The sequence below is a fragment of the Corvus kubaryi genome, unplaced genomic scaffold (assembly GCF_017639235.1).
Source record: "Corvus kubaryi isolate FWS band 111438036 unplaced genomic scaffold, C.kubaryi_AGA036_p1.0 split1-65, whole genome shotgun sequence".
In the NCBI taxonomy this organism is placed as follows: Eukaryota; Metazoa; Chordata; class Aves; order Passeriformes; family Corvidae; genus Corvus; species Corvus kubaryi.
The window spans coordinates 178,444-300,449 of NW_024582080.1; the positions used below are offsets into that span (position 1 = coordinate 178,444).

The window sequence follows — 122,006 nt, forward strand, 5'->3', positions numbered from 1 at the left end:
TCAATATATGGAGCATGACCTTCTATATGCATCTGCATAGATAGGAAACTGGTGCTGGTGTGACTGAACTTCTTGTTTTCTGTAGTGCTTCCAGTTTCTAATCCTTTGTATCTATAGGAATGGAGTTAGATCTGGCACAGTGCTCAGGCAGAGGAGAGAAAGTGAAGGCAATGTACAGCCTCAGTGTTATGCAGGTTTTTGTTTCTTTCCACAACCTTGGTAACATGGGCAGTTTTCATTGTTCCAGAAGTTTCAGCTCAGTATCTGATAAGCACAGGTCATGCCTGCATTGCACCTCAGCTGCTCAGATCAAAAAGCAGTTTAAATCAGACTTGATCCCTGATTATTGGTGTGTGCCCTTGCACTGCTGTAAAGTAAAACCTACATCTTTAACCCCTGCTAGACCCAGTGCCTGCATAGCCTCACCCTTTCTGTAATCCTAGATGTCCTAAGAGGGAAGACAGTGCTTACTTGTCTGCCTTTGCCAGCCACAAGCCCTTCATGTGAGCCCAACAGGGCAGCCAAGGTGGGCACACGGTGACTGCCTGCAAGCAGGGTAACCTGGTGGCTCCTCTGGGCTTTGGATACCTCCTGCAAAGGAGGACAAGTTGTCCTTCAAATAAGGCTGAGAAAGGTATTGCTGCTAATCTCCCTCCAGCAAGATGCTGTGAATCAATTCCCAGGATTAGTGATATGGTGTGAGGTCAATAAAGAGAAAAATAAAACCATCTTTTTTTTTTTTATAATCAAAATCAGCATTAGAAATAATTTTGTCTTACCAGAAATGCGAGAGGAAGGGATATGGTGTTTCACTGGTGAGAAAACTTCCCAATCCTCACCAGAAGACAGGCCTCCTTCCTGCCTGTAAGGACCTGATGCTGGAAGAGAAATGTTTAATCTATGCTGCTTGAATGTTTAGTTCTAGATTTAAAATTTTCAAATAAAATTCCACAATGTTGGGTAATTTAATACACAGGAAATCTTCCATGCAAAGTCATTTACTGAGTTATAAAACCTAGAGTATTTCAGTTTTCTCTAAGTGTATAAGAATACAGTACTTAGTTCATTAAACTTGCATTTAAGAAATTGCATTTAAAAATATAGGGGGAGCCTAGCAGTTAGTTCTTATTAGTCGCAGTTTATTCAACTTGAATTGAATAACGTTTTTATTACTTACTGTTTATCAACACTTTTCTTTAAATTGCTGAGAAGATGTAGCTATTTATCTGTTTCTTTATGCTTTTCAGCAGCAATGCAAAGATCGCATGCAAGCTGGAATTAAGCATTTTAACAAAACCAAAACATACTGTGACTAGTGGAAATTTGTGGGGAATAGAATCTTAATAACCCACCAACAAGCTTTGTCGAAAGTAATGTGATATCTGGGCACAAGTGTTGTGGTAACTGTTGGTTAACTTTGGCTAGGGGCTGTTCCAAGGAATGCTGTCAAGAATTACTCTCTGGTAGATCCAAAATTTTCTTGAACTGGTAGTACACTGAATTAGCCATGCCAAAAACTAATATCTCTGCATCAAACATGAACTGGCAGTAGTAGGTATGAGGGGAATTTGCACTGGAGATTAAACTCAGGGCTTGTATTTTAGGTGTAGTATAAATGTACTTACAGTAAGACCTACCCATCTACCTTACAGCTCTTTCCTTAAAGTAAGGCATCTCTTTAAAAACACTGCTATGCTGCTTGCTGACACTTTTGCAGTGATACAATGCATATAAAACTTAAATGAAACATGCTGATACTGAGATTGCATCTTGATTTTAAAGAACTAGTTTTTAATGGACGCTATGATATTTTTATATGAAAAGATCCACCTCTAAAACCCTTCCTGCCGTTTTTTTAGCACCTTTTCCCCCAGTGCTCTTTCTGGTTGTGACTGCTAAACTCGCTGTGATCTCTCCTGTTCTTCAGAAAATTGGAGTTATTTCCTTGTGGCAGTTAGGTCTTCCTTGTCCCTGTAGCACTCAGCGCTTGAACTTCCTGGAGCTGGGAAGGCTTTGGTGTAGTGTCAACCATTGATCACAACTCAGGGTAACTGAGTGAAATGTAATGGCCTGTAAAGCACAGGTCAGGGGTGATGACGTAAAAGTCCTGTTTTAGCTTTGAACTCTGTAAACCCTGTGGGAACGCTCGGCCTCGCTCCTCTCCATCTCCTGGGCTCAACCTTGCCAAGCTGCAGAGAGGAAGGGGAAAATAAACCAAACCCAGCACTGCCTACCACTCGTAAAGGTTATCCCACCGGAAACTGAACGGATGGTGGCCCCTGTGCTTGGTTTGTCACTACAAATCACACCTTCGAGGGTGTCTCTTGGGCAGGCTGTGCCCAGGAGCCACAGACAGGTGTGAGCCAGTCCCTGCGGGAGAAGCACGGCACAGAAAGCCCTTCTGCAGGGCAGATGCTCCCCAGGGCCTCGCTCGGTGGCAACAGCCGCTGCAGCTTCTGACGTCCCAGTGAAGAAAGCCGAGCCCGCATTCGCCGCTGCCGGCACACCTGCAGGCCCACACCGCCCCGCCGCCACCCAACCAGCCCCTGAGCCCTGCTGGGGCACAGCTTGGCCGGGCGCCGGCAGAAGGGGCCCAAGCAGGCGGCGGGCAGGCCACCCGAGCTGGCTTTACAAGGGAATGCTGTGGCAAGGAAACAATGGAGAGCCGCCCCCTCCCCGCCTTCCCACTGGCGCTTCCAGCGCCGGGAGCAGCGCGCCGCCGCTAGGTGGTGCCGCGGCGGGGAGGGGTGCCGGGAGGGGCGGAGCATGCGCAGTGGGCACGCCTCGCCCGGGCCACGCGCCTCCGCCCCCTGCCCGCGCCGCCGCCGCCGCGAGCGGGAGGAGGAGGAGGAAGGAGGGAGAGAAGACGGGAGGGAGGCAGGTCCGGCGGCCCTCTCGGGTACCCCCAGCGGCGACGGAAAGATGGCGACGCTGGGAGGCGAGTCGCAGCCCTTCCCCTCCGCTGCTCTGGCGGCGGCGGCCGGGGTGGGCGGCGGCGGCGGCAGCGGGGCGCTGGGTCTGCAGGCGCCGCTGAACCGCGGTCTGGAGCGGGCGCTGGAGGAGGCGGCGCACTCCGGGGGGCTCAACCTGAGCGGCAGGAAGCTGAAGGAGTTCCCGCGCAGCGCCGCCGCCCTCAGCCACGACCTCTCGGACACGGTGCGGGCAGGTGAGCCCGGGCGAGCGGCCGGGGAGCGGGGAACGTGGGTTTGTTAAACCGCCCGGGACCCCCTCCCCGCTCCCTCAGGCACATTTGTGCCCCCCAGCCTCCCTGTGAGGCGAACACCCACTCCCCACCCTTTCGTTCGCCTTCCCTCGGGCCCGTCCTCACATGGAAGCCGAGCCCACCCCCATCTCTCCGTGGACCCTGTGCTTTCTTTATTCCCCCCGCCTTGGTGCATGAGGTAGGTGTTTGCTTCCATATGGCTGGATCTGTGCACGCTCCCCTCCATCCCCCCCGCTCGGCGTTTGGTGAGGCAGAGCTGCCTCTCCCGTGGCACACTGGGGGAATGTGTGGGGAGTTCTTGCTCGCACCTGTCCTCTTCTCCCTCTGGGGAATGTGCGTCTCTGTGCCACCCTTCCCTGACTGCTGAGGTTTGCGGTGGCAGTCAGCCTACCTTTGATTCAGCCGCGGGAGGCTTGCGCACACAGTGCCAGGGTGGATACCTGCTGCTTCTGTCCTGCTGCTCGTGGGTGAACCCATCTGGCACGGAGAGGATGCAAGTCCGTATTTAACCACATTGAGACACTCATGTGCCTCTGAACATGTTATCTATCTGCACGCCATAAGTGGAGGCATGTCCATAGGAAGACCTTTGCTGTGCAGCTGCCCCAGGGAGCATGCTACCTTTCACAAATGCCACTTGTTCAGCGCTGGGCTTGACATTCCCCCTAGTGTCCTTACAGTCATGTAGCCACAAGTGCCAGCTCTGTGCAATGGTATCTTCCAGGGCAAATGTGGAGAGAAATCCCTGTCTTCACAGGCGCTGTATGTACTTTACACTGGGGGACACCATCATTACATAAATCTGCAGAGGTGACAGGCCTGACAACCCTGCAGGCAGGAGTGGTGAGGGGAGATGTATTCAGTATGTGTTAACTTGCCCTCACACCTTTCTTCCAACATGAAAAAGGCACACTTATTTCTCACCTAGGGAGGCAGACCCACCTCAAAGGGTCATACCAGTTTTCCTGGTCCTATTATCCCAGGTGATGGAACCTAATCCCTTCTTTACATGCTGTCACTAGGTAGGACAGTGTAAACCCGCCTTAAAAGAGTGTATTAGTGTATTGTCAAGGTCTTCAGTGTACGTCCTCCACATGCCCTTGTGTCCCCATTTGCCTGCTGGACATAGTTGTGTTGTAGCAGCAGAGCAGGAGACATGTAGTCACTTGTTCTTGTCCCACAAAACAGCAGGTGCTATACCTGCATGCAGACATGTGATAACATGAATTTAAATCCTCAGCTTCTGCTGCACATGAGGGCATTTATGCCTTCCTGTATGTGGAGACACATGCTGGCTGCTTATTGTCTCTATCCCCTATCTGAGGGATAGAGACAAATAACTCTATCTGAGTTAATGCCTCAGATGTGTGGTAGGTGTCATGTGTTATTGTTGTTTAGCCTTGTTACTTGATGGTGTTGCTGAGTGGATTTCACATTGGTCTGTGTGAGCACCTATATCATCATATCAATAAAAAAAATTATGAAGGAAGCTTGATGAATGAAACTACCATGAATGGATAGCATGAATTACCATACTAACCATTAGCTGACTCAGTAGCAGATGTGAAAGGGATAGGCATGGTAGGGGAACTGTATGTGGTTAGAAGATTGACTTTCAGCTTGTCATCCCAAGCAAAGCATTTTTTATCTCATTTCTTTTTTAAAGTTGAAGTCTAGCAGACATGCTGCAATACCAGATAAATAGTATGGAAATCCAGAAATTTAGCTTGTTTAGTTTGACCTAATATCGAACCAAACTGTTGGAAAACCAAATTATATACTGAGGAGATTATACACTGGGGAGAAAATGGTTCGATTGGCAGAGATTGCATGTTAGTATTTGTGTATTGTGTAAGTATGTGCTGTACAGGCATGAGCTGTGTGTAGTATGTATAGGTAGCACCTGCTTGTTACATGCTTGCTTGTTCTACTGATTTTTCTAGGAAAAAAGTAGTCTTTATCTTCAAGCATTATGGTGCTTTTCTCAGAGTTTACATGGAAAACATTCAATATGAAATTGAACGTAGAATTGTGTTTTCATTCTCTTTTTGTTTGATATAAACAGCAGTGTAGATCAACGCATGTCTTGATCTTGTGACAACAGCAGCCCTTTTATCATTGCCCCTTTTTAGAAAAACACTGTGTTAATCTATGGTTGCTTTATGGTTTTGTTTGTAACAGCTTGTTGTAACTGTTTAATGGGAACTGCCTTGGGAGTTAAGTCGTTGTGTTGATGTATTTCCAAAAAAATCCATGTTTCTTTTCACTTGTTACATTACATAACTAAAATGCATAAACAGAAGAGATGCTTGGCTTAAGGCCAGATTTCTGAAGCTCTTGGGGCAAACTCTTGATAGGAATTTTCTCTCCTCCTTCCTCTCCATAAATGCACATAGTACAGAACTTTCTTGTACTACTTGGAATATATCCTTGAAATGAGTGACTTATAGTTTTGGATCTGATGTGCTGACATGTCTCTGAAGCCCTGAAACTTTGGATTTTGGGGTAGGGGTAGCCTTTCACTGTTTTTTTGGGTGGTGGAAGGGGGGAGGGGATTGCCAGTTTCACTGAAAATGAAGATACTCTTTGATGTAGAGAAGACTGGTGAGGGGGGTGGAGTTTAGAAGTCTGAGGAGCAGGGAATTTCCAAAAAACTGAAACCATGTCTGCATCTTGACAGTGTTTTAGTACTAGAGACTGAAAATATTTTTTTGATTCAGAAAGTGATGGTCTACAGCTACTCTCAAATAAAACATTATCAAGCTTGTTTTCTAGATAGGTTCTGAGTGCTTTTTGTAGGTCTGAGGAAGAAAAAAAGTGTTCAACTGTAAGTTCTCTGTTCATGCATTTGTTTTTTTCCTGAAGTTAGAAGTCAGATTTTATATAGCAATTGATGCACTTACGAAAGGGACGTGACTTGTTTGCCTTTAACAGCTTGGATGGGATAGTTGGATTTTTCTAATTCTTACTGCAGTTACATTCTGTAAGAACTACAGAGGCTGAAGTGTACTTGTTACTTTCTGTTGCTGGGGCTTCTTATGCTTTTTCTTCTGTGACTTTTCTTTCCATTAAATACATCTTGCTTATAGAAAGGTGATAGAACATTTCTTCCTCAGTCTTTGAGAGTTCTGCTCAAGTGCTGAGTGACCTGGTCAGATGGAACTTTCAGGCAGTATCTCTGCACACAGAATGGAGTTTTCATGGCGTTCAGTACTGTTAGAAGAAAGTAAAACCTCCTTGTAAAGTGTCATGAGTTTAGTCAGACATTTTAAACCACATCAGTGTGGATGCAATGCAAAAACCATTTCAAAAATAATAAATGCTATTCTTATCACTTTTATTACAGGCTGGGTTATGCAGAAGGCAGTGGCACGGTAATCACATAGTTCTTAAGTAATAGCATGCAATTATATTCCTCCAAACCACTGGGAATGCTGGAAGCATGTTACTTTATGAAAGAGAAAGAAAAGGCCCCGAAGATGTAACCATGGCTGCCTACTGTATGACTTCAACCTCTTTGTGTAGGCTTTGATTGCGTTTCTGAAGGCAGATCCTCAGCACCTTTTCTGGTGAATACCTGCTTCATCCATTTCTATTAGGTGACTTAGGCACATGAGGAGGGATTACTTGCTGCTCCTGGTAGTGACCTGGCAGAGAAGAAAATAATTTCTTTAAATTACGTACTAGATTATTAGAAAATAATTACAAATTGAAGTATTTGATTGCCAGTTTGGACAGTATGAAATTTTGGAAGGAATATGATTTTATTTTTTGTGCAACAGAATTCTCTCTTTACAAAAGAGCTCCTACCTGCTGTTTTTACAAATTCTTTGAAGTGGACTGTGCTTGCCGGACAATGCTGTGTTGAAGACACCTTTGCCTGGCAGCGTCTTTGAAATAGTTGTTTCAGCTGTATAACTGGGGATTTGTTTTCAAGATGGTTGAAAAATCACAGTATCACTGTGAGTGTTGATTCTGGTTCAGGTGAAATGTGTTCCTTTCATTCCTCTTTGCTAATAAGAACAGCAACAGTAATATTTCTTGTTTCCCCCCCTTTTTTTTTTAAATTAGTTATGATGTGGATGGGGCTCAGACCAACCTTATCTAGCCAAAGATGTTGGTGCTCCTTGCAGAGGAGTTGAACCAGATGGCATTTAAAGGTTCCATCCAACCTAGACCATTCCATGATTCTATGTACGTTAGATTGCTATAATCTATTCTCACTTATTTTCTCCACCTGCTTTATTAATGTAATTCGTCCTTCACTTCTGAGAGTTCTCCTAACTACAGCAGTAGATGTGCAGTTGGTTCCACCTGTTCTAAGTGCAGGTTGTACTGGGCAGGATGTCACACATACAGACTGGTTTGTTTGTGCTGCAGCACACTTTCATATATCAAATATGACCACCAAATGGACTCTTGTTTAGAATGTGATTGTTATTTGGCCACTAGAGAAAAAGATACTTGATATGCCCCTGTCCTTTTAAGAATTGTCTGATAATTACTTTGAATAATCCATCATTTTGAATTAACATTTTGATTAAATTATGGGGTTTTTTAGATGAGGCTGAGAGCCTTTCATTTTGCTTATTTAATCTAAACTCATATCAGTAAATAATGTCTTTTTAAGGCTAAAAAAAAGACTAGAACTCTGTTTCTTTTTCATGTTCAAAAGTCAGTCCCTTCCTACAGCCTTCTTGTGTTTATTTGAAGATTTCTAACCTTACTTACTGTTTTTTACATAAATAATATCTTAAGTGTATTAGGACGGGGAGAGAGAATAAATATGTTTGCTTATTATCACAAATGAATTAAATATTACCCTGCAGCCAAAACTCGGAAGATGTAATTCGTAAGGCTAAAAAATGTAGCTAAATCAATTTTGTATTCTTTATTATGTATCCAGCAGTATATGTAACATTATTATGCCTTTAACAGTTTCTGACACCACCTGATCATGTGGTCTGTCTGGACATCTCTGTGCCAACATATTCTAGCTTCTGTTTTTTACTCATAAGCAATGCTTTGGGAAAGAGCTTTATCAAATGAAAGGAGTTCTTTTAGAAACATTGATGTGCGTAGCAACTTATAACTGCAGAATACCATTTAAACCCTCTTTGCCCTTTTTTCTTCCTGAAGCCTGGCGATATCCTTGCTTGTGGATCTTATAAACATCCACGCTATTGACTTCTATTGAAAAGAGTCACTTAGTTCTCTTGCTGTAAGAGGTGCTTTTGAAATTTACGTCTTTTGTCTGGAGATTTATGCCCCCATAGAAATGTAGCAAGTGGCTTTGCAGGTGCTGTTAGATTCTCCTCAGCACAATATAAAGTGAATTGGTTCAGAGTGTCTTTGTTGCATGGAACAAATTACGAGTACACAATTGCCTGGTTACTGTTTCGGAATGCGGTTTGAGCAGATTAATGGCTTTCTACCACTGACTGTGTATGTGTCTTTCCCTTGTATTTGTTTTTTCTTTTTGACTTGCTTTGTAGAGAGGCTTCAAAACTAGTGCATGGGCTAAGAGGTAGGAGAGATGACAGCCTACAAACTGTGGGATGGGAGGAAGGATGAAACCTCTCAATTTCAGCAGGAGTAGGCTCTTCTGTGGATTGAACCTTTTCCCCCCAAAGCAAACATCTCGTTTAGGGTGGCAGTTTTTTAAACGATTCTGCCTAGAATTGCCATGTTTGGACATGCTGTGCATGTAAATGAATAAAAGCTCAATGCTTTTGTAGAAATCTTGTCACTTTGTTCATCCTTGACCAATCTACTTGGAAAAGACTGACTCGGAGCTCCAGAAGTGCTGTTACGGTAGTCAAGGTGCTACAGGTTTCCTTTCAAATGCTTCTAGATGAGCAGTTTTGAAGGTCTGCTCACCTGTGATTACCAGAAGGTGGAAGGTAGAAATATCCCTACATTATTTTTGAACCTCCTTTTAGTCGTTCCCTTTTTTGTCTTCAGCAAAAAAGACATCTTGATTTAGACATGTCTTAAACAGGAGAGATTGTATGAATCTTAACACAGTAACTATACATAGAGTTTTGAAAACGCTGAGTACTTTTGTTAGGGGAAGAGGCTGGGGCAGAATCAGCTATGACAAAGTAGAATGGTTATTTGTCCAATAGAGCTGTGGCTTGGAAGAGGAAAGGGGCAAATGCCAATGCAATATACGTTTGAACAAGAAAATAGATAAAAAGAAGATAATATTAAAGGCAGAAGTGTCATAGAGAGGGAAAATTTATGAACTATTGAATGAAAAGATATGAAGTCAAAGAAGGGAGATGAGTGTAATGGTTTGTGATAATTCTCTGAAATCTGTAAAACTGAGGAAAAATGCCACTTAGGTGAATAATGATTAGAATTGTGTGAATAGAGAATTAGATAAACATGGAGAAAATTGTTTGGCTCCAAGATACATGACATTTATAGACTTTACGCTACAAATAATAGTTTCAAATTCATGCTATAAATATTAACTGTTGAATTTAAGTTTGGGAAGCCTAGCATCCATTTGCTTGCAGAAGGAAAACCCAGTGATTTTGCTGCTTGCAGAGTTACAAGATCAGCCAAGATGGAGAGACTGGTGTTTTGTGTATTAGAATAACCATTCTAGGAAGGATGAGTAACTTCTCCAGGCCATAGGCTGACTGCTCATCATTCTGCCTGCTGTGTTCTTGCTGACTGTTAGTAAGCATTTCCTAGGTTTGTGAACATTGCCAAGCTGGTTAGATTGCTAATTCACAGTTAAAATCAATATGATTTAAATAATTGAAATGGTACTTCTTAAACCAGAGATATCCTAAACTTGTTCTGTTGAGACCAGAATTATGGAAAGTGTACCCATTTATTATTCTCTGATGTGTAAAACTGAAAGAGGCAGAAATGTTATCCCTCTGTTCAGCGAGTGGATCACTGTCAAAACTGGAAATGGGTGTTGTGTTTCCTGACTTCTGACTGTTCTCTGCTGACCATGTTGTGCGAGGTATTATACACATATCAGAGTAGTTCTTTGGAATGGTACTGAGGAGTTAAGCTTCTGGAGGAATAATTCCTTTCTTCTAAGTTTGCACATAGATGTGTCTTTGTGGGGGGAGTTCATTTATGAAATTCTGACGCTTTCTCCCCAGCATCTTTCTCGAAGTGTGTCTTGCTGGCCAGCTTTTTATTCTTTTTTCCTTGTATGGTGCAGAACACCCTAATGCCTGTAAACCTCCTAACCATTTAAAAATAGAAATAACAATAACAGTCTTTTGTCCTCCTATCCGAGTCTGTAGGAGGAATATTCTTAAAGGAAAAAACAAAGTCAAAACTTGTGAGACGATCTTGGCAGAGCCAAGTGGGGGTTAGTTTTGCACTTAATTTGGAGCCTGAGGTTCGCACTTGCTTTTGAAGCTACATGAAGTGTTTCATGTTCAGCTGAGCTTGTGTGAATTTAGTTAAAAGCTAACTGATAATTTCATGATGATTATGTGAGGTAGTTCTTCCAGGAATAGTTAGAGAAATTACTGGAAGTAGCTGGAGGTTTTGAATATCAGAATAGAATTCTTGGTCTTTATGAGAAGCAGAACTAGGGCAAAACAGCTGAACACCATGTTAGCAGTGACCTGTGCTGCTGAATGGATAAGGTTTTTATGTTGATTTTCTGTAGCTGGGTGATTTTATTCCTTGGTGTGAAGTGTGGTAATTGTAATATTTTTATTTCCTTTCAGGACCATGGTGCTTTAAAATATTAGATTAGTAACCGATTTAATTTCTAGGTTTTTGTTTTAATTATATAAACTATGTGTTTTCTACTATTACAGCCTGACAAATACTTGTTTCTGGTAGGAGGTGACATTGCTGGAGCAGCTGGCACTAATATCTGTGTGGAGGATTTAAGGCAAATAATTTTTTGAATTAAATAAAATTCAGCAAAGTACATCTTGGAAGTATATTTAAACATAGCATGTGACTTGATTTCTTTATACTGTTAAGAGTATTAGAATGCTACAATAATACTGACTTATATTCTAAAGCAGTATGTCTCCAAAGTAGCAAAGGGACTGCAAATGACAATTTAACTTCAATTTATCGTGTGTATGCAGATGCAAAGTTTTTTTAGCATCTAAAGTCTGCATCTTTGTTTGTGCTATTTTCAGTGACACCTGTTCTTTGTAGCATTACGTTAGACAGGCAAAAAGTAAAAATGAAAAATAAATGGGGGAAAAAGCCCTCCACATTTAACTGTGAAGAGAAAAGCATGAGTAAGAAGTTGGATCTGTCGTTTGGTGAACAGAAAGAAACAGGTTCATAATCACTGAAACTGATGGAGAAGTTTTGTAAAACGGGCAAGAAATGGGGTAGGAAAAGAAAATTGAATCAGAGGTTAAGCCAAGGAAAGAAGTAGAGCAAAATACACCCTTGGATAACCTTTACAGAGATAAGGCAGGATACCAGAAATGCAAGTGCAGTAGTTTATGTATAGTAAGAACAGATTTTAAAGATAGTGAAATTGTTATCATGGTAAGCAAAGCTTTTATTATTAAAATGACTTTTTTTACTGTTTGAACTTTTAACCATTTAAAAATTTAATGACAGGAGAAGTAGGGATTATTGGATTATGGACAGGTTCTACCATTGCTGCTGTTATATTAGTGTATTTTGAGAATTGTGAGGCTTAGCTGAATTCATGCAATTCAGTCTTTTTAAGGCAGGGCAAGTGTACTAACAACAAAGCTGTCTGTCTATTCAGTGGGGGAGGAAGAAGAACATAGTGTCATTCACATGTTATATAATTAAAAAATGCAGACAGTTACGAAGATTTCTGGAATGGGTGTCTGGTCAAAGCTGAAAGAAGCTTTCTCAGCAGTTGGAGCAGGACAAGGATGCCCTGGTTACTAAATACAGCTGTGATTGATCAAGGGGAACAACTTAGCCCAGGGTTTCCCATGCTCATTTTATGTTGTGTTGCTAGGGCTTCTTATTTGCTTGTTTTGTTGTTGTTTTTTGAGTTCATCCTGGTTCAAGAAAACTGTCCTTTTGCACTCCACTTTGTACAGTGTCGTTTCCCTGCTCAGTAAGTTTTGCCTGTGATCCCCTTTCCAAGGTCTGAATTCTAGTCTGGCTGAATGCCTACTCCTTGCTTGTGTTCCACTTAGCAGCCGTTCAGATTGCCTTGTGTTACTGACTTGGTTTTTTCCTCACACATGTCCTGTCACTTACAAGGTTTGCTAGACATGGTATTTTATTTCCCCCTGCTAGTGTGTTTGAAGGAAGATGTACCAAGAATATCCTTGTGCCATCCATTTCAAATGTTTCCATATTTTGTCTTATTTTGAGACCCATCAGTACCAGCTCCTTCTAGTTTCTGTGCAGCATCATGACAATGTAGTTTCTTAGTCACAGTATGCAGAAATTAAGACTGATTTACTGAATTGTAGCTGTGTTATAATGGATGTTTCCATTCACTAGCTGAACTTTTCAAATTGGATGGGAAATGATTATGTTAATTTGGTAATGCGTAGTTTTGTATGTTATTTTTCTGAGATTTTATTTGGGGGGGACAAAAGAGGCTGCAGAGTCTAAAATTGTTTTTCATTAAAATGGCAAGTTTCTTTTCCATCTTTAGAACTGCTCTCTCTTTTTTTTTTTTCCTGTGTGCTGTCTCAAATTCACCATAAAGAATGAAGATAATCTGGCAGACTCTCCACAAAAAATCTTTCATGCAAGTGGTGTGGATCTTATGATTTGAAAAAAAATATGAATTAATTAAAAATAACCAGTAACTTCAATTTGCTAACATTCTTGTAAGGGAATTTAGAGATAAGACAGACACTATCATGGTGTAGACCATGAGACACTTTTGTATCATGGTACTGCAGCTATTACTGCGCTGCTGAAGTGTGCGGTGCGTAACTTTGACATTCAGCCAACCAGTCAGGAACTTCTAAGGGTAGAGAAAGTAATCTTTTGAATTTCTTGTAATTTGAAAGCCTTTTATGTAATTATATTGATTGTTACTGTAATGTGTTTAAGAGCTTAAGTCTTTAAGTCATTAATATAATGACGTTAAGATTTCTACTTTAGTTGTTCCTACCATAGATCTTGTTCTATGTTTCCATTAAAAAACTACTGTGCGAACTTTGCTCAGTGAGTTATTTCATTGTTCTATAATGATGCAGGTTATCCCTGGTTGTATAGATTGGAAAAACTGAGCAGGAGGAATTCTGAATGGCTTAATCCAGATCTCAGAATAGATCAAAGACAAAACTGTGAAAGGAATCCAACTTTGGTTCTTTGGTATTTTTTTTTGGGGGGGGGGGGGAGGGGGGGGGGGGTGTTTTTTTTTTTTTTTTGCCTTTTTTTTTTTTTTGGTGGTTTTTTTTTTGGTTTTTTGGTTTTTTTTAGATGTCAGTGTATGATATCTTGAAGTATGGATGTTGAGGCATTTGAATTAGTTTTGTTCTGGAAGATGTTGGCATAGGAGTAAAGACTTAAAGCATCCATTAAGGTCCTGGGAGTGGTTTTAAATGTATTAACACAATGCAGAAACTCACTTTATAGTAGCATCTGGCACAGACACACAGGTACAACTCAGAAATAGTCTCTAAAAGCATATCACTATAGATTTGCAATCAGTTAAGAATCAGTAATATGAAATAGTAGTAACTCTACACAATAAAAAAAAAAATCAGTATTTTGGCAAGAAGTGCTGTACTTCTGCCAGTTTTCCTATCTTTGTACATTTGGCTTCCTAGAGAACTGAAAAGGTTATTTTTGGCCTAGTGCCCTGGGCTAAAAATGGCTTCTGGAATCTCATAGCTCCGTTTGGTGTTGAGCAGTTCTGTGCAGTAGTAGCATAACTGCAGTAATTGGTAGTCTCACTGAAGCGTTTTAGTTATGCACTTAAATGTTAAACTGTGGGAGATGTGGCTCTGTGATCCCTCTAGCATCCAGTTTATCAGAAAAATTTGAGCCATGTTTGTCTATGAAGCAGTGGTAGCCTGAAGAAAAAGAGGCTTTTCTACAAGTACTTGTTAAAGGGAAGTAAGAGACAGTGTAAGGTTTAGCCTCTACAGGGAAAGGCTCTAAAACGAAGAAATAAATCATGATACTGCTGTGGGAACAGTGAAACACAAGCACTGCAGTTGAAACTGTACATGTAAGCAATAGAATGAGTCTGTGAAGTTTCCTTATGTTTCTATCCAGTGTTGCAGGGTTTACCTTTAAAAGGGAAGAAAGCCACCCCAACCCTAACAGTGCCCTCCCACAAGAAACAAATGTACCAGTTACTAGATGTGAGTGTGTGCTTATTATAAATGTGAGTTTCAGAATTATTTCTAAGTAGTTTGGATGGAGTTTCAAACCAGGAGTTTGAAATAGTCAGGAGAACAATGAACAGGCTAGTTAAATCTGAAAAATCTTACAACCAATAAAAGGTCTGAAAACTTGCAAAAAAGGCTGGAGGTTGTTTCCCTCTATGCACCTCACAAATCTTTTAGCTTTTTCCCCATTTTTTTGTATTGGACTAAAAAGGAATAATGCATGGTGCTGCAAGAAAGTAAAGTGTTCAGGAACAGAATTCATAAAAATTTTTTTTTTTTTTGGTAATGTCAACATGGACAAATTCTGCATGAGAATTAAGAGTTTTTCTAGACATAGCTTGTGAATATCCATAGAACCCTCATTTTAAAATCATCCAAGAAATCAGTATTGGGGTTTTGTGTTCTAACTTTGCAGTGTAAGGCTTTGTTAACACAGTAATCTGGAATTTTGGCCAAAATAAAATGAGTTCTGATCAAATTTGTGATCACACAAATTTGAGATGACCAGTCTAGTGAAGTGGCTAGTCTACACCAGCCAGTCTAGTGGCTCTTTAAAGACAGTTATCACACTTACTTATTGGTGCTACGGCTCTAAAATGAAGAAATAAATTATGGTATTGGTATAGGGGTAGTGAAGCATGAGCATCTCGGAGAGCTATCTACCTCCAAAATTACAGTTTCTAAAATACAAATCCTCATGTTCTAAACAATTTATGGAAAAGAATAAATCCAGATCAGCTATTGTAGAATACCTGCTCTCAGTCTGCAGAAAGCTTGAATTTTGCTTACTGGACTAAGCAGAAACCTTGCCAGTTTTCCTAAATACAAATGTCCCTGTAAAACAGAATCTTTTGTTTTGTGTTTTGATGACTATGTAATACATGCTGGTTACATTTCTTGCTTGTATCTTCTAGCCAAATAGTTGTATAGAATGTTTGCTATTTTTAAAAGTTATTTTTGAGAAGGTACTTATTGAAGATAAATCACATTCTTGGTTAACAGTATTTGTTAGTGTATGTCTAAAATTTTTTCTTCCTTATCTCTAGCAAAACCATCTTGTTTTTCAATGTTCTCATCATAAAAATAAAAATATTTACAGTGCGGAGCTATTCTTCTGCTTGTAATTGATTCAGCTCAGAAAAAAACAGGTATTGCTTGTGCATGGTCTTAGTGCATTTACATTATGCCATTGTGTGTGTTAAATATATTGAGTGTATTATATATAAAAAAAATAATTTCACCTGCTCCACTTTATGCATGGTACAGTTCTACTTTTTCATATGTTTCTAAACCCTTCCTTGGTGCATGAAATAGTGATAGCCTGAAGATAACCCAATCAATATGCATGAACAAACATGACATAGAGAGAAATATGTTACTTTATTAGTAATTATTATGGTTATTAATTAAGGTTATGTGAGCATAACAACTTTATTTTTCCTGTGGAACGGTGTAAATAAATCATTGGGAAGCAGTTTTGCAAAAAAGAAAATGGTAGAGGGTAGTAAACTGCCAGGGTTTTTTCCTTTGTTAACAGAAACTGCTTGCTTTTAGAGGAATTTCTGTAATACTCAAAGAATATTTAGTCAGTCCTGTTGTTCTTTACCAGGTGTCTCACCTTACTTTGTGCTGCTGTTTACATTCTGATGCTTGTGGACTGTACTTGTTGAAGCATGTTGAAGCAATTGATTTGTCTTAATAAAAGAGACTTTTATGTTGATACAGTTTGTCCCTCTGCCTAATGCTGGCCATCAATTTCTTTGGCTGAGTCTGTGTATCGAGATCATAAATTTATGGCTCATATGTACTGTCTCAATTTTAAAGTATGCTAGTGATAATAGTATGATTGATTATGTATTTCCTTTGGAAGCAAATAAAAGAGATGACACAGTTATTTTGTATTTTAGCTTCAACTTCTGGGCATTTATTCTTTTTTCTTCACTAGATCAGCTAACCCACTGTAGTAGACATTTACTCTTCTGCAGTTGTTTATACATTATTTTTTACCTTTGTATTTAATAAACTAAGATATTTGATTAATGAGGGATAATTCCAGTTACAGTGATTTAGGATGCCACTGCAGTTGTCCATCTAGATTCCTGCTGAAAGCTGCTGCCCATATAAATAGGTTGACAAACCTAAATGGTGATGATGGTGGATTTAAACTACTAGGACAGGCTTGGAATTGTGGTGTTGATGAGCTGGCACATGATTTTACCTGCTGTGCCTGTTCTTGGAGAGGAAACCACTATCAGAGGAGAGGGGGACAGAATTGAGGCTGCTGCTGTCTTACATTGCTGTACTGAATGTTGCAAGGGCTTGTGAGACAGTCCTAAACAGATGAACCTTTGGTGTTCTGCTTTGAGATATGATTTCAGATCCCAAATCTTGCAATTTTGTGAAACCTTCCAGGTTTTTGGGTGCTTTAACAGTTTTATTGTCTTTTACTTCATTATTGACAACTGGACATGGCAATTTGTGAGTTGCTTTGTAAATACCTTCCCTGGGGTAATGTGTGTTAATGCACCCAACTTTCATTTTAGTAATTTGCATCTTAGACTTGGTGGGAGCTCATGATTGTCATTGTTCCAAGCTTATGCTATCACAAGACTGTGGTTCTATGATTGCATTCTTCCATGTTGTATTTTCAAGTTTTTGTGTGACAGAGTTAAATATGACCTTGACTGTGTCTATCTATGTGCTCCAGGTCCCCATGTATCTATAACTTGGCCTTGCTGTTACTTACACCATTACCGTCAATCACCTGCAGATTTTATCAGCAATAGCTTTGTATTCTAGAGAGGAAAGTCTTGGAAATCCTGACTGATGCTGGGTTGTCAAGAAATAAAACCAATTTCATCTATGAGACCTTAATGACTTCCTTGAGGGTATTGTTCAGTTTCTCTGAGTAGATGTTGGATTAACACTCTACAGCCACATCAAAATGACTGATGTTCTGCTGTGAGCAAATAAAAAAAGCTCTTCTAGTAGATGGTATATTCATATCAGGTTGTAGAATATGATTTGTTTCAATAGTGTACAAATCCTAGTTTATGACCATGTCCTTTTAAAAATATCAAAGTGAACTTTTGTCCTTGCAATAATTTTTCACTTGCATCTCCTTTTGTGTTTTGCTATATGAATTAGGAACATAAAAACGAAGGTTCTGTTAATCTTGAGGAAGGTTTTAAATCAAATACAGGTAAAATTGCTCTATAATGAAGAATTCCTCCCTGAGTATCTGTACTAGAATGGATTGCTTGACAATTCCATTTATAGAAACAGGATGTTTTGGTTTTATGAATGCAGATTTCTTGGGAACTCATTTTGAGAAAGTGTTTGTCTGCCTCCACCCTTGGTGGAATGCAGATGACATCAGAATTTTTTATGTACTGGTGCTATGGATACAAAAAAACCAGCTTTAGAAGTGGCAGTGACATAAAAGGAATTGCATTCTAAGCAATCTTACTAATTAAGGTGAATTGGTGGTACAGATGTCCAGGTGATCAAATCTAAGGCAGTAAAGATAGAATAGTAGGTGGTTTGGATTTTTACCTATATGATTTAAAATACTATGAATAATTGTAGTATAGGTTCCAGGTAATTTTGTGATCTAAAACAACCCTTCAACTGCCTTTCTTGTATGGCAAAGCTGTGTTGTTCACTTGTTTTGGATCTCTTACATGTGTTTTTCTCTCACTTGTGATAATTTTGGTTCCACTGACATTTGAGTTGTCCCTTTAAAAACTTTTGCTTAGGATCTAATTACAACTTCACAAAAACAGCTTCTTTAAGAGAATATTTGTTTGTAAACAAAACAGTAGGTATCAGTTAAAATATGCAGTTAATAAAAACTTTATTCTAACTTTGTATCTAAATTTTATAGGATCACAGGATAACTATGAAGGGACCTAAGATGCTAATGAAGAGACCCCTGTAGGTTGTCTAGTCCAACCACCACTGCAAAGCTGGGTCAAGTCTAAACCTGTTCAATCTGTTCTTGTCAGCTGAAGCATATTTGATTTAGCTGAGGCATTCCCAAGTATCTTGAAGTCCCAGGTATTCCTTCTGTTATGAATTCCCAGGATTTTTGTGGTGAAAGAATACCCAAGGTGATTAGATTTGATTTATAACCTTGCTTTGCAGCTGTGCAAAATACACTATTCAGACACCTTTTGTTTGCTGACATATGTATCCACGGACCTACTTGTAGAGTTTTGCTCCAGTTGTGTATTGGCATAAATTCTGACAAATTTTGCATCTATATTACCAAGTGCAGAGTCTCATTGTTAGTCTCTAAAGGAAATACTGAAGAGAGGACCTAGGTTAATGCATTTTGGAAATGCTTTTACAATGCTTTAAAGAGAATGTGATTTGTTCTTAGTTTTAAATCCTATTCTGTGTACACTGGGGTTTCTCCATCAGAAAGATGGTCGTGAGGAGCTTGTAGCACTCAAGACGGGAGTTCTCAGTAAAAATACTCAGACACACAGACTTGCTTGTATTGAGATAGTGTGTGGTGGTTTTTTCCTTTAAGTTCTGATGGCAGCTCTGGAATGCCTGTGTTTAAAATTACTAAAGTGTTTGAAGTTGGATGGCAGTAAATTTTACTTATTTGTGCTGGGTTAAGCCCAGTAGGCAGCCAAGCTCCACACAGCTGTTCACTCACTCCCCCACAGTGGAGTTGAGAAATGAATCAGAAGGGTTAAAAGTGTGGGTTGAGATAGCGAATTTAATAGGTAAAGAAAAAGCTGCACATGCAAGCAAAGCAAAATAAGTTGTGGGTGGGTTTGTTTGTTTTGAAAATTTGGTATGCAAATTCAGGTAGCACGAAACGTAGGCATGAGTGAAGTTAGTGGCAAAATCCCTTCTGACTGATGTATGTGGGTCTTTCCCTGTTCTAATGTTCTAAAACAAATGATACTTCGGACTAGGTTATAGCAGTATAAGGAAGCTTACCCGTCTTCTTTTATTGGCATAACCTCAGCACAGGCTTGCTTATTCAACTGACTTTTCTGGGCAAGGTCTCCTGTTGTGCTGCTGTACTTAGCCTGCTCTCAGCATCTGAGTTTAGTTAGTTCAGGAGTTTATCTGTGTCACTGTGACTGTAATAGTCTGTAAATAATGTGACTATAATGCAGTTATAGCTGTTGGAAGAGGGTTACTCTTACTCACTAGATAGTGTGTATGGTCTTGCACGTTATGCCTTGGTTTTCATTCTTTCTGACTGTCTTGGGGAATCTGCATCAGCAGGAATGTAAACAGTAAAATATTAGGAGAATTTGTTCTTATGTTCCAATATCTGAGTGTTAGAAAATTATTTCTGATATTTATGTAGCTGCCAATATATTTTCATTGTATTCAGTGTGTCTACTATATTACTTCAGTAAACATGGTTTTAAGATGTGAAAGGTCTCTCCTGCCACCCAGATGGAAAAATAGAATTTCTTGATCTTGACAAATACCTGTTTTTCTTAGGTCTCTTCTCTTTGGTTTCTTCTCTTTAGTTTCTTTAACAAATCACCAGAAACTGTAGCTGTTAAAAGGAACCTGTTTTCTGTATTTAATCAGATGAAAATCTGCAGGAGAGCTCATCTGTGGCAAGATGATACGAGATTGCTTTCATGATTCAGCCATGTATTAGTGTGTAATGAAATACACTGAAGACTGTGCTATTCAGCGTCACTATCATTATGTTGGGTTTTGTTGTTTGGTTTTTTTGAGTTTTTTTGTGCAATATTTTCTTGAAGAACAGTAACATTTAATCAAATGATGTCTTAAAATGTTACTCTCGCAAAACTCTCTTCCATTAATTAACCTTTCTATTTTGTAATGTGGTTACCAATATGTTTCTTCCTCATAAAACATTAATGCAGCATTTAACAGTATTGATGAGGTTTTTTATTTATTCACATAAGAACCATCAAGGGCTATAAACCTTCAGAATAGTAGATTTCAACTAGTGAGAATTTTCATGTTATAACTGGAGAAGTTGGTGAGGAATGGAGCAGGCAGCAGGTGTATTGGGAAGTGACAAATTTCTAAATAAGGTTTAAATAGTGTTAGCCCTCTGAATGCCTTCTTTTTTGTTTGGTTGGTTATTGTTTGGGTTTTTGTGCTTCTGTTAGTCTTTATAGATGAAGGTAAAGAAACAAGGAGTAACTTAGGCAAAATAGTAGCAAATAGAGTTATGGTTTTACTGTCTTAGGTGCATTGAATGGTTTTGAACTTGAATATGATTAAATCTGTAACTGTCTCTTGTATTGTTCTCATAAATGTAGTAAGCTGTAAGTTTTAAAGAAAAAGGAAGTACAGTGAGTATAATAATTGAGCTTATATCATGCTATGCTGTACTTACACAGTTCAATAGCATGTACATATTTTCTTTGGGTGATTGCTCTGTGTTCCTCAATTTTGATTTAAAATGTTAGTCGGTGTACCTGGGAGTAAATTAACTGAAGAAAGTCAGTTAAATATAATACTGTCTGATTGTTTCATCTAAAAAATTTTTAGGGACTTTCCACTGGATTTCTACTGTGGCCAAAGGTAATTTTTTTAGACTGCAGCTTTTTTTGTTGTAGTTAAAGAGGCTTTGACTTTTGGTCTCATGAAACTAGTAGGTAAACACTGAGCTACCTTTACACTTTTAGCCATTTTCATGCAGTTTGCTAGTTTGGAGCAAAATTTGTAAGTTATGTGGCATGAATCTATTGTTTTGCACAGTGTTTTAGTAACTAACTTGGAATGGCAGGATGAATAGAGCTGTGCTGTATATGAGAGTAAAATGGCAATATTGAGTCTTAGGAGACTTGCTGGAAATATTTTTCTCCCCTCTTTTGCTTTAACCTCATTTTACAGTGATGAAAACAGTTTGTTCAAAGAAGAGTTGAGTCTTGATGCAAATGCTGTCTGGCCTCCCTCTGATGTCAGGGAAAATTGAGAGGAGCAGAAGATTGAGCCCACCTTCTATTTTTGCAGAAAAACAAAATCTGAAGTGCAACAGCTTCAAAAGGACATCCTCTAAGAACATTGCTTTCCTTTTTAGTAGTGCAAGAAAGTGGATCTGTAATTCAGAGTGGTTTTTTAGTAATGTTTCTGAAAATGAATGTGTGATTAATTTCCTTATTTCATCAGTTTCATCATTTTTCATCATTTATTTTCAATGGCCTATGTTACTTGCAAGGGAAACTTGAAAAAAACCAGTTTTAAGTATCAGCTCCTAAGAGAAGGACACTGCATTGCACACTTAAGTTTCTTAATTTTGATTGAATCTATTAATTTATGACTGTATGGGAAAATAATTTGCTGTTTTTATGTACTTCATTTGTGTGGACGATGATCTGTTATTTCCTACCTAGAATCTTGCTTCTAGTGTATAAGACAAATATGAACTAATTCAAGTTAACAAGGTAAATATAAATAGTCTTATGTGGGAAGCCATGGTCCCAGTATCTCTCTGACCAATAATTTACAATATTACATACTACTAGTATATGGCAAGAGTAATTGTGTAACCATATTTACCTAAATGTTATTTTTAATTTCAGAATAAATAAATTGGTTTATGCTTGATGTTTTATTATAGTGAAACCTTACTTTTCAATGGCTAGTTGAGTCAAAATTTATGAAGGTTACCAGATGCCCATTTGGTGAGACCATTGTATGTACTTCATGTCTGCTTGTAAGACTTTGCAGAAAATTTAATTTATAGATCACTGAGACTTTCTATCCTTTGATTTCTGAGTGTGAATATATGCTTAATCAAGTATAGGCCTCTCTAAGCCTTGGTAGGGTAGGTAAGATACCTTGGTTGGTACCTTTTCTGCCAGGTTAAGCCAGGAGAATGTATTTCCTTAAAGACTGTTCCCTAGGGTAACTATTCACATAAAGACACAACTGTTTAGAGTTTCATAAGTATATGCAGGCAAAATATTTCAAATCATACTGGCTATTGAAATGACTGCTAACCAGAGTTTTGTATAATGCAGTTTGTCAAGCAAGGATTTTTGAATGAAGTGCCTCAGTCTTTGTGCATTGTGTTCTCTCATTTGCAGGTGTGTGCAAGCACAGGTCCATACACATGTGGGACATGATGTAAGCATATACACACTTCAGGCATATGGACTGAAAATTTGGGCTTTCCTTTTCTTGTAGCTGGGAGAAAAAACCACATTTTTATGTCGGTAATTTAAAAATTAGAGGTTATTAGTGTAATCATTGGAGCTTTTCAAGATCAGTTTTAAGTTTTTGTGATTTATGCAAAATTTATTCAAAGAAATTGTATATATTTCATTCTGGTTTTGGTTGCTACTCAGAAAATAACACACTATTATTTTTACACTAATTTCTTCATATCTAAACACTTTAATGTGTTTAGGTAATAATGTAGCATTAGCTGTTTCATTATGTAACTATATGATGTAGTATAGTAATCTTATGTAAAGGATGCAGCTGATAACTGGTTTAAAATCCCTATTCTGTTTTAACAGGTAAAGTAAGTAGCAGAAGAGTGTTAGCACCTCATAAATTCTAGCCTACTCTTTTTAATTTTGTTTGTGTCCTTGTGCAGTTGTTTTTCTAAGTATTTCTGGCTACAGTTTAGCAAGAAAAAAAAATATTTTACCCTTCTCTTTACTCATGATTTTATGATATCTGTGGGTATGTGCATGTAAGTTTTAATTGTTATTTCCAAGATTGGTGAGGGTGTGAGAAGGGTAATGCAATGCTGATACAGCCATGTCCCTAACTATGGTGGCAGTAAATGCTTAAAGTCTCTTTAGACAGTCCTGATGCTTTGGAGCTGCAGAAATGGGGACCGCAGTAACAGCTAGGGTATCCCTGTGGCTTTGTCAAATCAAGATGTATGATGTATGTAGACTTGAAAGAATAGATTAAGGTAGGAAAAGCATTTAACAATCCTATCAGCTATGTAACATTCAAGTGTGTGTAAAAATTCACTCAGGTGTTACTTAAAATTTCTTGCTGAAACAAAGGTATGGAAAACCTTTCTCTTTGAACTTGTGTTGCTGAAAATTCCATTTTACAGAGACTTTCTGTAAATGTTTTTGATCTGTTGGAATTGGAGATGGAAGGGTTCTTGTACTGATTTTTCACTTCGGACAGTTTCTCTAGAACAGTGGTTTCCACATTGAAAAACATTGATTACATAAAAGCTTGAAAGTGGTATCCCATTAAAACTGTTTGCAGACCCTTGACATGAAACCTGAGGATTTTCTGAAGAATGTCCTCTTTCCCTTATGACTACTAAAAACACAAGCAATAACCAGAAACAAAATGAAATTCTCTGTGTTAAGCAGTTTTGTAAAGGAGAGCTAAACAACCTAGTCCAGAGATTCTAGAAAGAAAATTTTTTTGATGTAACAACTTCATCTCTCAGGAATTTTTTTTTTCTCTGTATATGAATATTTCTGTTTCTCTCAGAAGAGATCTTTTATTTATATATCTGGTTTATATTCAAATTCAGAACTACTCTTAATTTCAAAGTATAGTATATTTTTACAATATATTTAGAAATATTCCAGATCAATTTTTTATTTGAGAACTAGAAATAAGTTTAAAATCCCCTTTGGGCTTCTACTTTTTTATGGTGCCTTATTAGAGTAGTTCTGTGCCTGTATAGTTGAGGTGCTTAATTTGCAAGCCATTGAACAAAAGAAAGGTAGAAAAGAAGATAGGTTGCTAAGCGTTATGCTGAGGTCCCTGACACTGGCAGTGCTTGTGGGTTCCTTGCAGAATTGTATGAAATGAATGTGAATGAAGATGGGACTACTGGGCAAAGGGGGAAAAGCAAATAAAGGCATACAATAAAAAAAAACCCCTATAAATAACTTAGCAAATTAGTAGCCTGTGGTTGGTCGTAATTAAATAGACTAAGCACAGTATAGACAGTTTCTGGATGATGTTGATAGCAAATGCTAACATAAACCCATTTTTTGACATGCAATTACTGTGTGATATCTAAATTCTCAGTAGAACTGAGCATGGTTGCTATGTGAGAGTACACCAGAAAAGCAGAGAAGAAAGCATGTGGCTATTTAAATGAATGCCTAGCCTTTTATTCTATATAAAGCACTGCAAATCACTTTTTAATGCTGAAAGAAAAAGTGCCTTATTTAAAAATGGTGTGAAAATTCTCTGTTGGAACCAACCTTGAAATCATAGAATTTTATTCTATCCTTTTATAATATCATGGGTAAAAAGACCTCTAAGGCCATATGTCATTAGACATGGCAAAAGTATCTTCTGTACTGGTACTAGCTTATGGTCTGCATGCTTACTGTCATTAATACACCAGCAGCAGCACAAACCAGGAATCTGAACTTTGCCAATGTAGGCTTATTTGCTGAATCTTAACATTTACATTTACTAAATGCTGGGCAATGGAACTCTCTAGTCTTCAGCAAAAACAAAAATAAACTGAAAGTGTCTGGCATTCTTCAGGCAGAAGCTGGCCTCCTCTCCTGGTTTTTAGAACTGTGTGTGGTAAAGATGGAGAGTCCCTCTCTTTTTCACTCCTTCCCTGCTGCTTTACCAGTATTACTGTGCAGTTCTGAATCCTTTTACAGCCTCTGTGCCTGATAGTTTTCCCTTAGGAGAATAAGATGTCATCTTAGAACATACTTCTGGGGTAAGACAGACAAATCTGGCTTTTCTCTATTAGTCTGGCTTTGCTGACTTGTGTTACTTACTAAATATGGGTAATACAACTTCCACTGCACCTGAAGCAAGTGATGTGTGGTGTCTTTGAAAAGCTAGTTTTGAAGAAGTCACTGTGTCTCCAATCCCTTGTAAAATAGACGTAGCAGCAATTTTTATATACTAGAAGTATGAGAGCAAGTGTAATAAAGGGATACACCAGTATCTCAGGACTCATTAAAATGTGTCAGCAAGATACAAGAACAAGTGCTGGAATGAATAGAGAAAGATGGAAAAAAGTTTGGAACTAGGAGTGAGGGAAAGATGGGTTGTACTATAGTAGGAAAGAGTAGTCTTGCCTCTCACCTACAGCTGTTTTAACAATTTGGTATGATTTGCAGCTACATTAAGCTGTCATGAAGTTTTTCTTCTGACTTCTTATTTTTCAATGACTACAGTATACTGAAAATATATGTGTTTAATCATGCTTATTTGTGAAATCGTGTTTAAATGCTTTTAAGTAAAAACAGAGCATTATAATAAAAATGCTAAAATGTTGATGAAATAATAACTAAGTTGTCTCAAAAGTTTGTTGCTTTTTGAAATATATGGAATGATATCTGATTACTGGCTATTCAGATAGCCAGATAATGACCAGGGGAGTAGTGATAAGGTGGAAAACTGAGCCACATAATCTGTTAAGCTGCTCCTAAAACCAGCAAAGGTGACCATTGAAGCCATTATCCCTATTGCAAAACGTGCTGAGGTGATTCACTGGAAGAAACTCTTTGGAATGCCAGGCAAACTGGGGAGAGGTCGCTGTTGAAAAAGGTGCATGAGATGTATTAGAGTGGCATTGGGGACTGAGTAAAAGAATTTCGAGATTGTACAGGTCTGATATGGGATATTTAAGGCAAGGATCAGAAGTGGAAAAGGATCAAAGTGAAGTGGGGAGGAAGGAGTGTGGGAAAATGAGAGAAAGAAGGGATAAAAGGGGACAGTTACATTTTAAAGCAGGCCAGTACATTTGCCTGGTGAAGCCCTGTTGCCCTATTACCACAGCTTAACATATGAAACTCTTCTTAAAATTTTTTCTCTTCCCATCCCCCTGCCTTGTGAGTGTCTTTGTGGGATGTGTGCATGATCTTCCAGGCTTCAGGCTGGAGTAGCCAGCAAGTAGAATGAGTGAGGGACAATAGAGGGACAAAAGCTAATAGAGACAATAGTGAAGTGGTTTTTATCTCTTAGTACTGATCCTTAGAAACAGGGTGGATCTGTCTGTGGTGTCTATGTTTGTGTAGGCATTCAGTGCAGTACTGCTCCCTTCTATTCATTTGTGTGTTTGTGGTGAGATGTGTTACCTACAATGTGTCTGTCCTTTGGAATTACTGATCCACCTTCCTATACCTGGAAGGGTGATAGGGAGCCATAGCTCTTACTCACCAGGCCAGGAGAGGAGGGCGTCTGTGAGTCCCTCAGTACACCTTATTTGCCTACCCCTAACAAATCAGCTTTTTGCTTCAGTTGGTAGTGTTCTGTTAGGGATCTTTGCAGGGTTTGATGCTGCCCTCAAGGCAAGTTTTCTGTATCAGGATTGCACCCAACAGCACAGAACAAAATTTTCAGTGTTGGAGGCCTGGTATGCAAAGAATGGTTAACACCCTGAGCTCTGCTGGAATTTGATATGTCCTTTGGGTGATTATCACCTCTGAAAGTTAGGGTACTTTCACTTTTGGATTTTAATGCCTGCAGAGTCCTAACAACTTTCTTTCCATAACAGTGAATAAACACTGCTACTGATTTTAGCACAGCTGCTAAGCATTCTGGTTTGGTTTTTTAAGTAGTCCTCTGTTATTACTCTAAAATTATTTAATAGAAACAAGTAGTAAGTAATAGTGAGAGGGAGAGAGATTGAGTGACTTTTATGGAAAAGCATATTGAGAAACTATGCAAAACTGTTTTTAACACAAACACTGGTAAAGGTGTAAACATGAGCAGTTAAGTTTGTTTTAGGATTAGTCCCATTACTAACCCTTATTTTCCAATGTTTCCTGAAGTCCTGTTAATATAAAACTTGGTTTCCAGTGTAAATTTCAGGGAATAAATTTTCTGTTGGGTATGTCTGTCTTTCTTGCAATCGCAGTTGAGTTGTCCCTTTTACCACAAGAAAGCCAATTAACTGTGATTAACTCAGCCATCCAAAGGACTGACCTGCTATACAGCTAATTTACGAAGCACATTTATGTCAAGGGAAAGGAAATCGGCAAGATGTATTTGGGGGTGAATTTTCTTAATGTTTTTCATGGTTTTATAGTTGGATTTTTCAGGGGCAACTCTAAATATTGGTTTGAAGAGGAGCAAACAGTAATCATATAATTTCCTTTCTTTGTTTTGTTGCAAACGTAACTGAAAATAGGGGACACTGCTTGTGTGAGAGAAGCTTACCTCCACACTACAGGATGTGATTAGAAGTAGTGTAGTGGGAACTTCAGAAAGCTTTGCTGCTTATAATGTTCTGGTTTTATTTTAACAAAAGCTGCCTGGTAGATTTGTGGTCAGTTGTGTTAATAAACACAGTGGCTAAAGTAGAGAGCTTCTATAACGTGATTTAATCTCAGAAGCGTGAACAGTTTGTTTTATGCCAGCTTTATGCCAACCAGTGTTCTTAGAAAGCTGGTTCTGAATTCTTAGGATACTTAGTCATCTTCTACCTCTCTAGCTTGAAACGTAAAGCTGCTCTGCTCCATTTTACTGTTTACTTTCCCTCAGTTGACTGAGTGTTCTCGTGCAGTAGTGAAGAGAGTTTAACTCATTTGTTATCTCCAGATTCATTTGGCGACTACTGTGACAGGATCGTATGTGTGGCATCAGGTTGCTTCCTCTAGTTTTAGATTCTGTGTAATAAACAAAGTGTTACAACTTTTCCAAGTACTATTGCAAGACACATGAGTTTTACCAGGTCTAGTTAAGACATAAGACATTGTTACAGATTTGACAGAGTCACTGCGATCTAGAAACATTGTAGAAGGATCTGACTGCCAAGATACATACTGTCTTCCTTGCATCCTACTAATTTAAGGCAACTCCGTTTTAGCAGGGTTGGCATATTTTACAGTAATTTGCCACTTGCAGTTTAAGGCAAAGAAATTGAAATTATCAGTGTTCCTACCATTCTGTATGGGGTGCAACTTCATTGTTTGGGTACATTTTACCAACAAGAAACATGATCATTTACCTGGGTTTGTATCGCATACAGTCCTGAGTCCTGGGTGAAAAGGATATGCTCCCCAGTGCTAGTAATGACTTTGAAAGACACTATGTGTGACTGAAGGTAAAAAAAAACAAAACAAAAAAAACCCAAAAAACCCCCCAAAAAAAACTCCAACAAAAAACTGGGGAGACTGTGTCACATATCACTTTTGTAGTTGTTAAAATATTTCTGATGTGTGAAAGCTGTTTGAAGTTGCTAGGCTGAGAAGTTCAACTACTTTCTCTTGCTTTATAAAGAGTGTGAAAATTTACTACTAGTAAATGATACGGAATTCTTAGGAGTTAAAAAGGCCAATGTATAAGCCATAGGCTCAATAATAAAGCAGTAGATGCAGTGATTGTTGTAAGCACCCAAAACATAATCCTTATGTTAGGAAATGGCCGATGAAACAAGCTGTGGTATTGCCCTGGAAGTGACTGCTATCCGTCCAGCTAGCTGAAAAAAAAGAGGGCCCAAAAAGACAATGAGAAAATGAAGATTTAGGTCAAGCTGGCACTGTTGCCATATTTAAAAAAACCCCACCTTTTTAGAAAAGTGAACCTGATTTTTGACCAGGTTTTTGCACAGCTGTGTTAGTTATGGCACTGACAGCCACGGACAATTTGAGCTGTTCCTTTTCTTTTCCTAAAGGATGCACTCAGCAGAGCATACTTTTACCTGAGATTGCAATTAAGCCTTCCTGTAGTTCTTGCAGTCACACTGTGCCTCATGAGCTCTGCTTCAGGAGCATGCAGCTCATGAGTTACAGCCTTGCCTTAGGTTTTTCCCTGTGGAATTTCTCATCTTCTAGCAGGTATGTAAGCCCAAGGTCTGATCTCATTTCTCACTAGTATGGGTCACCCTTTGTTTTCCAAACAGTAGTATTTAACACTGAGGTGTTACAATAAGTTATCCTTTTTCAGATATTAGGTAATCTTGATTTTCAGTTGCCTGTTGGAATTGCAGCCAACAAAATTGAAATAATACAGGCACATCAGAAGCATGATATGTGGTGTTGCTTTAAAGGAGGACACTGTTTTTATTTATTATGTGGTGCCACTTTTCCAGCCAAGAAAGACTGGAAGTTTTTCAAAACTAAGTTTTCTTCAGTAATGCTGTCTCTTATTATGTGTTACCAGTTTCTATTTACTTTTTTTTGGAAGTCCACAGCATTGCAATACTACCATTGCCTTAAAGCTCTGTCAAGATCTTCCGGAGTTTTTAATAAATGTAGAACAGAAAAAGGAGTCCTTAAATTATCAAGAGTGATATTTTATCAGATGGAAGTGAACATGGGGTGCAAAATTTGTGTGTCCTCTGAGTTAAGTATGTTGTTATATTATGAGGTTATTGAATAGCTTAATACAAATAAATCTGGATGTAATGAACATGAACTAGTGCAGAGAGGCAACCCCGTTGGTGTAACCAAGGGAGTGTGATTGATGGTCTTACTTACCAAGTCTATCTTACTGACTTAATAGTATGTTTGCAGAGATAGTTGCAAAATTCCAAGAATTAGGCAATTTGTTTCCTATCAGCATTTCCTCTGGGTATGTTACATATATTGCATTTTATTGTGCACATTATACATTCAATCTCTTCAACATGTTTTCTTTATTGAATACTTAGTGAAGACAATCCATAATAGAACAAACAAGCATATTGACCTTTAGAAATAAATTATGTGGGTGTGTTATAGCTTGTTCAGTTGTACTCTGAAAACACTTAAAATTCTGATGAATGGATGACTCTAGTTTTCCTGTCAGAGTGATCCGTTATATAACATTCCCCCTGTTTTTGGAATAGTCATATTGTTATCATGTTACCTTTTTTACCTAGCAAAAGAGAAGTCTGTTGGCTCAGATAGAATTTCAGAGTCAGAATTTACTGGCACAAAAATCTAAGTTTTATTTTGCCAGAGTATAGTTGGTTTTTATATGCCCTGGAACTTTAAAAGCATAACTGAATTTGAACAAAAGTCACATTTTCATTAGAAGGAAAAAAAAATCATCCGCGGCCTAAAAGGCACTCTATAAGCTATTTTTTTGGTATGTAAATAGTACATTTCAGTGGCATACCACAGATTCTTTGACTTCTCTCTCTAATGGGGCAATGAAACAGGGAATTTTTAAGGAAGTGCAATTTTTTTTTTTTCCAGAATAGCTGCTGATCATTTCTGATTTTTAAGAAATTAATTTTAAAGAACTTTATCCATAACAGTAAAAGAAATCTCTCTTTCGCCATGTGTGATGATTGGTAGGAATTCCCTTACAGTAAATCTTTGTTTTTGTTGCTGCTTTTCAATGTGGGTTTTTTTTTTTTTTTTTCTCATGGAAAACTGTTATCGTCTGTGACTGGCAGGAACATTTTTTGTCTAAGTTTCAGGGCTGAAAATGCAAATCACTAAGGAATTTGATTCTTGTTTAATATTTAGCATCCTTCTGCTTCTAACGTAGTTTTAAAATGCTGGTAAATCTTTATGGTACTATATTTACTTTTTAAAAATCGTTTATTCAGTTCTGTTTATAGTTCTCTTAACTGAAGTTGTTCTGCTGTGGTACAAGAATTCCACAACTTAATTACATTCCTCAGGAAATGAGAGTCTTATACTTGGAATAGTGTCAAATAGAAAAGAACTAAATCATGACTTCCATCAACTTCTTTTACCTCACACAAATACTAGAATTTCAAAGCCTTAAGTATTTTGTATTCTTGTTGTACAACTATATTTGACCATGAAGGAATGGGTTTTGTTTGGCTGGGTTTTTTTAGCTAGCACTGGCATTGAGACTGTTTGCTTAAGGTTCATAAAAGGTTTGCTGGGAGCCAGTTGTACTAGTTGGAAAGAGCTGAAGGAAAAAGATTTGTAGGTGTGCAATTCATACCCCAACTGTCAATCATAAAATACTGAGTCTATGTCTTAATGGATTATAGATCTAGATTTTAGGTGCTTCTTTTGGATTTGCAAAGTGGTTATATATTATATGTCATTAAATACTGTACTTTTTGTACAGTGTAAATTACTTTCTGTGGGTTTTTTTCAACTAATTCTTTATTCCAGTCATTATTTCAAAATACAGATGTGTAAATTGTTAATAACATAGTAGCTGCTCACTTTCTTTTTGTTTTAGTTTAAGTAGTCTGATACAAAACTTGGAAATACCTCCTCATATCTCCCTTGAATGATTTTGTACCCCTGCCCTTTGGTTTCATGGTAGAAATTCAGGTGTAGCCTTTTCGGGAAGGATTTTGAAACAGCTGAGTTTGTATGATTGTAATTTTAGAAGTTCAAAGAGGGAATTCAGAAGAGAGTTGGGTTGTTTTTCAAGACTCAGCCATTTAAAATTTTAAGAGAGAAATTTTTGAGAAATTATTAGCTTTTTGTTAAAAGTTGTATTTCAAAGAAACTGCCTGATGGAATATTAGGTGGGGTTGAGCACTGTGCTTGTACCAGAAGATACAAAACCAATTGTAAATTTGGGCTTATTCTTCTGCTGCTTTAGTTTTGCTCATAAGATAGACCACACAGTACAAACTACCAAAAATATTGATGACTTCTGTAACTACATGGTCAGCTACTACCTGCTATCTCTTTCTTTAGATCAGGATTTGTTCCCGTGAGTCATGATTTTTTTTTTTTTTTTTTTGCATACAGTTTTAAACTCACTCTGTTCCTGCCAGGCACTTCTGAAGTAGATGACTGTGAGAAACAAAGCCTTGTGTGATCTGGGAGGTGTGGATTGTGCAACAGTCTGCCTTGCTTACATTGCCTAGTTTCAGTTTGTGAAGGTGATAATTGGGTAAAGGTGTTGTTAAATACCATATGTCCTTCTTCTACAAGCAGAAGTTTTTTCATGTTTAATTCTCTTCTGATATTATGTGTATAATGAAGTAGTTCTTCAGGGGAGAGACATTTTGATTCAGGAGACCTGAACCCATCTGGACAGACTGAGGCTTTGCTTTCACAGTTAAAAGAGAAAAATAGTAGTGGGAGTGGCATGGGCTCCAATTTTTTTAACCATGGTAACTGCGTGGGCAGTGCTGGCAAAACAGTGAGGACAAGTATTTCTGTTTTGCTGAGGTAAACTTGCTGAGGCAAGACCTGTATTTCTGAGACTGACCTTGTGTTTAGTTCCCTAGAGGTAAAAATTTTGTTACCTTACTCAGCAATGTTGAACAAACCTGAAAACTTGAGGCTGTAAAACCAGCTTGGAATTAAGTTGTTAAAATGCGAGTGGTTAGAACTGTGCCTGTTTGTTTGTATATGAGCTGTTATTCTGCAGTGTGAAGTTTCACGGTTGCTGTCTAGTCATTTTCGACCTATTTTTCCTTTTCTTTTTGAACTCTTTTTAGCTAATATGCATTTGTATGAGATTTTTGATTATGCTGGATGTAATGTCATGCTGTGAAAACAGGCTAGTGTAAGATTTCAAAAGACTCAACTGATCGAGAGGTCCACCTTTAATTGCATCAGAGATGAAGGAATTTGGAGAGTTCAGAAAGGTACTGAATGCCGCTTTTGGGTTGTATTCCTTGGTCTAAGTCTAGTTGAAAGATGTATCTTGTTAAGTTAAATGTGTGCAGCTGAATAATGAGTTATCTCTGAGGAAATGTTTGGTTTTTTTTTTTCTTACAATAAAGCATATTTGGTCTGTATTATCTGTGCACAGCTGCTAAGAAGCAATAGAAATTAATGTAAAGATTGATATATTCAAAGACTCATTGCTGACTGTTGCAGGAATAAATGCTCAGATCATGTAGTTTAAACTACAGAACACAGTTCACTGATTTATTAATACAACGTAAACAACAATCAGCAAACTGTATACTTGGGATTCATATCAGGAATAGAACAGATAAACTAGAGTGTTAGACCATTAGAAAAATTAATAAACAGCTACAAATATCCAAACACTTCTCATAACTTACCATGAAAAGTTCTAATGCCCTTCTTCTCCCACACAGTTATTGGCACATAGGCTCCATGAGCAGTGTGGGTTACAAGCAGCTCTTGTTCTTGCAGGAATGTGAGTTTGCCTAATTGCACAGACCTCTTCCTGGCATAATGGATGTTCCAGCTTTATGCCAGGGCCACACAATCCACTAAGGTGCAGGCTGGCAGTAAAGTGTGTTCCCCATCCCAAATCACACAGCCCACCTGAGCCATGGACTCCCCCACTTCCTGCCCTCCAAACTGCCACCGTGCTGATTGGAGTGTGGCTGCCCATATCACTCAGTGGGGAGGCCCCTCCCCAAGGCATTGAGGAGGGCGTGGTGCATTGGGGAGGATGTGGGGTGATTTCTCCATCCTCTGGTCAGGCTTTGGTGGTTCTCTCTTGCCACTATGAGGTTCTTCCTCTCCTCCATTATAAACAAAGCTCAAATGTTTGTCCTTGTTTTCAAGATGACCCTTTGTTTTAAGCTCTCATCTTGTAGTTATTTTATAGCCAAAATTTCCAATAATGTAAAATCTTGGGCATGGTTCTGTCTCTGTTAATATGATTTAGTCAACTTTGCTCTTCTAGAAATGCTTTTACAACAAACTCATTTGGGAACAAGCACACTTAATCAAGCACACTGCTTTTGTGTCCTTCTTTCAATGTTGTACTTTGGTAATGAATTACTGAAGTAATCTAATGGGGTTTCTTTTCCCCTGTGCCTTAATATGCAGAGTGTTCCGATGTGCTGAGTTAAATTGAGATTGCTCTGAATTGAAAGCCTTTTGGACTGTTATTTATATGGTAATTGCTTATATATGTAGGTGGACTTTTTGAAAGCACCAGCTTTCTTAGTGATTTTAGACTTTGAAATCACTGAAGGTGGAATTTAGTCTCCTAAAGTATCTAGGCACGTATCTTTAAATGTTTTGACATTTATTAAAATCAATCTTTATATGTAACACAGATTCTTCCTGCATCTCTTAGGCAACATCATGTGTTTTTTCAGTAAAAAGTCACTTGACATCTAGTTGGGACTTATTTTTTTCCAGGTTGATAAGTTCCATTCCAGGTAGACTTAGTTTTACTCTGTTGGGCATTTTCTTCTGTCAGCCTGCATTGAAGTAATTCTGTATAGAAATTAATATCATAGGTACAAGCTAGGCAACATTTTATATAAAAATGGATTTTATAACAATTGAATTTAAATTATTTCAGATCTTGTCAATAGGTGACCTTGCTAAAAGGTGTTCCTGATTTTAATATTTGAAATTTTTACCAACCTTGTTTTCTGGAAAAGCTTGACAAAAATTCATCACCCTTCAGAGGTCCATTGTGAGGTTTGCATTTTCGTCACCTGCTGCTGAAAAAAAAAAATTGTTGCAGGGGATTGATTGATTTTGCCCAAAATTACCAAGCAAGTAGTTTTCTGTCAAACCAACTTATTCTATTTAGGTCATGATTCCCTTAGACAGAAGAGCATTGTGTGACTAAATTTTCATAATGTTCAATCTAAAGGAGGAAGCAAATGGGAATAGTTACACTTGAACTCTGTCATGTTTGCAGAATGGTGAACATGTTATCAATGTGGTTGCTATGAAATACTGTAATTGAGAGTCAGATATTGGGCATAATAAAATCAATGTACCGTTGCTTCTTCAGGAACTCACCTTCCTGTGTTAAGCTCACTTCACCATTGTGCTTGTTAACCAGTGCCCCCTGAAGTGTTAGATGCAGGCAGGTTCAGGTTCATCACCTTCTTAGGTGTAATTGCTGGATTAATTGAATAAAGCATGTTTTGCTTTATCACATATCATTTGTGGAGAGTTTTGGAGAAAGCATCTCAACTAATCAACCAGAGATTTAAGCAATGTGGTTTTTTTGTCTCAACTTCACTCCTATTCTGAAATCTCACAAAGCTGGGAATTTCAGCGTATAACTTCATGAGTCTTATGAGGAGTGACTGAGGGAGCTGGGGGTGTTCAGCCTGGAGAAAGGGAGGCTCAGGTGGGACCTCATCTCTCTCTACAACTGCCTGAAAGGAGGGTGTGGCCAGGTTGGCCTCTTCTCCCAGGCAACCGTGACATGACAAGTGGACACAGTCTTAAGCTGTGCCAGGGAAGGTTAGGGTGGACAGAAAGAATTTCTTCACAGAACAGGTGATTAAATATTGCAGTGGATGCTCAGGGAGGTGATGGAGACACCGTCCCTGGAGCTATGTAAGGAAAGACTTGATGTGGTCCTTAGTGCCATGGTCTAGTTGACAGGCTGGTGTTTGGTCATAGGTTGGACTTAATGATCTCAGAGTTCTTTTCCAACGTAATTGGTGCTGTGATTCATTTATTGTCAGGCGTGAGGTCCTATCAGAAAAGTGTCTTATTTAGCACTTTTTGTTGCCTGCCCTTTATCTGTTGGTAAAAATTATTCTAACAGGGATCTGCCAGTTTTTATGAAGGAAGGCAGGTGGGTTTCATTTCCTTTTTTTGTTCTAGTTGTCTGCTTGTAAATCCAATATTGTGTAATTTAGTGACATTCTGAATGAAATGCTGTATGATGAGGATGATTATTATTGGAAAGCATAGTTCATGTAGAACTGAGGTCTACTGACGACTTTGCCTTTAATCTTCTGCATGTTACACATCATCTGTGTGTAGTTGTCTATGTTTAATAACTTTTCAGAAAAGAGATGGTTTTGTTCTTTGTGTAACACATATAAAGTTAACAGTTGTTCTGTAGAGGTTGTAGGGTTTTTTATGCTGATGTGCCCCTAAAATAATACTGTTTCTTATCTTATTAGATTAGTAGATTGCTGGAATGTGAAGAAGCTCTTTACCCGTCTGTTTTTAGGAGAGTGCATATATATTCCATTCAAACTCACAAGCCATCATTACAATGCCAGAGGGGCTGCCACCATTTTCCCTTAAAAGTCTTATTTTCATTTGTCTGTCATCTTAAAATATTAAGCTGTTGTGCATACAGAACTTAGGGTTGAAAGTTTTGAAGTATATTGAGCTATATTAAATGTCTGCTTTAACCTTAAAATAACTGACATTGAAATAAAAGGTGTTGTTTAGCAGGTTTGCACTGCAGGTGGCACAGTGAAATTATGAAAGTATGATTTGGGCAATGAAACAGAGACTAGTAGCTTTGCTGTCCGCTGTTGTGCAGTGAAGGGACTACAGTAAATCAGTGAACTGGAGTCATTAATCATAATGTACTACTGTCAATTGGCAGTTTTAACAAAGCCATTTCTCTGAATTTTTGCAGGCTTTAACTTGATCTGAGCTTTTTATATGCTGATGAAAAAGAAGAGCTTGGAGCAGTAGGTATTGCTTAGCCGACTAGTCCATTCCAGTGGCCCACTGTGTGCCTGGAGAAAGGAACTGATTAGCCAGGCACATGGTCTGACCCCCCAGAACATATGGTCTACTTTCACAAATTTGCAGCTGAGGGACTTCATGAAGCACAAGTGTCACTTTTAAGTCCTTGGTGGCTATTTCTTTCAGAACATTTGTGTTCCTTTTTGAATCCCAGTAGACTCTTGTAAGGAGTTCCATGCCTTGTTTTGTTCTGGTTTTTTCCTTGTATTACAGAGACAGAGAGACAGTTGAATTACCATTCCCTTCTGAATATGTTGGTTCCATTCCTGACTTTGACTCTCATATCTCTTCCACCAGGTTATCTCCATCCCAAACAACCTTAAAGAACTCAATCTTCCATTTCATGGAAATTGTTCTGACACTTTGGTTGTTATTTTTTTCTCTTTGGCCTTTTTAGTTCTGGCCATTTTCTTTTGGTACAGGGTCTGCTAGAACCATATACAGTCTTCAAAATAGATCCATTGCTCTGTGGATTTATTTGGTGATTTAGTTGTTTGCATTTACTCTGTTTATACATTGTTCCTTGCTTGCTTTTCCAAATGTTTTAATTACTTTTACAATTCATAATGAGCACTGCTGAGTGCTGCTCTTTGATAGACCTATTTAACTCACAATCTCTGTCCTCTGAAGTAACATACAGTGAAGAAAAAGGGGGCAAAAGTGTCATCCAGCTTTGCTTACTGAATGCCTCTTTCTGGGATTTGGAAAAGTATTAAACATACGTAAAACACTACAAATGTTCTATCAGTACTTCCCATTTTTTGGGGAACTTTGTATTTCACTCTAATGAGTTGCATTGGATGAAGATTTTATTTTCCCGTGCCTTAAATCTCATTATTTGATATATTGAATCAGTTTTCCACCCACCATATGCATTATTTTTATGGTTCATTTGTCTTCCCGTGTAGCACTGGTTGTTCATTGTTTGTGTTGTTTGACACCACTTCATTTGACTGTTGTCTTTACAGGTGTGAGAAGTGTAGTATTATCACCTGTGTAGTTGTAATGGTTTACTAGGTCATGATCTAGCAGGCCACTGTTTGATTAAAAGAATGCAAGCAGCATTATTGACTTACCAGGAATATAGACAAATCCATGTATGTACACTTGAACGGTTGCTTAGTCAGGGTAGAATTACTTTACAGCTTGCAAAATAAATGTTAAAAGCTGAGCTCATTTAGAAAGATAGAAGATTACAAAACTGCTTTCATCTGACCCTGATAACTTTATCATACCTTCTTCATATTCATTCTTCTAATGTCCTTTTTTCATCTTGTAGTTCTAGAGGAATAAAGCCAAAGGCTTTCTGGTCTGCTCTTTTACTGGCTCACTGTGTACTGTGCATGAACACAAAAGCCTCTTACCAATTTGAATGATTTCAAATAAGGGGAATGTTGGGGCAGTCCTAACTTTTAAAAGTTCTGGAACTAAATTCATGGAAGATAAACAACTTCTTTAATATAGTAGTAAAAGACATTGTTGAAAATCGTGTAGGTGAGAACTTCTCAGTTTTAAGATCAGACTAAGATGGAATGGTAAGAAAAAGCAGTACATGCACTTTCTTCTCATAACATTTTTAAAATTTGTTTGGTTTCTTAATTTAGATTCTTAAACATTCGCAGAGAAATTTGTATTAGATTTCTGTGATGTTAATTTTAATTTCACTTCTTTTTAAATTTGTTTTGCATAGACAGTACAGTAACTCAAGCTTTTGGGACTCCCAATTAAAGCAATTTAGATGGTTGGACATGTTTGATGTCAGTGTGATTTGAATTCATTCAGCTAGCTTTAGCTGTAGTGAGTATTATTTCTAAACAACTTCACACCTCCTACCAGCAAGAGTAAAGACACTGAAGTTTGTTTTCTATAGGGAATAATAGTACATTAGAGTTTTTATTAAAGAAGTTCTTTGGTCATTGTAGAGTAAAATGCAGTATATTTTGGATGTACACAGTACACTTTGCAAAATTAATTGTAGTACTGTGAAAACAAAAGTATAAAAATAAAGCTAAACTTCTGTTGTGTCTTATGAAGTTCCAGATCTAGGTTTTTTTTTTACTATGCCTCTACTGAATTTAAGCAGTGTCAGGATTCTGTCTTCTTTACTTGTGTTGAGTTGTTGATTTGCTGTAAGTGTTTGCTGTAGTTTATATGCTTAAGCATCCAAGAAACATCTGAGACAGTTCAATTGCCTGGGAATAAATGTATTTGCAGTATTACTAATAATAGCACAGACAACACTTTTCCCTCATAAACTCACCACTTTGAATAGATTTGGACAATAACTTCAGAAGTTTGAGTTGAAAACTATTTATCATAATGGTCTTGTTTTCTTTCCTGTCTACTGGTAGTCACAAGATACTGATTGTGATCTACAGTGAAGAAGTTTAAACTTCTGAATTTTGTACATTGTGTTCACATGGACAGCCACTTTGATCTGCCGGTGATTTAGCTGTTCCTGGAGCAATAAAATAGCGTGTTTGTGAAGTTTTACTGGTAAAAGCTGGAAGAAAATATGCTGTTTATTTTTTCTTTAATTTTTTATTTTTGGCAAATTTTCTATCTTCAGACTTAGATTAATTTGCAGTGTTCCAGGAAGATATTCATGGACTATGTTGCTTTGTTGAAGATAACTGAGTAATCGCTGGTGAGTTAAAACCTGTCTTGAAGAGGAATCAGAACAGTGCTGGTATGAAAATAGAAAATGGAGTGCTGTAATTTGCTGTCACATGTATATCAAAATGCAGATTTTGGGTAGACCAAGAACATGATGAAGTCCTATGACCTCTTGCCCTGGTATGTGTGTCCCTGAATGCTAGGGGCATTCAGAGTTCCAGACCAAATTACAAAGTAATTACGAAAAGTAAGTCCTGTGAGCCCTAGACATTGAGTTTGAAGAGGATACATTAATCTTTACAGTTCCTTGGCCTTTCCAAACTACTTCAGTCATTTGGTGGTTTTTTTTAGATAGTGCACATGCCTAAAACTCCTGGTAAAAAAATAAAAAGTAAATCATTCTTCAAATTATTTAATAAAGGAAAATGTTAAAATATTATTTTTCTTGCTGATAGGATGGGTAATTCTCTCTCTGTAGAAAATAGGCCAAAAGTTGTGTGAGAAATTAAAATGGAATTAATTCATTGTATTAATAGTGGTTCGGGTAGCTGGTAGGAAAATCTTAGGGAATCAGTCTCTGGCTTGTGTATTGGGGAATTTGCCATGGCAGGATCATACTAGGGGTCACATAACCTCGGTCAGGAGGGTTCAGCCAAGGAATCTAGCCAAAGGAAACTGGAGAGGATTTATGCAGAAATTTGGATGAGAAATACTGTGGATGGTGTAACTGAATTTAAAAAACTTCTAATTCTGAAAGACAATGTGAAATTACAATGTTTTCTTTCTGACTGAAGTGTACTAGATTGCTAATTAGAATGTTTTTTTACCTCATCTGTTTCCTCCGAAGAGGATAACCACCAACTTATCTCTATCATGCTTTAAGGATAATAATTTAGAGCAGAGTCTAAAATCAGGAGTATTTTCTCCATTGCTTCATGGCTTTTTGATTGAATTCTTAATCTCAGTACTGTATGGGTTACCTGTCAGACTGTGTGATCCTTCTCATATTTACAGTACCCAGACAGTGATTTGGTTAACTTCTTAGTGAACTTTACAATTCATTGACCATTGCAGTGGAGTTAGGGGAACTTTATAGCTCCCTGAACTTAGGACACTGAAAAATTACGATTTATAATCAGTGTATAAGTTATTTGAACACTATTTTCCTAAGTCGGTGCAAGGTTAGTCATGTTTCAAAGTCAACATTGGAAACCCATGTGAAGGCAAAGAATATATAGTTCCTTGTTCATCTGGATTTTCTTGAAAGTACTTAAGACCAGAAAACTTCTAGGAACAACTGAAAAATTTATATTAAAGTCTGGAAATGAATTTTGAAGAGCTCTGAGAAACTTTCACCAGCTGCTTTTGTAATGCAGTCTCATGTATAGAAACTGGAGTTCATTTATTAGTTACAAGTTTTTTGTTGTAAGACTTCTAAGATCAGTATTCGACTTACTGAAAATATATGAAGGACTCATGGAAGTCTCAAAAGGCTCTTTACTACCCCTTAATTAGTTTTAAGCAAACTTTGAGGCCTAAAAGAGGCTTTTAGTCTGTCAGAATTGGGCAGTGAAAGCTGCTAAAGCAAAATGAATGAAAGCTACTGAGTTGTTTGCTTTGGCTGTTCAAGAAAGGCTATATTTCTTGTTTGTTATACCTTTTAATGACTGGGAGAGAGGTTTTGCATGTTTGGTTGTGGTTTTTGGAAGATACTGTTGCTCAGTGGCCAAGTTTCAGTAAGCTGTACTGAAAGTTGTTATATGTTGGTGCAGAACAGTAAGGACCACAGAGCAGCTGGAAATCACATGAGTCTACCACATGCAAATAATTTGACAATCTGTATACGGAGAATGCAGAAACAATTTTAAAAATGTAGACTGCTCCTGCTGGCAATAAATTCCCCTGTCTACATCTTGATGCAGCTTGAGGCAACTCAGTGATATGCTTTTTATCAGTGGCTTTATGTTCATATGCCAAAAGAAAAGAAATGTGTATTGAGAGACTTCAAGTAATTTCTTCTGTGCTTAAGGAGATTTTTTTCATGCCATCACTTAAATACATATAATATTACATGTGTACTAATACTTAGACTATTACAGTCTAAAGAGTTAGTATGTTGGTGACATTTGTGCTTTCAAGAGGGGGTTTTTTATTCCTGCTTATTTATAAATGTACCATATGCAAGGATTGAAATTTCCTCCTCCCCTGTTTTCTTGTTCCAGTCAATGACAAATTGTTCTTGTAACAGTCATGCAATGTCTGAATTGAAATTTACTTCCTTTTAAAGAAATCCAAAGACATTTGGGTACATTTAGACTATGATAATGTCTAGTGAGGAACAAGTATGATAATTATAGTGTTTAAAAAACCCCCCACACCTTAGAGCAACCTTTTTTATATCTCCTTAAAATGATGCAGTCTTATTTGTAGAAGGATTTTATTTCCTCTAAAGCATATATCTGTGTTGGAATCTTAATTTGTTCAGGTTTTACCTGAACCAGATGCATTTTACACTGTGATCCTAGACTATCCTATTACTAATTAATTATCCTAGACGGAAAATTCTGCTTTCAGCTTTGACATTGTCTTTCAGCATTCAAGAGCTGATAAATGGATGGCAGTGACTAATTTTATTTTTCCTCTTCACTATCATGAAATAATATAGGAGGATAGACTCTTAAAAAACCTGCTGTGCAGAAGCAAGTAGTCTGTATGCATTGCTCATCTGAAGTATAACTGAATTTAGAGGTGAAAATGCTCTTTCTCTGTTACTATCTTTTAACTTCTACATTTGAAAAACTTGTGCAAAATCATCTATGCTTTTATGTCCTTGCAAAAACAAAGGCAAGTGCATTGTTGAGTACAGTCTGCATTGGCCATTCACCTGCTGAAAGAAAGGCAGCAGAACTCTGGCTCTGCCTTCCCTTCCTTTCTGTCAAGGGCAGTGATCTCACAGGTCTGTGAATAGCTCTGATTGAGTCATTCTTTTAGGTGTTGTGTCCTACATGGTGCTGAAGATGAGTTGTTCACTGGAGCTGAGCAAATAAAGGTTTTCCATCTTGGGTGCTATTATTCCGTCTTCCTGCTTTGTCTCCAATGTATGCAAACAGGACTCCAGCCTGACTAGGCTGTATTTTTTTGTTTCAATGTTGCCTGATGAAGGGGATGCTGGTCCAGGTCTTTGCCAGCCTCTTCCTGCTCCTGCCAGTATCCTCTTCCACAGCTACTGTTTGTTTCAGGGAACTGCTGGTGTGCACACATTGCCTAGTTTCTGTGCCACAGTTGCTAATGATGCTTTGCTCATCATGCCTGAAGGAAAGGCTAAGTTCCCTCCTTCCTCTGTGCATGCTGGTATTTGTTTTCCTCTTCGCAAAATATTTGCATGTAAATCCAGTGTGTATATAGTTAATAAACAATGTTGGAATTTGGCTACAATGTCCAGACTTGTAACTTATCTTGCCTCCTTGCAGCAATTTTTCTTGGTTTTCAATAAAAAACAAATTGTGGGATAACAAATGAGTTTTCCCTGATGGGAGTTGCTGAGGTTGTTGGCATGGATTCTGTCACATTGGAAAAGATGCAATATGAAATGGAAATGCTAGTGCATACCTCTGAGTTGTTGATGTTGATGGGGAGTTGTTGACAAATGGCTGATGTCATTTCACATCAGCAAACTGACTCATGAGCATAGTATACTTTTTCAATTTATAAAGTCTATTTATAAATTATATGTGCTTTATATATAAAAATATTTCCTAATAACAAATACATACAGTTTAATCTGTTCATACTTGGTTTAAGTGTTTTTATGTTGCGAAAGAGATTTGTTTTAGTAAGCATCGCTTTAGACCTTTATTAACCTAAAACAAACCTTAAAATAAGCCTAAATAAATTTTTCTTATTTTTTTAGAGGTTTGTTTAACCTCTGAAATGGACTTTGCTAGTCGAAAATGTCAAGAACTGGTTTCATGATTAAGATATGGCTGATGTATTGGTGGAAAGGAATGGCGTGGGCAAGATTCTCTTCCAAAGCTTGACAAAAGCAGACTTAGGGAAACTTAGTTACAAATGGCAATACACGTTTTGAAATAATATACTGTTAAACCACTGGTTTGATTATTGGCATAGTTTACTAAAGGATCATAGCTTTTATCTTTGGAGTTACAACTGAGATTTGTAATGCTAGATATGCTTGTGGATACTTGCCTAACACTTTATTGTTACAAACTCGTAGTAGAAAATGCTGTTGCTTACAGTCTACTTGTGAGCAAAAAAGTTGGTGGTATTTTTCCCTTCTTTATTTTTATGGTGTTAGTTGTTTCTCTGTTTCTTTAATTTCAGCTGAAGTAGGTAACTTAGTTCTGAGATTTGAAACTTTGTTACAAGCAACAAAGTATATTCTAGTGTCAAGGTTTGGTTTTGTTTGTTTTTTCACCTAGTGTTGTGTTTCTTAAGCACTTTTACTTCCTTATGGTGAGATCACTGATTTATGACAACACTCAGGGTACATTTAGCACTGGAAACATTCATTGCTCTGTAGAAAATGGTCCACAAGAAAATTTAAAGAGTCACAAAGTGAAGTGGCTGCTCTAAGTTGTGATTTCATCACTGATAATTAGTAAAGGAAGAAAACCTAGATATGATAAAGGTGGTCACAAGCCACCAGTATGACGAATCTTAATCATCTGATTTTTTTCTTGAGGCTTTATCAGAAGATCTATTTCAATGCAGAGTGGAAATTCTTAATGATTTTATGCATGGCAATGGTGTAACATAAAACTCCTGTGGTGGGTTCTGTCCCATTCCTGTTCAAGGAAGGTGACTTAAGACTGGAACAGGTGTAGAAAAGGACTTGGATGGTCAGGCAAACTGCAGCAAGAGGAAACTAGAAGAAACCAGCTTGCTTATTTGTCTTGTAGAAGAATGACTGGGAGAAAATAATGTTCGCATGAATATCGCAGGCAAGAAGTGAGGGGAGGAATTGTTAAAAGGCCAGTCTTTGTCCTTAGCCCCACATATCCATGTGGGTGGATGTACAGCAAGTGAGCTGTAGAATCAAGAAAAAAGCCCTCCTGCATGTAAGGCATTGGAAAAAACTGTAGGGGAATTTGTTATTCACAAATGCTTCCTGCAAAAGATTTCAGATGATATAGCAGATCACGACAGAATATATCTTAAGCTTCCTAGCATTTTAAATCTTGAGATGCTTGATTTAAAAGTGTAAACTAACCTTTTAACCAAGTTTTATGACCTTTTAAACTTTTCCACTTGTTACAAGAGCATGGTATAAAATAGATATTTCTATTCTCAGTCAAGGGTTAAAATTAGCTTTCTGTGAAATCAAATCCTGCTGTGTACAGAAAACAGAGCAACTGACAGTTTATAGCACAACAGTTGTCTTGCATCTTGCATGGAGTATATAACTCTGGAATAATAGTCTCCAGTAACACCTTCAGTATATCTGCAGGTGTGCTGGCAGAGGACTCAGAACAAGCCACATTAGAAGCTTGTTGTGTTAGAGTTGATTTTCTGCTATCTGCTAATCTGGAATAAACAAACTTCAGAGATGAGACTTTCATTAAGTAAGCATAGGAAACACATGGGGGTATGTGTTATTGTCATCCCTGCAGAGAAAAACTGCTGGTTGAAATGATTCATAATTTCTGCATAATCAGAGCTCTTTTTTTTGTTTCTGAAGTAAAATGCATTTATAATTGTATATTTGCTGGTGAATCTCTTTAGAAGTTCTTCCCAAAAGAAGAATCTTCCTGTCTAACTGTTTTGATGAGGCAGAGGGAGAGGGGATGTGAGTTGAGGAGAGTATGTGTCAGTCACAAAGATTACCCAATTTTGGAGTAAGTCCAAATGAAAATTTTAGAGCCTCTTGTGAACTCTTGGCTTTTTGTTTTTCTTTTCTTTTTTGTTCTTTTTTTTTTTCTTTTCTCTGAGTAAAAAGAGGCTGAATTGGGAGGGAGGTAGATAAAAATGTGAGACTTGTTTTTCGAATGCAGAAAAGAAATTGTGATCGGAGAATGTCAGGCAATTTTTCGATTAAAACCAGAGTTTTCTCATTAGGTGCAACCTCTTCTTTCTAGGGGTGACTGAAGTACTTAACACTGAGATACTGTGTCATAAGAATGGATTTGGGAAGATTCAAAGACTTGACAGGATGACTTTTATTACTGTCTGAAAAGTCATACAGTTGTCTAAATCACCAGTGGATCACTTTACCTGTGTATTAATGAACTTGTTCGGAGTCCATTTAAAATACCAGCTATTGAGTCAGAATGTTTAGTCTGTTAAAAGTATGTTATTAAATCAGTGAGTTTTGCAGTGCCTTAATGACTTAAAAATTGAAGTAAGTCAAAATGGCACATTCAGAATTCATGATATCAGTAGAAGTTTAGCCACTGAGTAACAGTAGTGGTAGTATAAGGTTAGCAGGTTCAGCATTCTGAACAACCAGGTTCAGCACCTTCTCTGGTGGAAGACTTAACAGTTCATCTCATACTAAAGATTTTAAAATGTAAATGCTGGATAAACAAATCAAGCCAAAAAGTTCTTAAACCCCCCCCCCCCCAAAAAATATTTTGCACTTCCTGCTGCCGCAGTTTAAGGTGTTTTCCCCAAATCTTTCAAGTTCTAGTCCTGAAGCTTTTATCTTGATTCCATTTTTCACAAAAACTGACCTGGATTTGCAGCAGCATGTGTATCAAAACATTTTTTGTCACTGATTTGAGCGGGTTCACAGCTTGTACAACGAAGAATTTTGTCTTCTGACAAACCCCCACTGTTTCATTAAAGCATTATATTTTATCACCAGGAAGAAAGCAGATTGAGTAAAAGGTTGGGGTCTGGGGTTTTTTTTATTTTTAAATATAACAGTGTTACAGCACTGCAGTTACTGGACTTCTTAAATCTAAGATCTGTTAAATCTTGCTTAGACTTTGCTTCTACACATCAGGCTACGATAACTGAAAGGTAATAATGCTGTCCATCAGCTCTTTACAGGACTCCTCATTATCTACCTGCAGGGTTCTCATTTAGGAATAAATAAACGAGCTCTTGTAGCCTTTTCAGGATCAGACCTCAGAGTCTGTAGTTCATTACATTTTGTTTTAATTATTGATGGGGATATTGATAGTGAATTAACACTTTCCTGTCCTTTTCCTGCTTTTTATGCAACCTGTTCTGTGTCTGTGATAACCCATTGTTACCACACTGAGAGTGCATGAGCCATCAAATGAAGAGGAAGGTGCAAGTTCAGATATGCGTAAAAGCAAAAGCACAACTGAATTCCTTCAGAAAGAGTACTCAGCCCAAAATCATTCTTATAGAAAAATACCATGGTAATACCTCGCCTGTAAGATGGAACTTTGACCTCCTGGAAGATAGTTTGAAAGGAAAATGAATAAGGAAGTAGAAATGAACACCAGAAGCAGAAATTTTAGACCGGCTTAGTAGGCTATACTGATGAGCGTTGAACTATTTTGTGCACTTCAGAAGACTGACTGTGAAGTGTCCCCCCCCCAAAAAACAAAAAATGGAAGAAATTAGACCAGAAGGAGACTTTCTTTTGTCCCTTTTAAGCATGTATTGCCATGCAGTTGTTACATAGCAGCAGCACTGATACTTCATTGTGGTTTCAGGCTGCCCCACAAGTGCCATTGGTGCCTGCTGCCTTATTCCCACTTGTATCCCCCAGCAAGAATTAGGGCAAACATAGGTGCTTTTTGCCTGCCCAGTCACAGGCACTGGGTTGTTTATAAGTAAAGGTTGTGTGTGTGAATTTTACTTCCCCCTCCCAAGTCTTTTTGGAGTCTGTGTATCTGATGTGTCTCATCTTGTAAAGATGTTAGATTAAAATCCTGTTGTAAACTATGACTTGTTAGAACAAGTTAAAAAAAGAAGTTGCATATGTTATCCATCCAACCCCTCCCTGACCAATCAGCAGCATACTGGATATCTGTTTTGGTTTTGTTTTCCCCAAAGAAGGCAAGGTTCTTTGATTATGAAGGAAAAAAAAATTATAAGGTTGAGAAACATTGTCTTAAACTTAAGAAAGAGCCATGGGAACCCTTACATAGGCTGGAGATCTTAGTACAAAAATTACAGGTCTGTAGTTCTAGTGGTTCCAGCTACATGGTTTTTAGTTTGTTTTGGAGTTTTTTTAAGGATGGATAAAATATGTAGTGTGCTCATTTTGCTTTCAGTTCAAGGAAGTATTTTTATTACTTTTTCCTTTTTTTTTTTTTGTAATCGAGGAATAGCCATCTGATTTTTGGTTATTTGTTACACCTCAATTTGTTTATTCCAGGATTTTTCTTTCTTGGTACCTTACTTTTTGATAATGTTTTCATGGATTTCTGTTCTGTTTAGAAGTCTGAAAGACTTAGCCATTCTTTCAGATGTTATACCTACTGTGTAACAGCCATATAATTACTTCATTGTTTAAGGTTGTGATCAATAGTGTAAGTCAGCTTTCATGGTACAAAACAGATTTGTGTTGATAAACTGTTACAATTATGTTGTGCTGACTTCAAGAGCCATTGTGGGAGAAGGACATGAGTAATATAGATAAGGGAGATTAACCCTGACATCTGTGGGAGATGGGCAGACAGAAAGGGAAGTGATTAGATGAGTAATACTCTGCTTTCCATGCCACTGTAAATTAGCATCAGGTAGCTTTCTCATGTCTTTGCCCTCATGCCTTTGATATACCCCAAGATCAAATAACTTTTGTTCGTTTCCATGTTTGTAGCAGATTTTCTTACAGAACAGTGAGACTGTTCATGTGTAAAATGAATTTTAAAAGAGCAAATGTAGCATTTAAGTCTGTCAGGTGTGAAAAATAATCATCCTCAAAGTGCAGGCAAGTGAGCTGCTTCACAGAAATTGGTTTATGTGCTACTTATACCAGATGGTAAGTGTGAGGTAACTTCTCTTTGAGCAGGTCATTGAGGCAGATAATGCAGAGCATAAACAGTGTCCTCTCTTCACAGCTTGAGGGGAAAAAATAAATAATAGCTATTAAAAGAGAGAATGGAGTAAAAACCAAACCTGGACATTGCATTCAGCTTGTTTCTTCTTAGTAGTGCTGTCTGGGGGCTGGAAGAGGTTCGAGAGCATTAGATTACATCCTGCTGTTTTTAAGAACATCATGTGGAATTCCCCCATGGAGGTGGAAGGTGTTGACTTCCAAAGTAGACAGCTTTAAGAAAGAAGATCTCTGTGGCTGAAACGAGAGATTTGTACTAGAAGATACTGGAAGAGTGTGTCTGTGCAGGGATCCACTGCCTTCTTTGCAATAGAATGCAATTTCTGGTTTTATTTCACATCTTTTCCAGTTCTCCAATAGGTAGAAGTTGCTTGAATGGAATAAGGTTGTGTACCTGCACATTTATATACATGTGTATGAAATTTATATATTTTTCAACTTTTCTTTTGAATTTGATGAAAGTAGTGGTCACTGTTCTTCTTTCAGAAAAAAAACTTCATAATCTAAGTCTTAGTTCTGCTAGACATCTCTAATATACCTGGAAGTCCTCTTACAGCCTTCAGTTTTACCTGATCTTGCATCATTCTGTGCTAATAATTAAAGTGTACCGTGGTGTCTGAAGCTAATGTTGAGGACTTTTCAGTATCAAGATACTTTTTGTTTCCACAGAGAAGGCAGAGAAAGCCCTCCTCTCATTTGTGGGTGTTCACTGTGAATTTTTTTTTCATGTGCCAATAGGAACAGTTCAGGCAGATGACTGAAATGTAGTTCCATACAGTAAAGGTATTCAGCTGGATAGTGCATGATGTAAACACTTCAGTTATTTTCTTCAGTGCTCTGAGTCAACCTACTATAAAGGCTAAAAATGGGAGATAGATGGCAGTTTTTAAAGTTTTCAGAGTTGAATGAAGATTTCTTCTTACTGCTGCCGTGTCTGAGAAAACTCCAGAAATATTTGTCCTGCTCAGGCTGATGGATACAATACTGGCGTGATACAATCCATTGATCCTTCTTAGGGCTGGTTGTTTATTGAGGAATGAAAATTAATGACTTGGATCCTCCCTCTTGTGCAGAAGGCGTGGGAGAAGGAGGAATTCTTCATGGGCCATGAACTGGGTTTCATACCACATGTTATTAAAGGTCATTGTGTTGATGGAACATGTTTGCTGCTAGATACTTTTTTTCCGTCTCATGATACAAGTGTTTGGGTGCCTGTATGGAGTTCGCATGGCAAGAGGACCCACACAGGAGCAGTTCTTGAAGTACTACAGCCTGTGGGAAGGATCTGTGTTGGAGAAGTTAATGAAGGACTGCAGCCCATGGGATGAACCTGTCTGGGAGTAGGGGGAAGAGGAGGAAGGAGTGGCAGAAAAGAAGTATTTATGGACTGACCACAACTCCCATTCCCCGTTCCTCTGCACCACTGAGGGACATGGGGGCTGGGAGAGAAATAGGAGAATCATTAGAGAAGTTGAGCCTGGAAAAAGGGTATAAGGGGAAGGCGATTTTAGTCATTGGGTAATGTTTCTCATTACCCTACTCTCTTACTAGTTGGCAATAAATTAAATTTCTCAAGCTGAGTCTGTTTTTTGCCCATGACAGTGACTGGTGAGTGATCTCTCCTGTCCTTATCTTGATCTATGAGCTTTTCATTGTGTTTTCTCCCTCTGTCCTGCTGATGATGGGAGTGATAGAGCCACTGGGTGGGCACCTGGTGGACACCCAGGGTCAACCCACGCTAGTCCACATCTACTTGTACCTACATGGAGGTCCGCAGGAATAATCCTGTTGTCTTATAGTATGGTTTTAGGGAATCTTGCGCACTTTCACAACAGATTCATTTCCAACAGTTTTTTCTGTCAATCTTAACCCCAAACCACTGTTGTCCTAAAGAAGAAGAAAGAGAAGATAAAGGAGAAATTAAAATGTTACATGTTGGCACCTAAAAGCAGGTGCGATAATGAAGCAGACTGCTATAGTAACCATCTCTTTTTTGTTCCTCCAGACTTGTGATACTCTTTTGATCACGTTTCTTGCAGAGAAATTTCCTTTTGTCTCCTTGGAACTGGAGTGTGCCATGGAGCTAATAATAAGAATATGCCAGGCTTTTGCTCCCTCCTTCCTCTGTTATTTCACACAGAGGAAGCAAAAAACCCTGAAGTGATGTTTGCACAATGCTGGATTGCTTCAGGCTAGTTAGTGCACTACGTAAGAAAAAATGTAGGATGCATGTTTCTTACATTTGGCCATGCTTTATTGCAGGTCACTGTGGAAAAGTAAGCCATGTATTCCATTGTGATGGATAGAATAGAGTAAATAAGGATTGCTGGGGTGAAATGCAAGCAGGGTCTTTGTCAAATGTGTCATCATTTTGGCAAACATTGCTATTGCTGTACTACAGAGGATTCAAGGATGCCTCATATTCTTGCATCTTCTGAATGAAGGCTGGGGAAAAGTACCTCAATGTGACTATTTTAGAATGGACTTTCTTTTTGAGGGCTTAACACTGTTGGACATCAGTGTATGTATTTGCTTCCTGCAGTAACGATTGCAACTGAGCAGCTACATTTATGATATTTTGAAAACTGGTGGGCGACAGGTTCATTGGAGTGCCCAGGGGTGGTTTTAAAGCGAACCTTCCCGTTTCTGTCCCCTTCATCCGCTGGGGATGGGCTCTAAAGGAAGCAAAAGGAGAAACACCCTTGCAGGGTGTTGGCCAAGTCTGTGAGATCGGGGCCCCCTCTAGTGGTGACACCTCTGCCAGGCTCTACGAGTTGCTGCTCTCAGCCTGTTTTTATTCAGTCCTGGTTTTTTTCCCCCTTTCCTGTAAGTCCCACATTTAGTTCCTCTCTGTATTAGCCCTTTAAATTTCCCACATATTATACACAGTGGTAAAGGAGAAACTTTTGATGTGTTAAATCTAGTGATTAAAAGAAAAGTGTATACAAAAAGTATACATATGATTACTTTGAAATGTCCTACATCTCTAGTGTGCTCTTAATTTAACTGCGACTTTGAGGTGGAGATTTTTAATGTTAGTTCTTAAATTAATCAGTGGGAGACAGACGGAAATGGAAAACATGCTGAGAGTGCTCAGAAGTAGTGCTTACCAAGGGTATGAGATGGCAGGGTTGCTTCATAATCTTTTCAAAATACTGTCTTGCAAGGTCTGTATGTTTTTATGTCTTTCTGCCTGAGACAGATGCACTTTCTACATGTTTTGAGTCAGCAGCTGTACATCCGGACTCAGCAGTGTTGATCCAGATGCTATTGTTACATACTATGGGATCAGTAATGATGGCTTTGCTAGGAATCAACATTAGAGCTACATTTTTTCAATCTGGTACAAGTTGTACTTTCAGAAGGAAAAACTTTGGGCCTATGCATTACTATATAATATTTTTTTCCTTATAGGAAGCAGAATTATTTTTACTGAACATTCATTGTCTTCTGTTATTTTTAATTCTGCTTGCTAAGTAACTGAGATAGAAATGTCTGTTAGTGAAGAAATGCTGTGCATTTTTTTGGCATAATGGTCACGAGTAAAGCAGAATGCATTTGATGCCAGAGGCAGTGGCGATCTTTGCTGTCTCTTTTTCACTCGTGTAGCATCACTGTCCTGGAAGTTGCTGACTGCAGTAAAAGCTGGCTGTACACCTAAGACATTATTCATAAATTCTGGCTGAAAGAGGACGAGTAGGTATCCTGCCATGAGTATGGAGATAATGGCAACTCGTAGGGCATGTCTTAAAAGTATGTAGCACTTTTCATAGTTACGTCAGTGTTTTCATGACTAATGGATAGCATTTGTCTCTAGAATGGTGTATTTTCCTACCATTTAGGGGGAAGGCTGGAACAAAGTAATTGCTTCATTAGAGGTCATTGACATAGATTGGTTGTCTTATATTGAGAGTAAATTACTTGCCTTCTTTGCCAAAGTGGGGTACAGTGTTGCCAAAGATCTGAAGTGCACTTTAAGTAGATATTCAAAAAGATGCCCAAAATACGGTGCCAATGAAGATATACCTTGCTAATGAGGAAATACAGGCTTCTTCAAAGACTGATAAAACTATGGGTAGCTTACAGTATAAGAGGAAAAGCTCCATGTAGTTATGCCTTTGTAGACTTCTTTATGTATTTTCTAACGTTGTTATTTGCATTATGAAATTAGGGTTGAGCTTACTATTTTTTTTAGGCTTTTACAGTGAATTGTTTGAATTCCTTGTCAAATGCAGTTCAGACATCTCATTTGAATGCCTTGAATGGTATCTGAGTACAAATGCAAATTGCTTCTTCAAAATTATTACTGTCTTTTATTCAGGAAATGCTGAATCCTACAAAAAAGGGACTTGGTGGGCTGGAATTAAGGTTGTTTGGGCAACTTTTTTCCCTTGCAATTTCTTGATTTCAGAACTTCATAGCAAATACAGATATTTCATACATATATATATATATTTATATATACATAGATACAGATATGTTCCTGTTCAATGGTGGATAGATGCTTATAGCACAGTTTCAACTTTTATCTATTGTTGGTTTGTGTGCTAGAAACATAAACTTAGTGAATTTGTCTAACATCTGAAATGTATAAATCACTGCTTTTTAATAAACTGCTTTCTTTGAAGTTCTTGGCCAAGATTTATGATGTAGTAGTGCATGTGCATATTTATTTAAGGAATTACTGTTACAATTTAAAGTCTTAAGTTGTTTAGCTCTCTCATGAATAGTGTGCAATTTTAATTTAATAATGTGATAATAACTGATATTTAATAATATATTAATCACTGGAAAGTAGTAAAATTGGAGCACTTCAGTAGCTTTAGTGAAAGAAATGTAACTATCTGACTTCTAATATTATTTTGTTTATTTTGAGAAAACCATTTTGGTTTCTGCAGTGCAGTGTTTTGTACCATGTGTATATAATATATACAGGTAGAGTGGCACTTGGTTATGTGGCTGTAAAATGTGAAGTCAGGAAGGTCCTACTCAGTGGTGGCACTTCATTGTGGTGGAGGTTGTCAGAGCTACAGGAATGAAAAGGTTTTGCCCCAGGGATGGGGGCCAGTAATTACTGGTGTAATGGCAGTGTGCTTCCTGGCCATGCAGTGTGCCAGTCACCAAACAAGGCTTGGAGTCTTCTGTTAAATGCTTACTTACCGGTGTGAACTTTTTTGCTTTTTATTGTTCGCTCCCAGCTAAGGAAGTGCTTATTTTGTGTAGTTTCTGTCTGGCTTCCAGCACAGTAATATTTCTCATACAAAAGCCATGTCATTATGCCAGAATTCTGCTGACTCTTTTAAAGATCAAGATTCCATCTAATATTTTTCTAAACTGGCTTGCTTATTTTTTTGTGTTCTGTTACTTTATTTTGGAGTTTTAACAAACTTGTTCTTGGCAGGGAAAGACAAAGTAAAGCCAGATGTAGTTTGAAAATATCTTGGTGTCACAAATAATGAATGAATGGTGCATTTCATTTAAAACAGGAAGCTCACACCATTGCATGGACTCCCCCTGTCCCATTGTTTCATATTTGTGTCACCTATTTCATAATAGAACTTACAGGAAATAGTGACCTCAGGTGAAACCTACCTGTACTGTCTTGGCAACTATGAAATGTCTTTCTGCTATCATAGATTCATTAATTTGTTAGATTTCCCCTGTGTTACATAGCCTAAGCAAATTGTTCAAAATTCTTTTAAACACCAGCAAATTCCACCCCTCTGTTCATTGTCATTTCTGTAGCAAAACCCAGTCTGTACATTATCTTCATTATTAGTAACTACCATGAAGTGTTGTTCTTCAAATTAGTGACGTAAGGGGGATGTGTAGCATAGCAATTTGGGAAGTGTAGAGTTAAAGAATTGCAGTAAGAAACTAAAGGTTTGCCAACTAGTTGTTTCTGTACTTTGAAAGTATTTTCACAGGTTGTTTAAAAGTGTAGTTTCTGCATTTCTCCTGTTATGTAAATAACCCAAGAATACCTTTGCAAAATATTTTTCAGAAATGAAAAAATTTATGGATTTTTATGAAAAAAAATTCATGAATGGTGACAAAACCAAGATATATGCATACTATTTTTCTCAGTATGTTCAAAAGTTTTCCTAAAGTCTTAATTCTTGTATTTTGTTCTAGAACTTGTATTTCAGGTTAACTCTGAGTTTTTTACAGACTTACTGTAAGATGCAGAAATTTGAGGCAAAAGTACCTTCGTATAAAGTAGTATCAAAATAATTATGTAAACTTCAGAAGTTTCTCTACATGTTTGTATGGGCTTATAAGGTGCAGTATAAAACTGTTATGCAGGCTGTTTTCCTTTTAGGTTGTGAAGATGTGCTTTCCTGTATGGAATTTTCAGAAAGCTGCTAAGCTTTCTTCACAGCTGTATCATGTTCAGAGCTTCACATTCATTCTAGGATTGAATAAAAGCAATCTGTTTTCTTCTTTTACTTCCATATGATCAGGCAGGTCTATTTTTTGGCAGAAATTATACCACTTGTTAAAAATGTGGTGGGTATTCTGTATGTCAGATTCCATTCCAGTACCGTGTTCCACAAAGACATTCAGATTTGCTATTAATGATACCTTTTATCAGTAAACTGTAGTGACAAACTTCTGCTTTTTCTATTAAGTTATGTTACAACAGTGGTAAATAAAATGTGTAGTTTTTGTTCCTCTGCCTTATACTGTGAATAGATTAGGTTTTTAAGAATTATTATTATTATTATTATTGTCATCATAATAATTATTCAGGAAGCAACAATAGATGCAGGTGTTGAAATTATCAAACTGTGATAACTAGACAGCAACAAATAATTGACTTCCTTTGTTGTGTGTGTAGTGTGTCCTGTGGATGACAGGAAGGGATTTGTCTGTTATGATCTGTGTGGTTTTTGTTTTTCTTCCTTCGGAAAGAAAATTTTGAGAACAAAAGATAGTAATAAAAAATTAAAAAAAAAATTAAAGGCATTTAATTGTGGTAGTAATGTCTGTATTAGGAACAGGGTCAGTCTAGTTGCTATTTTGATTTTTTGAGATACTAGAATTTTTCAAGAGTGAGTCAAATATTGTGGCAACAGTTTCTTTTTTTGATATGAAGATAAATGTGAACAGGCATGAAGAGGGAGTTAAGGTGGCAGGCTGCAGTTTGAGAAGAAGTAACATTTTAGTGTTCACAGGTTTTGATCTGTGTATCACTGGAGAGGGATCAGGTGAAGGACGCGTTATTACTCTCCATCTAGTGCCAGATGGAGAGTGTTGCTGTGACCCAGCCCACTGCAGGGCTGGGGCAGCGAGATGCCAATCAATCCCAGCCCCATCCCTGGATCGAGTTTCCCCAAGACACAGACTCGGAGGGTGGGTCGAGGGGCGGCTCAGAAGCCTAAGCCGCACCCCCTGGGCGGTGCCCGGGTCCAAGCCACCTCCCCCGGTTCGGGAAAATTCTCGGTTACTCGGTTGTTCGCTGGTTCTCTGTTAGAACTCCCGCCTCTCGGTTTCCCCTAGTGGTTCTTGTTACATGGAATCCTCCCCCGGCTTGTAACTCATTGGTTGTTTCCCCCTTTCCCCGCGGTTTTCAAACTCCCTATAAAAATGAGGGAAAGCCTCTCGGCGGGATCCCAGCTTAAGATCATTGCCATGTTCTGGTTGCGAAACTTCTGACAATAAACCTGTTAGGAGCCAGACCAGAACAGCCTCTCTCTTCCTTTACCTCCGAGCTAATGTGAGCCGATCCCATCGGCTCCTGCCGTGTTTCCTCTGCAAAGAAGCCAGCGAGCTCAGCCAGCAGCTCCCTTCTTGATGCCGAAGTTGCTTCTGCGACGCACAGAAGTAACGCAGCCGGACTCTCTCTGACCTGGGGCATGCCAGAGCTCCTGCCACGAGCTCCAGAACTGCATTAGGAGAGTTCACTTCACTCATCTGGATCTTGCTGCTCCTTCCACTTTAAAGGAGAAAGCAAGCAGGATGTTTGTAGCAATGTCACCACAGAAAAACATGATTTAAAGAATGCAAGGTTTTCTTTGCAATCAAATTGTAAAATATGAATAGCCCCTGCATGATTCAAAAAGTTACAGCATGTCAGTCTTCTGTTAATATCTGATAATAAACATAGCTAGAAAGGCAGCAGAATTCTTTTGGAATGCCATGCTGGTGAACAAATGCTCTCAGGATAAATAGAAAACAGTAGAGAATTAAAGCACTAAACCAGAGGAACACTGAAGAGCTTTCTCCTGCTTTGAAACAGTAGTAAGATTCACTCAACAGGGAATGCTTTTGTTTGATGTCAGAAATAAAGGGAAGGAGAATATGAGGTAATGCTGCATCTAACCACCATCAAAGCCTGGTAAGAGAAAGCAGAGCAGTTAGAGTTGCTGTTGTATAGTAACTTAGAAGTGAATAATTTTGGTTGAGGTGCTCAACTCAATCACGCTACCATTAGGGTCAGCAGAGCTGCTCTCAGTTACTGCACCTGGAGGCCATCACAACTGTCTTGGTAGGGGATGGAATAATGAAGCCAACTTCTTGTTGGAAGCAATGAGGTGAAGCTAAGTGGAAGCTAACAAAGAACAGAGTGTGCTGAATTTCAGCTTGCATTGCAGGAGACAAGAACAAAACTAATAAGTCCTTCTGACTGGTGATAGGTTTGAATTCAAGCTGTGCTTCTGCACAGCAAACTTCGAAGGATGTTAAAAAATTCTTCAGACTTCTACCTGCTTGTTCACAAAAAGCAAAAATATGATTTATAGCCCTAAAGACAGGAAACAGATCATCAGGGCTGTGGAAATAATCCATACTTCGGCTGCTTTTTCCTTTATTTAATTTAAGGAAGCTTTGAAAGAGGCTTTGAAGGATCAGGCACTAGGCCTAAAATAGCAGCAGTGAAGTGAGGAGATAATTAAGTTCTATTTTTTTCTTTACCATCAGACATTTCACTTTTTGCCTAAGTACATTCCTGTTCCACTTAACAGGTGACCATTCTTCAGGTCAGGTTATCTGGCTGATGACACGGGTAGGTGGCATTTGTGTAGTTTCTGAAGATAAGATATTTCTTCTGCAACACTATTTAAACAATGATTTGAGCCCAGTTGATTCACTTGAATACTGGCATGCACTATTATTTTATGACTTGAGCTTACATCGGTATTATGATACCTCATTCTTCATACAGTGGTAGTTAAGTAACAAAACTCAGTAACGTTTTTTCCTCCTTATTTTCCTTTGTGTCTGTGTGCTTAGAATGGGAAATGAATGAATAACTGATCAAAAGTAAAAAGCTTTTGTTCTGTGGGTACAAGCAGTGGCTTTGGGGGATTGGAATCCATCACTGTCGTCTTGTGTGTATTTATATAAAATCCATTCTTGAAAACCTCTGCTGTTTCTTTAGGTAGCATTCATTTATAAATGGTTTCGACACAGGAGAAAAAAGTCAGTTTGAAGAATTACCTAATTTATTTATTTATTTAAAGAAATTAAAGATGTAATCATGGTTACTTGTTTTCTCTCAGTGCTATCATTATTTGCAGATGTCTAACTGTGTATTGGCTAGATCTTTGGGTATATTATATGAGCTTTGGAATCTGTTTGCAGCTATTTCCTCAGCATATTGAGTCCTGCAAATAATTACTTTTTATTAGACCAAATAAATCCTAATTGAATGTTTGCTCTTTTATATGCAGCCTGTTCCGTTTCAATATTGTAAAAGATTGTACTAGTTTTACTTTGCTTAATAAAAATACTGGTCTAATTTGCTGTCTCCCTGTAAATTATATTTATTCACTTACTTTAATAAAGCACAGCTTTTCAAAGTACATCTTTCTGATGGTTCAAAAAATATACCTTCTCTCTTTTTCCTCTTTTCAGATTTATCCAAAAATAGGTTAACTGAAGTTCCTACGGAGTTGTGCCATTTTGTGTCACTGGAAACACTAAATCTATACCACAATTGTATCAAAGTTATACCAGATGCCATAGTAAACTTGCAAATGCTAACTTACTTAAATTTGAGGTAAGTTTAACTTTGCCACTTTTTTTTTGTTTATTTGCAAATATGTAAAGCTTTTTTTGTCTGCACTTCATAAGCTTCTGGCACAACTGACTGCATTTTTTCATGTTACTGAAAGGGGTAATACAAAAGCTCATTGGCTGCAGAGACAGCTCTGTATGAAGGCATTGTAAATGCCAATATGTAAAAATAATTATTAAAAGAAAGCCAAGCAATATTAGTCCAGTTCTGTCCCTTAACCTTCTAACAAATCCAGAATGCTAATCACATCGAAACAGTTGTATTCTATTAATTCACTTCTGATGACAAATTTTTTAAAATTTGACATACACTTTGCAGTTAAAAAGATGGAGGGACAGAGACAGAGGATTTATATTTTTCTCCATAGGGAATGGAATGGAAGAGCATGATTCTGTATCTATCACTAGCATAGTAATATTATGAAAGAAATACAGCTGCTGCCTTTTTTAGGAGAAAGTGGCAAAGAGTTGGATGCCTTTTCCTCCTTTCCAGGAAAAATGTGTGTGAATACTGATGAGTACAGAGAATTGCTGTTAGTTCAAGTGCAGGTGAATGCACATGTGCTCTTGATGGGGGGCAGGTGAGCCCTTTTCAGTTGGGGTGAAGATATAACAGTCTGGTCTTCACCAGAATGAGGTCTGAGTAGCAGGTGAAATGGCTCTTGGCCTTTTAAATTCAGGGAATGAAGGTTTGATCATCAGTTTTATCAACACTGAGGATCTTTCTCAAGTCTGTATTACTGTACTGTAGTTTTGGCCACTGTGGAACACTATTTTGGCTCTAAAAATTTAAGTAGAATAGTATATCCTGAGTATCTGCACATATACAAGAAATAGCACTTGAGATTTTGAATTAGTGTTTGTTAGATATACATAAAGAACTTAAAAACTGGATTAAATTATTAAATATACATAAAATGTCTTGGTAAATTTAGGAATTAGAATTGACTTGGTTAGAACTCAATGTCATGAAACAGTGAATTAGAACTCTGTGTAGTAATAGAATTTGTCTGAGTCATCACAAAGCTAATAGATTTTATATCACATATGACAGTAAATTGGACAAAATTAAAAGGAATCTTTTCATTTGATTAAATAAGGTAATTTCTCTCAGTTTAAAATCCCCTCTTCACTTGAATGTGCCCTTCCCCATGTTAGCTGAATGTAGTGAACAGTCTGAAGAAGGAAATACATCCTTGACTTTCTAACCACGTTGCTTCTTGGCAAGAAATATATAATACATTTAAAACACATATTTTTGTGCCTGTTACCAGCAGAGCCCATATGTTAAACAGCCTTAGAAAGTGATGCCAAGAGATCTATATATAGTCTTTGGGCTTTGGTGGATACTGCTCATGTTTTATTTAAAGAAATTCCTTTTAAACTAATGATGATTTATTACTCACTTGCCCTGGTTATGCTCTGTTCCTTATCTCTTAGTGGGTTGCTTCTGAGTTCTGTGGAACTTAAAAATTGTTTTTACTTATTTTTTATCTGTGTCTGATCTGCAGTATAGGGTTACTGTTTTAAAGTGTAGGCTTCCTCAATTTGAGCTCTTTAGAACTTGAAAAAATATTTCCAAGTTATTTTTTAAAAAAGTTGTGTCTTGGTCTTCTGTAAGAATGCTGGAATTAAGAAAACTGGCTGCACAATAAGCATTGATACTTTTTTTCAGCTGCTGCTGGTTAGTAGTTGGATTTCTCATTTTTATTTTCTTTGGATTTGCTACTTGGTATCTGTCTGTATCCTGGTATGTGCAGCAGAGATATGACAGTAGTTTGCTTTGTACAATATTTTGAGACTGTTGTGTGGAGCATGAATATGCATCTTTTTATGCATCTTTGTAGCACACTGCTGGATTGGCAGTTGAAGAAATGCTTTGCAACTTGTGGAATTTTGATTTTTGTTTGGTTTCGTTTCACCTCAGTATTGCAAGTCCTGCTGAAATTACACAGGATAGTTTTTGCCACATGTTTCCAGAGTTCAGTCATATATCTTTGCTTTCTGAAGCCTTAACATGTAGTCAGGAGCTAATTAAAATGATTTGTACTGGGTTGCCACTTTAAGTTACTGTTCATTGTTTTACTACAGGTTAATAATCATAAGAAAGAAAATGTTATATTTTAAGAAAACTTTAAAATATTCTAGGAGAGAGTAATTACTATGTTATTCTGATGAGCATAAAGTTTCTTCTGGGAATTGAGCCACAAATTACTATTTTTAATCTTGTGGACATCACAAAGGGTCATGACATTTGTCATCTTTAAGCTTATGAGTCTTGGAAAGAAGTGAACCATTGATAGTCCAGAAAAGTTTGCTGTATTTACCTGGGTTAATAGCATAGAACTGTAGAACAAGATGTACCAAGTAATCTTCAACTATAAATGTACTTTAAATTAATTGAGAAAATAACCATTTTGTCTGTAATTTATATGTTTGTTTTTCAGTTGGAACAAAAGGCATCCATTTTAATGGCACATAAAACCACAGGCATGTTTAAATACTTGAAAATACTGTCTCAGTTGACTTTCCTGTATTCATTAGGAAGGGAAACATCTGTTCTTTGTGACAAATAGATTTGTTACAATGTTGTTAAACTGATACAATGCATTTTTTCCAGAGTGGTAAATTCTGCAGTATTGTTAGTCAATAATCAGGTATTTCTGATGTGCAAGTCTCTTCTTAATGATTGCCATTTGAAAATTTCAATTTTATCTGCGTAAAATACAACCCATGAAAATGAAGAAATTTTGCAGCTCTCAGAGTTTGTGAGTATACAGCAGAACATCACTGATGATTTTAATATTTTGTTTTGTTTTGTTGCAGTCGAAATCAGCTTTCTTCTTTGCCAGCTTGCCTGTGTGGTCTTCCTCTAAAAGTCTTAATTGCAAGTAACAATAAGCTAGGTTCCCTTCCAGAAGAGATAGGTCAGCTAAAACAGTTAATGGAATTGGTATGTTACTGATCTTTTTTTTCACTTTTTATTTTGATTTCTTTTGAGTTTAAATAGAAACAATAAAATTCACTTTTCACGTATATTTGAACAAGTGCTTAATACTATAATGTAGTTTGCAAAACTTAAGTTTTTAACTTCTCAAGTGTGTTGGATAGTAACACAATAAGAGTTTCTTTTATGTTCTTCAGGACTGTTTTAAACAACATCACTGCTCTCGGTTCATTCAAAACTCAAAGTTCCTCATCTTTACCAGTTTTGCTCACTGCCTGCCCTGGCTCCCTGTTTCACTGTGTAGAGTTCATAAGTTCTGGCATCAGGCTCTGCAAGGTTGTACCCCCCTGTAGCACCCTCCCCTCCTGCTTCCTTTCTGTGTTGTTACTATCTGCTTACCACACTGCATTCCATTTGTGATACTGGTTTTATCAATCTATTTTCATTTTATTTCACTACATTTATCATGCAACCTTCCTTTCCTGGAACACCCATCTAAACAGATCTACAAAATGGTTATACTCCTCTTGTTTTCAAAGCTGTCCACATGAATACTCTTTCTCCAAGCAGTAGATCATTTGGAAGATATTGTCTAGTCAATGACAGTCTGAAAAAGCAAAACTTATTTGGTACTATAGCTTAAAATTAATTTAATTGCACATGTTTGTGGAAAATATATATAAGAGAATGCTTCCTTTTCTCTCCCTTTATCTTCCTTTACTATGTGTTGTGAGCTGAGACTCTGAATTCTTTATGACGTAAGACTTCTGTTTATTTCTATTTATTTTGACCTTTTGAGATAAAAATTGACAAATAAACTAATTTTGACACTGCTAATTTATGCATAGTAAAACAACCAGATCTGAACTTCCTTCCAGCTGCTGGTACCTCCACTGACAGCATTTACCTTGCACATCTTTTCTGTACCCGAAAGGGCCTTGTTATCATATTCTTATTTTTATCGTAGTAGTTCCTCCGATAAATTATGTTACAGAAATTAATAACCTTGATTGAGGCCCCAGCCCTGCTATTGATTCTTCATAGGTGGTGGCAACTGTGGGGCTTTTTCCTTTTGGTATTCTTGAACCAGCATCCTGTAGTCAGGCTTCTGTTATATATTACAACTGATGTAGTAGTTGATGGGGATGATGGGGGTAGTTACCTTTTCCTTTCTGGGTTATGACTGAGCTTAAAACTAGCAAGTTTATTTTGTTTGGTGAGCATTATTAATTTATCTTACCAAATATTTTAAATTTTTGTATGTATGTGATGGGTTTAGTGAGATTACACAGATGGTTCTGATTTAATTAATCTTAAAAATGTGCTAGTTTATAGCATTGTTTTTGTTGTGCTTAAAATAGATATATTAAAAGGTGGTGGTTCCAGTTTTATAAATAATTGAAGCTAAATTTAGTAAAAAATTGTAGTAAAAAAACTAAAAGCTTGAAATCAATGCCGATTATACCTGAAATAGATTGGGTTTGTTTAGTTCAAGCATATAATGTGTTTAAATTCTGGAATAGTGGATTTTCATATTGCTTTCCAGTTACAGTGTAGTTTCAGTGTTACTCTTTGTCATGAAGAAAAATTTCTGCTCTAAAAGTGTTTCATATGAGAGGCTCTAGCTACATGTCACTTTGGTAGCCTAGAAGATACATGAGAACTGAAAAAGGTCTGATGCTTGTTCTTTGGGATTTAGAAGGCATCGGGGGCAGAGCTGAATGAAGAACAAGTTTTTGTTAAATTGAGCGTGAGTCTGTTCAGATGACCTGATTACACAGTTTGATGCCACCATGTGTGTTTGGTACATTTCTAGTGAAATGAGATGCACTATTTAACTGGAAATGACATAACTGTGATGTATTGGGAAAAGCAAATAGTGGTAGGATTGAGAGTAGGGATCTGTGTTGGCATGTATAATATAAAGCAGTTTAGATAATAAGGTGATCATTGTTCTAAAATGAGTAAAAGAAACAAACAAAAAACATGAAGTCATATTGCAGTTGTTGCACAAAAAATTCAGCTGTGTGAGAGCAATGCCAGCCTGAAGAGTATGGAATTCAAGCAGAAGCATCACTCAGCCCTCTGGCAGGGAATGCTGTTGTTTTGCTGTGTACACAGTGCTGGTGCTGGCCTGGGCCAGGGGGTCAATCCTGAGATGCCACCTGGCTCCATGCAGTTCTTTTATCAACAGGACATTTCTGAGCAACCTCAGGTTCCTCAAATGTTTCACAAGCCGCATACAGTGAGAGCTGTGTGTACATAGCAAAGGATTCTTTTTACCTACCTTTTTAATACAAAATTTACCCCTATAGTCACTGTAGAACAATATAGGCATAATTTGGTGCAAATTAGACCAGATCTTTGCAATAAACTCTTGATTTTCCCCTCTGTCCTCCAAAATGGGGTAGGTAATGGTTTTTCTATTACATGTATGTGTTTCTATGAATTTCATACCTGTAGCAGCTATAGAATAATTTTGATATTACATGCAGAAAATTTTCAGGTATTCTTTTGAATTTAGGATTCTGACTGGTAACTTACTTTGGTGCTTATAACATAAATTTTTCTCCCTGCAGAACACATTGCCATTATTTGTAAAATTTGGTTGAGAAATTTACTTCTATTTGCAACTCTTTCACACAATCATGCCTCTGCTGTCAGCCAGGAGAGTGCAAAATTAGTGTGAAGATAACCTGAAACTTACTTTCTACCAAGGAAAAGTAATTAGGCAGAGATGGCTCAATAATTGTACCCAAAACTATCAGATGTACAGTAAAATTCTGTTCTCCATCCTATCAGGCAGTATTGCACTTCTGCCTTCTTCAGGTAACAGCCCTCTCCATCTCTGGGCTGCTCCAATCTCATGCTGGAAGCCTTCAAATTTCTCACCTGGGATTTGTGTCATTTATCCCAGTCATCTACTCAGAGACAGCAGCCTGACCATGCTGCCTGCTGTTTCCCAAAAGGGTCCATGTGCTCACATACTGTGTAACTTCTTTTTACTATTCAGTATGGCTTTTATGTCACAAGCTCTGACTGAACCCATGTGCTTTGTAGGAATAATGGCTCAGTCAGGAGTCCCAAGTTTAAAATTATGTAAGGAGGAAGTTTGCCTCGATTTGAATGGTTTGGATAAACTTCTGTGTGTGTATGAATAAATATGTTAATATGGAGCTCGAGTACCATATTGTTTTTTCTGTTTATATTGCTGGACGTATATGCGGAATTTGATTGGTTTAAGGCAATTTAAACTTTACCGTAAACAAAGGGAAACAGTTGATGATTTTGTTTTCATGCCACTGAGCTTAATGCCACAGAAATTAATGTTAAATTTAAATACACCTTATATTTCACTGATTTTGACAAATTGTCTTGTCATGACAGGACATGGCCTATCTCGTGAGAACAAAATATAATTAATACAAGAAGTCTGACCTCAGCAAATTCTAGTTCTCCATGGAACTTGAGTAGGTGTTTGCACTTCAGTTACGTGCAAATGTCCCTGAAGCTGAGTTCCAAATTGCTGGTTGCATAATTCCTTAAAAAATTACTAGCTTGGAAACCATAGGTGTTTGATTGATAGTATTGCTTCCATTACTTCCAAAGTAATGGGAAAGTTTAACACTGTCACATACACATTCATGAAGCCTAATAATAGTCAAGAGAATAACTACAAATAATATTATAGGTCTTTGTTTTCCATGGCTTTTCAAAGTAATAAAAAAAAGCAAATTGGACTACAGTGTTTAGTAGGATAAAGGACACTTGTCTCTAGAGATCTTGTGAACGCTGACATACTGTCACAACAGATCAGTCTTGTTGAGGATGTTTTGAAAGGCTGTAAGTAGAAGTGGGCTTTGTTTTTGAGGTTACACACTGCCAGGTTTCTTTTTCTTTTTTTGGTGCTTCCTCTAGAATTCTCTGTCACTTTCCCTGACTTGTTCTGATGTGTGTGCCTAAGTACACTTGGTCTAGAATTTCTTTGCCACAAGGTGACTTTAAATTCTGTGCTCTAGAAATCAAGTATCTAATTATGAAGTAATTTAAAGACTGTAAATTAAAAATAGGACAGTGAAGCTTTAAAAATAAATGATCTGGGAACAGTGCAATTAACCAAACTTTGGGCAAAAATCCACTCATTACCTGGCATTTTAAATTTCCTTGTCTAAGAGCTACAGTAATTTCCTGACTGTGTTTTGAGAAGGGAAGGAAGTCTTGGCAGCATTATGATTCTATTACAAGAAGAAACTTGTTGGATACAGGGAGCAGCATTGCCTGATCACATTTCACTTTTACTATCATTTTTTTGTTAACTAGATTTTAGGCTCAAAGATAGGGAGTTAATATAATGCTTTTGGCTGGTATTAAAGCAAGCATCTTCAAAGACATGACTTGGAAATCTGACTTACTTCTCAAACTTTTGTAGTCGAAGAGCTCCCAGATACTTTATAAATCCATTTGAAGCAGTTGAGACAGTAGGAGTATTCTGTTGGCTTTTCAGGAAAATTTGGTATTGCCCCCTTTCAGCTTCCATACTGTGAAATATTGTTTCCCTCTTTTAATACAGAAATGAAAGCATAATTGGGACATTACTCAAATTTGCTGGTTGTCTGGGATGTAAGCAGAGGTTTCAATGTCCATTTGGCAGGAAAAATGATAGCTAGTATTTAACAGTTGTCTCATTGCAGACTGACTTAATCCAAGAAGTTGATCTTGCATCCACATTCATAGCAGTTTCTTGTTAGGAATAGTTATGTAATGCTAAACAAGCTCTGTCCTATTTCATTATGACCTACTACGTGCTATGATGATCAAATACATGCCTTTACTGACCATCATTACAGAATGTTACCACTGTATTACTATTGTTATTACTATTATTTTGCTTAAAGATTCCATCTAGAAGAAGAACCTTTTTAAAAACTCAGATGCACACACCAGGATTTTTACATTTCATCCTAACATACTTGGTTATATAATCATGATACTGAATTCTTCATATGAAGAAAAGAACAAAAAAGTAGAACTTCTTAACTAAATAGTTTTGAATATTTCTATAAAAATTAAATTATCTTTTAAAATTAACTTGTTCTTCAAATAAGAATTTGGTCTGGTTTTAAATAATGTGCAAACATTTTCCCATGTTTTGTTTTTTGTGGTTTTTTTTTTTTTTTTTTTTGCATTGTGACTACCGGACATAGATTGTTGCATTTTTCCAGGTTAATAAAATGTTACAATGGTAATAGCAAATTAACTATGTTTGTATTATGGAACATGTAGGAGCTGGAAGTTCATTATTCTTTATAATAAACAGTTATTACTGTTTTACTGTAGGATGTCAGCTGTAATGAAATCACAGCTTTGCCACAGCAGATAGGCCAGCTGAAATCTTTAAAAGAACTGAATGTCAGAAGAAATTACCTCGAAGTTTTACCCCAAGGTAAAAGCAAACGAACAAAAAAATATCTTTATAGTAGCTCTTCCTATTATAATTTTGAAAGTACTTTTTAATCATATAAATAGCTACAATTAAAAAGTAGCTATTACCTTGTGTTTGAATTTATTCCATTTGAGTGTGCAGAATATAACATTCAATGGTATCCACTGAAGAACAGTGTGTCAGGTTTCTTCAGTGTATCTTTATGATTCTAGGCAACTTTTAAGTTGAATAAGTGTCTGAATGCAGTATGGGAGCTGTCAGCTGAGTTTCAGGAAAAAAAAAAAACGTTGAAGTATTTGTTTTAAAATTTATTATTACTTGTATAACAATAACACTCTTTTATTTCCCAGTATAGAATGGAGTAAATATTGATCTTATTCCTCCCTGAGTTTGTATTTTTCCTGAATGCAAAAGAAGGGTTATTCAGAAATATTTTATTACTTTATGCCAAAAATAAAAACAGATATAACACCTTCTCTCCTTTTTATTACTTTTAGAACTAGTACAGCTTCCCTTGGTAAAGTTTGACTTTTCCTGCAATAAAGTGCTTGTGATTCCAATTTGTTTTAGAAAGATGGTGCAGTTACAAGTATTACTGCTTGAGAATAATCCTTTGCAATCTCCACCAGCACAAGTAAGTAACAGCTATAATTTAAATTGTGCCTAATATTGGATGGCTGCTAACACATTAGACTGTAAAATGTCACCTTCTGCAATTGCAGGCTTCTGAGTTTCATTCGTCACAGACATTAGTTGTTGATATCTAAATAAGACATAAAAAATATCCTGTGTTTTCAATATGAATTTGTACACCACTTAAGCCAACACACGTCTAGAAGGTGTCCATTCTGTTAGCTGTTTGTTTATTTTTTTCATTTCTATCTGCATATGAAACTTAATGTTGGAATGTGTGTATAGTTTTGAAAAGGAGTAGTGATAAACTTCCTGGGAAATTTTTTTTCTGTTAAAAAGAATCCAGTTCTAGAAGGTCCTACAGTGATTTGCTATTAACTTAAAAAATATGCAGATGGTCTAAAACATAATCCATGCGAAATTTATTCCACTTTATAGTGTAAGCTTATAGATTGTGATACACAAAGAAATAAAATGCCTCTTTGGAACTGTAGGCCACTGAGTAATAATGATAAAGGAATGCAACCTGTGCTTGCTGCTTATGGACAATTTTGTTGTTGTTGACTTACTGAACAGTAAATTCAAACTGCACCTCTGAAAGCTACAATTGTTCTAGATCAACAGCTGTTGAAATACTTAAGACATTTTATTATACTGGAGAAATGCTTTTCATAATCAATAGTGATACTGCCTTTAAAAAAAATACAAAGTAAATTGAAGTGTACACTTAAAGAGAAAGAAAATTCTAAAATGAAATGAATTGCATCATAAGTATGTTTGGACACTACTAAAAATAATGTGACCAAGGATAGAAAGAGCACACTGGTTAATTAAATGTCATTATACACTAATTTTGAAAAATAATTAATTACTCGCTTTATAGTTAGTAATAGGCCATACTGTATATTTTAATGTAATTTTTTTGAGTTAGAAGCTCAGTTGGCTTTTTGTAAAGTAGAATACATTATTTTCTTGTTTTCGGTCTTAGTCTCTGAGGATATTTATACTGATACACACAAATAACTGAGTAGATAATAGAAGTACTTTGTAATTTAAAAAAAAGAGTAAAATCTATTTTCCTTTAAGTGAAATTTATAATATTAGTTGAATTTCAGGGAGGTTTAAACTAAGTGACACTTCGAATAAATTACTTTTTTCATTGTAGTTATAAACCTAATTTTTTCTTTGTCTGACAGATTTGTACAAAGGGTAAGGTGCATATATTCAAATATCTGACTGTACAAGCCTGTCAGATCAAAACAGCAGACTCACTGTACCTTAATGCCATAGAACCACAGCATTTGCCACAACCTGTGGAAGAGAGGTATGTATGAAAGTCTCACTTTGTTTTTTCATGTAACACTTATAAACAATGAAATAGTATTTATCTTTAGATTCCACCGTTTTGTTTCTCTAGATGCTATTTAGAGTGTACTTTTTTGCATAAAGATTTCATTTGCTTTGATTTAAGTTAAACAAATTTGCTTTTATTCTAATGAAATCCCTGTAAGAGTTTAGAAAATTAAAAATCAGTTCTGATTAAAGTTAGCAGCACATTAGTTAGGAGTTTAAAAATGAACCTTAGTTTAAATCTAACCTCTTCCTAGTGGACTCCTGGAATACATTGAAAACAATCAAATGGTAGTTACATTAAGTGTTGGATCTATCTATCTATCAACACATTAAATAAATTTTAATTTTGTCTGTTATTTTGTGATTAATATGTTTTATGATTTATATGTGATTTATATGTTTACACATTCGTGACATAGTAATCTTAATCTTTTTTAATTCATACAAAGTCATCTGCCAAACAAAGATAACTGCATGGATGTTGAAGTGCTTTTAAAATGAAGTGTGCTGATGTGTTAGCAAAATGAGGCCAAATCTTCTGTGTCTTGCATCAGACTCATAGGAAAGGTCATCTTGTACCATGGTTTAAGGACAGGAACCAGATACAAAGCAGCTTCTTTCTATGAGGATCTCCGTAGCTGGTTGGAAATCAGCTTTTAGCCCAGTCTTTCTTTGCTAACATAGGGAGTGTAATATAACCAATCAGAGAAAGTATAATATCCTTGAAGAGAAGTACTCAATGAAAATGAAGTGTTGATATGAATAATAATAAAGATGTTACTGTTAAAACCCTGACAGGAAAACAACAAGAGCTGTTATGGAATCTCCCTTTCAGTCATCTCAGTAAGGTTTCAAATAAATTGTTTTCCTCCATGTACCTTTGGAGATCCCTTTGTGAATTTCTATCAGATAAATGGCAAAGGTGAGAAGAATCCAGGATGGAATGGTTTTCCATTTGGGAAACACCTACTGGTTTTCTGTTTTGTTCTTTTAGTATACAAGAAAATTGACAGGAATGTCATGTCCCGTCTGATATTTTGGTCATACTGAAGAATATAGGTCAGGGTAAGGGGATGGTACAGAGTAGATTTCCAAAGGCAGTTTCTACAAAACAATCCTCAGTGTTTACTGATAAAAGGTTATTTAAGATTAGGATTAATTAATCATATACCTTAGTCATGTGAAGGCTGATAAAGCTCCTTTCTTAAATTGCTGTGTCAATCTGATTTCAGTATCACAGTTTTCAGGAGAGCAAATAAAGGGATAATGTATATTTTTAAAAAAGTTAGGTGATGAGAATATTGCATCTAATAGTGCACTTTAAAATGAGTAGAGGTCATATTGGGTAATGAAACCAGAATAGAGAGCAGTTGCTGTTATTACAGTAATTTTCTTTAAAACCTAAATTCCAAAGTCTATTTTAAGGCATGAAAAGGAGGTTTCTGTGTTAATAATTACTTCAAGCCTCAGGGAGATATTAGTTCATTTTTAATGGATCAATGGTTGCAATTAAATCGCTTGACTCCAGTTTGAGTTTTACTATTTTGGATGCTTCTTCCATGGCTAAATTGCTTCAGTTGGATTCCTGTGCTGCTTAGCTAGTAACTAAGCAGTTTTGCCTAGTGTATGGACAAAAGCAAGCTAATAGCAAATGATTTGTTGTTTCATTAATCATTAGGCTAACTAGCCATACAATCTGATCTATTTTATCATCACCAGATTGTAAATTTTTAGTATTTACTGTACTAGGCTATTTCACCTTCTATTATTAAGAATGGTTCAAAATTTGCTCAGGGTTAAGTGACACCAGGACAAAATTTGAACATAAAAACTATTATAACTTTTTAATGATTTTTAATTCTTTTTATTCACGTCTAGCATTGATGACATCTACCCAAGTAAAAAGGACTCAGATTCAGGTGTTGGTAGTGATAATGGTGATAAACGTTTGTCAGCAACAGAGGTGAGTTATCTGCATTTTGTGTCCAGCTCCTCTTCCAGCACTCATATTTTGACTGTGTTTTAAGTTGGGTAATAATATGAAAAGATTTTTAGACTTAAAAGCTGTGCAACCATATCCTTGACAAGAATTTCACACTAAGAAATGGCTAAAGCAAAGATAAAAGGAGCCTGTGATTTTTTTGATTTTTTAAAAAATTTTTTTGTTTGTACACTGTCTGGCAATGAGACACTTGCTTCCAAATGGTTACAGACTTGCCAATAGTGAAAATTTTCTACAGTTTTCCAGGAGTTTGCATAATCTAGAGAATGAAAAACAGACCAGAATTCACATCTGCTGTTTTCAACAAAGTAAACATGTTAGGTTACAAGCTGATGACTTCTCACATATTTTTCTCTTTGCCTGATTACTCTTTCCTGTTTGGAATCAACAGTGCCCAGTCCCAGTATGTTCTGTGATTGGTTATGGCAGATTGCTAAAATGTAGAAACTTTAGAAACTTTGCAGATCTTAATGTGTTTAAATGTTCTGGCAGCTAGGCAATGCTGAAAATAAACCTTCAGATCCTTTCCTGAACTTTTCTGTCTGACTGAGCAAAGAGAAAGGATAGCTTTGTGGGACTAGTGTTGTCCTAAGCAGTTGGAACTGACTTTCACGGAGTTCTGGTTTTTTTTCTGAGGCACTGCTCAGCTGAACAGGGCACTAAATCTATATGGAGTTGAACTGAATACATAATGATAAATAACTAAATAATGAGCAGTATAAATCAGTGATGATGATCTTTCTGAAATGTACAATAATGGGATTTGTGGTCTGACCTAATGGGAAATACCTCACAATAAAAGGATGACCTTCTTGCTACTTAAAATAATTTTACACTGATTTTTTTTGTGTTTTTCTCTTCCTTTGAGGAAAAGGGATTCTGTTTCTTGTGGAATAAATGTATGAAGAATCAAGCTTAGGTACTGAATTTATAGTTACTGAAAAGCAAATTGAACATGAATCCACTTACACACTGATTGGTCTTTTAAATACAGTAGTACTTTAAAAAACCTCACGTGAATTTCCAAGTGTTTGGGCAAGTTTCTTGGTAGATGGAAGTGAAGCAGAATTGTTATGATTTCTAGCCAATTCTCTAATGGTTTTCCTCTAGGTGTGAGAGCATGCAGTCCGTTCAGAGACATTTACAAACTGTTTTGCCAGTCTTACACTTCCTGAAGCTCAGCTGGCTTGTTAATGAAACTGTTATTGCAGAATTTCCTCTTTAGCTATAAATATCACCGTTAGTAAATAGATTATGTTACCTGTAATGAAAATACAGCAATTGAAATGCTGGAAAACGTACTTTAAAGACTACCAACAGTGAACCAATACATTTTTAATAGCACAAAGCTTTTTTTATATGAGAACAATTTACTCATTCTATCCCCACCTGACTGCTGCTCTACTATTAAGGAGAACTAGATGCTGAGATCAGTAATCCAAAATGCATTTGGTAGTAAATTTACCACTCGCTTTCGTTCTGATGTGACCTTTAATACCTGTGTAAGATGTGGGAATTGTTCAAGAAATATTAGCATGATGCAAATACAGGTTCACATATGTTATTAATTACAGTCAGAAAGTTACATACCAAACATTGGATAAACATTAAATGATCAGTCATAAAACAATCAGTAAAACATGTTTTTGGGCATTTTTTTTTTTGAGTACAAACTAGTCTGAAAGGTAGTGGCTATTGAGTTTCTACTCTTTTACAGGAAATGCTACAACATCATTTTTCCTGTGTGTAACTTCATAACATAAAAGAATCACTTGTTTGAACACTAATGTAGTCTTTAGGAAGCTTGCCAATTAACTTTGGATGAATACACATAGGAGGGAGTAGTTGATGAAATGAACTGTTTCTGTATCTCTCTCTGACTTTATAGGGTCATTACAGCATCAGTTTTCACAGCTAGAGCCATCTTGGTCATTTCAAGTGAAAGGTATTTTGTAGTGTTGCTGTAAAATTGATCACTGCAACTTAAAGCCAAATTCTGCCTTAAGGCAGTGTACCATGTACCTCATCTTTTAGGAAAAAATATAGCATTTTGATTAATTTTCCCACTTCCTTTGGCCTTATTTTTTCTTTTGTTAAAATTCATGAGAATGAGATTAGAATGGTGTCTCTGCTTTAATACCCATGTGAGTGATGCATTAGTACCAGCAGTAATGTATATGAAGAATCTTTCAAAGTGCGTCATCTGAATTCTTAGAATAACGTTAAGTAGTTTTGATTCTTATATGTCTATTATATTCTGTTGCTGTCTGAATAAAAAATAAAACTGTGGAAGAAGGAAGTTGGATACAGTATTTCACCTGTAAAGGAGCAATACTTTTGTATTATCCAAAGCTGCTTTGGATAGTTTTTGTTTCATAGTATACTGACAGGAAACACCTGGAAAATCAGTTGCAGAATTTTACAGACATAGCCTGTAAAAGGAATATTTTTTTGTTTCCAAATTGAATGGTCTGTTCCTTTTTTCATACCAGCACTCCAAAATATTTTCTTCAAAGTATGTGTTACTCCCCTGAGAAAAGTGTACCTGTTTAGGATCCAGAACTTCTAATAATGTGTGTAGGAACATATTACTGTGCTATTTTCAAAGGATAGTTGAAAAATTAACACAACATGAACTTTGATCTAGAATGATTAAATATAGTGCTTAAATGTCACATGAGATACAGCCTGAAAGAGAAGGAACTGTAACCTTGGTTGTCTGAATGAATTTATACTGTACCTGTCTTTTTTTTTCTTAAGCTGTTGGATTGTCGTTGCTTCAGATCTAAAAGAACAGTGGCTTTTGTGCTTAGAATACTTGAAGCATCATTTATTTTCTGTTTGAGCTACTAATTTGTTTTGTTTTAAAATACTATTAATTTAAAATTTTGAAATTTATTTTGGAAAGGCTTTATGAAGCCCCTGAACACTCTTCTGAAATTTTTCTCCTTAAGCAGAAGAATACAGCTAGTGAAGCCACGGAGTTAATAACGTGTAGTTTGCTCATTAGAAAGAACATTCATCATGGTCCATGTTTACAACATGTTTTGAGTCCAACGTATTCTTGGAAAATAAGAATAACTGCATGTATATTTGACAGAGTTTTTAAGACCAAGGTAGATTTGCTCCCTCCTTTATCACACACTTTAGCTTCAGGAGTTAGAAAAAAATACCTTCTACATGGAATATGAACATTCAAAAGTAGGAAGAATGGCAAACTTCTACTAGAAGCTAGCTAGAATTAAATAACTGATTATATATAATACAGTCCCATCTCATTGCAGATCTTTGCACACTGGTCTGAACTGATAAAATGGGGAATATAATTTCCTTAAAAATATATATTCTTCAAGGATATGAAACAAACTACTATATATGTATTATAGCAGTTATAATTACAGAATACATTTATGGAAAATGTATGCACAGAGTAGCAAGTTACAGAAACACAGAGCATTTAAAGAATAAGCAACACCCATGGGTTTGCTGGCGAACACATTTGCAAAGTTCTGAGACTGCTGTAATGGTAAGTTCTCTATCTTAGGAGAACAAGAATAAAAACTTGGCCTCTTCTGCAAACTGTGGTTTTGCTCTAGTTCACCTCAGGAGAGAGCGTGAGCAGGTCCCACTTGAGCAGGTCACTGCTGGCCCTACAAAGAAACAGAGCCGTAGTGGCCTGGGACAGAAGTGTGTCAGTGCTTCCTTGTGCAGCTGCTATCTGTAAAGTCATAGATGGGATAGGTTTGTAGATACAAGTAATGTGTTTAGTGTACCAGCTAATACAGCTGAACAAAATGGGAGAGCTTTTAAGTCAGAAAAGGCTAGTGTACTTCAGAGTTTATGCTTTTTTTTTTTTTCAGCTCAGTCAGTTAATATAATTAAAGATGTTGCCTTGGTCTACAAAGTTCGTCTTGATTGCTCTAGGCATTCAGTTCAGAAGCTTCATGGTAAAGCGGGGAAGAATAGTCTTGGAGGGAAAGAAAAAAAGGACTGTGATGTGAGGCCCAGCGTTTCTACAGACTTTGGTGGCTACAAGGAGCCCCTGTTTTCAGCTGCCTCAGGGAAGCACAAGAGAGCAGCACAGTGCAGTGGTGTCATTGCAAGGAGAGGACTAGTGCAGTGAGGAAGACAGGAAAAGAGGACATATGAACTGTTCTGCTTGGCAAACCTCCTGTGAGCATGTATTCAGCATGACTACAACTTCTTGCAACAGGATGTGGTCGTGTTAGATGCTCTGGTATCCTCTCTCATGTTAATTTGCAGCTCTTTACTGAGCACTGTTGTGAATATGTACATTTTTGTCATTCTTGGTTTGAGCTGGAACTAGTGTTTCTCTTATTTTTTCCTAGCCATCTGATGAAGATACTATCAGCTTTAACGTTCCAATGTCAGACATTGTGGAAGAAGATCATATTATAAAGGATGATTCAGGTCACCATGCTAACTCAAGAAAAGGTTGGAATGTAAAAATGTGGAAGTTAAATACAGGGAAATTCTGTTGTTGATTCTGTGCCTGCCTACCTACCCAGAAGGCTTTGGGCATGCATATGCAACCTGTTTGAAATTTTTAATGTGGTTTGAATTTAAACTTTGTTTTTAAACTCTGTGATTTAATACAAGTAAATTATGTTGTGTAACAAATGTTGAGCTGAACCAGAAATCATTCTTCTTTTTTGCTGTTCTTAGTGGAATTCCATCAAGGATCATCTCACGTGTTTGTCAATGATAAGTCACGAGAAACAGGAAGCCAGTTTGATGAATTGGATACTCTTACTACTGAATTTATGAGCTACATTAAGGCAAGTTTGCAACAATGTTAAGTGGGGGGAAATACTTTCACTGCTTTCATGAGTGCAGTGTTTTAAAAAGATACAGAAGGCAAAAATAAGCAGGTATGTTTAAAATTATTGCAATTGATCTGGGACAATTTACCCATAACTCTTTCTAGGATATGTGAGAGATGTGCTTTAACTATGTTTAAGGCTTTAAGAAAAAATGGCAGGTGTGTTCTGCGCTACTTGCATTATATTCTGAATTGAGCGATTTATTGTATTTGTTGCATTGCTAAAATGCGAGATGACTTTGTGCTAGATGTGGTGGATGAAGTTTTGAAGTAATGTTATGGTAGTAAAATACATTTTCTTAATTTTTTAAACATTATGGTAGCAGTTGAGAGATCCATAAAGACAAATTATATCACCTTCTAGAATAAGTGCTGCATTTTTGTTGTCTTATGGTATGTACCCTTGTTATAGGAAGACATCATGATGTGTATTCCTGTAAGGTGAAGAAAGGTGACAAAGAATGGCTTTATTCATTCTACTAGGGATTGTCACTGGGAAATGAGCCATCATTGGAGAATGTTAGAGAAGCTGGTATACTCTTTAGTGCAAAATTGGGTAGAATTTATTGGTACAGGATGATGCTACTGATGTGCCGAACACATGACACAAAAGAGGATAAGCCTCTGTTTTCTGCAGTTCATTCTCTACAAGTACAAATACCACATTCATTCAGAGAGCTTCTGTCTTTACTGGCAGCTGAACTGCTTTAGTGGTCCTGCCTGTCTGACATGAAAGAGTTGCAAAACACCAAGTGGAAGCATAAAAGAGACTCAAGTTTTCAAATAAGTAGCACTTCATATTTATAGGTATAGGGAGATCTAATTTATGACTACATTGGAACCAAAATAACTGGCTGACTGATACAAATTCCTGGATGCAACTTTTGTTCCAATTTGTTCCTTTTAAAAAAGAAATTATTCATGACTGTCAAAATTGTCAAATATGAATCCTGTTAATAATTATACATGAGGTACATAATTGCTACTCTTTGCGTGTTTGGCATTTCCTTGCCTTGTAAACAAATCTGGCTGCAGTAGGAGAGCAAGTAGGAGGAGAGTTGGGATTGTGGTTAATTGAAGCATTGTTTCTATATGCCAGAAAGTCACAAATGGAATCTGGGACATAGAACAAAGAATTCTTACGCTGCTTGACTTTCTTTATACAGTTAAAGGAGGGTTAGGGCTGTTGACCTCAGTAAGATCTTCTGAATAGAAGATCTTGTAATCAGTATCTTAAAAGGGGGTAGGAGTGAGGAATGGAGCAGAAGTGTTGGATTGCTTCAACCAGCCAACCTAGAATGTTACATAAATTAGGTCAGTGCTGAGTCGGAAAGCAGAATTTATCTGCCTACTTAATTGCAAAGTTCAGTTCTCATTATCACATTGTCTGCTTACAGAGCAGAGCAGCAGAGTGTGATGAATTATTGAGAATAGAAGAGGACACGCAATGGCAAGCAGACGAAATGTGAGTATTTTTTATGTATCTATAAATAATTAGCTATGTCATTTAGTTAGTTTGACCAGGACTGGTATTACTTTGGTGTTTAATAATTTTATAGATTTGGAGGCATGGCAATAGCATAACCTTGCACTTTGTGAGTGCTCAGTGTTTTACATTTTATTGACGAATAGAATGGATGTTATATTACAACTAATTATTTTTCATGCCCCAATAATTTTTTATCTATGTAGAATGCAATCTTTTTTATTAGGTATTTTGATATTTTGTTTATTTAGGCATTGCTGAAAAAAGATCATCAAAACGTGTAAGATCTAAATTTAATGTACATTTAAAAAGTCAATTTAATTAGAAAACATACCTAATTTTTTTTCTTACTTGTCATAATTTTAACATTGAAGCAATCGTTAGTTTATAGATATTTAATTCCAGAATAGAACAAGTGAACATCAGTTGCTGAAATGAGTGCATAAGGAAAGGGAGTTCAACATGACTGTACTGTGAAGCTGTCACTCATCAGAACAGTGTAGTCCTATATGATATAAAAAAAAAGACCCAAACCTGAAGGGAGGAAAGAATAAGTAGTTTCTGAAAGAGCCTTATTGGCAGAAGTAATGGAGGTTATATTTCTACTCCCCAAAAATAATTACAAATGTTGAAAAGCAAAAGAAAGCAAGCTGGCCCTTATAAAAATTCATTGTATTTACCATTCATGCTGAAACAATACATGGGATGAGTGCATTTAAGAGTCAGATATTGGTAAATAAATTTTCAGTTTTAGAAGTCATTCTGTTTAATTGAATGCTAAAAGTTTTACTTCGTCACATTTATTTATGTACGTATTAGATTGAGGGGCTTTGTTAAGGACAAAGTGTTGGAGAGTTTTTTCAGAAGAAGCTCTTTCCATAAATTCAGCACATACCAGTGTGCAGAGAGGCTGTTTTTCCCCTTATAGTTTTTGCATGCCCGTTGGAAGGTGGAGCTCACACACTGACATTCAGACTACCCGTGATAATTGCTGTTGTACCTTTTTTTTGAATGTTTTTGTTTTCTGTTATAGAATAAATTTATCAGAAGAACAAACTATTGATATAGCAATGATAGAACAACTAAGAGAAGCAGTAGATTTATTACAAGATTCCAACAGGTATGCTTACAATAGCTGATATAATAACAATATAATGTAATATATTTTAAATTTTTTTGTGAATTACATTAGAGTTCTCTTTTAACTGACAACTGGAAGCTCTCTGAAGTTACCAAGTGCTTCGTTGTCATACCAGTGTGTGCAAGGTAGTTAAGAAGGAAACTCACGTTCTCTCTCGAGTATCCAGACAAGATTCCCAGTAAATTAAGAAGGTATAAAAGAAAACTAAAATCAGAGGTGGGGACACCCCTTAACCATTCATCTCATGTACACTACTGTGATGCTCTGACGTTTTGTCTAGGATTGTCACATTTCTTTTAGGGACTATAAATTTTCCTCTTAGTCATGCTTGGTATATATTGTTGGAATGAGAAGGGCTTCCGGCCCATCTTCATGCCAATTCAATGAAGCACACAAAGAAGGTGCCTGAATTAATGGTGGAGTTTCTTTAGTTTTCTGAAATCCAAAGGAGAAAGAGGCAAAGAAAGTTATTTAGATTTCCCCTGATGACAGATGGCAAGATTTTATAATTTAGATGCTAATTTTAAGTGGCCAAAGTCACATAAAATGGCTTTGGAACTGTGGCTAGACAAAGGAATATGTATTTAAAAGAAAACAAGTGCTTGCCCTACTGGAAAAGTCTGACAATAGTGGTGTCTGTAGTTCTGTCTGTCCAGATGCTTGCTATTGCTTTTCTTAGTGTAATCACCTTCAGAAATTAAGTTCATTTCAAAACTCATTTTAATTCTTACTTCTATGAGGTTTACAGCTTCATTTCTCTGAAGATTAGAAACCTCCTTGTCACTTCAGCCTTAAGTATACTTGGTTCTCTTTCCTCCCTTGATAGCTGCTTGCTTTTGTGACTACACTGTTCTTTACTTTAAATGCCTATTTTGATCCCCTTTTTCACCTAGCAGACTTTTGTACTTTTAGGACAGAAATTGATTCCTGTTAGTATTTCTAGAGAGATGGTTAGCTGGCTTTATTTTGCATCATGTAAAGAATACTTGAATTCTTGAATCATATACTAAATACTTGGATCAAAAGTATTTTTGTTTAATAAAATGTCATAAAATTAGGAAATAGATAACTAGGAAATTTCTTTAGTTCCTTTAGCTTCCTAGTACCATTGCTTCTGCATCTCATATGAGGCTTATTGCTGTGTTGGAAGAGTGTTGTAGTTAAAAAAGGAAAATGTTTGTTTTGGAAAAAAGCAAAAATATTTTAGTCGTTAGCCTGATAAATTTTGTCATTTTGGTTTTTTGTTTCCAGACATTGCCCTAGTATTTCCTACATATTTAGGTACTTGTATTAAATTAAGAAGGTCAATAAAATACAGAAAATCTGTTTTTTGTTCACACACAGATTTAGTACACTATAGTAAATTTGAAAAATTACTTTTAGAAGTGTCTAATCATGTAATGTATTTCCATATTTCTCTACTGCTGTTTTTATAGTGTGTTGGGGCCTTTGTGGCTGCACTTTCTTCTTCTAACCTTAAAATATGAGCATTTATTTTTAATTTTCTGAGCACCATATAGGCTTTTTGATATACGCCTCCTGTATATTAGCATCCAGACTTAAGCAGCATGATACATCTGAGTGCCCAGTACTTGTCAAATGATGCTATAGACTTCCAGTCCTCTGAGCCATAGGTTCCTCATATTTTTTTTTTTTTAATTATGGGGTTTTATGGCATTTTTTTATATACTTGCTTTATATAAAGCAGTGTGAAAATTTTTTTTCACACTGAAGAGTTTCTTTTGTTTATCCAGTTCCAGAAAGGAATTTAAATGCTTCTGCTGCCGCTTAGCTTAAGATGCACAAAACTGGCATTTGCTTTTAACTTACACCTATACGTTGTAACTTTTTTTTGTGCATCCATATAACTTTGGTGGCTTAGTCAAGGTAACCTGGTTGAAATAACTAACTCTATCCAGGACTGTTCTTATCTCACACTGAAGGCCCCTTAGGAGTTAGAGAAAACACTGTAGGGGCTGAAGCAGTTGGTGATGCTGGCACACCTAATGTGCACTGCCTGGAATTCTTACAAGCTGTTGTTGCTAGTGGGTGTGATTATCAAACTTGTAAAATGCTTGTCCAGTTACTGTTGGTTTAGTGTTCTGCAGAATTTAAAATCTTCATACCCTATTGCACATAGACGGCATTTCATTTCTGGGAAGGTAGAAGATTTCAGATTCAACCTTTTTCAGTATTTTCGATGTTTGCATTTTATTTCTATATTTGCGTTCCTGTATTTCCTGCTTTCTTTCATTTTCTGTTTCACTGCTTTATTTTCAGCCACTGTAAATCAAGTGGGGATATATAGGCAGGGCTGTGGCTTCCATTTGAATACTGGGTTCTAGAGGTTAGATACAGAAATCTGCTGGCTTCTAGATAATGACATGGTTGTTGGCAGTAAACAGGTCCTGTTGTTTTGTTACAAGCCATTGCTCAGGGTGGTACTTTGCAGATGAAACCATGAATGTTGCTTTGACTGAACTGAAGCATCAAGAGGCATTTCCAAAAGCTCTTAAGGGATGACACTGAACAGGTGAAAATGATAACTATAACAGTACTTTGTGTATCCATTTGTTTGAAATTAAATACTGAACAGAATGGTTACTAAAGCTATAGCCGAGTGCAACATTTTTATTTCAAACCTTGCAGATTAAGTATGGGTATTTCAGAGAGCAGTGCTGTGAATCTGTATCCCAGGGAACCAGCAACAGTTTTAGAATTTTAGGAGTCTACAGTAAAGTTTGTTACCTTCTTTAGAAAAAAAAAAAATTGTTAGATGCATGATGTTCAAGTTGCTACACAATGAATTACATATTTGCCTTTGTCTTTATACATAGTGGTCAAATACAGATGGACATGTCTTCTCTTGGTCAGGTATGTTAATGAGTGTATTATTACAAAATATTCTGGGGGGAAAGACAGAAAATGAGCCCACAATTTCATCAATTAGTAATCTGCCAAGTAGGGAAGGCAAAAAGTAAGTAGGCTGAAGGACAAAACTAATTCTTCTTTAACATATTTATGGAATTGTTCTGGGTTTTTTGTTGGTTGGTTGGGGTTTTTTTGTCTCTGTGTGTGTATATGTAAAATTTTTCTGTGTTTATCAGCTACTTTTGCATTTTAGTTTCTGAGCCTTCTCTCCCTGTGTGCCAGTTCAGCTATGCATCATTTCTACCATTTGACCCCATTATCTCCAATTTTTGTCATAGGAAAACATATATTCATTGAGTATAACCCCAAAATATTTTGGAAAGTAAAACTTAGTGTTTTTCCAGAGTACTGTCACTATAGTTACAGAAAGTATAGTTAAAGTATGGGGTTTGAATTTTACAGTGTGATGTATGTTGCTTATTATTTGTTCTGTATCTGGTGAACTGATGTAGTTTATGAAATAGTTGTTTTAGATTTACATCATCCACCTGTTAGTGCTGGAACTGCACTTCTGTAGTATCTGCTTACTTCTGTGTCTGCTTTTTATCACAGTACTTTTAAGAAATACTTCAAGGTAACATTATGCAAAAAAAAAAAAACCAAACCAAAAAAAAGTTCTATTTCCAGCAGTACAGACGGAAGAGTTATTTATCTTACAGAGAGAAAATCCTGAAGAGGAACTGGAATTCCAGAGGACGAGAGAGTTGATTATGGAGAAAGCAAAGCCTGAAGCAAGAACTTGTGAACAGGGTGAAAAATGGTCATTGAGCCAGGTATGGAGGTGTCCAGATGCAATAAATGTGGAAACATTTGGAATGGATCATTGCATTCTGTCAGTTTGTGTGTGGGGATAATGGGTTTAGGCCCATTGTGGGGATTTGGCTTAATTTTTTTTTTTTTTTGCCTTAGCACGAGTCTCAAGGTTTGACTGTAAATGGAAAGTTGATTAAGACCTATCCCTTTGGAAAGAACTTACGTAATACATTCAATAAAAGCATTTTTATCCAATAAAAAGGGTAGTAGTTGCAGGGGTTGCATTCCCCTGGAAAAAAATGTCATCTCAAAGCAAGAAAATGAAATACCTGATTCCTCTTCCCCTCTCACCCCAAATATTCTTATAGTTATATACGCTTCTAAGTTTATATTAACAGCAGGTTTTTTTTAATTGTATTTAATGTTGCAAACAGACTGTATATAGGTTGAGATGATAGTTTTAAAGTTTCAAAAATATTTTAAGATTTGTACACTGTAATGATCCAGAAATTAGGAACTACAAAATACCCCTAAATATTTGGGGCATTTTTTATTACTTCAGAACTTGCTGTATGGGGATTTTGTGACTGCACTTTGCAAGCAGACTGTGAGAACAAAATTACAGAAGATGCTGTCTATATTGGCAGTACCTTAATATTATTTGTTGTATCCAGAAATAGGTGGTTTTTTGTTTATCTTAATGCTTTTCAAATATTCTTATATAGTCGTCATCATAAGATCAAATACTCCTGTGATAAGTTTATGACTTTGTTAATCTTAATTTTTCTTTAAAACATCAGAAAATGGAGTTGGTTAATCTCCTTTGTTATACTGTTATACATTTGGGTTACCACACTTTATCTGGAGCAGCTTTACTTCATTGTTGAGATTAACAGACAAGGCTAATTCAGTGTCAAAGTGGTCTCTGTATTTTTGTGAACTGTTTAGCAAAGATACACCACTAATTCACCTCTCCAAAAGAAGCAAAATATTCCTGAACACTTGTGGGGATCTGATCTGGACTGTCTTATGCAGGTGAAAATACTAGGCACACTCTGAAGTGGAAACACGTCCTGCAAGAGCAAGTTTTTAATCATGCTGTGTTCTGTGCAGTATAGTAAGCACTTGCGTCGCTGCTTGTGTTACTAAATTAATTCAATTCATCTTAAATTCAAAATTCTCACTAGAATAAAATAGAAGTGGTCGAGCATGCAAGTCCCCAGGTAGAACTGGCTATGATCAGATGCGTAAGATTTCTCTCTGTTTATTCTAGGCAATACAGTGGTTGAGCTAATATTATGAAAGATGTCTAAGGCTGAAGAATTTTTTTTAATCTTGAAAAGTGGCCAAGAAAGGTCATGAAGCAAAATGGGTCTGTAATCTTCCTTCCCATTTTGCTAACTTTTGGAAAGCTCTGTGACTGTTGGGACCTAGTGTTCCAGGTGCTCTCTTTTGTTTCCATTTTTTGTCAATTAAAAAAAATTTGCCCTAGGGAAATTGTTCTGGCTGAATTATAATTTACTTATGCCAGTTATCTTTCTACTGAGTTATGATTGATGCTGAATTAATGATTATATTTCATATTTATCAGTAATGATTATATTTCATATTTATCAGTGGTATACATTTTTCTGCTGTAACTATAACAGAAATGGTAACAAAAAGTATGTTGTATTGAAATTATAAATTTAATGTTTTACAGAATACTTCTCTCTTCAAATCTGTATTGAAAATCTATATTTTTAAATTGCACTTTTGTGGTAGTTTAATTAAAAAAAAAGTATGCTGCATTTTAACCAACAAACATTAAAGTCTTATAAATGCAGCTATAATCCCTTAGTATTGAAGCTAAAAAGTTAATGACAAATCTGTGTGAGTAGTTTCCACATGCTTTTTAAAGAATGTTCTTCAGCTAGCAATAAAAGTATTTATTATTAATGCAAATGAATAGCTTCAGTGAAAAAGAGCTAAGTATTAATATGTATCTGACTATAATTAGTAAAATGTCCCATTGCTGTACATCACTAATATAGTTTCTGAAATTTTTTTTTTTTTTATTTTTTAACTTTCCAAACATGCAGAATGATCTAATTCTTTGGAACACAAGCGGGCAAACCTCTCACAATGAGGTAAGATGTCATTTGTTTGTCTCTTATATATTTTATATGAATGTTTCATAGACTAAATGAAACATAACTGAATTCCACAGAACATATGACTGAGCTCCTCAGAAATGAAAATGTAGTTTGTTTGGCATGTGTTTTGATCTTGGCATCTCAGAGACTTACTCGGGTATGAAAATATACTTTCTGATCAGCTTGTTTCAGAGTTATACAGTTTAGTATAAAACGGTTAATTTTTTTACATTTTCTTCATTCTGACACATTTTTTTTAATTTTTGTTTTTTTTAATTCTTCCTTGTTCGACAAGGCTTTTTATTGATTCCAGTGCAATTTCTTCTTGCATAGTTGTGTTATGTCCTTGATTAGTTTTCAGAGAGGAATCTGATTCTATTGGTCCTGTAGCTTTTTGGTGTGAATCTCATTGTAAGATCAAAAAGGTAAAAACCATATGGAACTCCTTATGGAGATTATTTACCGTCATTTTTTTTCTTTTGTGCAGAAATAGGGCTTCTCCCTCTATACTGCATTGGGCATAAGCATCTTGCAAATTCATGAGCACCCAGCCATCATCCACCAGTCTTGGTGATGGGACTTCTATAGCTTCCAGCTCCAGTGGAATCACTTTTTAAATGGGTTTCTGGAGTTTGGTCATAGGACTCTTTCTGTGTTGCCATTGGTGGTATGATGATTATACCTTCCCTTCTCCTGTATGTTGCTGCTCCATTCTTCCTGCTGCAACTCTTAGCCTAGTTCAGGGTCAGGGGCAATCCTGCTCTGAGGTGTATGCCTAATTTCCTGTTTCCTATTTTTAACACAGAAATTCAGTGTTGCATGGAAAATACCATGCAGAATGGTAATTAATTCTGTGAAAGAAACAAACGTGTCTAAGGAAAAAACATGCCTTTGCTTTGTTTTTCTTAATGTACTCTGCCACAAAATGTATGCTTGGAACCAAGTGATGACACAAGATAAAACGGAGAAATAACTGAGCTTATTTATAACTAGGGGGAATATCGTGCTCTCTTTTGTCAGAAATGCATCTTTTCTAGCGGAGGAATAGAGTACAATAAAAAAGGGAGGTTATCATAGGTTTGGGACTATATTGTGATCAGATTGTAGTGGATTAGTTGTAGCATGCAGTATTGTTAACTTTTGCATTTTGCATAGTCAGATATGCTGAGCTATATTCTGGGTGTTAGTCTAACTTTGATTTGTGTTCTTGAATTACACAGAATAAGGATAAAAGTCCAACAATGTCTCCTACTACAAACACCACAATACCTTTTGGCCTGAAGCCACGATCAGGTAATGTGGGAAACCAATTTGTGTGTACTGGTTTGGGTTTTTTACGTCTCTGTTATTATTAGCTATCTCTATTTTTTCCCCCTTAAGAAGTAAGCAATGTAATTTTCTGTACAACAATTAGAAGAAGCTTAGAACATTTTAAGGTTTTCTAGTTTTGAACCAAGATGGAATTTCTAAGAAGTATTTATTTGTCACATTAAATATGGATCAATTTTCATCCATTACTAGTAAATCAGGTGTTTTATAAAGTTATATGTATGTATATTTACAAAAGTATGTGTTTGGATATAACTACACATTTTGCATGTATTTACATATTTATTATCTGTGCTGACATACTAACTGAAATAAGATATTTTGCTTGATTGGTATGTAGTGATACAGTTTAGATTTTGTTGAATAATGCATTATTCAACAAATAATTAGGCTATTTTGGAAAACACTTGTGTTGCTCTGGAAATTTTTCACTTCATTGAGTCTGTCAGCAGTTACGGTTGAGTAAAGATCAAGCATTATGGGAAGGTTAGATCTTTACTTCAGCCAGCAACTGAGTTCAATGAATTTGCAATGCACTCTATCTGCATAACCACCAGTCTTTTAACAAGCAGCAGTTTATTTGAAAACAAACAAACAAAACAAACAAAACCTAAAAGCAAGTAACACAAAACAACTCCCAAACTTAGAGATGTATTTGAGAATTTGGGTAACAGCTTCCTTTAAAAACAGGATTAGCTACATGATTTAATTCTGTTTTTATCTTCTGTGTGCTGTGCTAGTCAATATTAAGTCATGTCATGTCACCTCTAAAGAGTAGCTCTAGGTTTTCAGTATCTTTCAGCATCCTAAGACTGTAGTTCTGGTTTCTCTCATTCACCACAAATGCTTTTAATCAAGTGCTGGTAAACCCCTACAAGCTTGTAGTTTCCGTAACAAAATACTTGGCAATAATGGCAGCAGTTTGTGAAACTGCTTGTAAAACATCGAAAAAATGTTTATGAAATTGTACCCATAGATTTATTTGGTTTTTGTTGGGTTTTTTTTGAAGTGCTAGAAATCTTTTTTTATGAAAGAAGATAGTTCAAGTTTCTGATGTAGTTATGATATACAGTTAGACGGATCTGTTCAGGTGCGTTTCTTAGGTTGTTGGAATGTTAAACTCTGGCTCTGTCTTGTTCCTGATGATTAGAAATGTTGGTATTTCTGCATGTATTTAAAATATGGGTTAAATGATGAGCAAATGGGTCCTTTCACAATTCATTGAAAATAAAACATTGAGTAATATTGCATCGTCCAGTGGCAATATTGCAGTATCACTGTTAAGGGAAAGATGTGTGAATGCAAAAAGGCCCATGCCGTGTTGCTGCTTTCACAGGATGTGGGCTGTGTTCTGAGTCCACAGTGAAATCTGCTGCTGTAAGGCAGCCCAAGCCCCGGCGTGCCCTCGGGCAGAGGGGACGCAGCGTTGGCCTCCACAGCGTCCTCGCTGGACGGCTCAGTGGAATCACCGTGGGATGGGTGCGTGCGCTGGCTCCTCCTCAGAGGAAGCACGTCCGGCAGCCGATGATCAGGCTCGCGTTAGCCTGGAGGCAAAGAAGGCGGCGGGAAGGGCTTCTGGTGTGGATTCCAACAGGTTTATTTGCAGGAGGGTCCAGGGACCAGCGAAGCCACCAGGAGCCGCGGGCTAGCCCCCTTTATGGGGGGGTGGAGCAAGGCAGGGAAAGGGAAAACAACCAATGGGGTACAAGCAGAGGGGAGGATACAATTTTTCAGAACAAATGGGGAAAATAGGGAGGCAGGAGTCATAACAGGGAACCAATTAATAACTAAAAAAGGGAGAACTTTCTGGAACAGGAGGAGGTAATTTAGGATTGGGAGCCACCCAGGGGGAGGTAACCTAGATCTCAGTGATCTCTTCTGGTGACTGGCATTTGATGGTTTCAGCCCAAGAGCAGGCTGACCCACCCCAGCACTGCTGGGCGCTGGAAGCTGCTTTGTGGAAGAATATGCAAAACCGTGACTTCTTGTTCAAGTGTTAGTTTAACGTGCACTTCTGAATCTTGGCATATCTGTGCCCAGATCTCCTATACTTAATGACTAGAATAGGTCAGGGCAAAATAGCCTAGTGACTCTTTTTTTGAGATAATTTCTAGAAAGTCTGGGTTGCAATGTCTGCTGTCCTTTGCAAGAAAACCTCCAAGTCACATGATTCAAGACCAGTTGTGCACAAGTCCTATAGTTCTTCCCCTGACTATATTGCAGCTGTGTATAGCCACAGTCAGTTGGTTAGAACCTGTTTTCTGCACTGTACTAATTGAAATTCATATATTTGAATAGATTTGAGTATGCTAATGCTGTAGTGTCTTTTGGTCATCATGTGGTTGCATAAACTTGATAATAATGAATTTATTTTCTTTGCCATATGAGATGCTACAGTCACTAAGATCCATTACTGCACCATTTCTCACCTGATCACATCTGGTTTCAGTCATCTTACCTTAAATTTATACCATGGTAAGATAGGGGAACTTAGCAATAGTAAAACATTACATCCACTTTCAGGTAAAAATATAGTATATTAGCTATGTAGCACCATGAAGCAAGAAGGAAACCTTGCAAAGGCATAGTAAAGCAGCATATTATTTCATCTTCTGCTGTTTTGCTAACACATAAGAAATATTTACATACAGAAGTAGTACATGACTGACAATACTGGCCTGTTTGTGCAGCCTGCATGTTTTTCCTTTTCAAGCTGGTTTGCTTGGAAGGTCTGTAGTTTCTTCCTTGTGTTTCCTTTAAAACTTCATGCAAGTTTTGTATGTTTGAACCATTCTATCACTGGCTGGAATTTGTACTTGTTAATTATATGCTGCCTTAGTGTCATAGACCTGAGCTAGTGCAGAGGTACAGCATTTCTGTGATCCAGGAAACTTTTTAGCTTAGTTTGTAGTTTATTTTAATAGGTTTTTTCATTTCAGTTCTTAATGGCCTTAGGGGAAATGTTAAAACTTACTGAAAATGTAAGCTTTAATGAAGTTAAATAGTCTTAATGAGTTTTAACTATTTAACTTTGTTAGAGCTTACATTTGACTTAGTTGCTTCTATAAATCTCATAAATCCAAGTGCAACATTAAAAGAACATTGAAGTGTTCTAACTAAAATGCATCCATATAATGCTCTATGGAAAAAATAGTGGCAAATTTTCAATGAAAATATATGCAACCATATTTTTTTCTGAAATTTGAGAGTTTGTTTTCACTGTGTTTATTTTCATCTATTTAAAATGAATGTTGCTTTCTATTTGACTTTCCCTCCTCCGCATCGCTTCATAATGGTTTATGTCTCTTGGAAAGGTGAAAGTAAACTGTTCTAGGCTTCTGGTAAAGATTCCAGTTTTTTGAAGTACACACACAAATGTAAGTGCTTCCAGAGGATAAACCACAGTGTTTTAAACTTGTGTGTTAGTACATATTGGTATGTATTCAGGACTGAAGGACCTTTTGTACTTTCATTTTTAAGCTAGGCAAAATATTGGGAAAATTCATATCTGACAGCTGACAGAAAGAATCCAAAGTACCCAAAGAAAATGTTTTGAAAGGTAATGAATGTGTTTAGATTTCTTGAAAGATTTTTTCAAAGGGTCAGAAGTTTACGTTGAAGGTAAAAAGGTAGAGGATTTTTAAATTTTTAAGATTATTTCCTTCTGTATTTTAAATATTTTGAGAGACTAGGGACTTCTCAAATTCACATTAATTTTGAAAACCTTAAAAAATACCATTGAAAAGAAACCATTTTCTTAAAGCCTTACTTTTTCTCTTGGGAAGTACATTAGCTCTCTGAAAAGGAATCACTCAAAATAGCTAATAAATTTAAATTCTCCCTCCTTCATCCATGAATTGATTAAAATGTTAAGAGTGGTGCTATTTGTTGAAATCGAGAGCTGGCAAAGGTCTTGTTATGCTGTCCTTAATGTGCCAGACCTTCAAGTCTGAGTAGCTTCTAATACATCTTGCAATCAAGAGTAGTTTTTGCTTTTGTTCTGTGCCATTTCTAGGTCACTGTGTTTCTTAGTTTCTGCTGAACGAAGTGACAGCAACACAGACAAAAAAATTTATACTGTCAGAGGCTGAAACAAGCACTGACAAAACTCAAAGTGACAAAGCACTTTGAATTCTGAAGTGAGGAGTTGTTCCCTTGCAACTGTTTACGTAGCATAACATTACTTGTGAATATAGTGCCCTCAGTTTGGGTGACTTGTAGAGAACTTGAAGCACAATGTTAGCATCTATAGTAGACATGCTTGTATTTCAAGTTAGTTGGAACATATCATTGAAACTTGACAGTATTTTTCTCTCATTTGAGTGCTCGTTACTGTTTTTCTAATCTTTGGATATTTATTCCTTCCGTTTGTTTTCTTTCCTAACAGCATTATCTGTGTACTTTGGAAAATAATTGAGAATACCAATTGCTACCAGAGTCAGACTGTTTATCTTTTGCCATAAATCTGTGTTCTGTTACCCAGTGTTGACTCTACTCAGAGTTTAAGTTGTGCCGACTCCCAGGTTTAGCTGATCTGGTGTCCCAATAGCCAGAAGCAGTGACCCGGCCCTGGGAAAAGTCTGAAGAGAGAGAGCTGTGGAACTCTGAAAAGAAGTTTAAAGTGAAGCTTTATGTGACGCTGTCTGAATTACTATCATGTTAATACAGATTCCAAAATTGTGGGAAGGAGAAATCCTACATGATTAAGTTCGTTCTGAATATTAGTTTGGAATGGTAGAAAAGAGGGATTTTCTGTGCTTGCTGAAACTTTACTTTGGACTTTCTTCTAATAGTAAGTGGTTTTAGTTGCTTTTATATCTACACAGAAATCTTGATTTGTGTTTATGGTTTAGCATTTAGAGCAGAGGTAGTTTGTAATCTCTAGTCTGAGGAACATGGCTGTTGCTTGTGTGCAGGATTCAATAGATAAACGTGGAGATACATGTAGAAGAACAAGAAATGAGTGAATTATTAATTTTTTTTGCAGAAGTGGTAGGGAACATTGTGATCAGATACAGGAAGCGTTCATTGAGGAGCAGCATTATTGTGAAAGGCAGAAAAGAGATTTAAATCTGTCATAAAGTAGGAAACCAGTGTGAAGCTTTGAAGGGATGAAGAGATTCAGGGAGAAGGTATTTTAAGGGTGTTAGTATCCAGTTCTGACACACTGTGGATAGGAGGTTTGAGGAAAGCTTGGGCAGAAATCTTTGCCACAATCAAGACAAGAGACAGAAGTGCAGAGTAGATGTGGTGGGGAAGGAATAAAAATTTCCGCTGAAGGATCTGAGGAACAGTAAGGGGTGGTGTTGTGACTAGTTAAAGGAGAGACGGCAGGATAGGTAGGGAGAACGGGGTCTGTATTGCTGTCCAAGTTTAGCTCCATAATGAGTTCATGGGTGGTCACGAACTGTAGGCATGACGTGCTTTTACAGTTATCTGATGAATAGTCTACAGCAGACTGTTGCAGCTTCTGTGGAATTGTACGGTTTTGTGTGCTTCAGGGAGCCCAATCGAATCATTAATGAAGTTGTGTTTGTTAGAAGACTGTCTATGGTGCAGATTTGCCAAAGCTCGTTGTACAAACTCGGGATCACCCTCTGAGGGTATTCTATGTCTGTTCTTGTCCCTGAGAGGCCTGTAAAAGTTGTGGAGGACCAGTACTTACATAGCATGGTGGACCCATTGTAGATTTGAATTTATTGCTGGGGGAGTTAGCAAGAAAAAAAGTAGTGCTTCATTTATGATTAAGTGAATTAACATGAAAGGAAAACATCTGTGGTACATGTACTTACTGAACATCCTTCAACAAAATGAGAATCCAAGTGATAACGTAGCTGCTACTTCCAAAATCAGCTGGGAAATTGTAGTGTCATAATATTTTCACATGAATGTGTTAATTTTCTTTGTCTTTGTGAGACATGTTCCTATTACATAGTTACACAAATTTTTCAAAATTTTTATTCTGTGAAAGTTTCCTTATTGAAACTTCACAGCTGGTATATTTACCTTCTGATTCAGAGTCAAGGTTTTTATCAGGCTTTAATATAAAATCTATGGGTACTTTTTCTTAAAACTTGGTTGTAACAAGTTGTGTGAAGTGCTATGGTTACAATGATCTTGCTAAGCCTAACAGACTTAACTGCACATATAATGTATGATTTGCAAGTACTAACATTTAACTTTTCGTTCTTTTTATTCTGCACCATCTTTCATTCTTTTCTCAAAATTTATGCATTTTGTATTAATCACCTCTTAATTACATCTTTGCCATTACCATACAATCCTAATGCCATATATGATATGCTGCTGCCCACTTTTATTCCCACTCCGGTCCTTATTACCACCATGGTTGGACTGGTTATCACTCCCCTCCAGCAGACCCATCCCTCAGTTTTCCTCCTATCTCCTTCAACACACTTACACAGGCACAAACATGGGACAACTTTAGCTACAGTATCCCATCTGAAGGAGACAGTGACAATGGTAGGTGTTCCATATATAATTTACTTAATTTTATGTTTTCAGAAACATGAGTATGTGGTGAATGCCCCATGTGGCTAAGGACAAAAGACAGTACTCTCCAGGGGATGTTTATAAGACTAAATACCTCAGAGGATGCACTTTAATTGGCACTGGAATATGTAGTGTCAAAAATCAATGAGTGAAGCATCACTCTTTTCAACTCTGGCAAAACAACTTTTCCCATGATATTAATTCCAAGAACTATTTTCAGTGTAGGTTTATTTACTTGCTTTATTTTAAAGAGTTTATAAAAGTTGTACTCAAATAACAATTAATTTTGCTGCTCTCTCTTCTGCACTTTTTTATTTATTATTTTTTGAAAGATAAGTGACTATTAAAATATCCTGCTTCCGTCTGCATTTATTGGTGCAGGTGTGCATAACTGGCTTAATAGAAGAATCCATAAAGAAACAAAGCTGAAACGATCAGCTAAGCAAAAATAGTGATTTCTGTCCAATAGAAACTGTTAGTAAGATGCTAATAGTGAAGGTCAGGTCCATTAGTGGACTATCAGATATTAGACTGCTGCTTTTGTTTTGTTTTTTCTCCAGGGTTTTATTGTCATAATATGCTGAGACATAGCACTTGTATGCAAAGTGGGCCATGTTTTTCCAATTGCCTGAAAGTAGAAGGGTGTTTAGGTATTAAAAGGTATTGAAACTGTCAAAAGTATCAGATTGAAACCAAGACTACAAATACTGAGTGATAAATGCAAACATTTAGCTTAAGGAAACATTCTGTCTTACCATTCAGATGCCACTCTGGCAGTCACACTTGTACCACCCAAGACTTAGGACTGAAGCCCCTTCACAGGGGTATTTCATTCTTAGTTCAGTTCTTTAGTTGGCAATATTTGCTATTTGCCTCAGTGTTCTTGATTATAAGACCATAAGAGGCAGCATATGTAAGGAATCAGCTCCATAACGGAAATGAGTGTGGAATATAAGAATTCTGATACTGGTAAGTTGTGAAAACTGAATTTAGTTCATGATGGTGTGAAGCTAAGTTAACATTTCACTGATGAATGTACTAAGAGAGCAACCTAGAGGTGCTTCAATCAGTGCAGAATTTCATCTGTTCTAACCTATATTTGTTATGGTTTTAATCTTCTAAATGAAAAGAGTGGCACAGACTAGCTTGTGCATTTGGAACAGATAGATGCCTCCTGTCACTCAAATCTTAAGCCGAATGCAAATGTTAGCATTTATTATCTTGGGGTGTTTCAGCAGAAACTGGTTTTGCTGCATATTTTTTTAATTGTGGCTATTGCATTTCTGTAACTTAAATTTACACTGAATAAGTCAATCAAAGAGAAATCTAACTATAAACTTTTGGCCCGACTTCATCTCTGCCTGTCATAGTCCAACCTTCTTTTTGTCTGTTATCTTTACAGTCAGGTTAAATCATTTATTATTTTGCCTGAAGGATAATGTTGTCACACTAAGTACTCAGTACACTGAATTCCCTGGTGTGCACTTAACAGTGCACAAATGTGCATTGGAATTCAGTGCAGAAATGAGAATTTTCACAAGGAAGTTTGTCCTTGACAGTAGTATGTTGAGTACATACTATGTTATTAACTATTACTCATCTAACTTTTTGACACTTGTGCAAAATACTTTTTAAAAAAATTATTGGAACCAGCATTACATAATAACCTGGCTTGACCATGGATTCAAAAAGCAGAAACTGACTCTTTGAAAGAGTAAAAAATAGACATTCAGGTGTGTGTGAGGTATGGGCTCCCCTTGCTGGAGATTGTGTGTAATGCTGAGAAGCAAGCAACACTTAGTACTGCCAAAAGTTCCTGTACTGGGAACACTTTTTAAAAAAATTCAGTGCATAACAAGAACTTTTACAGTTAATGCTTTAGAGTGTTTTTAGATTCTGTTTTTTAATCAGTTAAATTTGTATTATTGAAAAGCTTCTAATTGTAGTTTCTCACTGCCTTTTTCTTGTGGTGGAATTGACAAAGTAATGCTGATACCTTTCAGTAAGGGACATTTGTAATCTGAAATTGGAAGGACGTAGATTTTGGAACTTTGACTTCACAAAGGCCTAAAAAAGGATAGATGTGGCCAAACTGAATGAAGACCATAATAATATTATAATTCTATGAAAATTGAACATAATTTTGTACTACTGATAATCATTTGAAATATTGCTACTGCTAATAAAACTACAGTGACTTTTAATACCGTTTAAACATGGTTTTACCATTCAAGAAGGATTTTTATCTAGGTACGCCTTTCATCTATGAAAGGCACCAAAGCTCAATTATTAGACTTGTACAGTGAACTATAAAATCCTAGAAATTGCAACTACTGTTTTTAATTAATGTGATAGGAGATTTTTATTTCACCTCTTAAAAATTTAGAAGCAGTCTCCAGTAAATTATTACAGAATTGCTAATGCAGAAATTTTAATACAGTACATTTCTGGAGTTAATAGAAGTCCTTGATAAGGGTTTCTGCTCTTGAAAAACTTGGGATTTGATTTTTTTGTTGTTGTAGCCATCCTAAATGATACAATTTGTTAAATAACATTTTAGGTAATTTTCACCATATATGAGTGTTATAACAGCCTTTGTGTATTTGGGCATGTGCAGTCATAGTCATGTGTCACCTTTCCTACAACATGTTAGGAAGCATGGATATGTTCATACACTCTACTTTGGATATAGAATTCAATTCCAAATGTCCAGTTTGCCATCTACAAAGCCAAAGATTAAATGTCACTACAACTGTGGGCCTTTTGCATCTGAAGGCATGGCTCTGCTACTCTCATGCATTGTGTATCAGGTCAGCATAAAGAATGTTTTTGTTTATAATGTGTGCACCTGTGTATAGATCCTTCTGAATGGTGGCACTGATGAAGATGTGTAGTCCACCTGGAGAAGGGAACTGAGATGCAGTCACTTTCTATAGTTCTCAGTCCTGTATATTCTCTACCTTAGTCCTGCACATTCTCTACAGGATGCTCTCCCACTCTGCCACTGGGATTTCTGATGACATTACGAAGAACAGAGTTTACTAATACAAAACTGTAATAGTAGGTGTTTTATTTAAAAGTAGTTCTGTTTAACAAATAGCATTAATATGGCATTCCAGAAATTACTAATTTAACAGCAATGTAGCAAGTTTCAGTTGCCTGGGAAAAGTTAAATTAGGACTGTGTGAGTTAAGTAGTGAAAGGAATCAAGTTTGGTAACTGGCCATGGTTTATTCTATCTTGATGCCTCAAATGAGTAGCCTAAAGATACACAAGGAGTTTGCTGCCTTAAGCTCCTTTTTATAGTACTTAGGGGAAAGAACTCTGCCTTTTGGCTGAAGTGCCATAGGTGCTGTCTGTCTGTCCCTTTGACTAGAGAGCTATCTTAGATCAGTCATCTCATTAGTTAAGCAGCCTGCATACAGGTGAACCCGCACACAGCTGGGTGAGATTCCTCATGACTGCACTTGTCTGAGATGGCAAACAAAGTCACAAACAGGGAGAGTTGCTTTTTGACTGTACATCATCTTGTTCTTCCAAACCATTCAAAACGGTCACTGACCACAAGAATGGAAGGGTAGAGGCGCATATTTGCGGAAATGTCATGTCATGATTTCAAGGAACTGTATGTGGGCAAAGTGATAGAGTCAGCAGGACTGGTGGGAAGCAGAACTGCCAAGAGTTTGTGCAATGCTACGTTTGCAATACAACTTCTTAGTGTAGGCAGTTACTGAATGGCTGAGTCTTCCTACATGTCTACAAGACTTTGTTTGGTGGGTGGGGTTTTTTTAGCATAACCTTATCTAGCAAGCAATTTGTTCTGTGTAGGAAGCTTGTCACAACTTGTTGCACAATTCAGCATCTTGTTAGGAGTTCTACTTAAAAGAATAAGAGGTGTTTCCTGCCATGTTAAATACAGTGTTGTACAGATCAGACTCTCTAAGGGACGCTGCTGGTGCTTAATCATCTAACAGAATTTTCCCACTGAGATTAGAATTTGGATGACAAATTATCCACACCATTGATGCCTCAGGATGCTGTACAGAGCAATATCCAGAAAACAGCCATTCATAATTGTAATCCAAGATCAGATTTTTCTGTCCTCCTGAGAACAAAAAAAAAAAATTGTTTTTGCTGGAAGCAGTGCCTAAGGATTTTGCTTAATTTAGAAATAAATAAATCTAAGTGTTTGTTCTTAAACTACAATTTCTCTTTTTAAAAATCCTAGTGTTCTTAAGACCACAAAGAAATTTGGAATCAATAGATCCGCAGTTCACAATTCGAAGGAAAATGGAGCAGATGAGAGAAGAGAGAGAACTTGTGGAACAGCTACGTGAGGTATGTGAGTGTTGGTAGAATTAATTTATTCTGGTGGAATGTCTTTTTTAGTTTTTCTTTGGGAAAGTTGCCTAAGGAGGACAATATGAGAAAGGTTAAATGAGGCAATGTTACTCCTACAGATCACATCAATGAGACTATTGCTGAAGTTCTTTATCACAATCAGATGTCTGTACTTCAGGAAAGATTTTGTAAAAATGGGAAATAATAATGGGAGTTACCTGAACGACATACAGTTAATCAGCATGCCTTGCACTGGTGGAATTAATGATTTATTTAATTTAATCAGAAAGGATGAAGTGAGCACTTGAGAGAGAGACGTCTAGGAACTATTTCCAAACAGCTGGAGAAATCTGCAGTTTTGCATGTAAAAGGCATAGTGAAATTTATTAGTTAAAGCTGAAAGTAGATAATTAATGCTTGAAAAAGTTTTCTTAGAAATTAATTCAATATTTCATCACTGGACAATATGAATACAGAAGGTGGTTTCCTGATACATTGTCTTGAATGTAGAAGCTAGAGCCTGATGAAGGAATTGGTGCATAGGATTTGTGTTACACAACTAATACCTTGGTAGCACTGTTTGTGTGACACTTGGCTCTGCTTAAAAAAAAGATGACAACCTTTGCTGCGAGGAATGTCACAAGCCTGAACCTATCAAGGTTTCCAGTTATATCACATTAACAGAACAAAGGGTATCACTGCAAAACCTGGAAATGATAAGTGATTTTCACATCACAGCTGAATTACAACATTATTTGTTCTTATCTCAGTAGCTTCATGGAATGGCTAGTTGAAAAATTATCAATTTGTTTTAAATAACATGTCTTCTATTATTTAATTTTAAAGCAAGAGGGTTGCCTTTTTTTTCTTTACCAAATAGTGTTTAAAAGGTGGGATTTTTAATGTAGAACTACGTGGACTTTCAGATTTGCATTGTCTTACCTCAGGCCCTCACCTGTTTTATATGAATTTACCTAACTTGGTGCTGCTGATTTTTTTTTTTTTTAACAGAACAGATCTTGTTGAAGATTTAACATAGTTGATAGAATGTAGTATATTTTTGATTCTAAACTTGAATGATGCCAGAAGGACAAGATACAGGAATTAGATGAGACTTTTTGGTAATGGGGAAGAAAATGGAAGCAGCAATAATAAACTGCACTAGTTTGTAGTTATCTGAGCCTCGTCTATTTCAGCAGCATCAATGCAGCTTTTTAACATTTCTTTTAAGAGTTACCACAAATATGTAGCAAGTCCCCAAGTTCCTAAAAATAATCATAGGTAATTTCCGCAAGATTCCTGCCTTGTGCATTAGTTCAGTTAATTCTCAGTGAAAAGTAGAACAAGGTTATCCACTGTGTCAGGCTTGACTGTGGAGAAGTAATAAGGATGTCTCTACAGAGTATCAAGTATTACCAGTAATGCTGGTTTAATATGTTACTGACCTTCAGTTCCATGTACTGTCCTTCTTTGCTCTCACCCTGAAATATCATGTTCTGGAATAAAAATTCTTTTGTTTCTTGTGAGAAGTTTGATTACAAGTCAAGGAGTGGTGACAAGAGCGAGAAGACTGACCGTGCATTAGTAACCACCAAAGCATTTGATTATGTACTGCACAAGAAAATAGCCCAGAACATACAAGTCATTAAGTTTATACTTTATGCAATAAATATATATATTAGTTAATTTTGCTTTTGAATTGTTTCGTGGTAGGTTAGTGTTTACTGAGATTACACAGAGCCATGGACTCCAGCATGAAATGGCACTGAGTTGGTATTGTAGATGCACTGTGCTCTTATAAAAAGTGTACCCTGGTCTGTGCTGAGTAGTCTCCCAACAGACAAATCAGTGTTCTAATGAATAAATTTAAATTCATTAATTTTTATAAATATTTTTGTAACAGGTTTTGGGAAAACAGTCTCGAAGTGTATTTTTGAATCTCGTATACCAGAATTGTTTTCTGACTTGTGAATTAAACCAAGGTGAAAACAAAACATTATATTAGTGAACATGAAGCACTACCCTGTTTGCCACTTGTAAAATCTACATGCAAATACTTGAGTAGTGTGTCTAGTAAAAGAAAAAAATGGGAAAGTATAATGAAACCCCACAGTGCTTCAGTGGAGGCTATTTCATGGTGAGGCTACCCAAATAAAGGATGTATGAGGAAGAAGTGAAGAGCTGGATTTCTTTAGATTGGATTTCTTGCTTTAAAGTACTGAGAACATCATATGACTGTCCTCAGCTGCCTGAAGGGTAGTAAAAGAGAAGGTAAAGTCAGGCTTTTCAAAGATTAACGGTGAACCCATGAAAGACAGTGGCACAAGTTGCAGAGAAAGACCTTTCAAGTACTTACAAGGAGAAAACTCTTTGCCATAAGGGCAGTGAAACACTGAATAAAGTTGCTTGGAGATTTTAGGGGTCTCTGTCCTTGCAGATATCCAAAACTTAACTAACCAGGGCTCTGGTGTCACTTCAGATTTGTTAAACTGTGACCTTCAAAAATCTCTTCCAACCTTCTTCTTTTATTCTAAAAAGAATTACCTATTCATAGATATTAATATTCAACCAGTATAGGTTGAGGTAACGTATTAATAGAGAGTAATGACATTAAGAGGTTCAACTAGGAATAAGCAACATCTATTTAAAGATAATGGGAGTAATTATCTCTAAGTGTAGAGTTGGAATGTTTTAAAGATTGGAACACAATTCAGGAAACTCATCATATATAACAATATATTGGGATTGGGGTTTTTTTTTTAATTCTTAAGTATTTTCAAAAGTATTTTATTTTGCAATATCAAATTCTGTTCATTGAGATTCTTTTTCTTAACAGGTATCCAGAATTTCTTTTTTACATCTGAATGTTTTGCCTTCCCTTACCTATTTTTCTGATCACTCTAATGCTTCCTGAGTAATTTTTAGGCTACTAGGGAAAGATTACCTTTTGTTCTCTGCTTGTACAATCATTAACACGACGTAGTTCTGTTTCAGTGTGCTGCTGATAAAGAAAATTTAAGACGGATAGGTAGGAGACTTGGGGAAATGATGAAAGGAAGGAGCCACATGTAGTTCAGTCACATGACTAATTGCATGCAGATGTGGTTTTATATGGCTATATATAAAAACAGATGCCTATTGTGGCAGCAACATTGCGGTGTTGAGTTCTTTTAAAGAAGTTTATGTAGTCTAGTAACAGCATAAAGGAGGTTGTGGTTTAGTTTCTAAAGAATTAGTTATATAAAGGAATTGTGTTTCTTTGTAATAAATACTCCAACACTGGCTATGTCTCTACAGCATAGGAGATGAGGGTATTTTTTCCCTTTTTTTCCCCTTCATCCATTTCTATATCAAAGTGTGCATGCATTCTTCCTTTGCAGAACATAGAAACAAGGCTAAAGATTTGTTTACCTGAAGACCTGGGCTCGGCTCTGATGGATGGTGTTGTTTTGTGCCATTTAGTAAATCATGTTCGCCCTCGCTCTGTCGGAAGTATTCATGTACCCTCACCAGCAGTAGTAAGTTGCATGTTGCTTGCTGCACTGAAATGTTGTATTGATTACCGTTTTATTGCCAAATAATATTTGGGTACAAAAACTGTGTTGCTGTTAAATGAAGGATCTTTGCTGTTAAGGGCAACATTTATATTACTGCAAATTCAAATGTTCATTAGTTTTTATATATGATATATACATATATATCGTGTATGTATACATTTTTATACAAACACATCTGTGAATGAATAAAGTTATCCTGCCTTTCCCTGATCTAGCAACAAGATCAGATATTTTCATAATGGCATTTTTGTTCAGGACAGTATGAAATTCTTTGATTACAAGTTTTTATTCTAGTACAACTTTAAAAAATAAAACTAGCCCCTCCTTTGTTGATTGAAAAAAATGTGAGTTTGGCTTCAGCAGTGTCTGGCTTAGCAGATGTCATGTTACTAAAGCACTTAAAACACTTACTAGCATATTTGTCCTGTTGAGTTAAATGTAGAGGTGATTCCTTTTACCTGCAGACAGAACAGAAACTTGCACTGCAGTGATTTAATATTGGCTTGCCTAAATTTAAAGACCTGAAGATTTCAGGACATAAAATCGGTGTAAACTCTGGGTGCACTTCTTGAAACCTAAGAAGGGCACCATTGTGTTTTCTCTGTTTATGTCTATTTCTTGAATAGATCATTCTTTTAGATTTCTGGTAACAGTCTGGTTCTGAAGAGGTTTTGTGTGTTTTCAGACTATTTGCCTTTTTTCTTTTTAATGTGCATGTTGGTAAAAATTTGCCATGTACACCCTGATACTCAATTCTGAGAATACCATGTGGATTTTGGAGGCAATCTGTAAAAACTTCCAAGAAGACAGATTTAAGAAAAAGATACTTTCTCAGATGGTCTAGTGGAATTTCTTTTGCTGTTCCTTGATTTAAAATAATTTCTATCTTTGGTAAAAATATGACATTGTCAAAATATGCAAGCTTGAATTTCTGGGGTAAAAACTTCTCATGCTGATTTTTTGAAATAAGTATCTTGTGGTGTCTTCTGTAACAAATAGCACATATTTTAATTTACTTTCATTTTGTTTCTACTTTATATTGATGTTCTCTTCCTTGAAACAGCCTTCAAATTATTTTAGCCTAGAAAATTAGTTCTTTGAATTCCTTGCTACTATAGTAAATTCTTGGTTTAAGTGAATATTCAGGAATTACCATTGTTTCACATCTGATATTGAGAAACTAAAATAGCGAGGAGTTTTGATTTTTCTTTTTAGTAATATGATACTTCTGTAAGTACCTGGTGAATAGTCCTGAGCGAGACAAATTATTGAAGTATTTGAGATTCTAAAGTAATAGGACATTTATTCTTCAGAGATATTAATATTGGATATAGTTACTATAAATTTGTGAGTACATAAAAAATTTAAAAGGAGTGAGCCTGTTAATTACAGTTAAGTGTGTTCTCCATGATGTATGTTAAAATCCTTCATCAGTTAATTTGCTGTCCAAAAAATCAATGTTGTTTGTTACAAATCTTTGTAATAGGCAGGTTTTAGAACCTCATAAGCTGGTTGTGAACAAATGGAGATCTAAATGAGATGGTGACTTTAAGAGATAAGTAAAAGCACATGGCATCCACAATGTGTGTACTCAGTTTTTATTTGTAGGCAAGATGTTTTTAGAGCAGTAGAAAGAAAAAGTTGAACAGAATTTTATGCATTGTTATCAGGAGAAATATGGAAATGGTGTATCAGTACAAGAATAATGCAATGGGTGAATTGACCAGATGAATGTTTTTGGCTTCTTTTGCCATAGACTGTTTTTCTGTTTGTTTGTTTTACAGCCTAAACTTAGTATGGCCAAATGCAGGAGAAATGTGGAAAACTTTCTGGATGCATGTAGAAAACTGGGGATACCAGAGGTAATTTAATTAAGTCTGTCATTTCTAGATGTTCAAAAATGAAAACACATTAATTACGTGAAAGCTGAAGGATAACTTTATCAACTACAGGTTTTTAGCAATAAGGACACAAAATTTAAAAATTTATCTAAATAATGTTGTTTAATATTACTTCAGTGCATTTAAATGGCTTATTTCATAGCACTTAAAACTTGCAAGTTTTGTCTTAAAGGAGTAATTCAGTATTATCGCTAATATCTCCTTATCTTTGCCATGGAAAATAAATAAGGAATTATGATAATATATTATGTAAGTAGCCAAAAGCTTGCTAATTTTTTTCATTGCACAACATAACTGCATTTTTACCTCATGCTTTTAGAATATGAACTTCATTCTTCTTAATTTTTCTTTTTTTTTTTTTTTTTCAATATTTCCTTTTTTTACAATGTTAACTACTCTATGCATTGGTGACTAATAACAGGCTCATCTCTTGTACTGAAACATTTCTGCCGTGATTTGAAGAAAAGCATTGTGTGTTAAGTATGGAAAGTACATATGTGTAAGATTCTGTAATGTAGGTGTAAGTGTTTCAGGAGTTGGAAACAAGGAAATTGCAGTGCTTGGTGTTTTCTGCATTTCATTTAAGAATGGTATCGCTCATCATGTAATTTATTCTCATCTTCATAACTAATGTAATGAATACTGGAGTTGCATTGGGATTATTTCAAAGACTCCCTTATGGTGTAGAAGAACCTATTAAGTTCAATTTAAAAAAAGTTTTTAAAAGTATTTAAAAGTTAAATTTCAAATATGTGACCCTCAAAAGAAGGTAAAGTGTTATATAAGGTCATTTTAAACTGAACACAGGAAAATTGCATTATGTATTTTCACTGGTGCCTGCATATGACAGTATAATGAAGGCTGAGTTCTTTTTTTCTGTTTCAAGAATGCTGAAATGCAAAGATATTTTGTGTGATTTCCACCACCATCCCCTTGGGGAGCAGATGGTAATGCAAAGATTTCACATTGGGAAAGAGTTCCAATTTGAATCTTTGTTTTAGCTATATTTTAGCATTTGATTTGGAGGACAGCAAAAGTGACAGATCATTTTTGCTATTTGTAGGAATTTTGAGGGGGAGACTTTCTTACAGTTTCAGTGAATGGTTCATCATAAATTTAACTTGACAGTTCAGTGTAATGACTGGGTCTCTTAAGTTGTAATGGTTCATTTAGTTCTTGTAGTTATGTAATTTCTAACGTTACAACAATTTCATATTAAAGGTAAAATTTCACTTTGGAGAAGATCAAAATCTCATTGTTGTGGACTTATAGACATGGAGTATTTGTTAAGCTCCCCCAAAATTCTTCTGACGCATCATAAATTATCAGTGAATAGAATACAAGTCAGGTTTTCCTGGCTGTAGCCTATTGGGAAAGAAAAGGCCAAGAGCTGTTTTCATTGCTGTTATGACATCTTTCAGAAATCTTTCCTTCTTTTTAATTTTGGTTTTCTATAAGTAAACTCTCCGGAGAAATAAATTTTTTTGTATTTTGTGAATAGGCATTTCCATATATATGTATTTATTACCCCTCCTTTTTAATCCTTTCATTGAAATTAGTGTTGAATTCTTTAGGATTTTTTAAAAATTTGTTCAAGTTTATCTGTTGAAGAGTTGCATGGAGGCTTGGGCACAAAGCCACATCTTACCAGTCTGATTTGTAAACTAACCATCTTTATGTATCTAAATAAGCCATTAACTTCTCTTTAAGGAAAAAACCCATTCACTTAAACATTAAATTAATTGCTTGCAATTGTAATCTTACAATAGGTTTTAAGTACTCTGAGGAAATTCTGTTTGATTAGCTGTAGGTAATTTGCAAATGTATATGTTTGCTATATTTTGTGAAAACACATCATGTTGTGGAAGTAGCTGGTAGATGCTAGAACTTCACTGTGTGTTGCAGGGACATGGATTAGGAATGCAAAATTGTGTAATAGTGAGTATGACAGTCAGCTGTCAAAGTTTTTAAAGAACTACAGATGGTGTGCTCATGCTGCTTCAGATTGATGGGTTGTGCAGTGCCTAACTATCTCTGGAGAAACCAGGAAAAGGAGTGTAGTGAATGATGACTTCTTTTTTAAAACAAGCACCTTATTTGGGAAAGCGATAGGTTCTACTTTTGGGTCTTTATACCCGTACGTATTGGGCTTTTCTCTGGTACTTACGCCCATGTCTAGTTCCTGAGAATTAACTTGAAATTCTGCTGCATGGGTTTGAAAAGGATTTTAAATGGTCATAATTCGTGTTGGTTTGTTTTCAGTTATTTAAGGAATAGAGTATGTGCTGTTTCCTGAACTCCACAGGTTTGAAATAATATCCTGTTTAGTCATGTTAAATGAAAACAAGAAAATAGCTAAGTAATTGCTGTGTTGTGCTGATGTGCATGGTCTCTTACTTCTGTGGTTTTTAGCATTCAATTCTTGGACCAAAATTACATTCCCAGAATGATCCTGGGAAACTTCATACAAATGTAGAACAATGCAGCTGGTATCTGAATGTGTCACACTGAGTATCAGAAGCTGGCATCTTGACCAAAGAATCACAGATACAGAACTCAGGAACATCAGTGTCTCCTTATAATGACGTGGTATGTAGATGACTCTGAAAGCCATTAGCTGCCAGGTGAGAATTCCAACACAATGGGGGACACATTGAAATCGCTTTCTGTTAACAGCCACGCGATGCTCCTTATTGCATGCAGAAGGAACGTGCTGGATCATATATAAAAGGGAAGTTTGAACTCTGACCCTTAATATGAAACTGAATAGCAGGGCTCTGGCTGCACCAGGAGACTGTCGAAAGTGTGAGAATCATAGGACAATCAAGTTGTGCCCAGTTTTGCCACTAAGCTTCGCTGTCGCACCTTATCAGAGAACCTTGTAGATCACTTTTTGAGACAAATCAACTTGTTTTTTGATGTGAGAAAGGAATGTTGTCAGGTAAGTATCTGAAAGCGTGAAGATTCAGAAAATGTCTGCTGTGCCCCTCAGGAGCTGTATGACAAAAAGGTGCAATCTTTGTCTCTTAGAAAATTGCAAAAGAATACTTTATTTTACATTGTTAACTGAAACCCATCAAATTACCTGATTTCTTCTATAGTAGTGACAGTGACAAACATTCCTACTTTTTGGCTGATACAGATTGAATAAGCACATGGCAGTAGATGTGTGACAAGTAGGGCTGAGATCCAGCTGCATTTCTCAGTGACATGCAGTACTTGGATGGTGCCATTCACTGGACTTACATTGTTAATGTCACATGAACCCACAAATAATACCACCCTTACTGCTTACTCAGTTCCTCTATATTGCACCCACCCTCTCATACTTGGTGGGTTTGAAAAATAAAGCTGGTTTTTTTTTTATTTCTCTTTTGCATGGAAGTGTGGCCCCCAAAGTGTCAAATGTAATGGTTCTAGTGCAGTTTTATTCTTTGTAGTGACATCTCATCTCAGAGATATTAAAAATTATCAGAAGAGTGAATCATCATTAGATTACCTTGTATGTGAAGTTATGGAAGTATTTTGTTTACAACTGGTGTTTCATAAAACCAGTAACAATATATGTAAAGGCAACAATGTTCATGCAGATTTCTTCAGCTTGTCATTGCCACGTCAGTATTCATACTAGAAGCAAAGAAATAGACTTTCCCATTTTAACCTGCAAATTAATAAATTAACTAAACTTGAGCTTTTATTCTTGGTAGCTGTTATTCCTGGTAATCCATATTACACAGTATTATGTGCTTTCAGTAGTGTTAAGAAATATTCCTTTCAAAAGTTAAAAATAATGATTTGTGGTGGGTTGAGTGATACTTTACTACAAGTAAGATTTAGACCAAAACAAAGCTGTATATGCAATGTGTTAGAAAGACAAAAGTTACAAGTTTTGGTCTGCATTTTTTCTGGTTCTTAGTTATGAACAAATAACGTGTATCAGAAGTAGGATCTTTTAAGAATTTATTGAAAAAGAAAATGAAGTCTTTTCAATGTCTGTGAAATTAGCTTTTCACCAAGACATGAATGAATTTTTAGGATACACATCTTACACTAATGTAGTATCTTAACAGTTTAGGCACTTGAGCATCTTTTGACCCTTTATGGGGTCAGGTCAGCAAAATAAGATTATTTTTTTAAAAACAAAAGAAAGAGTTTCCCCATATAACATGCCTTGTTGATCTTCAGCTTAAAAACAAGATAGACTGAAGTTACCGTGATTAGTACTGGAATGGTAATTTCTATTGATAAAAGGTAGTGATAAAATTAAATCTTTCACAGCCAAATGGTCCAGCAGGTTTACCAAGCATCTGTGTTCCAGCACATCAGTAGTAACGCAGCATGATTTAGTGGGACAAATTATGTCTTGGGTGGGAATGAGAGAATTCTGCCATATCTCTTAAATTTTCAGTCATTTACATGGTGTAAACATACTGAGTGGAAAAGAGCGTGATGATAAGAAATGGCTTTTTGGACCTCCAGTCATTGTATGAAGATGCAGACTGTGAAAGGTTCAGCTGTGCCACTTCTGAGTGACTTTCGAGCCCTGCAGATGGGACCTATTACTGTGTTTCAGCCTCTCCTCTGATAGCGAGGTCTACTAAGTGGCAATGTCAGACAGAATTATTCTAAAAATCAGTGTGATTTGTGTTAGTGTAGGAATTGCAGATTAAGAAAAACAATAATGAAGAAAAACAAAACAGGAGGCTTTTGTATTCTAAAAGCAGCAAAACAAAGTAAAGGAGGCAGCCAAGCAGTGACTGTAAAGTGTTTTACCTTCTATCCATCCACCTCTTAGTTGTTCAACTGGTAATCATGTTTTTTAGTTTAATGCAAGGTATATTATCATTATGCTTGTTTTCTGATCACATAATCAGTTACTTCTCCATAGTTTCATCATGAGACATCTATGAAGTCGCAGTAAGTTTTATCAGGTATGACTCCTTTCTCCACCTTTTCCTTCTGGACTCGATAATGGACACTGTTTGCCCTATGGTATGGAGTTAAGTGGTTCAATACACTCTTAATCCTGAAAGCAGAGTTCTGAGGTTCCTCTCATTTGTGTTTTGAGTATAGTCCATATGCACTACAGATTTCATTCTTTAATGCACTTCTGCAAATTTACTCTTGACTTTTTCTATCAGAGTGTAAATCTGAGGAGGTCAGTTCTGAAATGCTGTGTGTTTTCTGTCACTGCAGGGGCATGCAGAATGAGGGTGGTTTGTGCACACAAACAGCTGGCTATGCTTTTGCTGTCCTGTTTCTGTCTTACTGTGTTTATTCTGTGTGCGTGATTGACAGCTGTATGATTTAATCATACAGCTTCATAGACATAAAATATCAGTCCATAAATATAACGATTAAATAGATGTATCTTTGTAGTTCTTACTAGCAATAATTTCAGTCCCCTAAATGAGAGGGGCAGTGTTTGTCATAGATGAGTGGATGGGTGGTTATCTTTGAGACTTTGTGTGGGGGTCATGTGTTTTTTCACTACTTCATGATGTCATGTTTTAGTTTTGTATTTTATTGCACAATATCAGTGCAATAAGTGGAAATACTTCTACCATTACAGAAGAGCTAGATATTTTTCATCTACAGTTACATTACAGAAGTTTAAAATACATAAAATATAAACATTTTACATTATAACGCGTGAATATAACACCAAATTATCCATTGTCACAGAACACACAAAAATAGTCAGACATTCCTGAGGCTTCCCCAGGTTTCACTGAATTTAACTAAAACACAGCCTGGCAGTTTTTATAGGAAATTTCTTCTGCATGTGTTGGCTGTTTTTGTACGCTTTGGCTTCTCCTTATGCTGCTTAGGATGTTAATCTTGGGTTAGCAACTTCATCAGTATCTGTAAGAAGTCAACCTATTACCAGCTCTCAGTCTCTAAACTCTGAAATTACTCCCTTCTCCGTTTGACTGCAGTAGGGACTATTGGCATTGTTTTGGGGGGTTTTTGGACAAAAATTTTAAAAAGTCCTTATTATAAAGTTCTGGAATTTTCTTTTTAAAATACAAGTTGAATGTATCTTAGATATTTACTTTGGTATGTATTTTCAATAAGTAGGAATTGAGTCTTATATGTTGTTCCAAAATGAATCCAGCATTTACTGGGTTTATTGGTGTCTGGTAAAAATGCAATATATTATGTAGTTGGTAGTCATGAATAGTTTGCACTAAAACTTCTTTCTCTGGTAAGCAGCTTGTGGATGTAGGTGTAGAATACAGTACTAATTCTATCCCATTTTTAAACAAAATCAGCATGTTTTGTGCTGTCTGTGAGTTTTCATACTCTAAAAAAATGACAGAATTGCATTGAACTTTATTATTACATTAGAGTTTTGAGTAAAAAAAATTATGAAAAATCACAGCAAAAAGTGTTGTTGCTAGGCAGGTTGGTTCCCTGCTCTATCTGGTGGCCTAAGTAACAAAATTTTGCAGCTTTTGACTCCTGGTAAAGCTAGAACCAGTCATGGTAAGCAAAAAAAAAAAAAAAGTGTCACTTCTTAATTTGTGTATGAATGACAGTTTTGACTTCCAGTTTCACTAGCCACTTTTCAGGATAGAAAGATATTTTAAATATTTTAAAGATTAATTTATTTCAAACTGGACCTTGAAACTTTGCACTAACAGAAAACAGACATTGAACTTTCATGTCTTAGTTTATTTGGTATACTGTCAGTTCATTGAGGAAGTGAGACTGAAAAGCTTCGACAGGAACAGTGTCCTCTCAAACTCTTACTGCATGTAATTTTGTTCAGTAAGTATTCCTTATCTCAGTAAGGCCTTATTTGCAATGTAAAATGGTGTATCTTAGATTGCATTTTGAAAGTACTAGTGTTGCTTGGTTTGATTTTAATGCTAAATATCGTGTGAACATACTGATATTATTACATATTACGCTTCATATTGTATAGCCAGTCTAGAGTAAGTTGCCACATGGTTATTGATACTTTCCAAAAATGGTATGGGAATCTAACCTGCTAATAGTTTTAAAAATGCTACGTAAGGAATTTAGTGTCCAAGTCTTCAGTTTAGAAACTTTATTAAAATTAAGTATAGTTAGTGCTACATTGACTTTTTAAGTTTCTATCCCAGGGTATCATTTGAGGTGATATTTGAATACCAAGTTGTAGATTATTATATTAGAGAATTTTGCGTACTTCTAATGCTTTCCGTAAATACTTTTTCTTGAGACTTCATATTGCTGCTGCCTGTGCTTTTAACAGCTTTCTAACCCACTGTTTGCTATTTTATAAGTTAGTTTTTTCAGCTGCTTCCATGTAAGCATTTGAATAAGGTCCAGATGAACGAAGGTGTGCAGACCTCATTGGAATGAGCGGATCACACGCACTTCCTCACCTTGTGAACTTGGGCATAATTTTGGAAGGATTAGAAGGCCTGAGCACTTCTATCTTAACAGTCTGATGTTATATGATAGCTTCAGTATTTTAGAGGAAATAAAAGAAAGCTGGGATGTCTAGTGACTAAGGCAAGACTAGCAAGAAACTATTCCTACATGTTTATGCTAGAATATTGTGATAATTTATTTATCAATATCTTTCTATTTTTGTATTTTTAATTTTTTGCACTCTTTTTCTGTTCTAATGGCTGCCCTTCGGGATAGGCTGACCTCTGCTCTCCGTATGACATCCTGCAGTCGGATATTCGTCACATTCGAAAGACTGTTGACACTCTGCTCGCCCTCGGGGAGAAACCCCCACAATCAACTTCTGCTTTTCGCTCCTGGGATCTAATAGGCTTTTGTCTTTTCCATATACTTTTTATAATCTTGATGTATATAACTTATCACTGGAATTTGCTAACAGCATAACCTGTTCGCATGTGCACACAAACTTTCTGCTTTGTCTCTGACAAATTACAGGTACTTAATTTCCTTCCTTTGCCTTACAAACTTCTCCCTTTCCCTTGCTTCCCTTCCTTGTAATATCTTTATTAATATCTTGAAATAGGAGAGAGGACTAGCATCTTGAAGGCAAGTTCCATGTCTTCTATCCCCTCCAGCTCTAGTTTAAGAACTCATGTACCTCTTTATTTGTAGTTTTTCTTTCATGTTGACTAGACTACTCACTAAATGTGTTAAAGCAGTGAAGCTCCTCTTATTCCAGTTTTGGGTGTAGGCTAGATGTGTATTACAAGCAAAACAGAAATGAGTTTCTTACTTTTTGTGAAAATCCAGGAATGCTGCAGATATTGAAGCAGCTTCAGATGGCACTTCCAGCAGGAGATAGTTCTCTAAGTGCTCTTAACACAATATGTGCAGAGATAATTGGCACCCACTCAGAAAATACTATCTTTCAAATTACTGTTATTTTTTAATTCTTATATATTAACAAGAGTACTGTAACTTTAAAGCTTATTGTTCGTCTCTACTGTTCTGATTAAATTCCATGCTGGAGTAGTTATGTTTTCCTATGGTAGAATAATCTTTCTCTTCTGTCACACAAAACAGTGTTGATGCCCTTTGAACACTTGCTACACTACACCCAGAGGTGACTGTAAATTAGCAGTGGGTGTGAGCAAGCCGTAGAATCCAAGAGACTTTAGAATGTTTCAGGATGAAGATCATGCGGTACAGTGAGACAGTTTGGGAATAAGCTGTTAAATTCCTGTACCTGCCATTCTTCTGTGTGGCGTCAATCAAGTCACGTCATTATCTTCTCTGTTTCATCACCTGTGAAAATGCAGATACTGTTCGTTTGTTTGTGTAACCAACTGAGCAAAGAAAGTGTAGCTAGGAAAACAGATCCTCTGGGAAGACTCTAGCTTTTCCATCCTAGGAGGTTTTAGAGAACAGCTTAGACATACATTAGCCAGGGGCTATTTTGGTTATGTTTGAACTCTTGCCTATGGTTAGACTGCTGGGCTGATGACTGTTGCTGCCTGCAGATGACCTCCATTTCCCTTCCAGTTTTGTGTTCTGTTCATCTACTCTAAAACTTAAAATAAGACAATTTTGGGGTTTTCTCCTTATTGACATGAAATATACAAATGAAAATTGATTGAAAAATATAAACCTATATTGGTGTTTCAATATTGGCCTAGATGCTGTTGCCTAAATTTGTAACTCAGTCTCAGGCTAGCTAACCAAAGGACCTCAGTTTTGTGTCTTGGAAATACATGCATTCATTTCTCCCTGTCTAGTGTATGGTAAAATTAGCTTTATAGTCTATATAAAATATAGACTTTTAGAGTATAACTAGGATAAGAATTTATATGTTACTGATTGTTCTGGCCATACAGTTGTGATTTAATGCTGCCCTATAAATATCCCCACTCCACAGATACTTGTAAAATTTTATTTTAAAACTTTTAAATGCAGTTCTATTCCTAGTTTCTGTGGCTTAAATATATAGATACATATATAAATATAAAGATAGATAAATATATAGATAGCTATAGACAGATATAGATAAAAAGTAGTAAATGTATCATTAGATACATATTTTAGGATGGAAAAATTAATTTCAGATGATGGATAAATCAAAATTTTTTAAGGGTTTGGTGTCTAGCAGCTGCCAGTGCATACATACAACAACTTTATTGTAAAGAGTGTCATCTGTGACCAGGCAAGAGTTCAGTGAGTGCTTCAAAGCTCTTTATTTGATAGGTAGCTATAGACTTGTGTCCTCATCCTGTACAGTCCTGTCTTCTAACTGTGTGCCTAGTTTCAGCAATTCCAACACCAGGCACTTGTTTACTCAGTCACAGCTTGACATTTAAGCTTCCACTTTGAGGAGATCTTTGTTTTGATTTTAGTTGTCTTACCCTAATTATTTTGCTTTTCTGATGAAACTTAGTGACATAGGGCTTGAATCAGTTCAGAATCTACTAATTATGTGTTTCTCTATACTCCAGTGTAGGCATTTGAGACAAAAGTGATGTCTTCTGTGGGGCTGAGATTTTACTATTGCTCCCATAAGTGGTAAACAGGTCTCCTGTTGATGCTTGGTGTTGTGCCCTGCTTATATAGTACTGAACTACATGTATGAGTACATCTTTTGAAATTAGAAAATTATGTGGAGAAAGGTTTTGCTACCATCCTATAGTACATGTCTGTCTCATTGTCTAATATCACATCTGGTTATCCACTGTATTGAATAGTTTGGAGGGAGGTAAGAGGAGTACTCAGTGTGTTTTGCATTTTCAGTGTTCAGAAATGGAAGTTCACACCTTCAGTGGTTTTGAATGTTTTATCAGAGTAGACACTGGGCTAGAAAGTGAACTACTGTTGGGCCAGTGTAGACCCAAGTGAACGTCCCCCAGTCACAGTGACACTTAACTCCTGAACTTGGCCAAAGTCCTAACTTTGTATATGCTTACCATGCAAACAGAGTTGTTACTTAGGGACCATGTGTATTCTCAGCTATGACAATATCTGGTATTTAAAGTGTAACATTATGTGCAGTTTCTGGTAGTTAGAGATGGTGAAGCCATCTTGAAACAGATGGTGAAAAACAACAAACATATTTGGTTCATAACAAGCACAGCTGTGCTACCATACACGAAGCTTATCCAGTTTGGTATTTTTTGGGAGTTGTTACTGATAACATTTTCAAATATCTATAAATCTTACAGGGAAAGAAATAGTGAAATTACCCTTCATTTTCTAAATGTGGCTATAATAAAGTTTCTCAAAATACATTTCAAACGTAATGCAAATATGAAAAATATTTGTCTTTCCATCTCTTAAGTCAGTAATTTTTCCACTAAATGGGGAGCTGGAAACTAAAACATCATTAATCTACTCTAATGGGTTCTTTGCTAAATGCGGAGTCCTGTTTCTATGCTGCTGTTCTGCAGCTTTAGTACTTGTGAAACAAACAGTTCAACTCTTTGGTGGTTCCTCACCTTTGAGGACATGCCAATATTGAGACATCCAGTTAGATATAATTGGTACTTACTGCTCATAGCCAGTTACATAATCAAGTTGATCTCCTTGAGTTTAAAAAAAAGGTGCACTGTAGTTCACCCCTATATTCATTAATAACGTTAGCTGTAATTGCTCCTCTGCTTCTTTTCCCATTCATTTTTTTTTCCATTGCAGTGACCAGCAGAGATTTTCAAACCATGATTTCTTAATAAATTGGTTTCCAATCTGTACTGTGCCCATCATATTAATTACTCTTATGTCCTGTGGAGGTCATCTCATCTATACTGCAATAAAATAATAAATACAGCTTGTAGTGGACATACTTGCAGGCAAAATGTGTTTGCACTGGATCACAAGTGCCATTTTGATGTGAGGATTTGGCTTTCTTTTTCCTTGGTCCAGAAAAAAGAAGTATTTTCAAGTGCAGTGTAATGCAGTGTAGTAGTCCTTCAAATGCCTCTTGTATATTAACAAGTTTTTACAGCTGAAAGCTGTGTATAGATCCCATTGTGCTCCTAATAAGTGTTCTGAAAGTTGAACTATATGTGAATGGGGACTGAATTAGATCTGAGCAAATATTCAATACATGTTCCTACTCAATATGCATTAATAAGTTACCAAAATATTGCCATGTCATTGTTTTTCACAAAAATTTTACTCCTGTTACAAAAAAACCCAGTCATACATGCAGGTTGAGAAAAAAATGGTACAGTTGGTTTTGAGAACCTTTGCCATTTCCTTCGTTTCTAGAACATAAGCTGCATTATGCAGAAGGAGCAGTAGAAAAATACTGTAAGGTAATTACCTATTCTGCTTTGATGATACAAAACATTCATCACTTTCTCTGAATTTAATATATAAGTTTATGGTATAATTGGTATTTCCCTTTTAAGTATATGTTTTCTCTTACTGTTTCATGTGTGTCTTGTCTTTATTAAGATTTTTGTTCCTTGCAGTTTCAGGTCACCGTTTTCTAAGCATTTTAGAATAAAACTGTGAGGGATTTTGTGAAATATGTTGTCTACTTTTACGTTGTATGGCTCAAGGTCATAATTTATTGGAGAAACCAAAGCCCACTATCAGCAATTACAGTTTTGCAAATATTTCCAATTTATTGAATGTTCAGAAGATGCACATATCTAGATGTCTAACTGGCTATAACTCCAAATAGATAATTTTGCAGCTGCAGTGCAGCCTGAATTACTGTGCTTTTTTATACCTCTTTTCATTTGTACTTGAAAAGGTAAGTCAGGGCATCTGGGCATATACAAACATCAACAATAATAGTGGAAAAGGAAAAAAAATAAAAGGACGCAATTTTAAATTGCCTTATTTATATGGAAAAGTAAATATTTGCTATAGCTTTTTTTTCCAACTCTTTAGGAAGAAAACCAGCCTTGACCTAACAAAATGTAAAGGTTGAGTATATTGGACACAAAAGTTTGCTTAAGTATAACACCCTGAAGTTTCTTTTAGTGACTTCCCACTTCAAAATAGTTGGCTTCAAAATGAAATGATGGGCATTACATGGACTTAGGTTTTTAATTTGTGCTTTGATAAATTGCAGATTCCAGTATTCATTGTTATATTAATATTTTTCCCCTGTGGATCTAAAATCTCATATTCTACTAATACGAGGAAGAAAGAGAAAGGCTCTTGCCAAATTGTAGAATTCCATTTCTCTGTATTTTTACTAGCAAATACAGACAGTTGGGCCCTGCTCTTATCATGATGTGGTCATTTTACCACTTACCAATCTGATATTATGGCAGAAATGGCTTTTATAGAATTGCTTACTGTATCTGAATTGCCAAGCTGCTTGCCCTGCCATAAAATAATTTAAACAGTTGTCTTGATTTTGAAGTCATCCGGTGTCAAAGAAAATAGGTATGTATGTGAAGTGTGTCACGTATTCTTGAGGGATTAGTGTCATTGTGTATTCCTGGCTTTCTTCTATTCTAAATTAGACATTTTGTTCCAGGATTAGAAACTTGCTCTGGCAAGCACATGCACATGTGCACATTCGTGGGTACACCTGTTGTGCTGTCTCTTTGTGCTGCTTTGTGATTCAGCCTCCTGCTGCTGCCTCCTTTTTGTGCACTTCTTAATAGTTTTTCCTTCGGGAGGAGTTAGTTCTTTTGCTTCGTGATGAGTTTGAAAACATTATCCATTCAAAATGGCTGTGTGTCTGTAGAAGGTGGTTTGCTTGCAATAAGTAATTAAGTTCCTTTGTTTGTGTTCTTAGAGAGAAAAAAGACAATAAAAATATATTGCATCTTCATATTTGTAGTAGATAGAGAATAGAGAGATTGGTGCTGCTATGAGTGGAGTGGCAGCCCTTCCCCCCCCAATTGTTTTAGGCTGGTCTGTAGAATTAGTAGCCAGTTCTTCTGTCTGTTCTTTTGGAGTTTGTTCAATGATGGTTTCAACAGGGGTGTTTTTAAAGAGAGAATTCACACTTTTGTAAGAAGTGTTATGCTTTTGAATCTATTTTAAAAGGGACAGAAACTTTATTAAATGTGCAGAGAATTATTAATGTGTGAGGTTGAGTCTCCTCAGAGTCAGGGGCAAGTTCTCCTCTTGGTTGGTCAGGCATTTGCTTCAAAATGACAGGATTCAAAAGGTTTGAAATCTTCATGGCCTGCAGCTTCACAGTTCTGCTGTCAGTGGTTTCCACAGGGCAGCTGTAGCTGGTGAGGGAATGAGGCAGAGCATGGGAAAGCAGGGACGGTGGCTGAACCTAAGTAGGGAGACACCTGGGATGTAACTGCTGTTATGGAAAGCTGTTGTTTGTGCTTTGGATTCCATCCTTGGCAGGATTTGACTTTTCCTAGTCTGAGAAGTAAATATGTGGCTCTAAAACTCCAGTTTAAAAAGTATGTGAGATAGGGTTGATGAAAGCTATTTACAAAGCTATTAAGATAGTGTTTAGGGCTTACATACCAGAATTGATTTGTGACACATTTAGAGAAGTTTGTCATTTTTAGGAGATGGCACCGGTCTCATTGTCAAGTTTGAAAAGTTCATTGTAGCCATGTGTTTAGCTCCAGAATTATAACATATTAGCCAAGTTCCACCTGCTTCATAAGAGAAGGCTGTCAAGTGTATATGTTTTGAGCACTAACATAGGATGATGTATAAAAAAGTTACATGCTGGGAAACCTTTCACTCCTACAACACAGTTGTATGATCCTATTTTTTTACAGACCTCCTAGAACAGCTTTCCTGATTGGAGTATGCATCTTGTAAATACAGCAGGTGGAGAGAGGTTGCTTTATACAAACTAAATTGCTATGCTGTATTTAAAATAATTAAATAATGCTTGCCTTTAAAAACATAAAAAAAATCATGTTGAATGGGGTTTTTATGTGAAATGGGGCATGCATTCCCTTACGCTTTGAGTGCAAATGTGCTTATAAACAACTGCCAAAATCCTAGCAAGAGAGCATGACAGAGTAGCTCAGTGAGTGCTACAAGGTGCCACAAAAACAGTGAGTTTGGAATTTAAATTTTTCTTAAGCAAGTATCCTTAACTGCAGTAGTTTAAGCAAATCTGACTTCAATAGCAAAATGTAGAATATTTTCAAACATAAATGTCTAGCAAGGTAGGTTTTCTTGGAGTTGGGTTTTTGGATTCAGTCCCTACCCTTCAGCTGTGTAATACCAGTCCCTTAGTTTTCAGATACTGGATTCATCGGGCCTTCTTATTAAATGTCTTTTGTGTAGCATGGAAGAATAATGAAATATTGGCATGCTAAGGGCCAAATCTGTGAAACAAGAGCTTACTGTGCAAGGACACTGGAAAGAAGTAGAAGAGTGGGGAAAGAATAACATTTCACTCCAGGTGTCTGATTTGTATTCTCAAATAAGATTAGTATAATTATTTTTTAAAAAAATTACCAGCATCAGAGCATTGTGGATTTTTAGATGAACTGGCTCCCAGGACAATAGATTGGCAAAATGTCTAGTAGAAATCACACCTTTTGAAGTAGAAGAATATTGGGGTTTTTTTCCCCTTTCATTTGATATGACTGTATCTACCTTCTTATGTAGCTACTCCAGTGCTAATCGGGTATCGGTTTAGGAGTTTGCATCCTAAAATATATGTTTTTCTGGGAAAGACTTTTTTTTTCAGAGGAATAAATGTTGGGGGGAACCATCTCTGACAGCTTGCAGGTCAATATTTCAGTCAGAAGAACAACCAAGAATGAACTGCAGAACTCAGCAAATGAACAGTTTATGGTAGGTAGGTTTGGAATGGAAATGTGGATGATGACCTGGAATGGCTGCAAGATGGGGGTAGTTCCTTGACCTGACTGGACAAATAATTGCAGCCAAGAGGGGCAGGGTGGCCGACAGGAACAGGAGGCAGTTGCCACAATAGTTTGGTCAATGTGAATCAGAATCCACAAACTCAGTAGAAGTGGTAACCCAGCATTAGCAGGGCTATTACAGCATCTTCCATGTGGGGAAATGTGTGTTGCCCATCTCCTGCAGACCTACTCAGCCAAGCTCCTTGAAAATTATCTGTTTGAAGTTGTTTCTTGGGTCTTAAAAAAATCTTTCACACATAAAATAATAAATACTAAAACGACTTCAGTAGTAAATACAAAATGTAAACAAAATACAGATAAATTAAAGTTACTGGTATCAGATGCCATGACCATGAATGGAGTTTGGCTCTTACCTTCAGGTTCAATAGTTAATTATGTACATTTTGCAGTTTTTCCTCTCATTGAGGCTGGAGCGGGGTGTGAGGAACTTCACAAAAAATTTAAGCAAGCTAAATGATGGTTATGCCTAAAGGAAATACTCATTAACAAAAGAAAGTCATGAACATCAGAAGCAGTGGAAAAGCTGTTTAATACTGATACTTTTCTGGAGCTGTGGACCACTGGAGGAGGTCTCCTGAGCAAGGACTGGACAACAGTGGATGGAAGATGAAAACAGTTAAACATATGTGCTTAATGTAATAAAGACTCTATGAATTGTTCTTGTGTGTACCAGTCCCATTATATTGAGTTGTAGGGGTCCACAGGAGTCAAGGAAGGGACTAGAGCTGAAAAAATGTGTCATGAGAAGAGCGGCTGAAGAGATCAGTGAGGTTTAAATTGAAGAAGTAATCAATGTGAGGAAGTGTGGAAAAGGACCATGAATTGTATGAAGATAAAATAAGGGACACTTAGTTAACACTACAGATGCAAGAAGAATATTCAGTAGAAGACAGGCAATTAATTAAAACAGAATCTCAAATGCATCATTAGTTTTAAAAGTTAAAACTTTATTGAATAACTAAGATATTCAATAATGAGAATATCAAAACCACACTCTCTTTCAAAAAAGTCAGTATTCCAAGTCTGCTGATGGTCATGTATGGATGCATAGGGAAGGAACAGGTTAGATCACACAGATGGTGCCTTTTTCATTCTTAAAGCAATGACATACAGCTTAACGTCTTTATGGACCAGACACTGTTTCCATGTGTTTGTGTTAAATAGCATTGTTTGGATTTTTCTCTTATCTGTATATTTTTGTCATCCCACTTACGCTTTTGGCTTCCCTGTTGTGGCAATGAGTCTCACAGTTGTAATTATGGTTTATGTGATGTAGTCTGGCTTTTCCATTTATTATAAACCTGCTGCCTGATTTCATAATTTCATGGATTCCTTTACAAGAATACCCAGTTACATTAAGAAAAACTTCTTTTTAAAGAGAGGGCCAGTCATGACACAAGGCTTTCTCTAATTATTCATGGGTGGGTGTCTTGCTCTCCCTGTAGGAGATACAGTATTTACTGCTTGACTGTCTTCTGCTATAACAGCCTCTGTGGACAGCTAGTGAGTTCCATCCTGGCCATGACTGCTGTGTCCTTATGGTGAATAAAGTTGATTCCTGGGTAGTTCGAATAAGGTGCAAATACTGGGAACGAAACACTTTGCCTATTGAATGCACAACATGGCACACACTTCCCTGTATGTGCTAGTATGTAGTTTTCAAGGTGCATATCCTGGCACCTGTCTAGAGCTCAGTGGGAGAATGGGGTGGTTTTGGTTTGTTTTTTTAAAAAGTCAGCCTTCCATCCCCCATCTCACACATATGTCATAACAAGGCAAATGCCATGTTATCCTGCTTTGTAGATGAAAGTTTGCTGTGTGCTTGCTGGCCCTCACTCTTAGCTGTTTACATGCTGTAATGACCACAGAACAACTTGGTTTCTGGGGCCCAGAATATTAACAGATCTCTCACTAACTCTTAGGTGTAGTGGGAGCAAAATCAGAGACTTTCTGTCAAAATCACAGGAAGTTCTTTTTAATTAAAAATAGGAAGCGATTCCTGCTTGCTGGGCTTTGTGTTCCAAATGTGATCATGTGAAGTGAGATTCTGCAGTGTGATTGAATATTCTAATTTTTACTCCTTTTTTTGTCTTCTTCTAGGAGAAGCTCTGCCTACCACATCACATCCTAGAAGAAAAGGGCTTGGTAAAAGTGAGCATAACAGTTCAAGCATTGCTAGACGTAACCACAGTGAAACAAGCTTTATTCACATGAAACTACTCTCTGCTGTTACCAGCTACACTGTGCCATGAAAGAATCAAAAAACTGCCCATCTTTTCAAACTGCATTGAAAACACCACCAGTACTCAAAGAGTATTCTTACGTTTTAAACCCGTGTTTCCGACTGTACATATGTGTCGAACTACAAAGCAGAAACTGAACAGAAACATTTTCTAGAGGAAGTTGGCACTTCACTGCTTTTATAGCTCACTTCGTACAGTACTTACTAAAACAGCCACCTCTCTGCCACTTAAAAACGTGTGGAGTATACAGCTGTCTTGCAGCAAGATACCTTTGTATTATTAAACTAAGAATCACTGTACTCAGTTGGGGGGAGCGAGAAGGGAGAATAAATCAGACTGCTACCATGTTAGGTTTTTCTGCCATTGCTTCAGGCTATTGCCTTTTAAAAATATCCAGACATAAAATATTTATATAAATATTATTTATTAGTGAGTTGTTATTCATCCTTTGGATGCAAAATGTAAATTAGGAAACTGTATTTTATTACTGCTTTTTTTGTGGTTAAACACTTTATTTTAATATAAATACTTAGTTATTTTTTATTCTACTTGGTGTGCAGTAGCTCTAGATCTCCATAAATTGTATTTTCTAATATGTAAGATAAAAAGCAAACAAAATAGGTGCTTCTATTAAAGAACAGCTAGCTGGAATGGCATTCTTTATTTCTTGAATCTGTGAAACATTGGTAAAAAATTGTCTGCATTCCATTGAGTTTCCTACATTCCGGTAACACTTCTCCCCTCACTAGACTAAATTGGCTGAAAGTGAGAGCGCACCCATTTTATTTGTATATAGATGTTTAAAAAACAAAAAAACAAAAGGAAATATGTAAACTTGAAAAATAAATGTGAACAAATATTTTTGATTGCTAATTTTACTATGCACAAGACATTTAACTTTTGCCGCAACAAAATGAATTATGTGCATTAGGATCATGTGTCTTGAAATGTAATTTTGCACTGTAACTTGATTTCTTTTAAAGATTACAGCACTACAGAACAAATAGTAAAAAATAGCACAAGAATGTTAACAAGATGTACCAGGTAGCCAAAAAATTAACTTGTTTTCTTCAGTGATTCCTTCAAGAGGAGATAAAATGATTGAAACTGCTAAAGGCAGTCTCAAAGACCTGATCTTCCAGATCCAGCCTGCCTGGGTGTACAGTGCTTCTCTCTAAAAGTCTCCATAGAATTAAGCACAATGTTCTGTAGTGCACATTTGCAGCAGCAGACCTCTACTTCCATGTCAGCAATAGGAAATAAAAGTTCTTCTCCTTATCACCACTTTCCTTTTTTCAAAGAGATTTTCAAAAACATAATTTATTATTAAGACATCATGCATTTTAGATCAAAAAGTTCAGCACAGTGATTCTTGTGCTATCTGGAACATCCCATTTTCATTCACACAAGAAGCTAATGATGCGATTTGGGCAAGCAGGACAGGGTAGCTGCATGTGGTGAAAAGGGAAGCTGGCTGGGGGCACACAAGCAGGGACCTTGAAATGTAGAGTGGCAAAAAAAAGAGGCAAGGGGGTGGGAGGACTAAATATTTAAGCAAGAGTATGTGGAGAGAGCTATTGTATGAGGACCTCTGGGCAGAGTGATGCATACTTGTCACTACCCCCTCCCGAGCCAGTCACACACACGTTCACAGGCACTGCATCTAACCCCACCCCTGGTCAGTAGCAGGTTTGTCGTGGTTCAGACGGTGTTTGGACACAGACCACAACACTTCAACACCACCACTTGCTAACGGGCTGGGAGGTAGTGACAGCACCGTGTGAGGAGGAGGAAAGTGGACTCGCGGACAGTGAGACAGACAGAGTATGCATGGAATATCCAGTAACTTCAACCAAAGCAAAAACATTTATTTTATAGAGGGAACATTGACTTAAATTGTAATTTGATTGGCAGCTAGCATATTGTTTCCTATAAAATGTACTGTGCACTTTAACACTAAATGAAAATGTATTTTAATATTTTACAGAGCTGCACAAATATCTGTTTTGTCAAAAAGCTCGAGCAATGTAAAGAAAGTAAGTTTTCAAGTCAGAGTTTATCAAATTTTAAAAGCATTCAAGGATCAAGTATAAAAATAGGAATATTGATTTCTGCATCTTGAGGGATAAAATGCAGGTTTCCTGAGTATTTTTTTACAATGTATATATGGCAACATGAAGCTTTGTAATTATTATTATTTTGACAAATCTTGTTTTTTCATAATTAAAATATTGTTTTTCTCCTGATAGTGTCTTTCAGTATTTGCTTGAAGTTGGCTGTAAATAAATAGCTCTAAGTATTTTGTAATACAGCTTTTTTTATGCAGTCTTAACCTGTACGGCTAAAAAGAGAATCTTCATGATCCTTTGTACAATATTTATGTGCAATAAAACATGCATGGCAAATCTGTATTACCCTTCGCAGTGAACATAACGTATATAGAAAATCTTTATGGTAGTTACAATTAAACTGTATTATTTGCAGAAACCCCTTAATGCCCATCCCTGTGACTGATGATTTCTTGTAAAAGAGATGGCGGTTGGAGAGCTTAACACTGGAAATGATGGGGTTGGGGATGGAAGAAGATGATGATGTGATACAAATAAAGGAATTTTGCAGCTAAAGGAGGCCTAAGACCCCACTGGTAACTGCAGTGTTCTCCCTGCAGCTTTGTTTGCTGCTCCTGCTGGGAAGGCCTCCCTGCCAGTCATCAGTGGCAGTGAATTATCTGCCCTCTGCTGCCAGGGCTGGGCTTGGGCTCAGGGAGAAGGGGGGAGACCCCTCCTTCAGTTTGCTCCTGCTCACATTGATATATGAGAGTTGTTCA

At 36.7% G+C, this 122,006-nt stretch overlaps 1 protein-coding gene across 6 annotated transcripts; it reads left to right on the forward strand.

The window, feature by feature from the left end:
• The first annotated feature begins 2,819 nt into the window (after window positions 1-2,819).
• LRCH1 (leucine rich repeats and calponin homology domain containing 1) lies at window positions 2,820-121,674 on the forward strand. Of its 6 annotated transcripts, none has more exons than XR_006013800.1 (21): window positions 2,820-3,166; window positions 58,225-58,369; window positions 61,213-61,339; window positions 66,671-66,776; window positions 67,274-67,410; window positions 68,606-68,733; window positions 70,641-70,725; window positions 75,114-75,219; window positions 75,451-75,563; window positions 77,005-77,072; window positions 78,127-78,213; window positions 81,072-81,108; window positions 81,825-81,938; window positions 84,000-84,047; window positions 85,274-85,346; window positions 91,758-91,865; window positions 96,124-96,233; window positions 99,617-99,754; window positions 101,578-101,655; window positions 109,336-109,593; window positions 119,037-119,121. XR_006013800.1 is itself a non-coding variant. In XM_042014251.1 (20 exons), the coding sequence occupies exons 1-20, from the start codon at window positions 2,923-2,925 to the stop codon at window positions 119,148-119,150; spliced, it is 2,166 nt and encodes a 721-aa protein (XP_041870185.1). In that variant the 5' UTR covers window positions 2,823-2,922; the 3' UTR covers window positions 119,151-121,674. The 6 variants fall into 6 exon arrangements, 2 of the variants coding, with proteins under 2 accessions (XP_041870185.1, XP_041870187.1); XR_006013801.1 differs by having other exon boundaries at window positions 91,761-91,865; XR_006013802.1 differs by lacking the exon at window positions 78,127-78,213.
• The last annotated feature ends 332 nt before the right edge of the window (window positions 121,675-122,006 follow it).

Bases quoted from the DNA above. Each gene is read 5' to 3' on its own strand.
- LRCH1 (XM_042014251.1), top strand. From the start codon at position 2,923: ATGGCGACGCTGGGAGGCGAGTCGCAGCCCTTCCCCTCCGCTGCTCTG. The intron at 3,167-58,224 runs GTGAGCCCGGGC...TCCTCTTTTCAG, and splicing joins CTCGGACACGGTGCGGGCAG to ATTTATCCAAAAATAGGTTA. The intron at 101,656-119,036 runs GTAATTTAATTA...GTCTTCTTCTAG, and splicing joins GAAAACTGGGGATACCAGAG to GAGAAGCTCTGCCTACCACA.